At 51.7% G+C, this 123,766-nt stretch overlaps 1 protein-coding gene across 1 annotated transcript; it reads right to left on the reverse strand.

The window, feature by feature from the left end:
• Nucleotides 1-15,753: 15,753 nt before the first annotated feature.
• On the reverse strand, nucleotides 15,754-121,360 carry IGDCC3 (immunoglobulin superfamily DCC subclass member 3). The gene is made up of 14 exons (XM_054836624.1): nucleotides 121,183-121,360; nucleotides 109,913-110,218; nucleotides 59,356-59,500; nucleotides 56,414-56,544; nucleotides 50,264-50,401; nucleotides 43,251-43,409; nucleotides 35,141-35,306; nucleotides 23,913-24,160; nucleotides 23,379-23,543; nucleotides 18,185-18,373; nucleotides 17,832-17,936; nucleotides 16,701-16,839; nucleotides 16,013-16,220; nucleotides 15,754-15,903 (listed from the first exon to the last, which is right to left on the reverse strand). The coding sequence occupies exons 1-14, from the start codon at nucleotides 121,247-121,249 to the stop codon at nucleotides 15,754-15,756; spliced, it is 2,316 nt and encodes a 771-aa protein (XP_054692599.1). The 5' UTR covers nucleotides 121,250-121,360.
• Nucleotides 121,361-123,766: the final 2,406 nt, after the last annotated feature.

The raw sequence follows: 123,766 nt of genomic DNA on the forward strand, positions 1-123,766 counted from the left end.
ATGAGAAGAGCAGCCGTTTTCTATTAGGATAAGAGTAGGTCAGGTGTAGTTAAAACTGGGTAAATGGAGCAGGAAATGTGGCTGTATATTACTCACCCAAGATATATTGCACACATTAGCTTTGTTTGATCGGGTTATTTGGGGCTTTGGCGCTCCGAGTGGTGTTTTAGGGTGGCCAAATCCAGGCTTTGTACTCTATTAAAATAAATATATTGCTAGTGTTTAATAAAGTCGCTGAGTTTAAATGTAACCGAAAGTCTGCGAGCGGTCTTCTCTGGAAGTCTGGGGTCTTAATGAATCCATGCCTGCAGTGGGCTTTTGAAGGTGGAAGGTGTGATATTAATATTGTTTATGTAGCAAAATAATTTATGAATATTCATTTAATGATGTTACCGGCTTCCAATGTGTTTCTGCTCTTGGGAGCTTTAATGGGTTTTCTATGCTGGCAGAGAGCTGCCTCGTGCAAGGGCTGGAGGCTTTGCTGCAAGCGCTCGTGGGCTGCAGAAGTGTGGCCAGGCTGGTCTGAAATTTGGGTATGAAAACTGCACCGCTTTTGCAGAAGGCTTAGGAAAATGTGCTTTTTTCTATTAAAAAGCCACAGGCAGTGTCGACGGCATTATTGGCACTGGGCAAGTGAAAAATGTGTTGGGCATTTTTTTTTTTTTGGTGCTTGAAGTGTTAAAAGTGAGTTTTAACGGAGAACTGTTGTCCTGTCAAAAGCAGAAAAGCGGAGGAGGAGCTGCTAAGGCGCACAGCCATTGTACACTAAAATTAACCTGCATTAGGTGATCTTCTAAAAAATAATACCTTTTTATCTCAGCTATATCCTATGCACCGGCTTTATCCGCATTTACCTTTGATGCGTTTTGACCTGCTCCTTGGTGCACGGACAAGCTCTTTATCGTATCCCTGTGGCTCGTTCCTAGCCTCTGGGATGAATATGTCCTGATAAATACATGCCTATGGCATGGCGGTGTCCTTCCTTCCTTTCCGTGACAGAGGACTCGGTCTGGGACCATTTGAGAGACTCGGATCCCACCGATTCCCTACCGGAGACCTCCCGAGCCCCGGTCTCTGTTACAGCCGAACGTGTCGCTGCACGTGCAAACAGAAAACCAAACCGAGTGTCCCGGCTGTGGGGAGACTTTCCCGGCTCCCCGTTCCCCGTGCCGCCCCGGGGCGATGGACGGTGGCATCACCCGCAGCCGCCAGCCCATCTGCAGGCAGTAAATCCCACGGCAGCGTTCGGGGCTGGCCGCGGCTTCGGTCCCTCTTTGCCTCTGACAAAGCTTTATTGTTTCGGCGTGACCTGATTTAGGAGCCCCCTGAGTTACAGCCGTATATCTGTCCTTGCCAAATTCTGGAGGGCGGCCGGGACCCCGGCAGGGTCAGCGAAAGGGTACGGCACGGCCGGACGGCAATTATCCCCCGGGCTGGGAAAAGCCAGGGCCAAGGGCTGTGCCGTGACCTGGAGTCTTTTAAAAAAAAATCTTTGAAGGGTCCCAGGCTAGCGAAGGGCAGGGTTGCTCTGCATCCTCCCCCAGGCATCCTCTGCAAAAAACTGTTCCCTGCTTAATCGTTAGTTTATTTGGACATCACGTAACAAACACATAATGTCCCTGTGCCGGACACCCCTGGGCTGGTGGGGAAGGTCCTTTGACTCTCAGATGGGCACTTTCTGGCGAAATCCTGCAGGACTGAAGTGCCGTGCTTCAAATCCGTGGGTTCACTGGTTTCCCGTGTCCCAGCTCCGGGCACCGTCTGCCCGGCAGAGCCGCTAAACGGGGTTAAACCCAAAAGAACCGGCAAACCATGAGCGCGTGAACCGCTGGGCTCGTGTTAAATGGGAGATGAGGAGCAGAGTCTGGGTGGTAACAACAATCCAAGGTGATTTGTATCCTTAGCTCAGGAGGGGACAGCCGGGGAGGTGTCAGTGTCCCCTGCCCGATGGGCTGGAAACCTCCGTGCGCCTCCTCCCGATGCTCAACAGCGCTTTATTTAATCTCCAAGAAAAAGCAGCCCGATTCCCTCTCCCGGCCACAGGCAAACTCCATTCCCAGGAGTGAGCGGCAGCGCCTGGCCAGCCCCTTCCCGCAGCTCCGGCAGGATGAAGGCTGCTGGCTCTCATCAATCTGCTAAAATAAAAAAAAAAACCCCAAACGTGGGCAGAAGGTGCTAGTTTTGGGGGGAAGGATACTGTCGCCCCGGGGAGATGCCAGTGTCCCGTCTGCATTAATGAAACACTTTCTTTCCGGTTAGGACTTGAAGGATGCTCATTGAAAATCAGGCTGCCATGGAAACCAAAGGTGTTTAGTCTTTTGGGAATGCTGTTGGACGGAGGCAGGGAGAGGTGCGGGAGGAGGGGAGGAACAGGCTCTGCAGATGAGGCATTTTAGCAAAACCCTTGATTTGCCGTCGGTCGGTACCTGTCTGTTGCTTGCGGCTGCTGATTGTGGGAGAGAAGGGTTCATCTCTTTGCCGGATGCTTTTCCTGGCCCCAGGGGCCTCCTTGCCCTCGGCGCGTCCCTCTGGGGATGTGGCACGTGGACCCTCGTGGCCGCAGAGCTTTTGCCGTAGCAGCGGCGTGGGGTCCGGAGGCGATCAGCAGCCATGGAGCCTCGAGCATCCTTCTTGCTTTTGGCACCAGGTCCCTGATGGGAGGCAGCAGGCTGGGGGACCTGCTCAGAGCCCCCCGGTCCCGGCAGCACCCCGGTCCCCTGCACCCCCTCCCTGCTCCTCAAGGATGAAGCTCGGGGAGGTGCAAGCACGGAGAGATAACGGAATCATTGCACCTCTCTTCCCCACTCTGTTGTGTACCGTTCATTTTAATTAACGCAGCACATCTGCGCTGTGACAGTGGTATTAATGAAGGTTAGGAGGTTATTGAGAAACAGTGTTGTCTTCCTACACCTTGTCACTTCTAACGGCATCCCTGAACCAAACGCCCTCTCCTTCCCTCCTCCATCCTCTCTCCAGCTCCTGCTGGGAGCCCGTGGCCGTGGGCAGGAGCTGGGGGGCTGAGCCCACTCCCCCTCGGCCCTGGGCAGCCCCTTGCCACGAGAAGTACCTACGGATACGTGTTTTAATTAGAATAATTAAATGCCTTGCGCTAGGAGGAAGGACCGGAGCGTGTCCCTGTTGCACACACAGTGCAGCTCTTTGTGGTGGCTCGTACGACACCCTGCAACACCCGGCTGCGAGTACGGATGCTGTTGGAGGTCGTCGTTAAGTCTAATTAATTGCAAAGATACCCAGCGCTTTCTGGTGGGCACCTTTTGATCGGGGGCTGCCATGTTGGCCCATCGCAGCGTGGGCGAAGCCAGGGAGCCGTGCGATGGCGCGGCCTGGGCTCGCAGGCAAAATGCAAAGCGATAGATAAGAGCAAAGCAGCCGCCCTCCCTCCCATGAAACCTTCCTGAAATCGGCACGTTTCGGCAGAAAACCTCGGCGTTTCTCCGGGCGCGATGGGAAAAATCCTCGGCGATGGGGGCCAGGGCTGGGCGGGGGGGACTTTCAGCATCACCCACCCAAAGAGCAGCTCACCCGTGATTTGCATTTCTCTCCCGCAGCAGTTCGTGGGCTGCCAGCGTTTTACCTCCGTATCCAGGTCTGTAATTACAGTGACTGCAGGGATCAATTAGCAGCCGCCTAAAGCCGTTAGCAGCCCGGGCCCGGATAGCCCGTAGCAGCCCGTAGCAGCCCGCAGCAGCCCGCAGCTCGTGGCCAGCAGCCCCGTGCACGGCGAAACAGCGTCAGGAGGGACCCGTCCTCCTGGTACCTGCAGTGAGCAGCCCCGTCAATTATTTTAAATTTAAATTTTAATCTTGTTTTTCTCATTGTACGTCAGTAAAAAAAAAAAAAAAATAAATTTAGTGATGTCCTTAGCAGGGACGCTGGGCATCCCCAGGGTCCGGGGTCAAAGGTTTTGGTGTGGATTCTCTGAGGTCTGATAAAAATCAGTCTCTGCACACTCGGATGTGCGAAGCCGGGCAGGATGGATTTGTGCTGGGATTGTACAAACCTGCTTCTTCCTTTCTTTCAATTTGCACTTTGTCAGGCTGCGACTATTTCATTTCTCTGGGATTTCGATGCTGCCTCTCGGGGTTGGCCTAAAAGTGACAGTTCTGGTTTGTGGCGGGGTTTACGGTGAGGATTTTGTCCTCGTTCGGTGCTGGAAGAAACCCAAAGCCCCTGAGGGTCTGGGACTGTCTTAAAACATCCATTTTGCGGAGGGAAAAGCAAAAAAAAAAAACAACCCAAAACCCTTTAAAAAAACCTTTCCTGGGGTCTCATCCAGGGGGACGAGGGAACCGGGGTGGGAAGCGGAGGAGGAATGTGAACAAACACATTTTCAGATCTGAAAAAGACAAATATTTCCTCTGTGCCTCAGTTTCTCGGTTGGAAATGTGAGTACGGCCTCTGCCTGCCCACGTAACCCGCAGGTCCAGAGCTTGGTGGTTCAGGTTGAACGGTTTGTCAAGGGCAGGACAACCGGGAGTCAGCCAGCTCTGGTGGGGTGGCTCGGGCTAAAGGATGGAGATGAAGCTCCAGGCTCTGCATGAAGTCATCCAGATGTATTGGTGAGCGCAAGAACCTCAAATGCAAGGTTTCCATTCCCAGTATAAGCATTTCCATTCACTTTTTGTCTTCTACCAAAAGAGGACAGCCAATAACATCCAAAATATTCCCCAAAGAGGTCATGTTCTTTCAAGGTTTCCCCAAAAAGTGCAGGTTGTAAAAGTCCTGGGAGAAGCTCAAGACTGTTAACCAAATCTTGTGATATCCAACATCTTCCATGCAGGGGCTTTTTTCCTCTTTTTCCTCCCTCTGATGAAAGGATTTACCAGGTTTACCGGTGGCACGTCCCGACCCGTGTGTCCCCATGCCCAGGGTGTCCTCGGTGGCCCGGCCGTCCCCCTCTGAGAAGCTGGAACCGGGGGGACGACCCAAATCCTAAATCACGCGCATAAAAAAAAGTCACCCAGGGGACTCTCTAAACCAGCATGTGTCACCTGTAAATATTTCTAATCTAAAGGATTATTTTCTCTTTGGGAAGTGGAGCGCTCTGTGTGTGACTTATTTCTAGAGCGACGTTCGCGGGGTTCCGGAGGCACATGTGCCCTTGTATCCGCTCGTGGTTAGTCGATAATGCAAAAATGTATGGGGTGTCGTGGGCTTTTCCATGTATTCCAGTTACAAGGCATAAGGAAATAACTCGAGGGTTAAAAAAAAAAATATCTTGGGGATGGTATTGTTCGTGCTGGATAAAATCCTGTGAACAAAGCAATTGGCATCATTTCACTTGCAAATTGAGCAGCGAAGCAAAATACCATTTATGAAACTGTAATTTATTCTTGGAAAATCAAGCACTTACAATGTCGGCTTGTCGCAGGTTAAGTTACAGAAAAGGGAAAAAAATAGATTAATGATGAACGTGACAACATTTCAGGGTAAATCATCACAGCGAAAGCCTTTGAAAAGCTTGTAGGCTCTCCGCACAAACTGGATTTTTTTGATTTTTTTTTTTTTTCCCTCCCGAGAACATTAAACCAGCGATTGCTTCAGGGCTCAGCGATGCCGGCTGCAAGGTCTGGGGAGGTGCCTGCACCCCTTTGCCCCCATCCTGCTGCATCCCATGCTGGGGACCCCTCACTACCTTCAGAAGCCAAAAAGCAAAGTCTGGCTCATTATTTTTTTTCCCCTGCCTGCAATTAGTCCATCCCTTAACGATCCTCTTTCGTGTCGATGCGCATATTATATTCTTATATTTTGGTCCTCTGCAACTAAACCCAGGCAACGTGGACAAGCAAAGTCACCCCACTGGTGGGGACATCACCGGTGCCACCACAATTGGAGCATCGAATCCCATCACCGGCTCCTCCAGAGGAACCGCAGGAGATGCTCCACGACCCGGGTCCTTGAAGAAGGTCTCCCAAGGTCTCCTTTCTGCCCTGGCTTTTACACCCCCCGCCCCCCCAATCCCTCTTGGCCCTTTTCCCTCTGCGCAGGAGGTGACTCCCCACCACGCAGCCGCTGCAGTCGTCGCGGTGGGGGGGTGGGTGGGAAGAAAATTAATATAATTTGCACAAGACGAGGGCAGAGCTCGTCGAAATAAGTCAGTAGGTGATTAGGAGGGCTGGCCTCATCTCCTGGCGTGGGGGAGTTTCTGGACCACTTAGAGCTGTGAGCCCCAGCTTGGGGTCGCACTCTGGGTGCGTGTCTAATGTCTTTGGTAAGGGAAATAGTAGAAAATAGTCCTAATCCCGGTGATTTCTGCACCAACGTCTTTTAAGGTCTCACCCCAAGAGCTGGATCCCGCCTCTGCCTTGGGAACAGGTTCTTGGCAGGGAGGGAGGAGATTCCTGATTTTCCAAACAAAGTTTCAGATAAAGAAATTATTTAAACGGCCTCAAATGTATTATTGCCGGTGGTGACCGTGACGTGACCGGTACCCGACACCCCGCAGAGGGATGGGGGCTGTCTCGAGGGCTGCCTTGAGGAGCATTTGGGGCTCACCGGGTGATGCGGGGCTGGGAGAGCACCCGTGGGCCCTGGGGGAAGATGGGGTGATGCGGGGCTGGGAGAGCACCCGTGGGCCCTGGGGGAAGATGGGGTGATGTGGGGCTGGGAGAGCACCCGTGGGCCCTGGGGGAAGATGGGGTGATGTGGGGCTGGGAGAGCACCCGTGGGCCCTGGGGAAGATGGGGTCAGGCAGGTGGAGGTGGCCTGGAGGGCACCCTTGGCGGGGACCCACGCCGGTGCATCCCCGGCAGCACAGCGCTTTCAAACCTATCTTCAACGGGCGGCTGTGATGAGTTTGCAAGAGCTCAGCGCAGGAGAGGGGACCAGGGGCCGAATCCCAGCACCCCCATTCCTTTCCTCCAGCACTTCAAATGCTCCAGGTAAGCCCCTAGATGAGGGTTTCGTGCAATTAAGATTCAATTCTGCCTTTTACGCTTTGGGTAGGCAGATGACATCGAATGCAGCAGGGTGGCGAGAGCAGAGGCGCGCTTTTTGCACGCCGTTAAATCGCAATTTCCGCAACGAGCTATTTGGGGCAGGAGCGGGTATTTCCATAATTCAGGCCGAGGCATCGCTCGTCTCCCCGCGGCGCTCGCCGAAGGCGACGGTAAAACGGAGTTCGCGACCCGAGGAGCTATTGCCGGCTGTAATAGTGTGTCACGTATTAAGGGAGCATGTTTGAGACCACATTATATTATTAAAATTCATAGGAGTGATTTATAGGGGTTTTTAAAAACAGCAGCTTGCCAATATAAATTGGCTTAGGAAAGTCAACTGTAATCCACCCAGGTCCAAATAATGACATTTCCTCCAATACATCCAAAAAGCTGAAAAGCAGAAAATAATATCCAGGCTCCAGAGATAAGGCGAGCACCCAAGGGAAAGAGGACTCTGAAATATTCATGCCATCGTAGATTGGATGGTGGAAACGGCCGTTCCCAGCAGCTGTGTTTAGGGACTGATGAATTTAGTTACTGTACCTTTATATTTATCGCTCAATAAACAAGACAAGCTCCTTTACGACGCCGAGCAAGACTAATTTAGCTATTTTAGCACTAAGGAAATGGCTTTCTGGGCGAGACGAGGGTTTGATAGGGAGAGAGTTTCATATGAAATTAGAAGACTCTTAATTTAGCCAAGGCAGTGAGCGTCGGGGCTGTGAATAACGGGGCTAGAGACCCAGATTTGAGGATTAAACCCTCCCTGGACCAGGTCCGCAGCAGGTCGGGGTGCCTAGCCCCGGTTTTTGGGGGACCCCGGACCAAGAGCAGGCGCAGCCTTTCAGGGCTGCCTACACCGGCTGATAAAGACGTTCCAGCTCTTGATTTTTAAAGATTATTTTTCGAGGCAGAGACCGTTGCTATAAAGGTTTTACAGCAGCCGTGGCGGAATTAAGCGTGGCTTCGTAAAAGTGTCAGCAAAATGAAACGGTGATGCCCGAGCGATATTAGCGCTAAAATGACCTTTTGGATAGTTAGGGCTTTATGGGATATTATAAATTTTCCCTGTGTTGGCAGGGTTATAACTAGGATATTAGCAGTAACATCTTTTCCAGCGATACCCGAGGCAGAAACCCAGCGTTCAGAGCTGAAAACACAATTTTTTGCAGTGTTTCTGGAGCTGAAGAGTTGACATGAGACATTTGCAGCAGAAATATGAATGCGCGTGGTCAAAAGGACATTTCTTTTATTAAAGATGAGTTTTGAATGCTCAGGTAGCTTTTTTTTTGGAGACTGCTAATATTTCCAACAGCCAAAAATCAAAGCGATTTAAATGTATTGCTTGGGTTTTTTTATTTCCTTAGTTTCTAAGACTTTAGATTAATATTGTCAAGCCTTTTCTTTTATTGCCATGAAGGCAGGGAAGGTCCTTTTTTAATGAAAGCCACAAGCTTTATACAATACCTTGACTCTGCAGCTGCTATTTGAAGCACCATATTCCACTGAACTTACACGAAAATCCTCCGAGTGAGCTAGCTCTGATTTTTATTTTTTTTTTTCCCACCTCTTGTGTTGCCACTGGGAAATAAAATCAGGTTTTATGCTTGTATTTATTATGAAGTATATATTTAGACAATCCACGCTGCAATTTAGCAGGTTCAAGAGCTTTGGGGAGTTGTTTGAAGTGACTCTTCACTCACCTGCTTATTGAAACCCTCTTTAGAAAGCGCTGCTGGGCTCGGCTTCGCTTCCCCAAGGCCCTTTGCCTTGGCTGTCCTTTGGCACCGCGAGCAGCAGCAGCAGCAGGAGAGGACGGGGCCATTCCTCCGGCCAACTTGTCGGTAAATGGTATTTTCCCAAAGCAACCTGGCCTGGGGCTGCTGGGGATGGGCTTTGCCACTGACACCAGGGAGATGCCGGCTCCTCCGGGAAAGTCCCATGCACCGCTCCTCGCTCGCAAGGCAGGTAATTACTTTCGGCAGCAGCTAATTGCCCCTGCATCCCCCCCCCGCCCCAGCATCAAATCCCTCCGCGTGCTTGGGGGAGCTTTTATGGGGGGGGCTGAGACCGTTTGTGTCGCCGTTAGGATGCTCAGAGCATCGGGTGCATCAGCACCCCTCGGGATGCTCGAGCGCCGGGTGTTCAGGTTTCACGGCGGGGTACCTGCTGGCTGTTACAAGCCCGTCGCCACCAGCGCACCCGCCACTCGTGTCTCGGCAACGCCAGGTAGAGACCTGGCAAACTCATTGCCTGGTGGAAGAAGGGCTTCTCTGCAGCTCGGGTCCCTTCTGAAGCGACCGGTGGCAGCAGCCGCCTTTGTCCTGGGAGGGACTTTCTGGCTGGGGACGGCGCATCCGGATGCTCGTCCCACCTCGGCCATCGCAGACCAGTTTGCAGCCGGGCTGTTTTCCCGCCGGAGCGTGGCTTTAATCCGGGGTTTCTGCAAAGACCCGCCAGGTAACGCGATGCCCCGTTAGCACCCGAGGCGATGACAAAAGCAGACGGCAGCAATAGCTGAGGAAGAGCCAGGATTAACTGGAAATTAAATTGCACCTCCAAGCACGGTGTCGTACCGTGACCCCGGAGCTCCTCGTCTCGGCCACCGCCCCGGCTGCCATGGAGCCACCAGCAGCCCCCGACACACAGCCCGCCTCCGCTGACGGCTTGGCCTGGGCTTTATGAGCAAAGAAGGAGGGGGGAAAAAAAAAAAAAAAAAAAGGCTCCTCAGCCCTTATAAACCACATTTTGGAGGCTGCTCTTTGAGCGGAGCCAAATTCACCAGCCCTCCGCATGAAGCGTGGGTGCCCCGAGCCGCCCCGCGCAGTCCCCGTGCCGCAGCCGCGCATGAAGAAAGCACCACTCAGGCTGAACCGCTCGAGCTCATTTATTCTAGCTTTATTTTTCTTGTACAAGTAGCCACGGGCTAAAATCTAAACAGAGCAAACTATAAAAAAAAAAAAGGTTTTTTTATGTTATATTTTTTTTATACAGAGCTAACAATCGTAGGATCAGTGGGATTTCAAATATCAAGACAGTTCAAAGTAAGAAAGGTAGAAAATAAACAGTAGAAAAGTGCTTTGCAATTTGGGTTTTTAATATTACTCTTACGGTTGGTTCCCGAAGAGGACTGGGACAAAGGTTTAGCATCGCCTTTGTTATTACTTTATTACAAACGTAAAGATATTGCAAGTTTAAATGATGGAAATACAATCGAAGTAAAATCCCTCTTTGCTTTGTAAGTAAGACCCTGATCCAAAGCCCCGTGAAATCAGGCGTTTCCCCAGCTCCCCGGGCTTTGCGCCGGCCCCATTCCTCCTCGTTACACGACGCTGAAGCTCAGACTCTGCTCCGGGAGGAATCCCGGAGCCGTTTCACCCATTTCCAGCGTCGCGGTGGGTTTCGGTGCGCTTTCGGCTGGGGATGCTGGTGCTTCCCCCGTGTAACCATCTCCCTGCCTGCGGCTCCAGCCCAAGCATCTTTTTCCTTTCCTTTCCCTTTTTTTAATTTGGCAGGGGAGGGAAATAAATGAGCAGGCATCAAGTTGCCAGCTAGGATCTTTAATCTGCCTTCCGGGGCGCAGCGTGGGGAGGGATAGATTTCCAAATACTGTTTGCACAGATGAAGTAAGTAAGTAGCTCCCCCCGTGCCGCCACCGTTTATTTTCATAAGCTTCGAATTTCCTTTTTTTTTTTTTTATATATATATAACCGATCTTCCCAGACTTAAGCGCTGTCAGTCAGCTCAGAGAGGGCTCAGACACCGCACCGATCCCCCCCCCCCCCCCCCGCCCCGCACCCCGAAATGCCGTGGGATGGTTATCCCGGGGAAACAACCCCACGGGCGGCAAAAAAAAAAAAAAAAAATCATCCCTTCACCATCCGGAAGCGACAACGCTTCGTAGCTTCTCTCCTCTTTTATTGCCAACTTAAAATGTACAGTCCCTTGGTATAATTTTGGGTGGAAGTTTTAAAATTCCCAAACTGGTCCAGCACTTAAATATTTCAGCATCTTTACAAAACAAGGAAGAAAGATACGGTAGACAAATAAATACCTGAATCCAACAGTGTGAAAAATACCCTGTCACAGCATAAAACTATTCCCTGTTCAACTAAAGACAACGTGGATACTATCCCTGAGGTAGCAGCCATCTCTGGTAAACTTGAGAGCTCTAAGAATAGGTTGTGCCCATTATGGGTTACCAAAAAAAAAAAAAAAATTAAAAAATAAAATCAAAAAATTTAAAAAAAAAAATCAGTTTTTGGATACTTTATTCCTTGCTGTAATTTCATCTCACCACAGCCAGAAAAGCAAGAGGGTTTTTTTTGGATCTGCCCCGAAAAGGCAGCGAGTTGAATTAGTGGAATTATTTCCTTGGAAAAATACTAGAGGATGAGATTCCTACCCCAAACGCGGGCAGTTGCCAGCAGCTCGCACCGGATCCAACATCTGCCCGTTATCCAGTGGTTTTATCTCCGGATAAAACTCTCTGATTCCTCCCATCAAGAAAAGGGGGGGGGGGGAAGAAATAAGAAAGCTGTCAAGCTGTTGCTTAAATGTTTGAGATGTATCAATGAGCTACCGGGGCGAAGGGAATCCTGCTGTTAGCTGATCCCCGGCAGCGGGTGAGGATGGGTGCAAGGCACCAGGAATGACCCCTGGGACGGTCCGGCTGGTTCAGCCCTCTGGTCCCGTGGCCCCACGCCCGCACACCCCGTCCTGTTTCTGGCCCCGCGTGGTGGTGGGTTTGGTGGCCGGTGGGTTTGCACCGCGGATGCAGCGGAGCTTTGCCCCATGGCTCAGGAGGGCTCGTCTCTCCTGGGATGCTGCCACGGTGGCTGCCAGCGGCACGGGGACACGCTCCCAGAGCAGGAATGCTCCTGTTCAACCAACAGCCTGGCCCAGGCCTGAAGGGAAATCCTTTGAAGATGTCTCTGATTCCATGAAAACAGGTACGTGCTCATGGAAGACCCGGGAGAAGCATTTTTGACACCTGTAAAACCGCATCCAAACCACTGGCAGCAGACAAGGACCTGCAGTCCTACTTGTCTACCCAAGTACAACGTGTCTACCCAAGTACAACACGTCTACCCAAGTACAACGTGTCTACCCAAGTACAACACGTCTACCCAAGTACAACACGTCTACCCAAGTACAACGTGTCTACGCAAGTACAACTGCGCCCCAAGCACAGACTGAAAATCCATCAGTTTCCCTCAAACACAAGGCAAGAGTTTGGATGAACCAAGGACAGACTTGAAGCTGTACCCCATGCTGAAACCAACCACAAGCTCTTTTTTTAAAAATTTTTTTCCTTCTGGTTTTACAGATTAAAGCCCAGACACACTCCAGGTGATATTTTCCCAAGTTTTTGGTCAGCACAGCTTTGTCTCCAGCCCAGCTCAGACATCGATGAATGGTGAGAAGGGCTGTTACATGTCGGTTCTCCAGCGAAGTGGCAGCTAGATACACTCCACAGCGTAAAGCCAGAATGTGCCATATCCAGGGGTTTTTTGCCCAGCTTTGTGGACTTGGGAGGCTTGGATAATTCAGGGCAGACCGTGTCCTCCTGCTGGATCTCCAGACTTCAGCCTCATCCCTTCGGGGGCTGACCTGCCACAACCGTCTATGTTAGGTTCCCAACGGTACGGATTGACAAGAGCGGAAAAGAAACCCCAAAAAAGAGGAAAAGCTAAACATCTAAAAAATAGTCTTTAAAGATTCACATCCATCTTCAACCGTCTCAAACCAACACATAATCTGCATTGGTTTAAGCCATTACATTTCTGCATAATTATTTAAAAAAAAAAAAAAGAAAAAGCTCTATTCTTGACATACTATTGTATTTCAACTAGTCAAATGGCACAGCATTTCCCTTTAATAAAAGGAAGTAGTGACAAATACTTGTTACTATTACAATATCACAATAATATGATATTAAATTAATAGCATGTTCACAGCTCCAGGAAGTCTGAGCTGAAAGCTAGTCTAAATTCTGTGTTCACTTTGGCAACAGTACTTATTCAATGTGAACGTCGGCGTTACACACACAAAAAAAAAAACCCCAACAAAACCCACAATAAAATCTGGGCTGGAGCGGGATGGCAGGAGGAGATTGGGATTTCTTTGATAGGAGGTTATAACCGGAGCCGTTTGGCGTCTCCTCCTCCCTCCTGCCCTTTCCAAGCCCCAGCATCCTCCCGCTCCCACGACGGGCTGGGCAGTGCTACCGGTCTCGCGTGGTGCCACCAGCACCGTTCCCCTCGGTCCCTTCCCGGGCTGTCTCCAGACCCAGGATCGCGCGGGAGGGAGCATCCCCCCACGGCGGGTGTGAGCAGGAATGGGTCTGTCGGCCTCTTTGGTGGGGTGGGGAGAGGCTGTTTGGGGGTTTACTACAGAAGTTTAACCCTTCACATTTTTTTCTGTCCTGCAAGATGTCTACAGGAGGAGGAATTTTAATGGGAGAGGGCCACGAACACGGAGCCTCCAGAGCTCTTTGCCCTCGAGGTCGGTGCCGTTACATCTGCTTGGGGCAAGCTGGATGATCTGCCCTGGAAGGAGAGAGTCCTGCTCAGAGCTAGCCCAGCCCAGCACCAGGACCCAGCACAGGGGAAGAGACGCCTGCCTTATGGGCCTGTATATTGTATTATTTACACAATTCTGGGTAGCATCCCGTTGCCAAATGGGAAGGCGATGGGGGATGTTTCGGACACCAGAGACTCTCCCACCGGTACCATTTAAAAAAATAGAACTATTACAAACTTAATCTCATTTCCTTTCCTGATTCCTTTCACTTGTCCTTGCAAATGCGGCGATGTTTGATTTACCACCACCTATGCAAAGAGTTCCAACCTTCACGTTCGCCCGGTTTTAACCAACCCACGTGGCGGGGAAAGGGCTGCTGCCCTCCGGCACCGGCTGGACGACGTCCCCCCCCCGCGTGCCCCCACCTCGCCCCGCGGACAACACCGGTCACGCACCAACTCACGAGGCCGCGCCGCGCCAGGACAACCCAAAACCCATGGTGGCACGTTGGCGGTTGGTCCCTGGAGGGGGAAATCCCGCACAAACCCTCTCTTTGGTGTCGGGAGCTCCTCTGCCCACCCTGGGCATGGGGAAGGGGTGGCTGCCGGCAGCCCCCAGCATCCTCCGGCTCGGGGCCCCGCTCCGCATCGCCACCCGGGAGCTCTCCTCGCCTCGTCCCTCCCAGGGAAGTGAGCCCTTCTCGGCTCAGCTCATCCTTCGGATGATCTCCTGCTAGCTGGAAACACGCTGGAGGAGCTGGGAGCAGCTCAGTAGCATCTCAAGGGGTTTTGGAAGTGCTGTACCAGGGTTTCCTCGTAGGCGCTCCTGATGGGTGCGGGGTGGGCTTTGAAGGGACAAGGTGGTGACGTCCAGGTTCCCACCTCCCGGGGGGGGGTGTGTTACGCTGCTCGTGCTGGCACATGCCATAAATCATCCTGCTGGGAATCAGCCTGGGGAAGCGGCACGCTGACGGGGCATCCCAGCACCCCGGGTGCCCCGCTCCATCCCGAATACGCCCAGGATGGACCGAGGCAACCCCCACCAGCGCCCAAATCAGCCCTGCAAGAGCAACAGCAACCCACGGGGCATCGAGCCGCGGGCCTGTGAGAGCCCCAACAGTCTTTAAAGTAAAAAAAAAAAACCAAAAACCCAAAACCCCACGATATGAATCGCTGCCACACACAAAAAAAAAATCACACCGGAGCCCCGCGACATGCCTAAAAGTAAAGCTCATAACACTGGTGAAGCATCGTGCCTCGCGCAGGGCTGGGTGGGAGAGGCAGGAATTAGGGGAGAGAAGAGGACACACACACACACACGCACGCGCGCGAGTTTCTATCACGCTTGAGGTAGAACATTGCTTTCAAGGTTTGGAAGTGCTTTACATGGGAACGACGACAAGCAAACCACCAAGGCGCCAGGTACAGAGCGTGACTGCTGAGGTAGGACCAAGCTTGTACTGACCAAGTGCTACGCTACTTGCTTTTTTTTTTTTGTTTTTTTTTTTTTGAACACGAAGGAAGACGCAGGTATTTCTGCTTCCCAGAAGACATTCATTCCGGTTGAGGTAGGTTCTGAGTTCACTCGGGTTGTCTGTCCAAGTCTTTCAGTAGCCCTCAGGCAGGCATCCTTTGACACACACACACACACTCTTTTTTTTTTTTATCTTTTTTTTTCTTTTTTTTTTTTCATATCCTTTCGAGTCAATCAGCAAAAAAAGTATCCTGAGAAATAGCGAAAGTGTACAAAATCATCAAATCCACGGAGAGACGGCCTTCCCGGGCCTCGATTTTTGGAGTCAAGTTAGAAGGATTTCTCCGAATCCAGTCTTCTGGAAATAAAAAATAGATCCAAAAAGTAGTCCTAAAGCTGCTGATCAGGAAAAAGTCTGGGATGCCAAGAGAAGGAGGCTCCACCGTATCCCCAGTCTGTCAGAGACGGGAAAGTTTGCCAAACTCTGCCAAGGAGTCTTTTACTTAGCAGCTGCGCGGAAAATCCATCGTGACCAGTCTCGAGAGAGCCATCGTCGGAAGAAATGCACCGAGAGGCCCGAGAGAGGTCAGAAGATAAACTTCACAGTTTCCAAAAGGCTGTATACATATATATATATATTTATATATATATATAAAAATAAAGCAAAACAAAAAAATAACAATCAGACCGTAGAAATCTTCAATTGACCTGAGATTGACGACTCGTTGTAAAGACATCACCAGCCGCGGGTTTGGTTTCTGGTAACTCCTACAAGAGGGGTCGAGTCTTGGCAGTTTTATCCTTCATTGGCGGGACCGTGGGCGGGAGCCGGAGCTGCGGGGCTTTTCGGGAGGGGGTCTGGCCGCTCCTCGATGATGCCGAACTCATCCAGAGGGAGCGCGGATATCTGGGTGTCGTCGTGGGCGGCCGGCGGGCTGTGAGCCGCCTGGAGAGAGAGAAGGGGACAATGCAATGACGGTGGCAGGTCACCGATGCTCTCAGACACGCAGCCGCGTCTGCATCTCCCCGGCGCGTTCCCGTCCCGCTGGACTTACCGGTATTCCCTTATCCTGCTGCTCCTGGGATGGGGATGCTGGGAATAACCGCTCCAGCTCGTTCATGTCCAGCTGCTTCCCATTCAAGTCCCGGTCGTCCCTGTCCCTGCGAGCGGCTCCGTTCAGGACGAGGCCCGTGGCATTTCGCTGGCTCCTGGGGATCTGCGGGGTTGACAGCTGCTCCTGCACGTTTTTGCACATCAGCAGCCTGAAAAATAAAGAGACGGAGCCCAAGGGTGAGCAGAGCTGGTGCCTCCCCCCCTCCCTTCCCCATACCCCGAGTCTGCCTTATCCCTGCGCCACGTTCCTTCACTCCTTAAATCCCTCGTGCAAAGGCACGACTCTTCCCCTCGCCGTGAAAGGGCTCTTGGTTCACAGGGAGGATCTTGCCAGAGCAGAAACGGTGCTGCTCCCGGGAAGCAGCAGGTCCCTCGATGGGGACCGGAGCTGATGGGGCGTATTCGGAGAAGCCCGCTGGGTCTGGGTGCCCAGGAGGAGGCAGGAGCCGTGCTGCAAACAGCACCCGGCATTCACGGCAGCCGGGCTGCGCAATTGCACGCCGCGGGATGCTGAGATGTCCGTGGGAAACGGCCCGTCATCCCACTGGGGGTGTGAGACCCCCGCAGGGATACCCACACGGCATTAGGGACCAGCACCCCTCGTGAGCGGCGGCGTGAGCGATTCCTACCTTCCTCTGTACCCAAACATGAGGAAGAGGACGCAGAATATGATGCACGTGACGCCGATGTGGATCCCAATGATGATGCCGGTTGTGGAGGTTTTATTGTTCTGCTCGTCCTTCATGCAATCGCAAGGGGGATTCAGCACTGCCAGAAGCAAAGGGAAAAGGGGTCAGTGGTGCTGTGTCCCTGTTGCTCCTCCAGCTTTTGGGGAGCCCAGCGCCAAAGCTGGAGCCGGGGTGGTGCTGGGAGCCGTGTAAGGGGAAGAGCAGAGCAGGGCGGGGGGCCGGAAGGTCCGTAGGGAGGCAGCCCCATTACCCGGGCTGCTGTTATTAGACACAATTAATGAACAAAAAAGACCCTGATGTTAATTTTTACAACGCCCTGTGCCCGAGGTGGGAGGTGAGAGGCAGGCTGGTACCTGATGGGAAGCACCGAGCAGGCAGATGCCAACGAGATTAGTATTTACTTCAACAGAGACAGCGCAGTAATAACTGTCTCTTGAAGATATTCCCACTGGAAGGCTTAAAAGGCTTCCAAGAGCAGCAGGATGTTTTTTACACGTAGATGAATAGGAAAGGTGTGATCAGTTAGCGATTCCCTCTAGAGATTTCCCCTTTTTCTGCCACATAACGCAGTGCTCGTGCTCTGCAGCCCTTCTCCTTTCCAAAGCCATCGCGTCCTCCCTTCCCGGCACCAGCGAAGGTCAAATTATCCAGGAGAGCTCCAGGAGAGCGGAGATGCTCCGTGCCCCACGTCCCACCCGAGGATGGGCAGCTCTTAGCTTAGGGGGTTTGTTCGTATTCATGGGGACAAAACTGGCAATTACAGGAACAGCTGGTTTGTCTTCTCCACCTCGGTGAAAAAGTCACCAGGTTGACCTGTGCTGTGAAGGGGTGTCAGCTCGCTAAGGCTAATGAAGGCTAACGAGGATGGTGCAAGCCACCTCAACCAGCACCAGGTGGTCCCAGCCCCGCAGAGTTTTGCTTCATCGTTATTTATGACGCTGAAAATAAATGAGTGGCTGAAAATGAGATGGTGGGGTAGAGCCCCGGGTGCCTGGGGGATGTGTCCGGCCTCGCCACCTCTCTGCAAAGCGGTTTGCACAAACCACCGCCGGGACGAACGTCCCGTCTCACCTGTCCTCTCCACAGTTTCCCTCAAGGACACGAAGCGGACAGTTGAATTTCCATCCCCGTGCTGGTTATAGGCGAGGAGCTTGACTTCATACACCACCGACGCATCTGTTTTGAAGAAGACACCAGAAGGGCATTTCAGGTTTAATCATTAGCGGTACCTCCCCAAGCGATGCTTAGTTAGGAAAACATCTGACCAAATACCCACAAGCTGCTGCAAACAAGTACCTGCTACTGGGAAGGCACCCCAAAAACCTGGGGGAGAGCTGCGGCATCTCCCGTTTAATGGTCGTGCAACACATCCGAGCTTTCCCGGGGTCAGGAGGGGACAGGGATCAAGCTGTCGCCGTACTCACCCAGGTGGGTAATGTTGTACGCTGTTACGTTGCTGGGCAGTAGCACCGGACCCGTGTACTGGGAGAGGTGGACCTTGCGGTAATACAGCTTGAAGCCTTCGTGCTGGCCCAGTTTGATGGAGGGCTCCCACGTAGCCCGGACGGTGGTGCTGTTAATGACTTTAATAAAGAGGGACGGCATGGCTGGGACTGAAACAGAGAGAGAAAGACAGTGGGTTGCACGGGTTTTTTGTTGGTTTTTTTTTTTTTTAGTTTGCGTGATGAGAAATTCCCCAGCAGCCCTTCCCTGTGGTCACTGCACCAAAGAACGTGCTAGATGAGATTGAGAAAAATCAGATCAGGCCAGATGCTGGTTTAACACCTTTGAACTTCTCCAGGGAGCTGTAGGACTCTCCAAGGTTTTCCTATGCTGGGTTCAGCAAGCACACAGGCTACTTTTACACTGCAGTTGCAACCTGATGCTCAGCCCCGTCGGGTCAGGGCAGGAATGCAGCAACTTTGGCGATGCATTCCCAAATTCCACTTTTCTGCCCTCGCCCTGATGGTAGCGAGGACCTTTTCGATTAATCCCCCAGGGAGGAAAGAACCAGAAGGGATGGAGCCGGAGACATCCGTCTTAAAAGCGCGCTAGGTACCTGCGCTGGCTTGCAGGATGCGCGGGAGCTTGCTCTCCCCGTTGGCTTTAGGAGGGAGGTTTGTGATTCTGTGCTGGGGACTTCGGAGAGAAACGGGGCATCTTCATTAATGCACTAAATACCTGAGCAGCCCGAGATCCCTGCGCAGCTGCGGCTGGCTTGTTTTGGTGGGCAGGCACTTACCTGGCCTTAGGGGCGCACGGGGGGGGGGTTAGCTGGGAAGATGTCCCTGCTGCTGCCCAGTGTCACCGAGATTCCTGATTCGAGGACCACCAGGATGCCCACCAGCCAATATCCCCAAACCCTGCCCTTGTTCTGGGGGTGCGCTGCAGCAGCGGGTCACGGCCGTTCTCTCCCTCCCCAAAAAGCTGCTCAGCCCCATCCTGCCCCATCATCCTGGGCTGAAAGGCAAAGGTTTGCAAACCAAAGCCAATTTTCTGGTGATAGAGGTAGCTGGGTTTTCCAAAGCTGGTTCTGCACAAACCCTGCCCCTGAGCCCTGTGCGGTGCTGGGGCACACAGGAACACGTTTCCCCCAAGCCTCTTCCTTCCCCTCTCCCTCCCTTTCTCATACACCGATCGCACCAACGCAGAGACGTGTCTCAGCAGGACATTTCACCGATGATTTTTTTTTTTTTTTTTTTTCCCCTCCACCTCGTTTCCACAAAACAACCCCAGGCCAAACGCTCCCCCACCGGGCGCTGCCGGCTCTGCCCTGCCCAGGAGGGAGAAGGGATTTTGGGCACTGCTGTATCAGCTAAACCCTGCAGCAAAATTACCCAGCGGAACAACAGCCCTGCTCTTCCAGCAGCCTCCAAGCTTTGAGACAGAGCTATTTTTCCAATCCCACATGATTACAAGCTCGGAAATTCCCAAATATAAGGATTGCTCGGCTTGAATTGAACTGATGCTGCTTTTTTGTCTTGTTTTTCCCCAAAGGGGCTCTAAAGGATGAGGAAAGCAAACCTGGCCTTGCCGGTGTCCTTTGGCAGAGACTTCAGCACAGCCACTTAGCGAGCGATGGTGAAAAGCGGATTGGCCGCGTCAATCCAAGACTGACGAGAGCTAAAAAGGCCGTTTCCTCCATTTAACGGTGCAGGCGAAACGGCACAGCATGACGCTTTGCCTTTTCCCAGGCACCCGCGGCTCAAGCTTTCCCACCAGGAGACTCGGGGGAAGGAAGGACATCTCTCCTGGTGAGCAGGAGGGTCTGGGCAACGCCGTCTCTTCCCAAAGAGATGCTCTCCTGCAGGTTGCAGGGGTTTTGCCTGACACCCACCGAATAAGCACGGGGAGAGGAACAAGTCCCTGCTGGGTGGTGAGCATCTCCGTGTGGGTTCAGGAGGAAAGACTCAGAGAGCAGCCGTCCTCGGCCAGGTTAATGAGATCCCATCCTGCCTGAGCGCTGCCAATGGGAAAAAACGGGTTGAAGCGCTGCTTCTTGCTAGGATTTGTTCTGATTTCATTGACGGGAAGGCTGTGCTTAGCAATTTCTGGGTGCAAAACACAGAGTAAATTCTATTTATACCAGAATGTACCATTCTTCCCAAGGCTGCATATGTTTGCAATCCAATTAATACGGTTTTTTTTTCTTTTTTTTTTTTTTTCCCCCCGAAGTCTCCCAGTTCCCTTTAGGGCAAAATCAGGAATTGTCTGGATCCCCCCTCTGAGAAGCTGGACCCTTGCTTAAAGCATCATTTTCCAAATCACGGGTGAAAACGCCACGGAAAGGGAAATCGCATTATCCCATGGACAAAGAAACACTGATGTGGGCCATCCTGATTTGCGAAGAGTTGGCTTTATTTTATGGTTGCAGAGCCTTACATTTAATAAAAACCACAAGAATCTCTCTCCTTCAAAGTACGGAATATATAGTGTTTATTCAAACTTTGAGTATATATATATATGTGTGTATAATATTGATTATATGTATGCACTCGCAGAATGCATGTGCTGTTTATAACGTTATTACACAAATAAGTGTATACAGGTGGAGTATATCTGTGTGTGTGTATAAATGTATGCACACACACCAGTGTATAGGTGCTTCACAGAAGTATATAGAAGACATAATATGGATCTACTATAAGTGAGGCATCTCCCTCATGCTAAGGGCTGGGATACTTGTTTTCCTCTTCCGTGCTGTTTGGAATTTTCCCCAGGTCATTTCAACTTTCTTCTTGAAGGCGTCTTTAGCCGAAGATGACTAAAGGAACGGTCTTCACCCTAGAGAAATGTCAAAAAGTCCTGGAGAAAACCCTAAAAAGCATTAAAAGACAAGAACAAGGAGTGTGTGCTGCTTAACGAAGCGGAGAGAGTCTGAGATTTAAAATACCACGGCATTTGTGAAACGGCATAAAGGAGAACAACAGGGAGGAGACACGAGGACCTTCCTAGCAAGAGGTTTATGGAGGACAAGGTTCACTTGCGTAGTTTCCCTACGGCATCTTCCCTTCTACTTTCCATCCAAAATTACCACTGGCCCCAAGGAAGGAGCACCGCACTTGTAGAAAGCATCGGAGGCTTCAGCCAAGCGCACTCTCAGCATATCCCTAGCCCTGAGAAGCCGACCTCCCCGAGCCGAAACCAGCCCTGCTCCTCGGTACCTCCACCACGTTCCTCCTCCGGACAACACCAGCATAACACGGTCACTCAGACCAGTCTCCGGCTGGCAGCATCTCTGCTGGCCGCTCCGACAAGCGCTGTCCCGGCTCCGCCAAGCCGTCCCTGGCCGGCAGATGCACCCACCGTGTCCTCTCCAGGCAAAGCAGGACACGGCAGCGTGGTGACACAGGACACCCTGCCACCATGGGGCTTCGCGTCCATCTCTGCACACATCTCACGCACGTCGCGCTGAGCCGCGATGGCAAAACCGAGACGTGGCGTGTCGGGGAAATCCCATCCCTTTCCGAGGCTGTTAGCACAGATCCAGGGGCTCCCCGAGCCCAGGGTGGGGGGGTGGGGGGTCACAGCTCTCCAGTGCCTCAGGAAGGCACGGGGTGAAACGGCTTGGCTGTGAGAAGAGGCAAATCTGCAGCAAAACCTTCGCTTGGTGACAAAAGCCGCTGGATCCCAGCTCCCTGAGCCGCTCTCACCTCCGTGAGCGGAAAGCAACAGGCACCCGAGCAAAGCGAAGCAAAGCAAACAAATCAAGTCAGAGCTGGGGCTTTTAAATCTCTCTTCATCTCCCTACAAGGCAAACCCAAGCTGGGGTTGAGTGATCTTAACCAGGCCAGCTTCTCCGTCCTGAACGTGGAGCTAATTGCTGAAGCTCCGTTACGCAGGACAAGCCTTTTTTACAGGGTATAGCAGAGAGCAGGACAGTGATGCCTTGAAACTTCAGAGAGACGGGAAATTTATGATCCCATTACCAGATACCTAACTATTCCTGCCATGACTGAAGGTAATAATGACAAAAAGTCCTCTCTCGCTTGACCCAGACTTCTGCAGAAACACCAAGCTCTGCGAAGCATGGCTGGCTTGTAGCTCCAGTAGCTGAACTCAGAGCGTTGGGTCAACGACTTTCAAGTTCTGCCTTAGTCCATCCTTGTCTCTCTAAATTGGAAGGAAAAACAAACTCCAAGGGTGACCGATCCCCTGCAGAGCACCAAGGAAAATAAACTTGCAGGGCAACAACCCAGCAGGGCGAGGATTTTTTGGTGTCGTTGCTTAAATGTTGTAGCAAACATCTGCAAGGGCTGAAAACGGAATGAGAGCTGGATCCCCCACCTCAGCCAACACACTCTTTCATTTGATCCTAAAGAACATCCTCGCACCCGAGGTCCTCTCTGCTGCAAATTCAGAATTACTGAGCGTTCATGAGAACGATGCAACGCTCCTAAGAAATTAGTTTCGGTATGTGAGCCAAGCCAGGACTCAGAAACCCTGAAGAGGTACGTGAGTCTCCAGGAAAACGTTCCTAAAATGCCGGCTGGGGCTGTGGTTTCCGTCTGGTGTCTGTGTGCAAGGATCCCACATTGCAGCACCCAGCTTTCTTACTAGGGAAGCTAACTGGTGGCCGCAGCTGGGAGGCCAAGTCAGGAAAAAAATCTTGGAGGTCACCCTAACTTCTCACTGAAACGGCAGGCGGGGACTCGTAGGTCAAGGCAGCTCAGCTCTAGCGTGATTTCCCCACCGCAGAGCAGAAAAAATTCAAATTCAGAAAAATGTGGTACCTATCAAGTAAAAGCTGTGAGTACCAGAGGTGCTGGAGGATGCTGAGACGCTGCTTGAAGAGGAAATCTGCATTTAGCAAGCAGTTTAGGAAAAGCCCAGAGCAGCCGCAATGCACGAGACCAGCCAGACTTGCGCTCCCGCCCCCGGCCACAACATCAGCTGTGAGAGGCAACGCCGTGCCTGAGGCAACCAGCCGGCCCCCGCGCAACCACACAAGCGAGTTTTACACACCAGCCCGGAGTACGAGGAGCAGCGGGAACGAGGTGCGGCAACACCACAGGCTGCGTGCCAAAGCGCCCCGGGGTGGGTATGGGGGTGCCCGGCGCTGCTGCTACGCGCAGCGGGTTTCAGCATCTGACGGTCCAAGCGCAAAGCGTTCCTTACCTTCTCCCAGCGTGCTCACCACTGTGACTTCTGAGGCTTTGCTGGCACCCCGGGAGGTGTAAGCCTTTATATAAAAGCTATAGCTGGTCGAGGGCTCTAAATCAGTCACTAGCTGCTGGAAGGTGCTCTTGCTAACAGCCTCCTGATACTCCATCTCCACGGGATCTGAAGTGCAAAGAAAGAGAGAACAGAGCGGCGTTAGGCTTTGCAAGACGTAAAGAGACTAAACGGATGGTGCAAGTGGTAATTTTGGTCCCTAAGGTGGGTATGTATCTGCCCACATCATTTTCTGCTATTTCTGTGCGCTTTGCCGGAGACCTAAAGCGGGCAGCAAAATCTGACCACGCAGCTTCACCCTCCCCACCCTTTTGGTAGTTACATCACCGTTACTGCCTCATCTCTGTCGTTCAGAAACGTGGAGATGACGGAGAACATGGGTGGCAGCATTGCCTACTGCAGTGCGGACCTAGTGGGCCGCCTTGCTAAATTATGGGAAGGCTGAGGAGGCTCTGGGCAGCGCATTGAGCACCGTACCTGCAGCTTTCCGAATGTGCAGCACGTAGCCGATGATCTCCTTGGTGTTCTGCAGAGGCTCTTTCCAAGACACCTGGATGGTGGTTGCAGAGACCGTCTCAGCCTTCACGCTCTGCGGAGGACCGGGCAGCCCATCTGCCCACAGGACCGTCAGGCGAGCGCTGGCTTGCGTGGAGCCGGCGCTGTTCTCGGCGATGCACTGGTAGATGGCTTCATCCGCCTGGTTGATCCCGTAGATGGAGAGAGTGCTGTGTGGGGACACGAGAGGGACAAGCATCTCACTGAGCTCTCTGCAGCAGACGTCCCTCCCCTCCAGCCACGCCGTGGTCCCCATGCTGGGGGATGTCAGGGCGTCCCAACACGCCTCTTATTTCCATGGAAAGCTTCCAGGAAGCTGTGTGCCGGTGCTTTTGGGGAAGGAAAAGCCCAGGAGGAGGACGTGGCATTCCCTGGATCCTGCGACTGGGCAGATTACCTCTGGCTTGACCTGCAGAGACTGGGGTTCAAGTACGGCCAGATGGGGACACCGGGTGGGACGGGGAAGAGCAGGATCTGGAACCCTGAATTCAGGAAGATCCCAGCCACTCTACAAAGACGGTTCTGTGGCAAGTGCATCATCCATACACCCAAACCAGCTTTAACTGGCTTAGGTCCAGTACACACCAGTGAGACCCATCCAGGCACCGCACACGGTTGCTAAGCCAAGTCTAATCAGGCGCAGCCAGAAAGCCCTCTGGTGATGCTCTAATTGCATTATAGCACATTAGAGCAGTCTTAGGGTAACACTGGGATTAGCTGACTTATCCAGCAGGGTTATAGCCTCAGCTCCTGCTTCTGCAGTTTCAGAAACACGATCACCTCGAGCCAAAAGCCAAAGCTGATGAGCAAGTTGCAGGTTTTGTCTGAGCATCTTCCCGATGCCGGCGCATCAAAGCTTGCTCTCCCAGGGCAGCAAGCAGGACAGCTCCTCCAGCCTGCTCTCGGGGACCTCCACACCAGGCTTAGATGCTGTTTTCAGCCTCCAAGATAGAGACAGGCACTGATTACCCTGATGGAAACCATCCCTAAATCGGGGAGCGGGGGGCAGCCAGTGATGTACCAGCTTCCCAAATGAGTGCGTTCCTGAGCACGGTGCCCATCTCTGCACCACCTCTGGGAGGGCTGTTCAGTGGCTTAATGGGCACAGGGACAACCGGAATCCGTGTACACGTGGGCACTTGGACTGAAGACCCTTCCAGAGCTGCATGACCCTCCAGCAGTGGTTGTGTACAACCGGAGCAAGTCCAGGGTCAGCCCAAGGGTTGCACTGCCCAGTGTCTTTAAAACAACACCAGCAAATACTGAGTCAGAAATAAACGTACAGCACATCAGCTTTATCTTGCCATTCAGCGTGCAAACCAGCTTTTCTTAATAACATTTGTTCACAAACAGGGAGCCGTCAACGAAAGCTCTGCTCTCTCCGGGGCTTGCGCCCCTCCTCAGAAATCAAGCCAGAAACAACACAATCCGATTCGTGACTCTCCAGCAGACACAAGGCCCCACAAGTAAATACCCAATGTGTCTCCCTTCCAAGACACGGGGCAGGGAAGTCTCACTACGCTGTGTCCGGCTCCAAGCTGGACGTGGAAAAGCAGCCTTTGACATTGGAGATGTTTTTACCAAAAAACATCTTGAGGCGGCAGCTCGGGTTATGATACCATACGCTTACGATGCCCTTAGTCCTCGTAGGATGTTCTCACAAACAGGGCATCTTGGGGAAAATTTCTGAAATAAAGTTCCAGTAGGGGCCCAGACGGGACCAAGTAAAGCACTGTAAATTGTATTTGTCACTGCTAATTGTGGGGATTGACTAGTCCTACAGATAGGCTATAGGATATACCCCTACAGCACTGAATAAAGCACCGCTCACCACTGCCTCCCCCTCCGTTTTAGAGCATCACCCATACGTGCCCCACTCTGGATTAATCCTTATTTGTGCATCTGTATTTCCAGTCCTGCCCAGTTCATTTGAATCGTGGTTTTGCTTCTGGCTTGGCACGAACGTCTGGGAGACCACGATGCCTCCAAGCTTCATCATCATCTTGTTGGCTTATGCCAAAGCTCCATGAGCTTTCTCATTGCTATTTTTCTGTAAGAAATGACCTGAACCTAACCAAATCCACATCTGCTGCTTGCTTCTGGGGAGAAATAAATTATTTTCTTCTCCTGCGGTGAATTCCAGGTGGACTCGCGACTTGACTGCACGTGAGTAAATCCCAAGCATCCCTGCTGATGCGAGGGGCAGTTCACGGCTTTTTGGGAGTTGTAATCAAAGCTGCCCTTTATGTAAATGAAATATTGTACATGGAAAGTGGGAATGATAAATAACCTGCCACTTCCTGCCTGTATGTCAGAACGAACGCTTCTTCTAATTGCAGCAAAATATTGGTCTTCCTATATTAAAATTTATTATTGCTGTTGGTTTAACACTCATATTTCTGCCTTGGAAATTATCGGGGCCACGGTGAGCGAGCAAATGTTTAACAGTCATCTATTTATGTCCTGTGCCTTTGTTTCCTTGGAAACATTGTAAATGGAATATCAAATGTGATGGTTTCAGCTGATATGGTGATTTTAGAGAATCAGCCCTAAGCTCCCCCCATAGCCACAGGCTCAACGTATCTGATTAAATGGAAGGAGAAAGCCGGAGCTGGGGCGGGGGGAGCGCCAGGGAGGAAGGACCCCGATCCGTGGCTCAACTGTGTCAACAAGGCTTGATGCCTGCGAGGACAGATGGCAGAAGGCAGGATTACGCCGTCCGAAAGCTGTACTTGCAGCTCCGCACAAAGCAGATGTGCGGGAGGAGCGGCAGCCCTTCCTCCTGCCCCATCAATGCGCGGATTATTTCCACGCGGCCGCTGTGCATCTGGGCACCCGGGAGCAGCCGGGCTGGGCTGGCACGCGAGTCGAGAGCGGCGTTAACCTTCCCAAGCACAAAGCAGCTCAGGAACAACGAGGAGCGTTCAGGCTCTGCTGCCTCCAAGTGTATTTATTTGCTTTACAAGGAGAAGGGCAAAGATGCGGAGGGGGGAAGAGAGGAGCCCGGTTGGATAGCGGTGCGTGGGTGCAAGGAGCCTGACGACAACAGTGTGACGCTGGGGCCAAAGACTTCTCTCCTGGGAGGATTAGGGGCCGAGCAAAGCTCCTCTTGTGCAGCACAGCTGATGTGCTGGATGCCAGCGCTCCCGGAGCAGGACAGCACTTGGCCACTGGGAGCCGGAGCTGGGCAGAGCCCCAGACATCCCAGCTGCCTCTCTGCAGAGGTCCCAGGGCGGCCGGTAACACTGTCACACACGGTCAAGTCGGAAGAAATAAATAAAACAAATTTCCGCAAAGCGGACGTGGCAGGTAGCTGGAAACTTGCTTCGGGCTTTGAAAAGTTCATTTGCATTGAGATTTCCAAGGCGGTGTTTGGACGTAGCGCGCAGCAAGAGCCTCGGCCATCCGTTCGTTACCTGGAGCGATGCGCAGGCAGCGGGCTCAATAAAACCACTGGATTTTCGGCTACGCCCATAAACCTGGGCAAGGAGCAGAAACCAAGTGCGGTTTCTCATGGCTCCATGAAAATAAGGAATTCTCCACGAGAACGAGGATTTTCTCTCTGCCGGTCCCTCTAACACCCCCCGGCAGACCTCTGAAGGAGGCTGCTGAGCTCCCTGCAAGCCCCGGCGTGAGCTCTGAAGCTCGCTGGTAGCTGCAATGAGGAGGACAGGAGCTGGCAGGGAGTTACGTGAAGCCCAGCACCATCCCGGCTGATACCTCTGCTGTGCATCCGTTTTCATCTTAACTACCGACAAATTCTTCCCGCCTTCGCCCACCGCATCGCCCCCCAGGATGCGGGGCGGCAGGGTCAGTGTTCGGTCCAGCAGCTTTCGCAGGTTTTGCTGTTTATTGTCTTTTTCTTTTTTTTTTTTTTTAAGGAAGCTCAAACAAAAGGAAAATATGTAGTTGCCGCGCGAGGAGGTGCAGAGCGTCTCTGCGCGCCAACCATCTGAAATATGCAGTGTCCTTTTATTTCTTCCCGTCAAGAGAAAAAAAAAAAAAAAAAAAATCTGTCACTTTGGGACATCTGCTGTTGGAAAACTTTCCCGCGAGTGCCAGACCGGCAGCGCTGCGAGCACGTCAGACGAGGCGAGATGCCAGAAGGCTTTCTGCTGGTCACCAAAGCCGCTCGGCGAGCCGAGGGCTCCATCACATCTCCGCACAATGCCCTGACAGGCATTGATGGAAGTGGGGAGAGGACCCGCTGCAGATTCACACCCGGCTGAGCTGAACCGAGAGGCCTCCGCCGCTCCAAAGCCGTGCTATTCCCAAGCTGTCTTCCCAGTTCATGGGCAATCAGAATGACTGATCTGATTCAGGTCAGGGGTCCGGGCCGATGACCGGAGATCGGCTTTCCAAAGGCTCCTCTGAAAAACTCTGAGAATTGAAGGAAGCCTCTTCATCGATTCAGCGGCACAAAGGAGAAGAGGGGCCCATCTGGAAGGATATCAGCGTGCGCGCGCACACAGGCGCACAAAAGAGGGAGTGTGATGAAATTAATGCAGAGAGCGGGCTGTGGCTAGCGGGGAGAGCATTTTAAGCGCCGGCAGCTACAGAAAGCCACCAGCGCCGTGTTCAGATGCCCCGTCCCCATGCCCTGCTCTGCCTCCATTTGTCACGGGTCGCATTGTGCCGTGCTGCGCCGAAGGAACCGCTCCCGGGCTGCCGGCCGGTGCCGCACGGAAAGGAGCTTTTTTCCCTCCAGTGCTGGTTGTTGGCAGCTTTGTGGAAATGGTTTTTTGAAGGTTGCCTCGTACAGGCTGAGAATAAGGTGCAAAGCTTGAAGAGCGATGTTCACCGGTCCAAAGGGACACTGCAGATCGTGCCCAGCCCTCTATGAACGTGTTCTTGCACCTCCAGAAGTTCAATAGCACGTAGGGCTTCCTCGGTGAAACTGGGTTGCGTTATGCAGGAGAATGAACCCCTTCCGTTGCCTTGAGCAGGTGCTGCAGCCCGCTGGCCAGGATCCCAGCCTGCGCGCGGTTTCTGGAGGGATGCTGCTGGTCCCAGCGGCGTGCACGGTGCCCAACGGTGCCGATGAAAGGGCCAGCAAAGCTGGTTAGGGTTAGGGATGCTGCTCCTGGGAGAGGATGGAGTCCAGCAGGACGGGGATTTGGCTGTATGGTGTGTTTTCTGCAGGTGGGATCATAGAATCATAGAATGGTTTGGGTTGGAAGGGACCTTAAAGATCATCTGGTTCCAACCCCCCTGCTGCGAGCAGGGACACCCTCCACTAGAATGTTGTGAACGGCATTGCCTTTGCTCCAGGAGGCACAGCAGTGGCACCGCTTTATCCTGAAATACTGACCCTTCCCTGCTGGCTTCATGACACCTGGGTTTGCAGTGTGTGACGTGACACTACACGCACATGCGGAGCCCTTCTGGGAACTGGACCACGCTGGGGACAAGCAGGGGCAGGCTCAGCTCCACAATCCAACCGCACACCAAATGCTGTAGCACCGGAAGCTCGAGGTCCCTTGGTTCAGTTCTGGTCCACATCAGAGGTGGTCTGAGCCTTCCCAGGTGGGAAGGCCACATCCAACTGGTGCTGCAAAGCAGCCCTGCCTTGGAGCATCTCCCACCACAGCACTGAGCTCCACGCAGAAGACCTTCAGCAAGTGAGTGCCTCCAATTTCCCGCGTACAATTAAAGGACTTTTCAGAGGTCTGTTCCCTCACATCCAAGGCAAGAGGTTCCAACTGGACAGACGGTGGTGGAGCTGTGTCCTCCCATCCCTGCAGAGCTGGGAAGTGCACCCAGGCAGGAGACAACAGCCAGAGCTGGCTGTTCTACGAGACCTTCTGGTTACCTGGTGAATGCGTTGGCTGCCACTCAACCTGTTTTCACAAGTCAGAGAGAGCAATCGCAGATTTAACTGAATCCCGTCCCAGGGAGGGAGCAGAAAAGTCTTTACATCTGCAGGACCGCAGGGAAGCACAAAACATCTCAGGAAGGGAGGGCAAATGCCTGTGTTGGTAGAACTGCTGGGAGAGCTATCTGCTGCTAAATGGAACGTTCCCCCAAACCTATTTCCCAGCAAGGGGGAGAGGTGTTGGAGAGGAGAAAGACCCGGCCTAATCCAGGGGACGCTGAGTTTGGGCTGTCCCACGACAGGCTCAGTCCTGCCTTGAAGGCTCCTGCATAAGGACCATTCTCTGCAGATGTACTTTGCTGCACGCAACAGTTTGAAGAGACACTTAAAGCCCTGAATCAGTGATGCACTTCAAGAGCAGCTCAGTGGCGCAGCACACAGAGAAAAATTACACGGGCAGCTCGGTAGCAAAATAATCGCAGCCACACGAGAAGGAGAGACGGGTGCCCATCACCGTTGGCTGCTCCGGGGCTGCTGCAGATCCCTTGCATGGATACGGCTGCGTGATCCCGGCATGGGATCCCCGCTCGGTGCAGGGAAGGCTGGATCACGCTGATGCCCCACTGCTTAGCGGGGCTTTGGGCGCTCGTGCGGAGACCCTCCCCGCAAAGACCATTTCTTCCAAAGTCAAATCCATAAATTATTCTTAAACCAGGAGCAGCTGGTTCACATCCGAGTCCTCCATGTACTTATTTGTCATGCTTCTGGGAACTAAAATGCGATTTGCTATCCGGTACCCTTCCCAGAGCCATTAACCGTCTTCAAGCTCATTGCATAAATAACCTGCAGGCTTGCCTGTCCTCTCTTAAGGTGTCCAAATCCCTACAAATTCAAGAATTTGTGGGGTGTGCGCACATGAAGGGATGTGCAAACCCATCTGCATCTCTCTGTGCCCAGCTGACGTGGGTTTTATAGAAAAAAGCCACCTTGTGAATGACAGGCTGTAGTTTCCCTGCGTTTGGTACCAAAAGGGTTGTCCCGTCCCAAGTACTTGGATTAGGCAACACGACAAGTGCAAGAAAAGCAAAGTTGTCCTGAAGTTTATTTGCGGAGGAATATCTTCCCTGATGAACCTTGAACATTGGCGGCCCTTGAAGCGAGTCATTCCCAGAACACTAAACCAAGTGCAAACCAGTGAGGAAGAATTTAAAAAGGAGACAGTTCATAAGCGAAGGTCACCGAGGAGAGCAAACGCCACCTGAGCCCAGGTTCTAACGAAGCCTTTTGCCGGTGGAACAAATGAAGTCCCTTAATTACCATTTTGTAAATAAAATCTTCTTGGAAAATCAATATTTAGAGCCTGGCTTCTCTGAAGATGTTGGCCTTTGTTCCTTGCTATTACGGCAATATAAACCCCATAGTGTGATATACTTCTGGGCTGAAAATTACCCCCCTGAACCTGATTGGGTCAAAGGAAGAAAAGCAATAAACCTTTCACAGAAGTAATTCAGGTACTATTTCATGCTTCCTTGTAAATTTTGAAGTAATAACCTAGAAAGCATGATTTTACGCAAGCCCCCGTTAACTCGGCCCGTAGCCATCCCTTCCTGCTGCAGCGATATACCTGCTTTCAGGTCGGGCTGGTGATGCCAGGTGGGAATTTTGCTGGAAATGCCCATCACACCTCTCAGGCACTTGGAGAATGATCGATCCGATTCACCCCGGGAACAATACGGGCAAAATAGCATCTCTGATGAACAGCGAGGGACAGACCCTGCGGCTGCTGGACACGGGGACGGCTCCACCAAAGTCAAAAGGGCCCATCAGCTGCTCCATCCGAGAGCGTGGTTCAGTGCAGCATCACGCCGACAGCTATCGGCTCCATCCCCAACTGGGGAATCGCAAGACGGCCCCATCATCAGCTCCTTCAGTGATTTTTATTCACAGCTTTTAATGGAAAACCCCACAATTCCCTACACCCGAGCCTTCATGCATTTTTCATTAACAATTATCCGCTATCCCAGAACTGCTTTTGATTTTTGCTAATCATCGATTGGATATTTTGTTCCCACACAGCTGGCATTTTCAAAACATAACAACCACCTCTGGAGAGGGCACAGCAGAAGGCTGATCTTTAATGCTAATATGCCCAGAAACCATCAACACATCAGGTGATGAGAATTCACATCCGAGGGACCGCGAGGGAAGAGGTATTTATCGGACGCAGCCTGTGAGGCTTATTTTACTCTGCTGAAAGGCTGGCAGTTGCTTCGCAAGTCACCATCTGATGTCGTACCAGCAGCCACATCCAACCTGCAGCAAATCCAGTCCTGAAGCTGCTGTCCCATCTCAACGACGATGGGCTTCTGAAGTCCCCTGCCCTTGAGGGTTTGTTCTCCTTGGGTTTGCAGTTACCGCATACGAGAGACGGCGTGGGGTGACGTAGATGCCAAAGGGCCCTTCACAACTTTGTGAAGCAACAGTTTGACGGACAGGTCTTCCCATCGGCTGTGGGTTTGTGCAGACACCCTACCACCCGCAGGAGCGATGCCTCAAGCTCGCAGGAGCAGAGCGGCATCTCGAACGCACCGTGTTCTGCAGGTCTGGACCTCACTTCTAGCTGTGTTCATTTACGAGAACGAAGTTGCTCATAATGATACATTTTTGCAATCAATTAGCACATGATATGATTTGGGATGATTTATTCTTTTTTTCTGAAAATCCCTTTGGGGGGCATTCAGACCTTTATTGCCATATTAAGCAGAGTTTTAATCCAAATGAATTTTCTAGGAAACCATGTAATCTAATTAAAAAGCTCATAGTGCAGTTTAGTAGCTTCATTACTAGTAGATTCGAGATCCATCTTTACACGGACAAATATCTTCCAAGCGCAATAGACTGATAAATCCAAGGCATAATCACAAACCGGTTCTGCCTGGAACTAAGTGGGTTACAGCACTTAGTCATGCCCATGAGAATGAAACAAAGGGCAACTTGAAAAAGCTCAGAAAAAAAAAAAAACCCAAAACAACCGTTGATCTGTTTTCTCCAATTCATGGAGCACCCAAGCCCTGTTGTACCAGCGAGGGCATTTTTCAGACTGACAGCTTTGGAAACCACCAGGCATGGCCACTTGCCTCAAGTTGGCGGTCAGAATAGACCAAGACTAGTGTGAAAGAAGCCAAAAGTTCAACATCGTCAAGTACGATGGCCTTAGGGCTCAGCTTTACAATCACATTACTATAGCTTGAGAAGATGCCGTGTGTCAGCTGAGCCCCAGTAGCTGGCTGGGCTCCCCCAGCCTGTGCCAGATGCAATGTAATCTGATCATTTAGCTCGCAGTGGAAAAGACCGACGCTAAGTTGCATTAAATGATTGCCATAAGAAAACGATTACAGCAGCGTTCACCAAGTCGCAGTCCACACGCATGTGTAGCGCAGCTCCAGGGACCTGGCCTGGAGACGTGGCCATGACCGAAGACCCTACTGTTACTTTCCTCAAACAGTGACGAGGAATGATTTCACAGGCAAGACATCAGGGCGAGACACAGAGCTGGACTCAGTGTGAGTTTTGTCATGGATTTAATGACCGCCTGTAAAGTCTTTGGTCACATCTGACTCTGCCTCCTGGTCAACAGAAAGGGATGGATGCTCTGATTTCCCTTCTCCTATTTCTGCTCTGTTCATATCGTAAGGGCAGACGTGCCTCAGAAACTCATGAGATGAATTAGAAGACCACAAGCCTGGACTGAGTGGCATCTGTATGTGCACACACAAAGTTCCCTGAAGCTCTAAAAACTTCCAGCTCAGAAAAACCCTTTACTGATGGAAAAGATTTTATTACAATTCACACCTTATCCTTCTTGCAACTCACATCCTCCCCTCCTCCTTATAACAAAGCTTTATAAAAGCCTCGAACCTCAAAGCAAAAAGCCACATTATAGAGAAACTTAGAAAAATAAACCCGCTGTTCTCCCCTGAGGAACAAGCCACAGTGCTTGCACAACACTTCCCGACCATCTAAACTGAAGGTCTGGGCCCTCCATCGAGGTTGGGTAGCTGCGTTCATGAGGTGCGTTTGTTAATACAGATAGCAGCTGTATGACAGCATAGAGTACAAATCTCTCCCAATAATTTAGGTTTGCAACACAGCTACTATTATTTTTCAGTATATTGTTCCATGCTATTTCCATAGAAACTATGTTGTCAACTTGTCATTTTCACACTAAGAGCATCCCACCGTATCATTTCCTCCGTACAAACATCCCCATCCCCTCGCAGGAAAATGCAGTTATTTAGTACTCGGAGAAAGCACTCTTCCCCGGTGAGATAAAAGGCTGAAGTTTAGTGAAAGTCAGCTTCCACGCAAATATTATTTCAAATGTATTTGCATTTGCACACCCAGGCAGGTCAACGTTCAGGGGTTAAAGTGTGGTTCCTCCTCTGTGGAGTGAGTTTGGTGCCTTTCCAAGTGCAGGAACAACACGTGGACCTTCCAGAAATACCCAGATGATGATCAGGACTGAGGACAAACTTTTGCTGGGTTCCTGCATCATCAGTCAAAGTCTAACGTTGATGTCCTGGTACAATAAAGCACGAAGCACTGAAATATAAGCCTCCTAAGTGCAGCTAGTAGGACTGGAGCAGCGTTTTGGTCTATCAAAGCCCAAGTTAAATCCACAGACCTGCTTCCGAACATTACCAGCTTCACATTAGCTCTTTGCTAATGCAGAAAGAAAACCAACGTCTCTCCCGCCCCACTGGAGTCTAGATAGTTCAAAATAATGGCTTTTGATCCAGCCCCTCTCCAAAGCAGGGTCAGAGAACATCGCATCAGTCCAAAGGATGCGTGACAGCAACCCGCCTCACCTGCCGAAGCCGAGCTGGCTCTGAAGCGCTCCCTTTTCGAGGTGCTCAAGCAGCAGAGGTGCAGTGTTTCGGGATCACTTATGCCCCTCTCAGCCTCAAGCACATTAGTCATTGCTCAGCGTAACGGGGCTACAGCAAAAGCAGGGCTTGCACGGCTCACCAGGACGTGCTGCACATCCCACTGCTCTCTGCCAGCCTTCACCAACCGGTCCAAAACGAACTACTGCACACATCTGCCTCAAATCCGCTATCTGCACAAAAGCCGAAGCCTGTGTGAGCCAACTTGCTCTTTGCCCAAGAACAACACCTGCAGGGACAGCTACTTCTGGACCATCAGGTAGGCGATGTCAGTCCTCCATGCGTGGTAACTCCAGGTTGACGCTGGGGAATGGCACAACCCAGCTGTACCTCTCACACTACCCTCCACCCCATGCCACAGGGCCTGCGGCCGGTGCACGAGGACTTACCTGTTGTTATTCTTCAGCTTAATGTGGTCGCTGGTCTCCAGGATCTGCCCGTTCCTCAGCCAAGTGATTTGCGGGGGTGGCTCCCCTTGGGCCACGCACGTGAAGATGGCAGTAGTCCCCATGGGCCTGGAAATGGACTGGGGATGCTGCACAAACTCTGCGGGGGCTGCAAGGAGGAAGGAGAAGAAGGTTGAGAAAAGTTGTGATGGTCCCACTTTATCCTGGTACAAAGAGCAAGCTCATAGTTTGGGCTACAATAAGCCTCGTCTGCCTGGGAACGTGACAAGGAAAGCCCCAGTGCTGTCACATCCAGGGAGACTTGGCCAACCCATGGTGTAGGCAGCAGACAGCTATGGTTTGGACGGTGTGTCTGTAATCGATGCAATGCTGCAATTTGGTTGCCCATCCTGGTAGTCACAGCTTCAGAGCAGGCACCTGAAGGTCAGCTCAGCGCCGTAGGGAGAGCAGAGGCGAGTCCCGCAAGGTCCGCGCAAACGGCATCAAGGTCTAAGTCCCCTCACCTCTCCCCAGTCTCCCACTGAAAGCAACCCCAATGCTGAAAATAATCCACGTTTGACAAAAGTTATTTACAAACGCATCCTGCTCGGGGAGCCGGCTGGCAGCTCAGCAGCCTCCGGTCGTTTGCGCACACGTGGAATGGAAAGCGTGCGTAACCCTTCCCAGCGCGTGGCACCACGCACGGCCACCGTCCCGGCAGAAACGAGCCCTCTGCCGCGGAGGTTTGCACAAATCAGCACGGGTTGCCAGTAGGAAGAGTGGTGAGGAGGGAAGGCTGCAACTACCTGTGGCAATCACAGTATTTGTGGTTGGGGAGATCTGCTGCTTCATCAACGGCCGAGCTACAGCAACTCCCTGGCTTTGCCCAAAGGATCCGCACGGCATTAGCAAACTGCTGGAAAACGGAAAGAAACGTAGGGATGTGCGTACAGCAATCTGGCAGGGTGTTCTTTCCCCAGTAAATACCAGACTTGCTGCAGACTCTCCCAGTAGCAATAGACTGGGGAGCCCTTTTTTTACCCCAGATCTACAGCCTGGGACGCTCGGGGTCCTGCCAAGCCTGGCAGAAGACTCCACCATGCCCGTAACTGCTGCTCACCTCGTAACCAAACGGTGTCACCTTTAACATTTTTAAACGGAAAGTGATTCCCCCCCCCTTCCAGCAGCTCAAAATAGATTTAAAGTCATTTAAACCAGCGCTCAGCCCACAGAAAGCAGGGCCTGAGAGACGCTGCCAAATTGGTGAGTTTACTCAAGCAGTTACGCTTCAAAGGGCGAAGTGATAAATACACCCCACGGTGCTGCTGAAACCTAAAATCAGGAGGAACCGGCAGCAGCCACAATGAAGACAAACAGACAAGAGGCACGGGCCCATAATGAATTTACCGACCAGAGTCACGTAACGGATGGCTGGCGTTAAATTTTCCCGACAAAAGCAAGATTATCCAGGGAGATACGCTCGGTGCTGCTCACTGGCATTTTCCAAGCACGGGGTTGGTGAGCTCTACCGCCAGCAGAGATGCGGGGATGGGAGAAGGGAGCAAACTGGTCCAGCAAAATGCGTTGAGGGGTGGCCAGGCTGCCCGGCGGGAGCAGCTATGCAAAAGCAGAGCCTTATGGTTCATGGCCAAAAAAAAAAAACCCCAAAACCCTTCAAGGTTTGCTGCAGCAGCACGGGGTGATAAAGCTTTTCCCCAGCTGCATGCAAGGGAAGAGCATCACCGCTGCTGCAACAAGGCCAAACCGCAGCGAAAGGTGCTCGCGTGTAAGAGCGAAGTCAGGCACGTTGTAAGTCCTGCAAGCAGAAATTCATTGCAGAGCCCGTCGACCTCGAAGGAGCCCCCTCTTTCATTTTTAATAATCAAAGGGAAGCGGAGCATGGCAGGTCTGACTTATGTTAGTGGCAGGGGGTGTCTGCCGGCAGAGTTTATCGTCAGGCCACTTCTGCTGGCGCTCGGGTGTACTAACGAACCTGATCTCAGCGACCTAATGGACACGCATCTCCAGAACCTCCTGCTAAACTTGCCCAGGTGCCAATCGATCCCTTGTCCTTTTATTTCCCTCCTACTTTGCCCCCACCCGCCCCACCCCCCAGGCTTATAAACTAAAATAAAATTCAGGATGGGCTCAATAAAAGTTGGAAGCACGGATAAACAGGGGGAAAAGCCCCTCAGCCCTGCAGTGAATGGTCCCTTTGTGGTGTACAGTGAGAGCATTAGAGACTTGATTTTCAAGACTTCCTTAACCTCCCGCCCCCCGCTTTGTGCTGGCGCGGTTTTGCAGGAGCAATTATTTTGCAAGTGGCTGTGCACCTCCCCGCTTTCATCTGGGCTCACGAGTTGCACCCGCAATGCTCGCAGGTGCAAAACCACGATGCCAAGGAAGGGCACAGCCTTCTTCCAGCTCCTCGCTGCAGCTTCGTTAAAGATCCTGCCGCTTGGCTCTTTGCCTCTGCCTCCCCCTGCCCCCCCCAACCCCGACTTCACCAAATCTCAAACCCGCCGGTCGTTCCAGCAGAAACGAAGTTTAAATATGGAAAGAAGCATCCGGCGTAACCCTTCTGGAATCGCCGGCTCTCCTTATCCTCCCTTATTAGCCCGTGTCAAGAGGGAGTAATTGGAGCGGTGTCGCGTGTGACTCGGGGCTAACGAAGGCGCAGCTGCGGCCGCTGGCCGGGCGCCAGCGATGCTATTCAGGACCGCGGCCCCTCGGGTTCCTCAGGTCCCTGCTCCCCTCCGCCGTCCCTCCTCCTTGCCGTCTCGCTAAACACAACCAGATCAAAACCCCGGCCCCCTGTTTAAGTTGCTTAAACTCTCCAGGGAGCGGGCAGCCGCTCCTTCGAGCGGCTCCCGCCTGCCCTGTGCCGAGCTGTCCCTGCTCGGTGGCATCCCTGGCTGCGAGGCACGGGATGCCCTTCCGCTGTTCCCGGCTTTCTCCAGGCATCGCTCCGTCCTGCTCAGGTCTCGCCCTCCTCCTTTGGGCGCGGAAGGAGCAGCAGCGTGGAGCTGTAGCGGCAAAAGGGCCCGGGCTGCAGCAGAAACACGGAGTTAAAAGGCTCCTTGTCCCCATCACCAGCTTCCGACAGCATCAGAGCAAGGACAGGGTCTGGGTGCCACCAGGGTCTTAACACGGGGACAGACGCCGCTGCACGGAGATGTCCCTCTGCTACCCCGGAGCAGGGGGTTCATACCAGCGTCCCCAGGCAGGGTGTCCTGGGACGGCTGCTGGTGCGTGGTCTCCTGGACAGAAGAACATCTGCTCTCCTCCCCCTGGGTCCTCTCCTTGCCCTTTCAAATGGTTTCGACAGGAACCGAGAGTTTGCCACCTCTGGCCCTGGGTTAGCGGGAAAGGAGGAGAAGCCGAGCCCTGCCTGCTGCCAGCCCTGCCTGCTGCCAGCCCTGCCTGCTGCCAGCCCTCCGCCCCCCTCGTCACTCATAATTAATAGAGCATCTTGTCAGTGCTCATCTCGCCCGGCAAGGAGGCGCAGCGGCCTGAACACCTCTCCCCCTTCCACCCTACGTGCCAAAAGGCCATCGCAGGTGGCGAGAGGAAGCATCTCTCAGCCCGCCGTGAAGAACTCGACGAAGATATTAATGAAGATCACTGTTGTGAGCAGAGGATTCAAACCTGGCGAGGACGAGCGGGCAGGATCCAGCCCTGGCTTGTGAAGTATGAAGAACCAGAGCGTTGATTATTCAGGACTTAATGGGAGGGAGGGGATCGTGCAGTTTTAATGAATATTTAAAGGTGTGACATTGGTATCAAAAAGCAATAACGCTTAATACCACCCCAGAATCGTTAACGAAGTGCTTCAAGAGCTTTTACTGAGCTCAACAAACTGTGATGGCATGAGGACACGCTGTAACAGCAGGTTGTAACGGGAGACCCCGATGGGTTCCATCTCTTTAGGGACACCTCATCTCAGCAGTGACCAGCCACCAGTCATCGTCCCCAAGACAACGAGGAGCTTCGCTGCCCTTGCTCTGAGTTTGCGGCGTGGTGCTAATTGCAGCACCCCACAGCTCGCTGAGAAGGGCTGTCCTAAGGATGGGGGAGCACTGACAGCCGATGCCCCTTGCACCTCGCTATGAAGCCATCGTTAATTTTCAGGTAGCCAGAGTGGCAGGGGGAGGGAGGGAGGCTGGGATGAGGAGAAGAAAGAAAAACTTGGAAACAACAAACCTCATAAATTAGGCTACCAGAACCTAGAATAAGGGTAATAAAGGAGAAGGCAGGTTGACGGGGAAGTCAGTCAAGCACAGCATCAGATGACAGGAGATTTAAGACAGAACTGCCACCTACTTGGCTTCTCCCTGTTGACTACAGAGGATGCCCAGATGCTTCACGTAAGTAACTTAAATGGTGAAGCTGTAGAGCTGGTGGGATTGCTAGGGCCAAAGACGGGACCTGTGATGGTGTCCCTTGGGAAACAGGCAGAGACCACTCAAGGAGGCTGTCATGGAGGCTGTCCATCGGCCATCAGTCAGTGTTGTGAACTTCTCATCCCAGCAAGGTGCAGGCTGGAGTTCCCCACAGCAGTGGGACGTGGTCCCACAACACCTACTGGAGTGCTCCTGGGAGGATGCTCTGGAGGGCTCAGGCACCCCAGCTCCCTCCAGCATCCCGACGGATGAGATGTGCGTGCCCGCCTGTCTCTGTGGCTTTTCTTGAGAAGAGAAATGAACATGTGGGCAGGAAGGGGACGGCTCCACGGGGCACACTGACCCACGCAGCACATACTGAAGCTGGTTTTGCAGCACGAATTTAAGGCTAAACTTGAGGACAAACCAAGTCCCACCGAGCTGAGCCTAAAACACAGCAACCGCCAGACATCTGCTGCTGAATTCAACCCCGCAGCCAAGGCTTGCAACGCTAGCGAGCAAGAACGATGGAAGAAACATCAGGAAACGCAGCGGTGGCCGGATCTGCTGGACCAAGGAGCGCTGCCCGGTTCTGCCGGCAGAAAGCAAAGCGAACAAGGCAGTCATTGTCAGCGGAGCCTTCAAAAACATGTCCCTAAGATGGGCGCTCATTTATGAGATGGGATCTCATTTTTCTGCATAGCTTTCAGGAGGAAATGAAGCGTGGAGTGGAGAACACTGGTGACCATCTGGCCATTCACAGCCCATCAGTTTGTTATGACACCGAACACATAATAAAGCACAAAAGATTGCACAGGAGGTAGAGAGAAAGCGCTTTGATATATTTTTTTTTCCTTGCCACTGAAGCCTGCTCTTCCCTTGCACCACATGCACGCACACCCTCCGTTTCAGCCAGCAACGCATTCGGTCCTTCGACAACTCCCCCCGTGAGACTTTCATTCGCAGCCCGGCACAAAGCAATATTCAAATGGCTGCGCCAGGATCTGAAGAGAAAATGGAAACTTTCTTGTGTGAGAACCTTACAAAAGAGATCAAAGGAGCCTAAATGGCCAGGGGAGGGCAGGGAGGGAGGGAGCGGGGGACTGACGCCTTCTCCTCTGAAGGGAGGAGGAATTCCCAGGAAGATAATAAGACGGCGTTAGATGATCTGAAGGAGAGCCTGCGACACGAAAGGACGTTACGGCTGGAGCAAGGGCAGAGCCCTGCGCTGGGACACCTCTGCCCACGCGGCTGCCGTGGCGGGACGAGGACCACCGCTGGCAGCAGGAGGGCGGACGTGGTCTCAGTGCCGGCCTCCCGCTAACTCCTTGCCTTACAACAGGAAACATCGCCCCTTCTTCCCCCGGTTTCCCACCTATAAAGCGTGCCTCCTTCAAAAGACGAGGGGCACGTTAATTTGTGCCTCCAGGCACTTCTATGGCCCCTACATAAAGGCAGCAAGTACCTGGCCCGGCACACTCTGAGGACGCTGTATTGTCCTAGCCCTGTGCTAACTTCCTCTCCAGCCAGGCTTTTGATAGCCCGCCCTTTGCTTTTATTCTCTTTACGGATGTAATTTGCATCGCTGACATCTTGACAAAGATAAAACCCACAGTCTCCCATGTCAGTCATTATCGGTGTTTTCTTCCCAGCCAAACGTGAACAGCAATCGTTTGTACCTCTCAGCTGGAAAATTCAGGCAAAATAAGATTCGGAGGAAGGAAAAGCTGCTTCCAGAAGGAGGGTGAGTGAAGCTGGGACGAGTCCAGCTGCCTGGCCGGGGTCTGCCGTTAGCTTCCCTGGGGAAGGACAGCCCCCCCAAAAAACCCCATCAAGCACTTTATGGATGGGCAACGCAGGTTGGGGTGCTGGACGCTGCAGCTCATGTCTAAGGGCTACCCCGAGGACGCACTGGCCACGCTTCTGCGTACCACTGCCCACTTCTGTGCCGATGCCGAATGCAGGAGCATCCTCCTTGCACAGCAAGGCTGGGCCCTCTGATCACCATTTTAAGGACAAATTCTCATCTTGGTTCCCCAGGTGAAAACCCACAGGAAATCTACCCCAGACGAACTCCAGCACTAGACCAGCTGCTCAAGAGCTGATGTTCAAATCTCCAAAGAGACCGAAAACTGCCGATCTGTAGCAATGAGGCGTTGTGCTACCTTTCCCCCTCTCATCCAGTTGCTAACAGGAGCCATCACCAGTATTCAATAGCTGTATTTTTACAACTTCATAGATTTTCCATGTAATTTCTTTTGGCTCTGCCTGCTTGCCTCCTGGCTATCAGCTTTGTGTTGGGTTTGGCAGAGCTCTGCTACACGCACCATGCGCAGAGCTGTCCTGCGGCAGCTCTGAAGGGTTTGTATCAATACAGCGGGGTTGTACTTAATGCCTGGGTTGGTGTTTCGGAACAAGGGGACTCGTAGGTGTACCCACCCCCCGCCAGCTGGGAGGTCCCCTCACTGCATTGCTCACCCAGAAACCCAACCGCAAAAGAAACGCTGAGTTTTCACCTCCTCTCGTGTCCGACCAGCACCTGGGACTCAGGAGGCAGGAGCAGCCCTATATAAACACCTTTTCTACATTGCTCCTCGCTGCTCCCAAGGCAAAGGGGAAACGGGATGCCAGCACCCAGGGCCCACGGCTGCTGCACAAGCGGTGCCGTGCCGGATCGGCGCCAGCGCCTCCCGGGACCTGTCAGGTGAGCATCAGTGCTGGAGCAGGGCACTTTCCCCATCACCACATGAAAGGTTCAATTAGCTCACTCCGGCAGGAGGTGTATAATTTTAGATTCAGGATATCATCAGTCAATGGTTAATGAGTGAACTGATGAGAACGCGAGATGCTTTAAGTGGACTAGCTTGAAGAGGAGGTGAGTGCCTGTAATCAGGGATGGATTACTGCCATTCAGAGCACGCTGCCAGCTGGGTTTGCCTTCTGAAATACTTGCCTGGCTCCCCTCACCATGGAGACTGGTCGCACGGAGCATGTGGAGGGGATTTGTTTGGTTTCTTGAGTGCTGATCTCTACTCCGGGCTGGATCACCCTTTAGAAGTGGCATTTCAGGACAGTTGCTGCGGGGAAGGGGAGCAACCTGCATCTCCTGGGCATGGCACCCAAAGGGTGCTTTACTCACGATGTGGCAAGGGGCTCAGATGCAGTGTCGACTGCTAAAGAAAACAGTCTCATGGACTTTTTTGGAAATGGCTTTAGACTTACTTGTGCCATTTCAGTTGGAGAACAATAATCTGAGTGATATCCACTCCTGGATATCACTGCAGGAGCGATATCTATCATGCAGAGGGGTCCAATATGAGAGCAGTGCCCACGTCCCCATATCACTAAGGACTATGCAGGGGTGAGAGATGAATTTGGCTGATTAATTCAGCCCAGGCTTTCTGCTGAGATGTACGAGTATGATTACAAGTAACGACCAGTGCCTGCTAAGCCAAATAAATGCCTGTGATGGGGTGGGAAACCATTGCAACCCATGCAGCTGAGGCCTCAGTTGAATGAGGTTGCCACTCATCTGCATGCTACACAGAGACATATACCCACGTGGAAAAACCACGTATCTAGAAAAGAAGTCCTTTGCCTGATACCACCAGAGAAGCAAAGTCAGCACCTGTCCAACCCAACCCATCACAGTGCCCAGGCGACACATAGAGCCTGTGCAGAGGGCACAGCGACGTGGGCATCACCACTCCCCAAGCCCCAGGTTTGCTCACCTTGTACAACGAGCCTGCCCTGCGCGGTCCTTCGCACCCGAGTGCCGGGTTTGTTCGCGGCGCACACATAGATGCCAGAATGCTGCACGGTGAGGTCCGAGATCATGAGATTTCCTGTCCCCAGCACCTGGATCCCCTCCACGCCAATCGGGCGGCCGTCTGAAAGAAGGCGAAAAGGAGAAGAGTCACATGATGGACCTTTGTGTGAAGTTCTCCAGGGCACAGCCCTCGGTGAAGTCCAATCTAAGTACTTATGGAACAGTGCCGTGCTCTGCTACTGGGATTTGCCAAGTAAAGTCAATGGGGTTTAGCTGATGCTTTTAGCAGAACTCCCTTCTGGAGAAAACCAGGATCCTCAGTCAGATGTTTGCCCAAAACCATACTCTTTGCTGCTTAGAAAACCAAGGTACCATCACAGGAAATGTGAAAGCTTTCAACCACGTGTTCAGATTAAGATAAAGCACCCAGAACACTTTTCAATAGAATGGTTAAACCATGTTAAATCATATCAGCTTCTGTGAGTTCTTACATTAGTCTGACCAAGGATCCAACCGGCTCAATGCCCTGCTCCCAACAGAGACGCTCTGGGAAGGAGGAGACCAGCCAACCTACAGCAGTACTTCCCCGATGCACTCTCCCAGCCACCAGCAATTCATGACTTGAGGATATCCTGAGCCTTTTTGCCTGCTAACCTTTGATGGATTTTTGTAGTCCAGATCTGTCTCACTGGTTTTGGAAACTATGTGAACGCTGGATTTTCAATCCCTTAGCTCTTGAACACGCAACAGCTCAGGGCCAAGGAGCCAAACGCTGAGCTGGACGGTTACATGTGCTCAGCTGCTCTGGCTTGGAAGCGCAACTGGAAGGGGCTGTCTTCATCCTGAGTGCTGGGTCTGAGGCAGGCTGAAATAGCTCAGTATCAGGGAATTCACCTTTTTCCAACAAAGCTTGTTTTCGCTGGAAAATTCCCAGCCAGCTCTAATTACAATGTGTTTCATTAGTATCAGGTTATTGCTTTTTATTGTTTCATTGGTTTGTGTTTTGAGACACTGGCTGACAAAGGCAGCTCTAAATCAGTCCTAGCACGTGTCAGGGTGTCTGAGCAGAGGGGCAAGGCAGGGGAGTAGTTTTACCGGAGGAGCAGTTAAAGGGAGCACACTTCCATCAGGTGAGAAACGGGAATCCAGGTTCCTCTCTCGCCTTTGCTCATGAAAGAGTTCAAAGAACCTATAGAAATGGGATCAGCCTTGGTCATCTCCCCACCTGACCATCCTACGAGCCCTCCATACGTGTGCGCTCTGCAACAGCAAAAGAGCCTGTGTCTTGTGCTTCAAAGCTGTGGCTAGTGAAAGGAAAAATTAATCTGAAAAATGCCTCCTGGGAGCTCTGTTGGTCTGTGCCGTAATCCTGCTAAGGAAATGGAAGCCCAATAAAACCAGAACTGCTCTGTAGGAAGCAACAGTCAAGGGGAAAGACCTGAGATGCTCTAGCTGGTTTCCATTCCTGTCGGCCATCTCCCAAGAGATGCTAGATAATAGCCCTCCAACCTGCTTCAAAATGCATCATCGTCCAGCGGGCAGAACAGTTGCCAGGGACCTTTAGCACTGAAGGACCTCAGGCTGGTTACCAATATTCACGGCACACAACCACTTCAGTGGCTGCTTCTGGTGTAATCCAGCAATGGGAAACCTTCACGGACAACACAGAGGGAAACACAAGTTGCCATGGGTCTGCTGCAGTCACCCCGAGACACCCCGTTATCCTCAAGGATTTCCTTCATAGCCTCTGGTGTACACCAGTGTGGTCCCTAACTGAGACCTGGCTCACACTTGACCTCAAGCAGGCTTCATGCTTCAACACAGAGAGGCATCCAGGGCTAGTTAAAAGTTATCTTGCCATCGTATGCTTTAGCTGGAATATCAGGCTTTGCATAATAAAGAATATTACGAGGATTTGGGCCATTCATAACCAACAGGTTCTGGAATAGATTGAGAAACCATGAAGGAGGCAAAGCAGCACTCAAGGAGAAGGACAAATTAACCATCAACCCAGAAATGGCACTTTGCAACCTGCTGCCCAGCAAGCGCTTGGATCCCCGTGGAAAGGCACATGATGGGATGGAGAGCAAGTGTCTCCGGCAGCATTAGCGAGAGCAGCGCACGTTCATCAGCTCGCAAGCCTGAGCTGTGGAAATGAGGGATCCCATTTCAGATTAACACCTAGGAAACGCTGGCAAAACACGGACCGAAAGCTGCAAAGCACTTCACAAACATATCCCCTGCCATGCTCTTTATATATTGTTTTTCAGGAAATTTTTAAACTTAAACTTCATTAGGCAGGCAATGCCAGGCAACTTCATTATTTGCATTGCAACGAAAAATGCTCAGGTCTTTTAGAGAGAGAAAAACAACGTCATTAAATGATTAAATGATCACATAGCTGGCCAAGCCGCTGCGGCAGTAAATGGCTCAGTCATAAAAAGGACAGTAAAACATGACCTGTCCCACATTTAATGAACAATAAGAAGGAACCATTCCTTTCAAACATCATTTGAACTGAAGTGTAAAGAGGTCTGAATTAAATTCAAATTGAACTTGATTTCATCTTTTAAATTAGACCTTTTAGAAGTCCATATTTACAACAGGCGTAAAAATCAAATCTCTCTCTCGAGGGAGGGACGGGACTGGTGAAAGATGCGAAGTGGCCATACCTAGATGCTTCATCACGTCGTTGCCTTAAGAAATACCACAGAAATGTGACTTGAATGTCAGTAGTTTTATTGTATTATTTATAACGTGCTACATAATTTAAGCATGCAAAGACCCAGCCTGCAGCAGGTACTCCACACAATCCAAATACCAGCATCGATGCGTCCTCCGTTGCCTGTCTAGCTCCAACTATTAATTAGAGGTGTGGTGGTCTAAACATACGACTCCTGTCAACCAAGAATCTTTCCTTTCCCTGGAGAACAAAGCTCTCCAAGCTCAGAAACCTCAGGGGATCTGCCATTTGATTCAGAGAGCGTGGCCACCTCTCCCAGCCAGCAAAGATCACCGTGCCAGATCATCCCATATGCCTCTTACTCAATTCCTCCCTTCCAATGAGCGCTGAATAGGGCTTCTAGGGAAATATCTCGGCTTCCCCAGCCTGCTCCATCCTTCTTACTCTACTGTGCCTCACTCAACCTGAGCCATCGTGTGATCGGTTAGAAGCTCTTCAGCTAATATCAAGTCCAACTTAGTAACGCTGACAACACGTATAAATAATACAGAGTGTTTACACAAGAAATCCCTTGCGTCCAGAAAGCTCAGCACTTTGTAGAAGTGCTGTGCAGAGGGACTCATATCTCACACCTGCTTTGCAAAGGTCACTATCTATTTTAACCCTGTTTCACCTACCCAGAGACCTGAAGAGTGGCTTGGATCAAGGGATCCAAACCCTGAAAACCCACCTTCCTGGCACCGCTTGCCATCACCAAGTCATCTCTCCACGGAGGAGATCCGAAAGACTGCAAAAGCTAACACTGCTGCTCAGTTCCCAAAGCTCCCAGGACCCACGCAGGCTTGAAACTGCTGCTCATTTAACATCACCTTCTACTTCTTTTCATGAAGTCAAAAGCAGAAAATTTGAGGGCTGCAAACAAGCCGGGCTGGGTGGAAATGTCTGACTGATTCTCCCTGTTGACGAGGGCCAAAGCGGGAGGTTCAGCTGGTTGTGAAGAGCAGATGGAAAACCAATGAATAAAGGAGACTTTCTCAAACTGGGAGACGCTCCCAAAGCATGTCCCGGCTACGGATGAGTAGAAGCTTCCAGGTTCCCCGTGGGGCGAAGTCTGGATGAAAGACGCCTGGGGTTTGGGAGCCGCATTATTTATTTTTCCAAGGTGTATGTGATACTTTCTGGAGTCCATTCTCCGCCTGCTAACCAAGTGATTGGCACACCGGCACCAATTACGGAGACCCGTTAAAACGTGCCAGGCGATATGAATATGCAACAACGCGAACGCCTTTCTTTTATAAGTAGCAAGTAGAAAGAAAGTAACAACTTTCTAATGTTGATCATTTAGGTCTTTTGTGAATTCTTTGTATTGTGCCATAGTAGCCTTCTACTTTTTAGACACATGGGTCTCCTGCTCCGGCGGACACCGGGCACCATGGATTAGCATATTTAGAGTACATTGCAACAGTTGACTATTCAGTATGTGAAGTGGTGAAATTTACTCTATTATTTCTAAACACTTACGGGAACGGTGCTCCTGTCAACCAGTCAGCCATCTATTGCAAGCTTCTGTGTCCAATAAGTTACCAATTAATTGGCTCCTACAATTGTTGTATAGTTTACTTCTTGAATGGCTCCCTCTTTAGTAATTTCCTTCCCATTGTGCGACCCTTTCTGACAACTTCTGTATAACGCTATCAGATAATCATTGTCTTTTCTCTCTCGCCTCACTTTTCTATATCTCTCTAAATAGTTTATTATTCTGCCTCGGTACCTTTTATGGAGGCCAGCTCAGTGGCCTGTCAGTTAAAGGGTAAGGATACATTAAAATCGTCATTCATTCAAAAAGGGCTTTGCAGTAAGTGCCCAGAATATTCATTTGTGCGCACATACAGGTCCGAGCCTGAAGTGCGTAGCTCTGAAAGGAAAAGCCCTATCTTCCCTGAACAAATCCTTAATGATTTTACATTTCTCTCAGAGCCTGCTCCTCTAATGAATGTTGACATTTCGTGCACGGCGAGACACAGGAATTCTGGTTGTGGTCAGGGGCTACAACATATTCCCAAGGAAATTAAATTCAAAATTGATTGTGTGACGCTCAAAAACTGGCCCAGAATTTGAATGATTCCCTTCAAGCAAAATATAACTACCTTTCCCACTGAAAAGCAGCCAGGTTTTAGCAAAGCCGAAGCCAGAAGTGCAGCAGTTGCTCATGGCTTGCTTTCCCCTGCACCAGAAAACCGTAAAAGCAAAATTGTTCTTTTGCTCCTTTCTGATAGAGGAAATGCCCCAACGCCAAACCGGTGAGCAAAGGCTTTGAGGGAGACACTCGGGGCCGGCAGCAGGCCCTGTGCAAAGACCCGGCACGACGGCAATGCCAAGACTCTCCTTTATTTCGACCAAGCAAGCAAGATGTTCGCATATAATTGACGACTTCTTTTTTTGTTTAAATTAAGCCTATCGCTAAATCAGCTGCATCTCTCTACGACTATGTGGTCATGATTTTTTTTTTTTTTTATTTCTGGGAGTGGATTAAAAGTGGGGTTTTTTTCTAAGTTGAATAAATTATCTGGTTATTTAAGCTAAATCAGCTCTGTAGGAGGAACTTCAGGAAGAAGACCTCACACGGGAGGAAACCACACGTACAGACGACAGACGCTCGGAGGACCTCCCCGTCCAGCGTAAACCCCTCTCCCTCCTCCTCATCACACAGACACGGAGATGTGAAAGCTCTTCCGAATCGTCTACAAAGAGATGACGAACCCACCAACTCATCAGCGAGCCTGTAACGCCACATCGCTGTCGAGATCGGTGTAACGCTAAACAAGATCTTGCGATGCTTTGGACAGGAAACATTCCTGCTGAAGGGCAGGAAAAAGAACGGGATCTCTTTCCCGTTCAGTAGCTCGAATCCTGCTGCTGCGCTGCAAAGCGGCGTGGAGAGGGAATTTATTTTTGTTGGAAGGCAATGCCGAGCTCAGACCATCCAGACAAACATCGCGCGAAGCTATTACATCTTCATTACTGCACCGCTCTAGAGAGACAAGTGTTTTGAAGAAGGTAATAAGCACTTATAATTAAGGCAATTATAAAGTAGTTTATTATAGTTGAGCGCTAACGTAGAGCCGCCTTGTGTCCAACAGAACCAAAACAGTGATACAGCGTATCTGGGGAATTTTAAAACCAGCATCAATCTGACGGTTATGGCTCTGGAGGAAAAAAAAAGCAGTTAGTGGCAGGCACCAGCTGATTTTACAAGCCATCGGAGGATGCGAACACGGAGAAATTGTGGGATTGATGCTGGAAACGTGTCCTTGTCCCCTGGCAGACAGTTCTGGAGTGGGAAGGGTCTCTCTTCCCGTGAGCTGGACCCTGACCCCCGGAGAGCCATGGGGCTGAAGTCCCACAGCCAGCGCAGCAGCATGCGACAGGACAAGGATAAGGATAACCCCTGTTTGTGCTCCACGGCCACCGTGGGGCACTCGGGGAGGTTAGCATCCCCAGAATGACGAGACCTTGCACACCGCAAGGGCTTGGGAAATACCGACTGAACCCAAGCCCACAGTGTGCACAGGCGGAGTTACGAGCTCCGGAAGATAAAACAAGAGCTGTCGGCTCTTTGCTCAGCACGGATTTCTGTAGGGCAATGGAAGTGTCGCTCTGAGCGAAACAGTTTCCGAGCTGCTGTCACAGAGTTAGAGCCTGAAATAACGCTTGCTTTCAGACTGGGAGAAACACGGCTCTTTGCTCTTCCTCGCTTGTGTGATGCCATCAGACACTGCCTCTGGTTTCCATGCTGATTAAAAAAACAATACCACGGACCCCAGCAGCAAGCATTTGTTTTTTCAGAGCTTCAGATGCTCTACTTTAAACACTCTCTTCCCCCCAAAAAATTTTTTTAAAACTCCCTGAGCAGGCAGCAAGTTTCTTTCAAGTCTGTTTTACGTGAAAGGTGTTTGTGTATGATTTTGCTTCTCTAGGCCAACAGCGGTGATGTTTTCGATGCAGCTGAAGAAGATGCTGTCACTCGAGGAATGATAAAATTATCACCTTTCATGAAACATCTCCAGGTTTAACCAACCCACTTTTCTAACAGGTGAAAACAGGATCTTGGCAGAGAGAAAAAACAAAGTGTAGACATGAGGATAAAAAGCACTTCAAGCCTACAATTAACTGCACTGCGAATGGAAAGGGTGAATCACTTGTTGCGTGAAATAGTCAGTGGCACCCACCTATTTCCCAGGCAACGGCAATGGAGAGGAGGAGGAGGAAATCCCGGTCACCCCGGGGCTTACCTAGGCGGCTCCAGGAGACGATGGGCCGGGGATTGCCCGTTGCGATGCACTCCAGCACAGCGGTCTGGTGCACAGTCAGTGTGAGGTTCTCCGGACCGACGAGAATCATGGGGTCCTTGTAAACGGTGGAGTGGGAGCCTGTGAGGACAGCATCATTGTTAAAAGGCATCTGATTCTCTCTCGTTTAACGGAAACACCGAGGGCTTAATGCATCCTCGAAGTACAAATGACGTGGCTGGTGTAATCCTCAATAAATTCGAGATGCACATCAAACAAAAGGGGCTCAATGTTCGCGTGGCGCTCACATTGTCTGACCGTGTTTCAGTGTGCGCTGATATTCCTGGGGAAAACCCCTCGGAAAAGCGAGCCAGCCACAAGCAGCCCCGTTAACACCCAGCTACGGGCAGCACAAAGAAGGAACCGCGCCGTGAACTGCAGCGAGCGGGTGTGCAGGAAAAAACGTGTTACGTAGGGATGACACAAGCTGCAGGACAGCTCGTGCAGGGAGGGATGCCGATAAATGAAGGAGTTGCTTTATCTTTCAGCATCTCAAGCCATAAAGTAATCCGTGCAGTCCACAATGCCCAAATCCGCCTCTCTGCGAGCATCCTCTCTCGCTGCTGGTGTCCCAGGACACAGAGCGCAATGGAGGTGCCAGTCCCTGACTCCTGCTGAGGACCTTTTTTGAGAAGGAACCCAAGGAAACTCTGATGACTGCAGCCCCCAGGGTGGTCATCTCCTCACCTGTCCTGGCCCACTCTGGTGTAACTGGGTGCAGGGAGAGGATGCAGCCCACTGCTCTGATATAATCATGATACAATCATTGCTCACCATGCAATCACTAATCGTTCATTTGTGCTACAGTAGCACCAAGTGGCAGCAAGCAAGAATGAAACCCATCGTACAAGATGATGCAAAGACCCATAATAAAATAAAACCCTGGCACAAGGACTCTGGAAACCAGACAGGCACAGGACAAGCAAAAGAAACTGCATTTCACCAGACAGGAGGACAAAAACATCATCCTGTGTCAGGTACAACACAGCTGAACCCACATCTCCTGAGTCCCCCAAAAGTGCCTTACCCCTGGGCCAACGCTCCCATCAGCCTTCACTCCTATATCACAACTATTTGTTGGGAGCAGGAGAGGAGGAAGAAAGGAGATATTCTCCATCAGTAAACAGGAACACTGAGAATTTTGCCCAGAAAGCAAACTGTCCTGCATCCAAAGCAGCATGACCAGCAGGTCAAGGGAGGAGATTCTCCCCCTCTACTGCGCTCTGGTGAGACCCCCCCCCTGCAGTAATGCATCCGGCTCGGGGATCCCCACGACAAGAAGGACATGGAGCTGTTGGAGCGAGTCCAGAGGAGGCCACAAAGATGATCCGAGGGCTGGAGCACCTCTGCTATGGAGACAGGCTGAGAGAGTTGGGCTTGTTCAGCCTGGAGAAGAGAAGGCTCCAGGGAGACCTTGCAGCACCTTCCAGTACCTGAAGGGGCTACAGGAAAGCTGGTGAGGGCCTGGTTACAAGGGCAGGGAGTGACAGGACAAGGGGGAATGGCCTGAAGCTGCAGGAGGGGAGATTTAGATGAGATATGAGGAAGAAATTCTTCCCTGTGAGGGTGGTGAGGCACTGGCGCAGGTTGCCCAGAGAAGCTGTGGCTGCCCCTGGCTCCCTGGCAGTGATGGGGCTTTGGGCAACCTGGGCTAGTGGAGGGTGTCCCTGCCCATGGCACGGGGGTTGGAACTAGATGGGCTTTGAGGTCCCTTCCAACCCAAACCATTCCAGGATTCTGTGATAACCTCTGCATTAGTCTTCTCCCCACTCCCAACAAGAGCTGGGTTATACTCCAGAAATGCTGAGGTCAAGCAGTGTTTAAGGAATTCCAACAATCTGACAGTTGCTGCTGGCAAAAATGCTCTGTATACCTGCAGAACTACTTGGGCTGGACATCTCCCCCCCAAGAAGGAGAGGGGCACAGGGAGGGCTGGGGAGCTGAGCTCTGCCACGGGCCAGGCTTTGCCGTAGGGACCGTCCCACGCCAACTCCCGTACGTGGACTTTCCAATGTCCAAAAAGCTTGTTAAAGAGAAGTGATCCACCAAAACCCATCTGCGAGGGCTTTTCTCCAAGAAAAAAATTTCTTTTCTTCCTGCACTTTTTAGCGTTACCCTTTCGCGGCAGCTCCGGGTCGAAGTCAGGGTATTAGCAGGGGGATTTCGCAGCGGTCCAAGGGCAAGCACAGATCAGAGCGGCTCGTTTGTTAATTGCTCCTACAGGGGCTAAACGCTAAGGCGACTCAGAGGTTGTGTCTAAATGGGCAAAATCCAAGAAAAAATCACCGTGTCAGGGTGACTTAAGAGCTGACTTTCCCTCTAAATGCATTTCACTGCAAGCCATAAAATGCAGATTTTTTGATGAGAACCAGAATGCACAATAAATTCATATGACCGGCTGGTTAACCCCAAGAGATCTGAAAAACAATACCTTCCCCCTCAGTACCTCGGAGTGCCTTTAAAACCCACGTAGATTTATTGCTCTGAATCACAATACTAAATGTTCACGCTTTGAATAATACGATATTATCATCGTATTATATAGTGATTTCGATATTTCAAAACACAGAGAAATGAAACGAATTTCCAAGGTCACCCAAGAATATCAGTAAACAGGAGCTGAAACAAAAGCAGAATTTAGAAAACACTCTCTTTTGGCAATAAAAATTAAAAAAATCACACTCTTTGATTTATATTCTGAGTCCTAAATATGCACTCAGGTTTCCGGGTGCGGGCTCAGCTCCCTGAGTCTGGCCAAATCCTGCCCAGCTCTGGAAGTGGCATTTCCACCGCTGCTCACCTTCTCCTGCAAAGGCCACGTAAAGGTCCCTTACGGCTTTGCTGCCTCCTCGATGCCGAGCCCAACGCCCACGGCAGTGCCAGTTCCAGGGCCAGAAGGGACGGTGACATGGGGGGTCAGACGCCAGCACCATGCAAAGGGGCTGACCGTGCCCGACCATCGAGGAGGAGGTTTCCTTCTGCAACCAGAAAAGCTCTTTGATGCAGGGTCAGGAAGGAAGGAGTGACAAATCAAGAGACTCGTGGCAGGTGAACGCTGCCGGAGCACAACAGGGTTCAGGGCAACGCGGTGGGGGGGGTGGATTGTTTTGAAAGGGAAAAAGGCTCTAATGATGCACGTGGTCCCCAGGGACTCTGCCAGCAGCAGTCGTGAGGATGGGGAGGTCCCCGGCACCGCCAGGAGTGACAGGCACTCCGGCAGCGATGGGAGCGTCGCCAGCACAGGCTGTTAGATCTTGATCAAAAGGACAGCAGCAGAGAGAGCCGCAGCTCGCACTGGAAAGGTGTCAGCGCAGGCAGCCCCTCGGGAGCACCTCCGCTAAGCAGGCACTTGAAAATAATCAATCAGTAGGGCTGGAAGACACATCCGTGCCACTCGCTGCCAGCAGCCCCACCACCGCTGCCGGCGAGAGGAATGAAAGTGCTGCGAGCAGGCTCCTTCGTCCCCCAGAGGCAGCCACCCTCCTCCTCCTCCTCTCCAGCCGGGCTGTGGCGGGGGCTCCCAGCACCCACCTCCATCCTCTCCCTCCTCCTTCCCCACCCAGGGCTCGGCTTGGAAACCCCGGAGAGGCGGACCCGGTGGGTGAAGCATTGGCTGACGTTGCTGCCCCGTTGAGAGGGAACCCTCCCGCCACGACGAAGAGCAGAGAGCGCCATTCCCTTTACCCCTCTACACAAGAGGGAGGCGATGGACAGATTTGCAAGATTACTGCTTACCCCATCACGCCTAACGACGTGTGCACAACAGCACCCGCGTTAGCTCAGTATTTACTGACACAACACCCGCAGCAGTGAAGCAACGTCTCCGTGTTACCTCTGCGGCACACCATAGCCTCCGCTGCTGTGCCAAAGCCTTGGGTTCACATCCTAGCATGTACCTGCTGTCTTGGTCTAACAGATATTTATGTGCGAACACCACAGAGCATAAACCTTTCTCCCTGAAGTGCAATGGGTTCTCCAAGGGCTGAGAGCATGCAAACGTCCCGTTACAGCAGCTCTGAAGGTCCAAGCCCTTCGACAGACACCGACGCTTACGGTGCGCTTACATCATTCGACTGCTTTAAGGAAGAGAAAACCCACAAACCGTTTCACAGACAGGAAACCTGGAAAATATCTATCTGAAATGAGGGATGGTCAGACGAGAACAACTAGCACTTTCTGCCCTGCGAGAAATAATAACTCAGGCCAGTAAATTGATGCAAAGAACTTCACCGCATTGATAATTTACTGTTCCCTTTTCCCTCCGTGTGGCTACCGTTCCCATCAATCAAGAAAACAGATCGGTACCAGGCATTGAAAGCTCCCGGGTCTTTCAGAACCAGTTAAACCCGCCTGCTTTCCCCATCAGAGTCGATGCGCACGGCATCACTCTTTCCTCAGCTTCACCCCATTTCACACGTGCTGCTTTTTTACAGTCGGCAGAGACTAATCTGACACTCGGTACAGGCGTTGGGTCTCCTACTCCAGCAGCACTGGCCAGGCAGCGGTTTCGGAGGGCGAAGGCGGGCTGTGAGATCGGAGCGTACGCTGGCAAGCCTCCAGCCACCGGGTACCAGCAATTCTGTGTTTCTGCTGGACAGAAGCATCACAGCTCACGGAGGAGGGAAGACCCTTTGCTGCAAATAAAAAAAGCTCCCAGAGAAACGCACGCCCAACCGGCCCTGTGCACATTTCCCTTGCTTCTTATCTCCAAAACTGTCGTCTCCATTTCCACAGGGAATCTAGGCTGGTCCCCTACCCAAGAGCCATGGACACATCGCCACTGCTGTCGGAGGGGACCACAGTGGGTACCCAGCATCTCAGGGGGGTTCTGTCCTGCACGGAGTCCTGTATCTCAGAGGCCACCCTGCCAGGTGACTACTTCTTTGGCACTCTTACCTTCTCTGAAGGTAACCCACAAATGCTCTGCCAGGAAAAGCAAGCTCTCCTGTTTTCCTATGAGGAGGTTGAGCATATCAAAGGCATTTCTAAGAAGAGGGCACAAAGGTGTCCTTCACTCCTGGCTGCTCAATCGGGCTGGGTTGTATGATTTGACTTAATACTTCCCACTTCCTTCATACTAGGAGCAGCTCCTGAAACATCAAGGGAGGTTTCTGAACCTAAAAGCCTTTTAAATTAAAAAGACTGACAAACAAAGCAAGCCTAACTAGAAGGTGACAATCTAACACCAGGTTTAGAAATGGGCTGATGAGTTATTGCTCGAAGGGGCTCTAAGAGGTCAGCTTGGGTCCCACACGGACAGCTAACAGGGTCCGGAGGGCAGCGCAGCCATGGAAACCTGGTTGTGTGTTTGCACCCTAATCCTTCCTTCCCTGCGCCCAGGGTCATCGCTTCCACACGCCATTCTGTGCGCTTTCACAAGCAGGCCAGACGTGTGCACATGCAAAGCGTGGATGTGGGTCGCTTTGGTTCGCCCTTATAGCTTCAGCACGTCCTACCTCCGGCAGCATGAAACCAAACAGCAAGTGTGTGATTTTGGCCCTTTTTTTTTGGAGAGGAGACCATAAGGCATCGTCATTTCTTCAGCTGGAGCTTTCAGAGGTGAAAACCTGGTTCAGCCACTGACTTCAAATGTGAACGGAGAACCAAGTCAAAATTCAGCCTGGGGTGCTCAGGGCTTCTCCTTCTCGTCTTCCAAAGAAAGGTTAGCCCGCTTCGGTCGCAACGCAATGCTAACAGCCTACAGAACATAATTCCCCCATTAGATAAATAATTGATTACCCTGTGTGCTGCAATTACTTCCAGAGTGGGCAGGTCTCATAAGGAAATGATGAATCTTCCACATTTCCAAAAGAATTTATTTAATGTAAAGCTGCTGTAACTCATTTTCTCACAGTCCTTCCTCTACCCAGCAACTGGCGCTAATTTAAAGGCAGAGAGACAGATTTATCTGCTATCAAATGGACTGATCTGGCAGGAACTAATAACAACCCAGAACAAGGAAGGTGCGACGGCCGGCCAGAGGGATGTTCTCAGTGCCGTTAGCCTGAAGCTCACTTAAACTGTCCTGGTCCAGAACAGCAGTGGGAAGAAGACAACAGAAAGACGGTCAGGACAGCGTTTACTGGTACTAACCTGACACGGTGAGTCTGGCCTCCCGGCTGAACTTCACATTAGCAATATTGGTAGCGACGCAGTGAAAAATCCCACTGTCTTCTGCCCTCAGTCCTGTAATCTGCAGGACCCCCTTGGGAAGCAGCGTGTACCTGCGGGAAGAGAAAAGCAGGAACAAAAACTTGCAAAGCAGGCCACGATGTGAAAGCAGGCTGCACGCCCAGCCGGGTGAGGCGGGCTGGCTCCCCCATCCCACTCCAGAGGTGACAAAACCACCCGAGAATCAGGCTGAGCCCACGCTTATCACCGCACCAGTTCTTTATTCTTTTTTTTTTTTTTTTTTGGATACTTGAGTCTCTGGTCTTCTTTTACAGGGAGATATGTTCCCTTTCTTTATCTTCTGATGCATCCTTGAGAAAGCGTGACTTTTGCTGGGAGGGTACGAAGTAGATGCTTCCTATTTAACCTGTGGAAAAGCTCTGGCAGCGCATTTGCACGTGAACACGGCTGACGCGCGGGTTATCGCTCAGCAGCTGAAGCACAGTGACCGTGGACAAGCGTCAGGGGAAGCGCGTGCTCCACACTCCCAGCTCCGGGACTCACATCCACATAACCTTAAAACCTCAAACGCATGGAAAGGCGTGTTTGAAATAGATATTCCATGGGCATACATAAATATCAAGAAATATTTTATATATTTAAAACATAGGTACATTTAAATCATGCGTGCATACACACATATATGTATACATACATTACAGGTTGCTTGGCAACCGTGTGTTTAAATTGGCTGGTAGTAAGTCATTACACTGTGATGAGTTAATAATCCATTTCCGTCTGGAAGATGAAGAATATCTTTTTCCATATCAGCATATGGTTAAGTGCCTATAACCTGCTCCCTGCGCTGGGTTCCAAACGCGCGGCTCGGTGTCGGTGGCAGCGTGACAGCAATCAGTTTTACACGTCCCGTAAGTTGATTGCAATCTCTCTGGGACTTTAAAATGCCCATTGTTTTGGATGAATTATACCACAAGAAGCCTTCATTTTTGTTAACAATCTGCCCACAGCATTAGAAGATTCAATTCCAAAGCTATTATTCTGCCTTCAAAGCTTCCAAGTGCACAACTCAGCATACAAATTTATATACGCTTTATACGCAGAAATGCACCAAGTGTGATTAATGCAGAAATCCAATTTAGTTAGAGAAGCAACCCTCATCACCCAGGCCCGTTGGTGTCAGAGATTAATCTACTGAGCTGACAATAAAAACCTTCCCTAGCAGCTTTACTTCTACAAAAGGCCAAATCTGTTCACAACCAGGAGACAGTGAGCATAGGGAAACTGCTCCTAGCCCATGGCCTCCAGGGCTTGGGCAAGCTCCCCCTCCCCGGAGGAGAAGCAGCAGGGATGAGCACAGCTTGGGGCTCTCTGGGTTGGAGAAAAGTCTTGGAGCTCCTCAGCCTTGGGGCTGCTCAGCCTTGGGGCTGCTCAGCCTTCCGGCTCTTCAGTCTTGGAGCTCCTCAGCCTTGGGGCTCCTTGGCCTTGCAGAAAAGAAGTCCTGGTCACTCTCAAATCCCTGCCACATGTCTGGTCATCTCCACACTCGTGACTCTGGGTTCAAGTGGAAAGGGGCAATAAAGCATGAAGGACTTCAAGGGAACTTCACCTGTCCTGCAACATCTCACTGGGATGCACACAAGGCGTCAGGCCCAGTTCTGCACCCCTTACTTCTGCTGATACCACCTTGGACCAGTCACCCCGCTCTACCACATCCCCAGTTTAGCGCTTGTGTGAGTAAAGAGCCTTCAGAGGAGATCAAGTTTAATGCGTCAACCCTGTGCTGGGCTAAAAAAAGCTCAGATGAAAAACACAAGGAAAAACAAAACCTGACAGTTGCAGTTTTCCATGGCAGGGTTGGGCCTCTTGGGTCGTTCTACTGTAAGTTCACCGTAACACTGAAAAGGTCAGGCATTGTTCCAGCCCTCATGTTTTCTCCTGCCTCCAAAGAACCCAACCACGTTCTGCTGCCGAACTGACATTTTTAAGAATAGGGGCTTTCAGGAAAATATTTACAGCTTCCTGGTTTCGCCTATTCCCAACGCACGGATGTCAATTCGCGATCGAGGTGTGCTGCGACCGATTGTCTCCCACCATCGGTTGTGTGGCTCCCGAGCCACAGCTGGGACCGCCGGAGGCTGCTGGCATGGAGCACGCATTTCCTGCCACCTGTCCTCCGACGGGCCCCACCGCCGCTCGGAGGATCAAACCGTGATGAGGGACGTTTCCGACATGAAGGGAGCAGCCTGTCAAACACAGGAAGCGAGGACGTGCCGTCCCAGGTCTAGGCTGGGGAAGGGGGGCAGCTTGGGTTTCTCTTCAGGGTGGTTGCATGGGAAATGACAGCGCGGGGCGCTGCGGGATGCTCTCTGCAGAGCTTCCCTGCTGCCACACACAAAGCATCATGAGGGAGTCCACCTGGGAAGGGAAGTCTAGCAGCCACAGTGTAATTCAGCATTTGCAAGAGCGCAGGACCCACATGGAAGACCCTGAGTCATGGATCTGGCTCGGAAAGACTTGTGCGAAATAGAGCCATGGAGGGACGACGGATGCCAAAGCTACCCTGGCCCTGCTACGACTGCTGGGTGGGCTCTTCATGCTGGAAAGTAAACCTGGAGGAGGGCTGATCAGGGAAGGTCAACGCAAGCCCTTGCCCTCTCCAAAATCAACTAACAGGCTTTATCTGCCTCTCCTGGGAGACGCAGTATTTCTACACGGTGTTTGGCCAGATGGAGCCCAGACAACCCACACCATTAACTGAAAGAGCCTTCCATGGCAGAACGCTGGCCAAGACCCTCAGCCCCAATCAGTTGTGTCCTAGCACAACTGTGAGAGCAAGAGCAAACCTGGCCACCTTTCTTCCACGTGGAGAAAGGACAGCAGTACGTGGTTTGGACATGTCCTACCTTTCATTGTCTGTGTTGACCGGCATGCGGTTCTTTTGCCAGAGGATGACCGGCTCAGGCAAGCCATGGATCTGGCACTGGAATCTGGCTACACCACCTTCCTCCACCACTGCATTCTGAGGGTGGATGTGGAAGTCGGACATCGCTGGAAGACACAAAGAGAGACAAAAACATTCACACGTGAAAAGAGATCCACTGCCAACAACTTCACATGAGCTAGAGACACCCCGATTTCCCAGAGACAGCAAATGGGATTGTAATGCAAGATCAGAAGGCTGGTTTGCAGCCTAACCTCCTGCATGGAGAAACAAGACTGGTGGCAAGTTCTTGCTATACTTCTGCCTCTGCACATTGAACTGATTGACTCAACCACGACAGGAGATGGTGCTCCATGACCCACATGCTCCACAGCAACATCTACTGGGGTAGTGAGATGCACAGACACCGCACTGGCACTTATCTGAGGTCATTCTCAACAGCTTCAGCAGGTTTGGGATCCAAGCTCACATCACAAAAGAGATGCCTATCCTTGCTGTTGCTGCTAATGTCTTTTCTGCTGTAAATATCCTTCTGACGTGCATGGGCTCGACTATTTTGCTTAAATACCTTGACCAAAAGAGCTCCCAGATACTCCAGTAAAACTCACAGCCCCCGATTTCCATCTCTGTTTGGCACGTGCTCCAGCTCATTGCATACCCTGCCCTCCAGCACCGCAGAAGGACCGGTCACATCCCCGCGCTGTGGAGCAACAGGCTTCAGCCGATAGCAAGAGCAGCTGCCAAGAGCCCAGCAGCTCCGCACACCGAGGCTGTTGGGGTTGGGCCACCCGATGGCGAACGACAAACCTCAGCGTGCCCTCGCAGGATGAATACAGACCAGCCTGCTTCAGCACAGCCACAGCTGTAACCGTTGTGCGGAAAGACTGGCATGCTGTTAGAGCTACATAAATAATACAGTAATTATTACTATTAATTAATTGGAAGGTGCTGCCTGTTGACTCGGCAATAAACATACTCGAAGCTAATAAACATCCCAGCGTTATTTAGCTCATGAGTCATTTATAGTGCCGCATCCGCGGGAAGATCTCTCACGTTATCGTACAAAATAAACTCCAGGAGAGCCCCCTGCTCTGCCACCCCAGCCCGATAATACCCCTCTCCCCGGCGAGAAAGCCTCGTCCCCTTTTACACGCATCAAGTGTAATGAATGTACCTCTGCTAAGGAACAAGCTGCATATGTGTCAGGGCAGCGTAATCATTCATCTGCAAACTCCAGTTGGGCTCAGGCAGATGGGAGATGGCCATTAGCAATCATACATTAAATATGTGTTGCATTAACCCGCACCGCTCCCGCAACCACCGCTCTCAACCCGCTGACTGCAGATTTAAGCTGATCAAGTAATACGTAAGGTTTTGCAGCCGTGAGGGTGGGATGGGCAGCCAGCCCCACATCGGGATACAGCGACGGGAGCAGGACCGGGAGGTGTCTGTGCGATGCTCCAGCCGGATGGGAACGCACTAGCACAAGGCGAAAGATCACGCAAAATTTTATTTCCCTTTCCCAAGATGAAAGTTAATGCAAATATCCTCTCTGGTAAGGGATGGACCCCAACGGTGGAATGGCAATTTACCCAATTCACACAGATTTAGCCTTGAAATGAGACTGCTCGCGGCCAAGAGCACTCGGCCATGTGGGAAGGAGCCCAAAGGCAGAGGCGGGGGGGGCACCCACACCAGGTGATTCCCCTTCCAAGGTGGCAAGGGATGCTTCAAAAAACGGGGAGTCTGGGGGTGCCCACGGCAGGAGAACTCAAGGGAGCCTGCAGAATATTTCAAGGCTGCCATTTGGAGGTCCAGACCAGGGCGAGCATCTTGCAACCAAAGCTTATGAACTCTCACCAAGAAATGAATCCAAGAATTAATGAGAATGACACAACGCTCGTTAATAAAGAAAAAACCAAAACAAACCCACAAAAACCCCAGACTCAGATGCCTGCAGGAAAATTCCTTTCAAATGTACAGATGCTCAGGGCTGAGGTTTTTTGGTGGCTGACAGGGTTGATAAGAAGAGGGAGGTGTGAATGAGAACAGCCCCGGCACAGACTTCGCTCTGCTGGCTACAGAATTCATTGCCGTTCCTTTATTTCAATAATATCACCTCTTATAGGTAAAACTGCAGCAATAACCTCTACTCTTAAAGACACTAGTATTAATATTTATCATGAATAAAACATGGGAAGTTATAAATAATTCAGTTATGAGGATGTTAAGTAAAATATTACTTTTCAATGACCCTCTAATGTGGCTTTGAAGCACAGTTTTATGTTAAATGCCTAGGAAACACTGTGACCCTTGCCAAGACCAGCTGGTTTGCAGAAGATGCATTAAAAATTCATGCACCGAGCTACAAAATGCTATTTTTAACACAGGTTTACGAGTTTATTTACAGTTGCAGAGACAAAAGCTTTTGTAGTGTCTCCGGTAAAACAGCAACAAAACTCGAACGCGAGTGATTACCTGGGACGCTGTTTTCAGCCTGGAAATAAATCACTGGGCGTAAGGAGAGGAGAGGGATAAGAGCACAACTGCTTCACAGGGCATCGCTCGGAGGGGCTACGTCTCTGCTGACCCACGTGAGGGTTTTATATACGTCCCAACTGACTGTAACAAACTCATACAGAGGAGAGCTTGCTCCTATTTGTCACTTGTCTTTCAGCGGCGAACGCCGGGACCCCCGTTATCAGCCGGGCGCTATTGTTTCAGCCGCCATGGAGAAGAGCTGTACAGCAGCCCCGGTGGGGTTGGCCAGCAGCCAGGGAGCTGCATCTCATTTCTATGCTAATGGCTATAATCATTTTAAAAATAAATACATGCAATCACAATATTCACCCGCGAGCTCCTAAGAGGGGAGGCACCCTCTAATCCATCTGCCTGCAGACTCTGTCAGCCAGCAGTGCAGCATCCGCATGCCAACGGAGGAACTGGTGCTGCCCCAGGCCCCTTCTGACTGTCATCGGACAGGGTGAGCGTCACCCTGTTCCCACTAAACTTCCCTCTGCCATCTCCACGTGTAGCATGGTGCCGTCCGCACACACCGTGTGCGTAGGGTAGTCATCAAGCCATGAAATCAGACCCAAATCACGCGCACGCTCGTTGATGCTCCACGACACGGTGTCTCAGAGCTTCTGCTACCATCACACCTGGATTTTGGCCATGGTACACACAGAGCAGCACAGGGCAGGGAAAGACGGAATAAAATGGGCTCACAGCAGATGGGGAATGGTCCTAGCAGCCCTCCCACGCTGCAGGCATGGGTGCACCTTCTCCCAAAGACGTTGGCCAAGGCTAGAGTCAAGCTGAGTTGTCTACAGCCACACTAATGCACGAGGGAGAGGAGTTACTCTTCACCTCTTCTTCCCCCGTATGGTATCATGGAAGACCTCAACTAGGATGAGCTTGGATCACAGGTGAGGCTCTTCCCTGAAGAGAAGCCCATCTCAGGATCTCCCATCACCTAGCCCTCACCAGGATGCAGTTCCCGAAGGCATGTCCTATGGACCTACTGCAGGTGAGCAGCAACGCTTATCCTCATCCATATCCACAGAGGATTTGTTCTGGTAAATGCATTTGCTGGGTCTCCTCTAATCGAAGCACACTCTCTCCATCCTAACAGGCCCCATAGAAAGGTCGATGGAATAAAAATGAAAATAGGTATCGAATTAAATTCTCTTTACTCCATGAGAAACTAAATTGAAACCATTAGTGGCCAATCCTTTTTTACTCAGTATAGCATTAGTGCTAAGCTGGAGATTGACCTAGATTTGATATAGAAAAAGAAAACATGAACTTGGTATGTCAAAGCAAATCCCAGGCCTGTTAGAATCATTAAAAGGCAAATATTATTATCAGCTGCTGGCACAAGGGGAGGAAGAAGACTTGAAAGGTTCAGTGCCAAGCCTGGTGTTAGGAGAGTATTTGGGAAGCCCAGCTAGCCCTGCAATCACATTGCTTTTGGCTTTTAAATTACTTACGGGCAAACAGACGGCCAGGTTGGCTCTGACACGGGAGGATGCTGGGGAGGAGCTGAGCACCCCCAAATACTCACTGACACCAGGCAGCCCGCAAGCAAAGACCTTTTCTCTATGTTTCTGGCACCAACCTGTTAAATTCAGACCTCTTCCATCGGAGGCACGTGGGTAAAATGCCTCAAAGTTAACACGGTACAAGGAACAGGAGTGTAACGGGGACATGCCTGGGCTCCCAGACGCTCCTGCCAAGGAGGGCAAGCTTCGTTAGCTCCATCACCACTGATGAAGGTGAAGCCCAGGAGGCAAATGGTTTGCCCGGTGTGAGAGAAGAAGCCATGGGCAGAGCCGACCCCTTCCACGAGTGGCTCTGTCCTGACGCTGGCGACAGCTGCTGATTTTCATACTGAATTTCCAACTTACTAATAAAATGGAATTTCCCTCCGGGTCAGCAGAAGTCAGGGGCGGTTTTAAAATGCAATGACCACGATGCCAATCAAACCCAGCCCTGAACCCTTCTCAAACCAGACTGACAGCTCCAGCAGGACCAACCCTCCGTAGCTGTGAGATTCGGTACGCGCCCATCCTCCTTGGCATCTCAAGTCCTTCCCAAACACCTTCCCTACCCCAAAGCAAGCAGAGGCGTCACAACTGCTTCCGTTCCCTCGTGACTTAGGAGACCTTCACCATTAAGTTAGCAACCTGCCAGGGAATATTTTCAAGGAAGTCGGCAGGAGAAGGCTTCGCAAACACAGGTCCCTTATTTGCTCCACTCCGCGCTCTGGAAATGGAGGATTCGCTTGCAAGAAAGAGCCAGCACAAAAGATGGGGGGGCGTACGGACACCACAAATCCCATCCTCTCCTCTCTTCCCCCTGCTGTCAAACAGGGACGCTTTCCCAAGTCTTTAAGAAAAAGACACTCTATCTTCTCTCTCTCCAATTTTTATTATTATTTTTTTTTTTAAGATGCATTTTTATAAAGATTAAAAAAGCCCACGTCACAGTAGCCCGGTGGCTACTCCAGCTGCAGAGCAGCCTCTGCGCCTGCGAGCCGGCCCTGCGTGTCTAATGATGCTATTGTGCGCGGTTGTTGCCGAACTGCCATCAGCCCAATTTTGAATGCAAGTTGCTTTGTGCATAGTGAAGCGTGAACAACAGCGCCGCCCATTTATCTATTTAATTCTCCAGGAGTAGCAGGAGCGGGGGCCTTTGCTCACATCTGAAGGGAAGAAAAATCGCCTTTCTCTCGGCTTTGGAAAGGGAGGGAAATATTAAAGACCAGCCGTGCCTCTCCCAGCACAGAGGAAAATCCCCTCTGCCCCTGCCCACTAATCACAGGGGTGAAAATCCCAAATCTCTATTGTCCGCGTTGGGCCTCAGATCTCAAAAGAAAACGGGCTGCAAGACTCTGGAGGGTTTGAAGCAGGGAAGACATTTTGGAGGAATGCAGCTCATTTAAGAGGAACCAAAATCCACAGTGAGATGAGAGAGCGAGGAAGCCCCATCTCACTCCGTGCTGGGCAGACGCAGAGGGAAAGAGGGTCGGTCCTGCACCCTTTCTGTTTGCAATATTTGCAAACAAACGCTTATTGCTCTTTTGCTTTGGCTGTTGTTTCCTCCCCTACCCCCGAGCTGATACAACTGCTCAGAGCAGGGACGGAGGATGCTCCGGGCTCTCCGCTCTCTGCATTTCGCATCCTCGTGTCTCCGTTGTTACCACACTCAATCAAAGCTGAGTGAAATAATTTAAACGAGACTGAGAAGACACCCCATCAGATGGACTTCTCTGGTTGAGGAACAATGTCTCCATCTGATCTGGTTTTTTTCCGCTGCCCTAAGTCCCTGGGATGGGGATGAAAGGGAGACAACGGAGCTAACGCCTTGTGGTGGGACACAGCAGCTGCCCACGGGAGGGAACATGCAACAGAGATTTTACGAGAGGAGGGGAAAGAACAATCTGCCGCTTCATGACTCCAGTCCACCAGGAAGCAAATTGCTGCCTGAGCTGGAACTAATGCTTCTCAATTTTTTGCATAACACGTGAAATGACTGCGAGCCAAATCCAGCTCAGGTCACATCCCCGCCGCACTGCAACGAGCGGTGCCGATGGATTCTACCGCCCCGTGATTTATTGTTTGTTTTGGTGCTTTGAGAAGCGAGTGGAAAAAAGCAGAGCGCCCTACTGGGGCTGATAAATATCCTCGGAAGGTAACGAGCACATCCCCACTGCGCGCAGACCGCGGGAGGAACGGGGTCAGAGGCAACATGCCCGGGGGTCCCTGGTTGCTCCCCCTGCCCTGCAGAAGCAAAGGACCAGCGCTGGGAGGAGAAGGATGGGTCGTTCCTGCAAAGGTCCCTGGAGGGACTTTATCGTGGCACCTGGAAAACCTTCAAACGCCCGTGCGGCAGCTCTGCTCCTCTTCCTGAGGCTCCCTTGGACGCGCTCCCCACCGCCAGCACATCCCGCACAATCACACGTGCCTCCAAGTCGGTCTCCCAATCCTAAAGAACGTTTAGTAGATTTATGGTATTGATTATAGCTCGCTTATTGGAAAAATAACTACAACACCATCAATTGTTGATGCAGGGGTACTCTCCCGTGAGTGGGAAAGGTTTTTGTCCGGATACGTGCAGTCTCTGCACCACGCATGGAAATGAACGGGGCCCACACACCCCCAGGGCTGTTTTAAACTGAAATATCTCGCAATTTTTATACGGCTCACAAAGCGCCATCCCTCCGGAGAGATGCTGTGCCCATAGCGTCCCAGTACAGCATGCCAGGGAGCATCCCCACCACCCGACACCCCACCACCCTCGCTCCCTTGACTCGGCAGGACAGAGAGCTGCCCGTGCCAGAGGAATCCCCTGAAAGCTGCTGGCCTTCGCCACGCTCTCCCTCGGGCAGCGGCAACCGCCCAAACGCTGCCTGCTCAGACCCAAGACCTCCTGGAACGCGGCTGCAGCCAGAAATCATCCCAGCCTGGACATAAGGAGCAGCAAGTGCCGGTGCATCAGCACAAACGCCCTCTCGGAAGCCCGGCGAGCAACCAGTGCTGCCTGAGCATCCTCAAACCTTTCCTATAAACATACCGGTCAGGCACAGGGGACGTAAAGTGACGCTCACGGTCACAACCCAAATCCAGCATCATCCCTCGAGTACCAATGGCACGCTCTACCCACGAGGCGACGCTGCTCCTCAGAAGTCACTTCAAGAGATGCATCTTGGCCATCTCCCAGACCCAATTTCTCACTTCCCTCCTTGTTCGGAGTACGCGGCAGAATACCATCACGTTACCTGCTACGCAGAGCAGCACGGCAGACGGCCCAAGGTGGTTATTCATCTTCCGGCACCCTCTTGTTTTGCAGGGGAATCGACTAATAAACAGCCCTTTTAGCACTCTCAAATTGGTTTCAGGGAGAGAAGTTGTTTCTGGCAGAGAGGGAGGCATCGCTGGGAGAGACCTTTATCAGGGAGCGCTATTGCAGTAATTTTTCAAGACGAAATTGCTCTCTGGCTCATGACAGCGTTTAGTGTATCCTGAGGCGACCATTTGCGAAGCCAAACCTGTGGTCCTGCCGCCCTGCCGCTGGAGGGAAGGGGGAGTATTAAATGTCATAAACAACTCTTAATTTGCTTGGGCGGACCGCATATGGGGCTAGCGATTCTGCAGTGCAGGAGGACGTTATCCGTCATCGTTACAGTGCTCCGGCACCGAGGGTGATGCTGGCCGGGCAACACTGGCTGCCGTCACACCTCCCAGCGGTACCAGTCACCGCGAAGGGCTCCTGCATTTCTGCGGGGTGACTTCTTGAGTGGGGGACACCCCGGCACCACACGAGGGTCCCCCACCCCAAAGCAGAGCTCCCCTCCAGCATCCCAAGAAGATGCTCCCTCCTGTTGCATCCACAGCGCACCCCGCTTCGGGCAACGGCTTCTTCAGGACCTCGCCGCCTCCCGGGCTTCCCTCCGAAGCGCGTGTTTGTTCTTTGCAAAATACCTATGAATTATCCTACTCGAGTGCCCCTGCAGACCCCCGAAATAATGAGAAAATGAAAGGCAAGATGTCCCGCAAGCCTCTGGGAGAGGCTGGCTCGGCCAGGGCAAAGCAAAGCGTGCAGCACGCTGCCAGCAGGCAGGTCTCTTCCTGCCAGATTCCCATCCGGAGGTCCTCGTGTTTTTCCTACTCTGACACACACAATTAAGACAAATTACATAGTTACCATTTTGATTTGTTGCACAATAAGAATGTTTTCCATCCCTCTCCCAAATATTGATGGAGATGGTGCAAGAGGAAGCTCCCGGCAGCCGGTTTTGGCCCTGGACCACTTTGTTTGCAGCCAACCGCTTCCGATATCGAGCGTGGATGAGCAATCCTGCTTTTTATCAGCTTGGAGAGGCAACGAGCCATCCCAGCGCGAGGCGTTATCCTGCAGCCCTTGCAACACCTCTAGGCAGAAACATCCCTGCTCAGACCTCCGGCTCTGCAAAGCCAGCAGCCATCCCAGATTTTTTGTGCTCGCCAACGAGCACACGCATTGTTTCGGCATCTCTGGAGGCAACGGTGGAATCCGGAAAGGTGAAGGAAAGGAAGCTTTTCATCGTGAGTGCCCACGGAAATGCCATCAGCCCCGCTTCAAGACAGGGAGCTGTCCTGATTTACAGGCTAATGAATTTTAAATGAGATGCATTTTTTAATTTTTTGTTGTCAGCCCCCATTTTTCTGCTAGCAATCATTCCAATAATAGCTTTAAATTTTCAGCATCTGGTTTTACCAGCTCTCTTGTAATTAGTTTACTAATGTATTTCACTGCGCCTTTGTTATTTTCAGAGAATTACTTCATTCCCAGCTATCAGAGATAGTGCACTTCAGTCTATAAGGAGTTTGGCCTTTGTTCCCTCGTGGTTATTCACATGGGGGAAGATGGCTCAGTGAATGACAAGCCTTTCTATCACCACACATTCTCCATTTAATGTCTTTATACTGGCTCGTTAATTATCACAGAAAACTCCTTTCCGAATGGAACCTGTGATTTATAGAAGACTCGGGCAAGGTGCCATTTTTATCGGGCCGACAGCAAACAGCACCAGCGCCGGTAATTCACTCTTCATTTTCCCTTCTGCTGCGGCGGGGTCAGCCCCACCGCGGTGGGAGTTTTGCCCGGGCAAGGGAGCTCAGCAAGCGCTCGGTGCTGCTGAGCCGCGGCCGTCACGCTGCTCCTGCACAGCTGGGACGACCAAGTCCATAGAAAACGGAGTACGGAGCTACAGCCTTCTGCCTGTGCACGTGGTGCCTGCCGTACGGACCGAGATAATTCCCCTGGGCAGCGGCTGGATGAGTGCCCGGAGGAGGTGGGACTGCCTCCAAGACGATGCCCTGCATCTTTTTATCAAATCCGGTGGTCCGAGGTGCTGCGGGTTCACGCAACGAAGCATCTCTTGGCGCTCGGCAAAAACCCAAGCGCAGTGCGGAGAGAGGCTCAGGCTTTCATTAAGGAGCGGGCAGTCGGACGCGACGGACTCCGTGGTACCTAGACGCATCTCTCTGCAGCGCCCCGTTAGACAGGACGGCAGGTTTGAGTCCCAGCTGTATCCCTCAGGCTCTAAAACATAAAACTTGCAAACCTCCCAGCAACGCGGGGTCCGGCCAGGGGGAAGAGCTGCGCAAAGCCAGAAGGGAAAGGCTCCCTGCAGACCCAAGGCAGCTACAGCACAGGAGCAAGGCGGCTGTCCTGCCTTCGAGAGGGAGTAATCCGAACAATGGTGTCTCTGTCCTGTGGAAATTAACTTCATCTCCTTCAGAACAGCATGTCTTTCACCACGTCCATACTCTGCGTCGAGCACGATAAACTGCCCCCTTCTTTCTTAAGGAAAGAAACAGAGGTGGAAACGGTGCATGCGTTGACTGAAGAAGTTATTCAAAGAGAAGAACAATCAGGAGAGGCTGGGTTTCCACCGCGTGACGCAGAGCAGCCGCCGCACAGGGGAAACACTCGGCATCCGCCGTGCACGTGGGGAGGAGAGAGGAGAGGCCGAAGGGCCCGAGCGCAGACGAAGAGCACACAGAGTTAGCATTACACAGGACTGCTCCAAAGCTCCTTTCTGTTCATTTTAACTCTGGGTTTCACTCGAATGCAGGTGATTTTCCAAAACGCTGAGTGCTCCTCCGCTCCCATCCCTTGGCGCTGAGCACAGAGATACTGTGCTGTGATGTTGCCTGATCCGGATTGAAGGTGATGATATCAGAGACGTAGAAAGGACCGAACTGCCGTGATACTGAGAAAATCCAGCTTCCTCCAAGCTCTGCTTTTCCTCCTAGCAGCGGCTAAGCCGTTAGCTGTCATCTCATCCCCGCGGCGGAGTTACATATATAAATTCCTGTTCGCTCCTCGGCAATAGCAACAGCTTCCTATTTTGCTGGCAGCGATCCAGGGGAAATTCAAGCTGAATTACAGCCATTCTTCAGAAAATAGGCCAAATCCACGAAAGCGGGACACATGACCGCAGACGCAGAGCTCGTCCTTTTTCTATTTATTTTGCGGAGAGAAGCCCCGTTGGCTGAAAATAGCTTATCTGTGGAAGTCTCCCCTTTCCGTTCGCGGCTGCCGCTCCTGGCTGCTAGCCAAACTGTTCCCACGTCAAAGAGAAAGTTCATCGCTCCGGCGCATCGGCCCTGCTGTACGGGACGTGCGGTTTGATGTTTTCACCGATTTCTCTCTCCGGGAGCTTGGAGGAGACGGGGATTGTATTTCTGCGCACGAGCCAGCGAGTGTTAACTCCTTTCCTGTGCCTCTGCTGGGACGGGTGTGCTTGGGGTCGTAGCCCAGCATCGCTTGTCGGCACATACAGAGCAGCGCGCGTACGCGTGCGTGCGCGCGTATGATGCGGCACGGGTGGTAACATGGGTCCTGGGTCCCAGGACAAGGTGAGAGCTTACATTTCATGCCAGGCTCACGTGAAGCAGCCGCGCCATCTGAAAGCACCTCTGCACCCCCAGCAAGTCCTGCCTCCTCCCCGCGCGCCCCACAGCGCCCTAAATGCCACCGGGAGACACATCGCCCTCCCGAAACACGCGGATGGACAAACACAAGCGAGGACACAGGAGGACAGTTAAGACGGATGGGGCGGATGGTCACACAGAGGAAAGAAGTGATGGCAGAGTTACAAACCACGAATCTCACCATCTTCATCTTCCTCACCGTCTTTATCTTCCTCGCTATCACCAGACCATCACCAAAGCCGAGGAGCACGGCCGCATTCCAGAAAACACAACTCTCCAGGGAGGACTGGCTTCTGGTTGATAAGAAGCAGGGAGGCTTATCTCCCAAACTCACAGCGACACCTCACCCCGGGCCCAGTTTATCAAATTAAACTCGTTACCTGCCAGGGCTCGTCGAAAAGAGGTGGCAGGAGAAGAGTGGCGGGTCAAGGAGGCAACGCTCCCACCGCCCTGCTGTGCCGCTCCCGGCTCAGCGCATCCTTACCGGCACCGAGCCGTGGCCGGTGGGACACCACCGCCTGCGAGATCAGCACCAGCACCGGAACGTCCCAGAGCGTCACACCAAGGGAGCAAGCTGACCGAAAGGGGAGATGCGCTGATTTCCTGCGAGGCCGTCCCACGGCTCTGCGGTACAGCCACACCATCTAGGGCTGTGCTCGCCGGGCGCGTTTTCTGCGCATAGGGTGGTTTACAACAGCGGGTTTCTATACGGTAGAAAGACAACATCACCGTGCCTACGGGACAGCGACGCACCAGGGATCCATCCTGTGTCATAACCAAATACAGTATTTTGCATATGCATCTATCACTGCAAGGAGAAATAACCAACGCCTTTCTACAGGGAATTTTTAAAACGAGCAGCCAAGCAAAACAAAATTTCAGCTTTGAACACTTTGCTAAGGTATTCAGGTATATTTTTTTGCTTTTTGCTTGTAGATTAGACAAACACCGGTAGCCTCAGGTGGTGTCTCTCCTCTTCTCAAAGACCTTTGGTACCATTTAGAAGATGGGAATAGGGTACAACGAGAGGCCCTGGGTACCACGAGGCGTGGGCAGTGATGCTCGGGAAGCCTTTGAAGAGCGTAATTCCCGAGGGGTGCTCCCGGGTGGGATAACTATTAGCTTGCAGGGCTACACAGAGGGGCTGGTGGGAGGGGGAGAGATGGGAAGACCCTGTGTTATTTCCTACTCTGGAATCTGCAGATATTTTAGCCAAATGAGTTTCAGGATGAGCAAACACGCGAAGAAGCACAAACGTGGCGGGTTGGAGTGGGCAGGCTGGCAGACCCCCCGAGCAGCGGTCCTCTGACAAGGAGACGCAGATTCTCCTGCGGGCTTGCGGCAACCATCAGATAAACCCTCTGCAGATACACCGAGCCCCTTACGCCCTCCATCACTCCGCAGCCGTGCTTCCAAACAACCCCTGGCAGCAAAATTCAATGTCATGGACAAAAGACAAGAGGAGACCTTGATAAGAAACCCAGCGCCCGATGCCCAGCCTGGAGAAGGGCTCGGCACCCGCAGCTTCTGCCAAAGGCAGGAGAGCTAGAAGAAAGGCTGGACACTCAAGGAGCCATGCAATCCAAATTTAAATATCAATATTTGCCTTCAAAGGCTCTCAGTGATGGGAGAGCCATACAATCCTGCAATTGCCCAGCAATGACGCAGAGGAGGGATGTGGCCATGTTCCTTCTGCATGTTCCTCCCCGGCTTTGCCGGCTGGGTGCACCCATGGGAGAGGGCTATCTCACCTGGGACCCCTCCATCCCCATCCCTGCTCGTGCCCTTGCTGTCCCCATTCGCTCCCCAGCCACGTTCCCATCCAGATGCTAGAGCTAACAATATCTAGCCACCTAAGCTCCCTGTACCATCATGAAATTTCATTTTAATTAAGGTTTCTTAAGGGTTTGGGATGCGCACGCGAGTGTGGAAACCTGCCTGGGCTGGAGCGATGCTAAACGTCGAGGAACGGCAGCATCACAAAAGTGATGCGGGATTTAGAGAGCAGGCAGGGGTCAAACGCTGTGCCTGAACGGTGGGGTTGCAGAGGGGGCAGGGGGCATTTTTATTGACTTTAAGCTCTGAACTTGAGCTTTGCCCCGGTGTTTGCAGCACACTGGGGAAATCAGAGCTAAAGCTGATCTTCAGGGGGCCTCCGCGGGGATGCTCAGCCCCTCCTGCACCGAGCCTGGGGAAGTGGTCCTCTCTCCTGAAATGTGCATCTTCATCAGAAAAAAACACTGGCACCCCAAAACAGGCACCTCTCTGGTATTAAAAAAAGAGATGAAAACTCAGTAACAAATACATAATTGTAGAACAGACTTTTAGAGACCTGAAAAACTGCTGGGACATCCAAAGTATTCAGGACAGTGATTAAATCTATCTTAACAAATCCTTGTGGGACATAATGACTCCCCAGGAGACCCACTACGGTACCCTAATAACTCGTTTATGTGACCAAATTGTCCAAGAAGAGATTTCGTGGGGGTGCGCACGCACACAGGACTGCGCACCCCACGGGCACATTCAGGCGGGGAATAAAAGATGGGAAATAGCAAAGTCCGTAAGGTACTCGCGTGGGACAAGGCAGGAGCATCCGCACGGGAAACATCACCAGCAACTTCACGGCCCTCCTCGCCATGAAATGAAATAAATAAATAAGGAGAGCTCCGGGAATTAGCTGTGAGGGTGACAGTGCCGAAGGAAAAGGAAAGCAGAAGCGGGGTGGGTGGAGGGGAAATCCAGCCCGGCTCGCTTTTGTGTTCTCGCACAATGGGGCATGTCAGCTCCGGAGCCTCCGCAAGCCATCACCCACCATCTGGCACCGGGCTGGACCGCTAATGGGAGGCCCCGGCACCCCAGCTGACTCCCAGAGCCACGGGGGAAATCAAGCTGACGAGCTCCCCGCATTAAGCCGCCTAAATTAATGCAGATGCGCGGCCCGCTCGCGAGAAAGTTGGCTGGTGAACGGCGGCAAAGAGAGCGGCGTAAGCCGGTTGCAGCGTGCCACGAACCCCACGCCAGCCCGGAGATACGGCCCGGCCATCGTATTAAGTGGGGCCAAGGCGGACGCGAGCCGCCCTTGCTCGTTTGCAAGACGGATTGTCGGCGAGGGGATGTGGAAGCGCAGCCCTTTTCACCAACCGCTCGCAGCTCCAGCCGGCCAGATGCAAATTCTGCAGCAGCGGGGACAGCCCGGAGGAATGTCGCCTGCCCGAGACGCGGCTCTCAAACCCAGCCTCATCACCTAACGAGCCTGTAACGCCGTATGGGAGCAGAGCGGCTGGGAAATGACTGCGCGTGGGGTATACGCGGGGAAGGGGATGAAGATGTCGATACGAGCGCTCGGGGCCAGGTTTGACGGCAGGACCTCTCCCCAGGAGCAACCCCGCTGATTTTGGCAGGGTGGACCCCAGAGGACTCATCGTCCCAGAGGAACCTTTACTGCCACGTAGACCTGATCTCTCTAAGCACGATGGTACAGAATAAGGGTGCCAGAGCCTGGCACTGAATTACAAGGGAAAATTCAGTGCTGTCCTGCTGGAGCAAAGGGTTGGCTGAGCACCTCGTTGAGTTCACGATGTCCAGCTCCAGCCCCTTCCCTTGCCAGCTGCTGCACGAGGAGCGAAAAGAGAACAAGCCACAGGGGATTAAGGATGCGTACCACTTCCCAGGCATGGAAATGCGTGTCGGAGAGCCCGCCTGCAGCCCGTGGGGGACACGAGATCCCACCTCCTCCCCTGCTCCTCACACGGCACTGGGCTGTGAGGGACCTGTGCCTCCAAAAGCTCCCGGGCTGCTACCCTGGGGAAGTCTGGGTGCGCTGATGGGTACCTAATGCTGCTTCTGTGGTGTAAGATGCAGGTCAGAGCACGCTGAAGGGACGCGGCTCTGGCTCGAGCGTGTAAAAAGATCTGCCCCCTCGTTTCTCCCCTCCATCACTGGCTTTGGAGAGCTGCTGGGAACCCAGCTCCGCAGCGGCCTGAGCTGGGGATCACAGGTGGCGGGGTTAATTCCGAGAAGAGCCTGGGAGGATCAAAGGAGCATCCCGACGAGCACAGCACACCAGACGGCTCTCACCGCTGTGGTTTCGCTACGGCATATGCCACGCGGCGAGCAGCACTGCCTGCCCGCAGCCGGCCCCACGCACGCTGCCTTGCACCCCAGCACGACAGAGGCAAACGATGCCCTCGCTGGCTTTTTGCACGTAACCAGCACCCTGCTCATCACCAGTGCCAAAGCGTGGCCACAGACCTCCCTGAGGGCAATGAATTCAACCAGCAGAGACCTCCAAGGAATCGCTGTGCCAAACGCCGGGCCAAAGAAAAACCAAATCTTTCGCAACCGAGGCACGTTTCAGCATCGCTCGGTACACGCCGCTGTTGCACAGCCCAGGGAAGCTCTCGGGGCGGCAGCGATGCCTTGGAACAAGCAGGTATTTGGGGATCCATTGCTGTCGCTGACGGCTGAGCTCCTGCTTCCAGCACCAAGGGTAAACCCAGACCCTTTCCAATGACTTTATAACCTATTCCCACAGATGGAAAATTTTATTCCCAAATGCGCAGAAACCCACAGAGCAGCAGCGTGAGTGATTACGGTCTCTGCTCTGTGGAGCTGCTATCGTTTGCAGGGAGGCAGAAACACCCCCATTTCACCTAAAGGGAGGGTGGTAGCATATGGTAAGCGTGGGTTACACTCAGCCCCAGGAGCAATGCTGTAGCTCTTACACAGCTCACGCCGCCTCCGAATCGCGTTTCAGGTCTGTAATGTCCCATCAGAAGAGAAGCAGAATTTTTACAGGGGTAGGAAAACTGGAGAAAACCTCTTCACACAATTCATTTGCCTCCAAATTCAAGCTAGTTGAAATAATCTGATGGTAAACACAAAGCACCGTTGAGATAACAGCTGAGCAGAGGCTTATATTAAACAAGCATCTTCAGATGAAAATATCACTCATCTAAAAGGCATCACCATTCATTCATGCTCAATAAAACACAAAATGGTTACAGATAGGGCTGATGGAAAATGAGGGAGAGGAATGGAAGTAAAGGTAAAGCTGCCAGGCAGGAAACAGCACAAGAAGGGGAAAAAAAACCCCCCAACAATGGGAAGAGGTTGATTTAGCATTCTGCTTTAGGAGAAATTTCAAAAGCAGGTTTTAATATCTGATAAAACTTCACTGCTGGTTGCCACGCTGCCTGACGGAAGCACAGAAGGGGACTAATAGCCCTGGCGTACGACACGATAAAACATTTTAAGCCGCATAGCTTTACTTGGACTTGCTACTTTTAAGGACGTTTTACGGTTCACTGCTATCCCTCAGTGTCCTACCAACAACCCCTGAGCATGCACAAGCTCTCATCTACCCGCCAGGCCGGGATCTTCCCCCAAGGCTGAGTTTTTCCAGCCTGCAGATTGTCACAGTTGAATATCAGCGCTTGGCTGCATTGCTGCCAGGGGCCGAGCGCAGGACCAACGGGCTGGTGGGTCTGGTCTTCTCGCCTCACATCTGGCTCCTTCGGGGCTCTCCAGCGCCCGTCCCACCATAACAGGACCACTTTGAAGCCCCGCATCGTGCAAACCCTCCATCCAACCGGCTAGATGCTGCTGGCTCAGCATTAATGAGAGACACACGGTCTCGGTTTCAAATACACTTCTGCTTTATAGATGATTTCCCAATCTAATAAAGAGGCAAAAATTAATCTGTATTTTCTTCCCTTGTTTCCCAAGGAACAATAAGGCTGGAAACATCTTTCTGCTTCACTAATAGAACTTTTATAATCCCCGTCCATGACAGCCCCTGAGCAAGAGCCCTTTTCCCAACGAGAAGCCCGGGATAAGCAGGGAAAGGAGCGGCGCGATCTGTATTCCCAGCCCATCCTAGCTCAGGTGTTGGCGTGGAACGTCGGAGTCACACTTGCATGCGGGCTGCAAAAATACTGCCCTTCGCCGGCTGCCCAGGGGTTGTTCTTGCCAGTCAATGCACGGAGAAGGCTTTATTGAACGCAGGACAGAAATCGTCCCACTGCCACTCCAGGAAAAGAAAAATAAAGGCAACTAAAAAAATAAAGGCAACTAAAAAAATAAAGGCAACTAAAAAAGTAAAGGCAACTCAGATGGGGTTTGTTGGCTGGTTTGAGACCCATTTATTTTTTTTCAGTGGTCTGGTACCAGCTTGTATTTCCTGGCAGCCATCCTGCCATTTTCAGTTGGATTTTACATTAGGGGAAGAGTTGAAAACCAGGCAAATGTGGCCATGGGAGGGACAGGTCTACTCGCACATCCCTCTGTACGACCGCAGGTCTGGGCGCAGTCTGCAGCTGCAGGACAAACTGCTCTGGTTATCAGACTGCGTAACAGCAGAAACAGCTTTTTTTGACCCGTATCTCTGCATTTCCAGGATTGCCAAACTGGTACAGGTGTATGGGTAAAACTGTTGAGACTACAGAGCAGGCTGTAGATACCTGGAGGCAGGAGATGCCAGCAAGTTTTCCAAAAACCATACGGTCATCAGTGCAACAAATAAACCCAACAGGTAGCAGCAATTTCCACGCTGCATTTCCAGCTGGAAGGAGGAAGAATCAGCACAAAACAGGTTGTCTGCAAGCAATAATCTCTCTCGCAGTCTTGCCTGGGATGCTGGCTGACACAAAGCGGTACTTTATAAACCGTGCGGGAGACAACCCCAGCAGGACGAGCGAGAAGAGGCACGAACCCACTGACTCCCATCACAGCTCTGGGGCTGCACTGGGAAAGGACAAGGTTGGCCAACGCAGGTAATTACTGGGAAGCCCTAATTAGAAGGATGAAGAGGGACAACATGGAAGAGGAAAAAAATAGCCGAAGCAATATAGCTTAATCAACCTGGAAAAGCCTTCCCCGACAGTCTGCTACTGCCTCCATCCACACATGGATATCTTTTAAGACTGTTTCTAAATCCAGGAGAGCTCTCCTGGCTACAAGCACAGGGTCAGAACGGGGAAGAAAGGGGGAAGAAAGCTACTGAGGAGGAGGAGGGCAGGAAACTTTTTTTTTTTTTTTTTTAAATCACATAAATCAAGCCCAGGAAAAGACTTCATGCCCCAGAAACCCAAGGCCAGGTTACTCATACATTCAATCATAAACTCCAGGAAAGAGAGGGTTTTCTTTCTGCAAAATGCTTTTTTATGTCAGGAATGGTTTTAATTAGCGTGCCCGAAGCTTGCAAGCAGCTCTGGGAGCTGAGAAGCCTGCCTCGTTAAAGGTCGCAGAGAAAGCTGAGCACCCCAGCAGGATTTGTTCCGGCTCCTGGGGACAGCTCATCCCCCCGGCTCCACACCGGGGAGCGGGCAGGAAAACGGAGCACAGGGTAGGTGTCCACGTCATGGGAGACGGCCAGGTTTCCAAAGGCCCTCACCATTTCTTGGAAGACCCACGCTCCGCAGCAAACTCCAGGTACGGCTTCTGAAGGGTTTGCAGAGGTCAGCGCAAAGACCCCGAGCAGGCATTTCACCCAGCGCTGCTCCCGCTTTCCACATGTGCCTGATATTGATAAGAGCTCCACAAGCAAATACCCCATTACCGGTCCAACTGGGCGCACCTTGCCTGCCCAAAGGTCCATTTGCAGGGGACGCGTGTGACACCCATGCGTTTTACAGGTGGCCTGGACCACAGGTTTGCTCGGATCCTGGCTTGGCACATGGCAAACAGCTGGGGAAAAGCTCCTTTTGGAGGTAACGTTACCCTTTCCCCATAGTCCTTTAGCCCAACCGATGATAATAACCGCTCATTAAAGCAAAGTCTTGTTTAGAAGAGCACGCACCACCTCCCTCTACATTAAAATAGCAACCTGACCTCGATAAAGTATAAAACAATTAACTTACTAATTAGTCAACAAATAACTGTTTCACCCAAGTAGATACTAAGCTGTTAGGAAATCTATTAGCATTTCCACTGTAATTTCATGCTTTGCTGATGATGAATAAAACAAGGTTGAATGGGACCTATTCACGTCCAGAGCACAATGCCCAGAAGCTGTAAGATCACTACTGGGAAACTTCCTCAAAAGAGCCAAATGCCGGGACCAGAACCACTGGCCGGCCGGCGTCACCGATGCCACAGCAGCACCAAAACCTGGCAGGGACGGCGTGCGTGGCCAGAAAGAAAAGCAAGGGCTGGGAGGCTGCTAGGGAGGAAGCAAGCTCTGCCTGCATTTCCCATCCAAGGTGTAGGACAAGGTCATGCGTGCAAGTGGATCGGGCCAAAAGACCCCCAACATTTTGCTTAAATTGATTGGTTTAAACGCTCCCAGCCAGCTCCACCATGGACAGTAGAAATTTTACTAAAAAAGCTATTGGTTTTGACATATCTCCATGTGCCCTTGCACTGTGGTCAACAAGCAAGGCCACCAAAAGCCACCGACCCATACACATCTCCTCTCCACTCCCTTCCAGAAAAACCAAGCACCCCTCGAGCACACGCCAGAGACCAGCAGGCTGGACAAAGACCCCTGATTTACAGCATGCTGCTACCAACCCTTCCACTTAACATGGGCAAGTGTTAATGTGAGCATCTGTGCTGGTCCCAAGGACGAAGACTGGGGTCTCCCAGTTATCATCCAGTTACAAGATCCTCTTCCCATGTCAGGACGTGCTCCTTGGTTGCATCCTGAAGCTGCAAGAGGGAAGATCTGAGCGTCTTCCAGCCCTGCCTGCCTGCTCTGGCTGTGAAACCCTGGCGTGCAGGCCAGATGGGACCCCACCACAGGAAGGGACAAGGTCGCAGCCAGCTCAGAAGGTAAGCCTACACAGCCTTGGATGAGCACACACAACGTGTCCTATCAAAGTCATTCAGAGACAGCGATGAGAATACCCAAGTCCAAAAAGAAGGGGCAAAGCGCGCAAGCTGCTGTTTGACAACGCGTACCAGAACTTCCTTAGGTCTGTGGTGTCCTTCCTACCTATGTATGAAATCCACCTAGAAAATGAGCGTGGAATTTGGATCCAATACAGCGAACCAAGAGGTGCCCTGGGCTGTCAGCCAGGCAAGGCACAGGCTGTCTGCCGGGGGAACATGTAGCACGCACACTGGTTTCACGGCCGTTTGCTGGGGAGGGGAAAGGAGCCTGCGGACTCAAGCTGTCCCACTCACGCCAAAGCGCAGGGATTATCAAGCCCCACGGTAGGGGCCTTGTAGGGAAAAAAATGAGTCGTGACGCTTGGATCAGGGAAATATTCCGCAGCCGTACGCAGGTCTCCCTGTCCAGGCAAGGGCTGCTGATCGGTTGCATTTAACCAGCACTTTGTTCATCACCCCAAACCCAGCATCCTGCTTAGCATCACCCGGTGATTCTCTGCTCACAGACCCTGCGGCACGACGCACCCAGCCAGAAACAGGTCGACGCGTCCAACTGCCTGCGGAGCGCCTGATTCCACCCGCATTACACGCGCACCCGTGAAACACAGCCCCTGCCTCCCTTTCATCCTAACGTACGCCCGCTTCGGAAAAAAATTTGCATGTTAGAACAATTAGACGTGAAACATTACATGCCTTATCTCGATGATATTACATAATTGGATTTGCGGCGTATACAGATAATGAAAGCCAGAGCTTCCAGCAGCCAGAAATATAAATCATACGCTGGATTTTCTGCAGTTAAAGTTCGGGAATATTTTAAGAGGCCCCAACAAATACGTTGTTTATATTAAGAAATCGAATCACGTTATTAGGTCCTCCATTTATCTAGTAAAATCTTTAAAAAGCTCATAAACTCGTTACTTTATTAGTTCAGACTTATTATATGTATTTGAAGCAATACTCAGAGGTATTGTTAAGCTACTGCAGGCAAGGGTTACAGGTCTTATGTATTTTCCTTTTGGTAGTACCAGATGTGTCGGAGGCGGCGGCTGTGCTGGGGGCTTCTTGGAAAGTTCACCGCTCAGAGCAAGCCCAAGCGAACTTCTGCGCGTTGCTGTTCACCTCCGGCGTATTTAGCCCACAGGCAGCTGCGCTTTTTCCGTGGATAACTCCTCACCCGGCTGCCCACCCCTCCGACCCATCCTTGCCCAGGAGGAAAGGCCACCTGAGAGCCGTCTGTGCGAATGCAGCTGTAATCCCGCTCCAGAGGTAATGACGCCTGGACTTCTTGCGCTAATTAATCCAAACGAGTTCCTGCTCTGCATCACCGGAGCACCCACGGAGAGTGTGCAGGAGCCTAGTGCGACTTGCGTATCGGGGAATAGTTTACAGAGCTGCTCTCGCAGCAATTCATCTCCATCACCCTCTTGGATCCAGAAGATTTATGCAAATAGCTTAATGTGTTAATTTACATATTTGATGAATATGCATTGTCGTGCCCATAGAAGTGACAGCAAACATCCTAATTACCAGCATACAAGCCTGATCGGGCTGGAAGGAGCTCGTGAAGCAGAGCCGTGCCACGTTTCTGCCGGCTCTGGCTGGGTTACACCAAACGCTGCCCCACGCCTGCTCCCAGGGCTGCTGCCCCTCGTCTCATCGCCCCGCTCCTCCGTCGCCTCCCAACGTGCGCCGTGCATCGGGGCCCTCGGCTTTCGTAGGGGCAAGTCAAAGACCATCTGATCCCAGAAGCTTCCCAGCATTGCCAACATATGTGCTTTGATCTCCAGCCTTGCAGCGGCTGGCGTTCCTCCCCGACCTCGCTTGCGGGGATCTGCAGGAGGATCTCGGCTTGGATGGGAAAAAAGGAACCCATCCCCGGTGGCCGCAGAGAAAAGCCTTGACAGGGGACCCCAAAGCATCCTCAAGGTCCAGAGCACAAAGTCACAGATCCCCAGAATGAGGGGGATTTTTTTGTTCTTTCCTCCTTCGGTAATCTTGTCGTTTTTAACTCACTCTCTTGATTTTTGGGGGGTTGGATCTGATTCAGGCAAGCTTCAAGCTATGCAGAGCAGGATGCGTGAACACAAGGGTACGGAGCCTTGTGACCAGCCTCCAACATGAGCACCCCCAGCAAGGAAAATCATGCTCCAGAGTCTCCAAGAGACCTGCAGAACCCCATTAAATGATTTTAGGCAGCACTGCTCCAAGGGGGCTACACCTCCAACAGCAGCCCTAACCCACAGGCAGTGCTTCACCATCGTCCCGGCACCGCTGAAGATGCTTCACACCATCACCCCGGCACACAACCTGCACACCGATTTTGGCGGGCTGCGGGGGTGAACGGCTCTCCTCACGCCGCCTCCTCCATCCCTCTGCTTTCCCTGGGCTCCTTCCTCCCCGAGCAGCTGCGCACCAGGTGGAGCCGGAGCTGTGCACCGGAGCTGGCCCGCGGGGAGGCTGGGCAAGGGGCTCGCAGCCCCCCACCGTGACCCCGCAGCTCCTTTCCCCCCCTCCCCGATGCCTGCCTGCCTTTGAAGCCCGGCTAATGACAAAATGACATCCTGCTCCCTCCACCTCCCCTCGCCTGACCTTAAGGTGTGACGGCTCCTCAGGTTCAAAGCAGGGAGAGGATGCTCGGAGCTGAGCCCCAGCCGGCTACGGGGGTGCTGCCTTCAGTGGGAGGGCTGGCGGGGGGGGTGAAAGGGGGGGTCCCGCGCTTCGGCTCTCCCCTCCGACCGCCCCTCGCTGCCTGGCCGAGGGAACCGGCCATTTCGCAGCCCCAGAGGCGACGGCTCTAATGGATGTTGCAAACCACCGCGTTCTTCCTTGCGCTGCGGCCCTGAAAGACTCAGGAAAAGGCTGCTTTTCTCTCACTCTTTCTTTCCTTTTTTCCAACTGAGACCCTAGCAGATTCAATCGCTCCATTGGGAGTTTCTCCCTGGAAATCAAGCCCTTTCCAGGCGATCGGCCACCACAGCTCCCTGTGCCACCAGAGGCCAAGTACTTTATCAGGTCTAATTATTGATGCACGCAGACGGGGCACCGATCGCTCCTTGGCAGTGTTTCAAAGAAGGATCAGATGAGACCTAGCTCTCTATTTGATATGCCATTAAATCAGTTTCCCCTTACCTGCTTCTCAGCTCAGACACGGGCAAAGAGAGATGAGACTATTTCTTCACGTGTTTCCTATCTCCTCTTTAAAAAACAACAACAACAACAACAAAACCCCAAAAAACCCCACAAAAAACTTGAACAAAGCCCTCCCAAGCTTTCCAAGCAGTCAGGGAAAAATATTTTTAATCTCTCCCTCTGCAGCTTAATATCAGCAATCAGTTACCATAGGCTCAGATTTATTTAATGGGATGTACAGCATGAACAAGCAACCGTCTGCTATTAGAAGCTGGGGATGCAAAACTCCATCACTGGCGGCTGCAACCATCGTAAAGGCCATTAAGGGAGCTAGTCTGCCTAAATGCACATAATCAGCAAATTTATGGCCTGTTTCTTCTGTTCAGTGAGGAATTGGTAAGAGGCAACAAAGATGTGCGATGCTGACAACTTACAGGCAGGGCTGGTGTGCAAGCTCAGAAATACCGTCTGCCCGAAACCTGCAACAGTTTGGTGTACAAATGTGCCGCGCATCTCACGACAGCTCCATCGCACACATACGCAAAGCTGCCCGCTTCAATTTAATTGGTTCCCCCAAGGGCTTTGCTATGGGTTTTATAGTGCATAACTAATACTGATAAGCAGGCATGATAAGGTAGTGTTATTACCCAACTAATGGGTCACTTCATCCACAAATACTTTCTAATTTAATTGAAAACAGGAACACGAGCTGCGAGCAGCCAAAACCTCCGGTATCATCCGCACCAGCATTCCTGGCGGTTTTTTTTTCTCTCCCCTTCCCACCTTCAGTAGCTGGTGAACCAAGGCAGATGTCACAAAACCGTGTTTTGCGGCTACGGATTCACAGCTGAAGATCTCTGGATTCAATTCGGCCACGCAGCGAGGAAGTGCAGCTCCCAGGAACTTCAAAGAGAATTGCATCCATCACTTTCAGCAGGGCTGAATTGGCCTTTGCTTATACCTACCTCCCTAGGTCTGCCCTGGAAAGGAAATTCCTTGAATAACTTTCATGTGCTTAACCCTTCGGAAATGGTAGGCATTAATAAAGCCCCTCCTCAGCATCCGCTTGCCTGGCAGAGGTTGATCGGCAGAGATATTTGCCGGTCATTAGCAGAAAAAGGCACCTCCGCGTTTCCATTCTGCTGGAAAAGAGCATATTTCCAGTCTCTCCTGAGGACATTCCTGAAGAGCACAGCTACCATTACGCAAATTGCTCTAACGAGAGCCTAGCCTCCTCTAATAACAGCTACGGGACCAGACAGAAATATCAGATGAACTTCTCAGTTACTGGGGTACTGGAGAGAAACGCAATGGCTTCTAACTCACAGAGAATAAAGTATTTTCTCCATTTTCAGCTGGTTTAGTGCTAGCCCTCCTCCTCAGGGGTATTTTTGCCCGTTCTTGCTGATCCCGTGCTCGGTACCGTGGGGCCACATTGCAATGCTCTAGCTTGGCTCACCCTTGGAAATCAGAGCGATGCCTATCGTTGGAACTGCAAATTATTGAAGTATTAGTGTTTACATCTCCCCCTTGTGCCTACAAACTCTGTGAGAGGCTACGAGCCCAAGTTCTGACACTGTTTAACATCAGAAGATTTTTTTTTTTTTAACTAGGAAAGCCCAGTCCGGCGGCAGAGGGCAAGAGCTTGACGTGGTCTGAGGACCAGAGCATCGCTTGTGCCGTGGGTGGGCACGTAAGTGAGCTCACACCGTGAGTGCATACCTCGTCCGTCAGAAAACACCGGATTTTTGCAAAGCTCTGAAAATAAAATGCTTCCCAGCCCGTCCGTGAGTGCATTTCCCTTCATTAGCACCAAGATCAACAATTTAGCAGGAGACGGCTAGGGGATAGCAAGACCAATCCAAACAGTTTTACTTAAATTCCACCTAAATGAACCCAGTTTTCTGGGCTTTTAGCAACAGAGGGATAATGTATGCCTATTAAAGAGCATGTCAAAGCCCCAGTCACACAGTCTGGGCATTCAGTTAAAGGGAAGGTCACAGATCTGTGCCCTGGGGCCAGGGGAGAAAGGCTCAGAGGAAGAGGAGTGGCCATCTGGTCCCCCCGCTTATGCAGAGGTCACTGCTTTCTGTCACCCCCCCTGTGGCCTCTGACTTCTAGAACTCAAAGGCGGGGGGGGGGGGGGGGGGGAAGAGGAAAAAAAAAAAGCCAGGCATGATGAAAGCGGGGCCCTGATGTGCTGAGACAACTTGCTAAAAGAGCTCTAACTAAAACCAGCCACACGCTCCGCACAGTTAAAGGCGCAGCTCTCCCCTTCCCAGCGCCCGCTGCAACCCCGGCTCCTGCGCAGGAGCGGTTTTCCACGCGTGGAAAATAGCTGGGATGAAATACCGAGCACGGTAAAAGCCTACGGAGCCAGCAGTGCGCCAGCAGCTGCAACGGGGAAGCAGGGAGCCCGGTGCAATACACATGAATATAGCAGCAGCACGATCAGGATGGAAAGCAAGGGGCAAACCAGAAGTACAGCTTGTTTGCAAAGCTCTCTGAAGTGCCAGATACTCGCACATGCCTGAAAATAAGATTGATGCTATTCATGCCCGGCGTGCTTGTTTCCTGCTCGGCAATGGCATGTGCACTGAATCGAATCCGCTAATTGTTCCGTCCGCACCACGATTTGCAAACTAGATCGCTTAGGAGCCAAGAGGAAAATAAATGAGGTGTTTATTAGAAGGAAGGCTGGTTTCATATTCTTCATAAAAGCAAACCAGCTCTGATTCTCAGCGCTGTCTCCGAACCGCCTTTCTGGTTGAGATGTGACTTTGAGCTGCCAGGGCTTTTATTCCTCCGGAGATACTCATTCAGCATTCAAAGCAGAAAGGCATTAGAGTAACTCTGCCATTTATTTTCAGAGTAAACAGGTTTCTTGTTCATTAATTACATGGGTCTTCAGATAACACACACAATTTCCCATTACCTGGACTCTGTGCAGTTTGTTCCCCGCATCCCAGAACACTGTAGACTTTTTATCAAGCAATTCTGCCTCATTTTAATCTGTGATTTATCGGAGGGCCCAGCATCGGTGTCTGAAGGGTATTGTTTAAGTAACAATACTGATGTACACATTCCCACATCAAATGTCAAGGGAGAAGAGGGCCGCTCCGGAGGATGCATGGACTCAGAGGAAATCATTAAAAGCCACCGGCCTGCAGAAACTAAATTGTATTCGAAAAGAAAAACTAACAACAGACAGGAAGCTACTGGCAACCAGGCATGGCTTAGGAAAGCGGCTCTGGGGGGAATAGCTCGGTTTCCCCTTACAAACTCTCATCACGGCCCAGATTGCTTTTTTTTAGGCAGTGACAGACACAAATTTAAATTCCAGTTCATACACACAGCCCCGGTGTGTGGATCGGTGTCATTTGGATTTAATTCTCGTTTTTTCCCCCCAAAGTGCAGCAGCGTCTTACCACGTCCCTTGGAGGCAACGGCAAACCTGCCACGGCCTGTGGACGGAGCCGGGATTTCACCAGCCTTCCTCCTTCCCCGCCAGCTTTGAAGCCACTGGAAATTAGTGCAGCCCCATCAAAAGCAACAACTACAACTAAAAGCTGCTGAGAACCTTTCCCACCTTATATCCCAAAAGCGCTGCTGTTAAAGCACACCCTCGAGCGAGCGCAAATCAGTCTCGGGGAACGCCGCAGTTTTGTGACAATAGGAAAAGAGATGCCTCATATTCGCTGAATCTTCCTCTATTTGCTCAGGAAAGAAGAAGTATTTACTCCTAGGATGCAATCTGCACTGCAATCTACTTAGAAGCTACTTTTAAATGAAGGGAAGGGCGCGGGGCTATGTAAAATGCTAATCAGTGCAACGCAGGGAGAAAGCAAACCACTAGCTTTGTCAGAATAATTTTAAAAAGAGCTAATAAAGCAAGACGCCATTATCTCATCCCTGCTGCTCAAAAAAAGGTCAACAGATGCTACCACCACACCAAGGACGGAGGCAGCTTTCAAAGGTGTTGTGCGAAGAGTCCCGTGGGGCAGTAAGGCACCTACACAATTTACAGCTGAGAGTAATGCCACCAAGCGTTGACTTTGTGGTCCAGATCCTAGAAAAAGCTAGGAGAGACCCCAAGGAAACGGGTACTACAGCCCTCTGGAAAGCCAAGCTGTGCACGTTCCTCCATTGGAGCCTATGAAGGACAGCAGACAAAAGAGCCGGTGGTTTCATTTTTTTCAGTAACAGATCATGTTAACGAAGTTATGGAGGTCCTCTGCAAACACAGAGGAGCCGTGGCCCTGGCGTGCTGGCAGAGACCCACGCAGATGCCACTCTCTGCAGTCACATCTTCTCAATGAGTTTCCAGCCCCATACGTACCTGTTCTCTGAGGGAATGGGGCATTTTAGGGAAGAATTTGGGGCAGGACTTTGAGCCCCAGCATCATCAGCTCTTTTCCTCCAGGAAGCCCAAGAGTTTTGCAGACCTTCAGGAGCACAGGGCACAAAGCTCTGGAGCACTTCCCAAGATAAAGTAGCTGCAAAGGCGCTATATCCTTAGGAAACTAATTCAGAGCAGAGGGAGAAACGGAGGATGGATGCCCTCCTAATCTGGCACTGAGCTAGGCACCACCAACCTTCACTAGCCGGCAAAAGCACAGCTGCTTTCATTTTGCCGTTGTTTTACTGCGTTTCGTTCAAAATCAGACTGCATTTTACCAATTATCAGCAGAGCAGTTCCAGAGGTCCATGTTCCTGGCTCACTAATACGATGGTGCCTCCAGCAATTAGCTGACAAGAGTGAATTAACTGAGCCCAATTCAGGAAACATCCCACCGAGGAACAGCCGAGTACCAGGCTCAGCCTGGTTTTAAAGGGTCTTCAGCCCACACCTTGGTGTTCTCCTGATTAGGGATGCTTTCCAAGAACATTCATCACATGAAAAAACATCACCTTGCACCATCACCAACATTTTACTGCGGGCTGTGGGACTCTCCCAACCGAAGGACTAACAGCTCAAACCACTTGCACAACTCCCAGCTACTTCTTTTCCTTCTTCCCCAAGGCTGAGGCCATTTCTCTGCTTTAGCCACCTCCAACATGTTGTCGTGAGCCTGAACTTGCAGCCAACATGAAGTCCACCAGCCCTCCACGACTGCAGCAGCCTGGGCTGCAAGGTCCCAGAGACACGCATTGCTTTTCTAGCGCTATGGGACTCTTGGTGATACCACATCCAGAAAGCAATCGCATCACCAGAAACGCCACTTATCACTCAATAATCGATAGACATAGCTGTATGTAGAGCAATTGCAGCGTGAATTCAAACAGCAGCTCCAAGATAAGCTGGAAACGCAGCAGATCTCACGGATCTCCTTTCAAAACAATACAAAATACCAATGTCTTTAGGGAAAAAACCCATTTCTAGCGTACTTCACAATAAGGAAGGAATAGAGGAATTAGATGCTAATTCATCTGCAAATATAATTAAACTCTGCAACACTAAGACTTCACTGTTAATTTACTTGCACGTCCATGTCATATGTGCAACAAATCAGAAACAGGCCTATTAATTTACAACTTTACATATAATATATTCAGAACGTAGCATAAAATGGCAGGAATACAGGCAGTTCCATCTCAAACTCTGCAGTTGGTAAATTAAATCTATTTGCAGCAAAGTAAATTGAAATACATACTGAACTTATTACTGTGTCTAGTTTAATATCTACAAATGGGTTGGATTTCTCCAGGTGAATATTAGCCATATGCAGGGAAAAAAATGGGCTGTTTCCATCTCTCTGCTCACAATATCGCTCTTGTCCTGGAGGGGCTACTCAGCCCCGACTGGCACTGGGGGTTTGGGGTGGATGGTGTGGGTGGAGTTGCCAGCACACAAAAGTTTCAAAATTTGACTGTCCTCCAAATATTAATAGGAATAAATATTGTATTTTCAAAGCATGGCAGTGTCTTGAAGTGTCCCTGCAAGATGTCAGACACACAACTGGAAAAATCAAGGTGTTTTGGTCCTTTACAGAAGCATTTAGGTGCCTCCATACCCAGGGGACCATCCCACATGCACTCAGGAAGGTCAGGGATGTCCCACAGGCTGTTACAGCCGAGGCCTTAGGAGACAACTCAGGGTTGAGCAGAAATTTGAGGGGGAAGAAAATACTCATAAAGTGTTTTTTCCACCCAAGACAGTCTACAGGATCCCTTTGCCCCCGAGCCAGCAGACCCAAAGACAGCTGGACCGAACGTCTAACCAAGACACCCAGCCTGAGCCGTGCAAATGATTTCCTAACTTTATTTAAAGAAAATCTGGACCGGTGCATGAGACCATGCTTGAATTTAATTTTCAGGGGAAAAAAAATTAAAAAAATCCCCTTTTTCTACCCCCACCACACTGCTCCTGCCTCAGGCGCTTTATTTAAACACGACTCACCAACAGCTCTCCCCCCACCCCGTTAATACTTTCAATCCATAATGCCTGAAAGGCTCTTTCCCTGGACCTTGCACGGTTTACAGGGTTAATTGAATGCACACTGATCTACTAAGTGTCCATAAGAAGAAGCACCATTCTTTAAGATGTCATTTTTCCCCCCAGCCCCCTCCCCGGCCCCCGGGACAATGCTGTGGGGCTGTGCCCGGCCAGGCTTGGCCCCAGCGAGGTATTGTTCCCCGGACGGGGGCGCCTTGGAAAACAAAGCAAAACAAAAGAATCCCTGACATGCCTAAAAAAGGAGACTTCATGCCAGAGCTAACCTTTGAAGATTTATTCCCCGCTGCCCTTGTGACCCAATTCAACCTCCATTACTCAGGAATTCCCCAGACAAGCCCTGAAAGGTAGGGATGGAATTTCGGACTTTCTAACTCATTTGTTTGTGCAGGACAGGGTGGTCTGGCAACCCCGGCCAGACAGGGAACTTGTGCGCTGGGAGAGGCTTTATATAAATATACATCTGTATTTATAGGTACTTTAGGTATTATATGTAATTATCATGACGATTCCCTCTCCCTCCGCTTAAAATTGCAAATCCCCACCTTGCACAATGCGACTGGATTGTAATAGGCTTTTGTGCGGTTGCTTCCCTCAAGATTTACAATTCAACGCCTACTTTTGGGGCTGGAAACTGGAGAGAGAGGGGAAAAAAAAAAAAAAAAAAAGAGGCTCATCTACATTATACAACTGAAGCATGTTTCTCTTGAGAATATCTCTAGTGGGGTGAGAACTTGGGAAATGCTCATTTGGGACATCTGCTCCAAAATACTTCTTGCAACAAAGCCTTGGGAGGGCTGCGGGGTAATGGGGTGCACAACGTGCTGGGCAGCCCTTAATGCAGGGCCATGGGAGATGCATCTATGCCCTGCAAAAAGTCAGAGAAACCCTAAAGGAAAGATGTAAGAACCATGAGGTCAAGACAGACGCACCCCCAGGAGCGTTCTCTCTGCATCAGCCTTCTGTCTGCAGATGGCTTTCCCAACAACACCGGGGGGCTTAGCGGGAGGAATCCAATTTAACACTAAAAACTTGGAGGAAATAGCTTGGGAAAGAGTCATAAAAATGTCACATACTCCTAGTATCATTAGTCCAGCAAGGGACGTATCCCCCCCACCGCGCAGAACGCAAACCAAACTGGAGAGCGTGATTATCCCAGGTCCAATTCAAACCTCTCAACGCCATCGCTCGCCAAGCCCTGCCAAACACGGGCTCCCTCGGGGACAAACCCCGCAGCCCCACGGGGCGGCCGCAGCCCACGAGCGAGGCTGTAGCAGCCACTGAGGTCCGGGGCAGGAGCTGCACCCTCTTCGGAGGGTCCACTTTCTCCCCCCCCGCGCAGTAACATGCGTGAGCTTTTTGGCCGTGTTTTGCTCAGGGCTCACTGATCAGCCATGGTTACCCTTGGACCTTTGCTCCAGGACGGCAAGGGGGAATTTGCACGCCTCAGGTGCTGGGAACAATGAGGTCTCGCACTCTGGAGGAAGGGAAAAAAAAATTCTCTCCCCGTGGGTAGCGGTAGGTGACAAAACCTGGCTGGATGGAAAATAACTGCCCGGTTCTCCAGCTGCCCACCGGCCATGTTCTGCAAAAACAGCTACGAGCTGGCTGCAGAATTCCTCAGCTTGGGAAGAGCTCAGGCCAAGGCATCTCTGCCTCAAGCCAACATCTCCCAAGGTGGAGGGGGACCTCCCCAGGGAACGGTCCTTACTCCAGCCCTACTGCATTGTGCTTGGAGGAGAAAAAGTAACACCTTTAGAGCTGCTGAACACCTCAGAAATCCAGAAGCCAACAGAGGTTTATCTGCAGGAGACCTCAGAGGCATTTATCTCGATGAGACAAGGTGCTCCACGCTCCCACAGCACGAAATACTCACACTGCTGCTTCCCTCTGCCAAAGGGCACGATCCTGCCTACCTACCTGGGCAGCAAGGCAGAGCGTGCTCGCAGGCCAGCAAGCCAATATTCTGGGCCAAACGGAGCTTTTACACCGGCACAGATGTGCCTCTTCGGAGAGCAGGCAGCTCGTGCCCGCTTGCGGAGCGGCAGCACCATCCAACCTCAGAGGCAGACAAAACCCCTGCTCCTCACTTACAGCGCCGGAGGGCTTTCACCAGCTCTCGACACTCACGAACACAGAGCGTTTAATTGCTGAAGTTGGTTAAGTGCAATAATTAATGATCTTACCGCCATTTGTGTGTTAAAAAGCATTGAATTAGAGTGGGACCTTTTGATGTTGGCTCTGAAAGTGCACAAATGACTTCGGCAGAGCAGGACCGAATTCCTCTCCGGGCAGGGTGCGCAGCCCCGACGAGGGACTAAAGGCTTTCACGCTCCCCATCAGCTCTGCAGCAGAGCTCTGGACTGTCTCAGCATCATCCCACCCCTCCTATTCCTTCGTGTCCCCTCTGAAAAACGACAGTGACATCATTCACCTGCTTCGCCGGCCCTGCGAGAATTCCTTCGCTAATCTTGGCGTAGCCCGTGGTAGATGGAGGGCTGTTCTCAGCTGGAGCTGTGCTGATAGACGCCAGCTGGAGGTCTGTCCCATGAAGGGGTAGGTGTTGCTCGGGTCTACGTTCACTACCTAGGAAACAGGCTTGAGAAATGAGGTTATGCACACAGCGTGGTGCTGCACGTGAACTAGTGAAAAGAGCTTTACTTCTGCCTAGCTGATGTAGTCCTGAGTGGCTGGCTGATTACTCCAGCTATATACAGTAAGGCTACACTGTAAATATGTCAGCGTCGTGTCAAACAAACCTCAGAAGTGGTAAGTACAAGGTGAGAGTCTGGAATGTAAAAACAATCCTGGTTTTTTTTTTTTTGGCTGGTATCTCGCTAAGTATGTTGGCTAAATGTCCAAACTGTTAGAGGAAAGAGCTTCAAAGTGACCCTCGCTTTGCACAGCACACGTCTCGGATGTATGCAACGCAGCCCGATGCGCCACGCTAGCCAGGGAAAAGTTGTCTGCAAAATTCACTATATCGTTATCCAAATCATTTCCCAAGTCACAGCAGGCATGCTAAAAAGTCTCCTGGATTTCTTCTAACCCTTCTCTCCCTAGGAAAGACTTCAGAGGACATCAGCGTTAAATCCCAGCTAGCCACACCACCCGAGCTAAAACGTCCTGGGCACCCAAAATGTAGAGGTATCTCCCAAACAAACACAGGGTAGGCTGAAACACCCTCCCCAAGCAAAACTCCATTAAACTCCTGACCCTTCTCATTAAGATAAATGAGGTCCGACTGTCACTTTACCTTGCCACCCTTTCACTTAAAACCGAGAAGGAAGCAGATGCTTAATTAGCATCCATCATGGGTGTTCACAGGTCTCGGTGTAAGGAGCAAGCAATCTGCTACTTCTGCTTAGAAATCCTGGGTGACATCCTCCACCCACCTGCAGCGAGGCGTGCTGCTGGAGTCCCCGGAGGGGATGTCTGCGAATTGCTGCGGGGCACGGAGGGACAAAACTCCAGGTGTGAAACCAGGGCTTTGCTAGAAGCTCATCTCTAACCTCCCACATTTCGAGGCAGCCAGATGCCCAAGTCAAACACCTACAGCTACAAGGTCTGCGTGATCTCTGTTTCTGTGGTTAAGCTTAAGCTTTTTTTTTTTCTTGCTTTTTTTTTTTTTTTCTAGCTCTTAGGCAAGATAACTCATGCACTCCAGTTGCAGACCCAGGAATGGAGCATCGCACAGTCAAAAACCCCCAAACACTGTTAGACGTGCATAAACTCCCATTAGCTGGGGAGAGGCTGGGTGGTGAATGAGCTAAATTGGCTGCATGACAGAGTTTTCTTTGTTATTGCTTGAGACTTTCCTGCCATGGGCTGCAAAACTTCCGAATCAAGAAGCGCTGAAAGGCTTCAGGAGAAAAAAAAAAGAAACAAACAAACAAACAAAAAACCCCAAACCCCAAATCTGTTTTCAAAATGTTTTCAATACCCAGGGTTTAAGTCACTCATTTGAGGACCAGCAGCTACAAGGTGACGCTGACACAACCTATAGGACCTAAACAATAATTGATGTGTATACAACTAATAGAAAGCTCCAGTCTCCTTTCAGCCCCACAAGGACAAGTTGGATTTACCACCACCATGAGCTCCCTGGTCCTTCTCCCTGTAGGACACGCAGATGCTCAGCCAGGAGGCAGAGGGAAGCAGTTTGCACTTACGCCAGCGTGGTCCAAGGTCACAACTACGTGAAAAGCCAGTCTCCTATAAGCTCTGTTCGCAACCCTTGTGCTTTCCTAACATTTTGCAGCACCCAGGGAAATCATAGAATCATTGAGGTTGGGAAAGACCTTGAAGATCATCAAGTCCAACCATAAATCCAACACGGCCAAGTCCACCACTAAACCAACGTCCCTAAGCACCACATCTACACATATTTTCAATACCTCCAGGGATGGTGACTCCACCACTTCCCTGGGCAGCCTGTTCCAGTGCTTGACAACCCTTTCAGTGAAGAAATTTTTCCTAATATCATTTAAACCCTCCTTAGTAAACGGTCCCTTTGGGATCTGGTGCCAAGCCCAGTCTGTTTGCCCACATTTGTGAGGGTCAGCAGGCATCACATCCTGCTCTGGTGTGCCAGACACGGGGATAAGGGTCCAGCCTCAGGTGAGCTCCAGTTTCCTGCGCTTCTGCCTTTTCTGGCCATGGTCCATCTCGTGCCCATACTCTGTTTGGTCAAGTTGCTTCACCCGAAATATTGCAGCCATCAAGAGCTACCCAGCTCCTCCAAGGAAGACAGGAAGAGACAAAAGTAGCTCTTTGAGAAAATGAGGAGGAAAGGGACCCTGGAAGGCAGGCACCGGAGCAGCGCTGCAATCAGACCCCAGAAGGACAAGATCTCCACATCCAAGGTGGACCCCCACGCTGCCGTGCAGGAGGTCATCTCATGTCACCTTCTACTGAACCACAGCTGTATTGCTCCTGCGACGGGAATGCCAACCAGCACCGCTCACCCAAATCTCAGGGAGGAATTACTACAAGGAGCACCAACGAGGAATAAGAAATCCCCAAGGTGCCAAGATTGTCGAAATAAATCGCGCGATCCAGCCGTTCTTGTTCCACCTGACGAGACACTCGGTGACTTTCTCTCCGGTGAAAATACAGCAAGTCTCCAAGTGAGAAAGAGCAACAGATTAGACCCCTTCAGAAAAAGATAAAATGGACTATTGGCTGTTTAAAAGTCCTTGATTTGAGGAGGATGGGATTGCGGTTCAATTTTATCAGCTGCTCAATAGGTACATTTAATGAACTGCATTGCTGGCGGTCTCTCCAATCAGATGGGGATTAGCATTAAACTGGGAAAAAACAAAGCAATTTGATAGAAAAACACATGACTGAAGCAAAGTGAGACAGAGACCACTTTGACCTCCACAATATAATGGAAATTTCTGGCTGAACCCATTAAAAAAAAGTCCACAAATATCCCAGATTAAAAAATAAAATCCCCAAAAGTCACCTTTAAGCAACCCTCCATTTACTTCCCATTAAAAACTCCCTCTTGTGTAAATTGGATTCAAATGAATGTATTTACATTTGCAGTAGGAACCTGAAGTCAAGCTGTCAAAATGTCATTCTGTCACTCATGTTTTCATCGCACCCCGTCACAACACTGAGACGTTTCCCCCCCCCTGCTCCTCGACAGCCTCCGTGGACACAAGGGAATGAGTGGCAGGAAGGAAGGACGGCTGCTGGGAGGGTGTCTCGTAAGGATGCTGCAGTGGAAAAGTGTTATTTGCCTGTGAATTCTGGCACGCTGGGCTCTTATTGTCACTGGCTTTCAGCCAAGCACTGCCAGGACACAAAAAGTCAATTTATGTCGGGGTTTTCATTGACTCGCTACCCCTCATTCCTCATGGTTTTTTGGGGGCAACGTACTATGAAAGCTGGCACTGGCCATATGCGGAGTTTTCATGTACGTGTTCATCCTAATTAACAGCATGCCAGGATGGAGAGTAAATTACAGCGGGCCAGGATTGTGTTCACTGTGAAAAACAGTGTGCTATTTATCTGGGACAATCTATTATATGTCAAGGATTACATGACTTCTCCCATTTTCCTTAAAAAAAGCCCCAAAACAACCCCCCAAAACAAAAAACCAACAAGCCAACCACGGGGGAAAAAAAAACCCCAGTCTTTAACACCAAACAGTTTAGAGCCATAAAATCTCGCTCCTCTAAGTGAAGTTTCTGAAGGCAGTAAAATCTCCAGAATGAAAATAGATCCCAAGTAAGACCAAGATTTACCACTTGAGGCTAAACATTCAAGGGAAAGCATCAGTAAGGTATTACTTTTCATCTTGTAATAGGATGCTGATGGTGCAGCGGAGATGAGGACTGCGTTTGCATCAGTCCCTACGCAAGGACAGGGCAATGACAAAAGGACCTAACCCCATCTTTTTTTTTTTTGTTTCTCCCCAAAAGAGCTCTTTCCAGGCTCTCTCTCCAGGCCTTTCGGGTAGCAGCTCCCAAATATTTTGGGACTGACTTTCTCTTGGGAAGACAAGCTGGAGCTGCACACGGGACGGTGAGAGGAGAGCAGCATTTTAGAGGAGACACCCACGCAACCCAAGGGCAGAAGCTCATCTCCTTTTTGGCTACTACCCGATAGATATGTTTGCAAGACCAAGCAACAAAACCACAAACCGACACCACACCTAAACAGAAGTCAGCGCTAACAAAGCTGGAAAACAGATCCGCAGCTCTGAGCGCCAATGACAAAGTTCACGAGCTGCTGATGGAAGGAAGAAACATCCAGCAACCAGGTTGTGCACGGACAAGGTCCACGGCAGCACACGGAGGCAAGAACTAAAATGAGCAATCCCACGGCTTTTGCCTCGGCCAGGCTCCCACCCCGGGGATGAGCAGGTCAGTCTCTGGAAACAGGGAGTATGTCTCAGTCGGAGTAACGTTCTCTCTGGGAAGAGAGCCGTGGAAATAAGGCACGTCAGCAGAAAAGCAAAGCACGCGATGGCAAAGCTGGCAAGTAATGCCACCTCCAGTAAGACACGGGAGATGGACTAACCCCTACAGAGCATCCAGCCACGGGCAGGGTTTAATCTGTGACGGGTGAGTACCGGTGCGATGGGAGAGCTCAGTTGCCTGCATGCACGGCTCTAGTGCTGGCCTTAATTCTTCCAGCCAGGTCTGGAAACCTCCCTGGCTTTGCAAACGTGCCCTCGTCTCCGGCAGGGAACACGACTGCGGTCAGACAGCACTGAGAAACACTTAAAAAACACTGCCCAGTGGAAAACGAGGCATAAGCTTGGGTCCAGCCGATAGCATGAGAATGACATCGTTATCCCAAAGCATGCGTCAGTCCTCCCGGCTACATTGCTGGACCATGGGTTCACTTGCCCTCGGGAAAAATGCCACCAAAGCCAGAATTGCTAGGATGGGGTAAGGTCTTCCAGCTCCTGCCGAGCTGCTTACTGTGCCAGAGCACCATGCTAGCCTTCCTGGGCCCTATGCCGTGAAGAAAAGCTGGAAAACAGGATGCTTGCAGTCTCCAAAACCAGGACACAACCCAAGATGTCTCTTAGGAATGATCTCTAAGCCCAGATTCTGATTTTTAAACAGAGCTGCTCCCAATCCAGAGATGGAAGCACATCCCATGTACCAGAATATCCCAGGTTTTACTAATCAGTATTAAAATAATAATAAAAAAAAAATACTACTTCTTAATACCCACATCTTGCCCTTTTCTCTGAACCAGCTGGCTTGGACCCTGTCAGAGTCAGGAGACTGCGCTAACCAGAGCTGATGTACTAACCCATCAATTCCGCACTCCTCTGAGATGTTGCCTTCAAGCTCATTATCCAAAGCCTAAATTGCAAAGAATTAAGATACCTTCACTCTGCATACCAGCAGGAAAAGAGGCGGGGGGGCGGGGAGGGGGGGGGGGGAATCAAATAAAATTCACAAGCCCACAATCTAATTAGGAAAAAAACTTCCAGTCCTGAAGCGTTTGTCAGTTTTTCATCCCGCAAAATGCATACTAATACCCTCTCCCCTGCACCCTGCGTGCGACTGCCATTACGCTGCTTGCATTGCATGCCAGGAGCGATCAGCATTAGGCCTTCCTAATGTGTCTCCGAAACAATAGCAATTACAGAGTCGTCCATTCATATCTAAAGGCTTACCAGACTACAACTTCCCTCAGGAGGCTAAAGACATTTCATCGAAGCAATTATATTTATGTAGCATTAAAGTACTTTCTTTAAAGCCACGGCAGTTACGTTTTTGCGTTAGAAGCGGAGACGTAACGAGGAGCCCTCTCACCCGATCCCAACTCCTCCGAGCATATTTTTTGCCTGTTTAAAGATCGCAAACACACACACACCCCCCCCTTTGGGGTTTTGCTGCCTTATTTTTAGTGTTATTCCACTGCCTTACCCAAGGGATCTGACATGCAGATTGGAGCCTATTTACATGACAAGGGACCAAAATGGAAGAAGCTCATCAGTTTATTCAGCTTTCCCAGCTCTCATCATGTCATCAAGGACCTTGGGATGTCTGGCAATGCCGTGACGCCCCAACTTTCAGCGTTTCACAGCTCTGTCAACCTTAGCTCTCGTTACGTTAAAAGCGAGATGTTTTCAAGCTTTTTCTTCTCTCCACGAATCGCAAATGCTAGAAACATGACTTAAGTGTATCATAACAGCTAAAAGTCAATAGACAAGCTAAAGGAACTAGTTATTTGTTGTTTTTTTTGATATCAAGAATTCAGAAACAGTGTTATGATTTTGGGAGAGGAAAGACAGCTCGACTCGGGTTTTGGATGCCAGAAGCTGTCAATATAGTACATTATTTATTGTCCACTTTTTTTTCCCCTTTTCCTACAGGAAGCCAAGCAGCTCCCTAGAAATATTCCACCTACGAATTTCACAGCGTGCATCAAAAAAAAAAAAAAAAAAAAATCGAAACGCGAAGCCTTGGCGTGACGTCTCAAATCTCTGCCATTCAACAGCTGATCATATTTTCCCTTTGAGCTGCACCAGCTGCACCGTACCGGCACGCCTGGCTTGCGCGGGAATGCCGGGAGGTGCCGGCAGCAAGTTCAGCAGCCGGGATCCCGGCTTGAAAAGACGTTCCCTTCAAAGCAAAGGCTGCAACTAGCTCCCATACGCAGGGGGGGATTTTTTAGTGCTCGAAGCACTAATAAGAGGAATGGACTCCTCATGTTTGACCAAGATTTCCTTGGATCTGGGCTCTCCATCTTCCTTCTCAAGCTCTTTGTGTTGGAGGGCAAGAGCTATCATGACTCTGCACACTGGTGCTGCCCAGCTCAGGATCCCAAAAAGATCGCCCAGCAGCTCGCCTGTCCTTTTGGGGTAGGAAACCAGCAGCCTGAATTCTGCAGCTGACAGAGCATCTTGCGGGCACTAAACCCAACCCCATCCCTCCTGCCTTCCCGGGTCCTTCTGGGGATGCCGCAAGGCTGGACCGGCTCCTGGCCGCCTTGCCACGTTGCAGCCAACCGTTCTCCTGGCCTAAGGATGAACTTGTTGCCATGGCAGGAGTCGAAGCACGCGTTGCGCTGCCGGCATGGCGGCGAGCGGCAGCACGGAGCGCCGGCTGCTCCTCCACAACGGCTTTTTTGTTGTTCCTTTCTCACCGAGGCGGCCCCGCCACAATGCGCCCATCCTCTCGCCGTGCTGGAGCAGCCTGGCAAAATCCAGCTGACCGTAAAGCACAGTAGCACTGTGGCCGAAGGCCCAGCATCGCATTTCCCTGCTGCAAACTCTGCCTCTTCCCCGCCTGCCGCAGTGCACAGCGTGGGAAAGCAGATGCCACGGCGCGAGGCGAGACTCCCGCTGCAAAGACAGGACATAAGGGGATGCCAAAGTTTTGAGGCAGGAGCTCCGTCCAATACAGGGAAGGAAATTTTACGTGAGGGGAAATAGCATCGCTCGAAAAGGAGGTTGTCTCCAGCTAATGCGTTTCCTCACTGCTGCTGGGATGTTTGTGGCAGGACAGGCTGAGCTCGGCTGCCGGGCAGTGCCTTTTAAAACTCCCTTACAGCTTTGATTAGCCTTGCTAAAACTAAGGGCATCTCTCATTCATACACTAATTAACGGCAGGCTCAGAAGAGGTTGGTATCCCTCACCGCTGCAGATTTTAACAAGGAGAAATACAAAGGTGGACTTAAAAATAAAAGCAATGCTCCTTCCTGAGCAGCGGTTTCAGTGCCTCGGAGATTACAAGCCAGCCCTGCTCTGTGTGTCAGCAAGCCTTTCCAAAATAATGAGCCTGCTTCCGTCCCAAGCAGCTCCTGTTGCACTGGAGAAATGAGCAGAAAGGTATTATGGGCTCACACTCACCAGATGGATGTCCTGCTTTGTTCTCCGCTTACAGAAAACCCTACACATACAGTTTGGATTATCTTCATTGTAATTCTAATCACCACCTCTCTGTAAGGGAGGGAGGGAGGGAGGGATCCTTGCCTCGGTCAGGAGAGCTAATTAAAAGTTGTGAGTCATCCAGACTTCTCCGCACGCTGGAAATGCTTTTGGAAGATCAGGTAATCTCTCATTCTTGGGGGAACCTAGTTAGCAAAAGACAAATTAAGCAGGCTCCCCTTGGGCAGGGAGCAGTACAAGAACTAATCCCGTTTCCCCCGCGGGATGCAGCAGCGTGAATCGCAGAGGTGCTTCAAACGTATGCAAACTACGCTCTAAACCAGAAAGCCTTGTACGCGTTCCCCGGCACAGAAACACAAACACCTCCTGTGTACATGTACCCACGCTGGCTTTTAAAACTCCTCGTCCAAGAGGCTTTTGCATACAAATATACGATGCAGGGACCTCCGCCTTCCCCTAAAAGCACTTCTGACCCCTCCGGCCGGTTCCCGGATGGTTGGGTGCAAGCTCAAAGGTCTCAGAAAAACCAGACCCACAACCCTCATGAAAATGGACAGCCGGCAGCGACGCGAGGTCCATGGAGCGCCCCGACTCCTCAACCCCGATTAGCCGCAGAGCAATCAGCACCGAGCAGCGCGCCCGGAGACAACCAGCCTCCCCAGACCCGCTGCGGTGGGAACGAGCTGCCGGTGCTGATAACGAGCTCTGACAGCTTCAAGCGGGGTCAGGGCCCCCCCGCACGAGCTCGGCGCAGACAGGCTGCAGGCGATGGGCCCCCAAACCCAAAGGGGCTGCGAGGAGCTGGGGAGCACCAACGTCTCCGTCCCCGATTCCTGGAGACACCAGGAGACACCAACATCGGGAGAGTTGCCCAAGGTCACACGGGACGGCAGTGGCGGAGCCAGGCTTACCAATGCGTCAACCACCAATGCTGCTTCGGCCAAAACTGTCAAGTCTGGATGGTTAAAAGTAGCGCCCAGGCTCTGTATTTAGGATGTAGACCAGCTCCTGTCATTTGGAGGTGCTGGGTGCCTGCAGCACCTGAGCTCTCGTGAAGGTCTAGAGCACCCGTCGTTCTCCCACGGGAGAAAGCTGTTTTCTCTTTGGCTGCTATTAAAAGAAAATGTTATTTTTGTTGTCATCCTTCAAATGGCCAGTCCAGCACGCAAAGACTTTTTCTCCTCTCTCCACTCTCTTTTTTTTTTTTTTTTTTTGAGAGAGAGTTCGAGCTGAGCCCCTTGGGGCCCTGTCTCTCCTCTCCCCCGCAGGCATTAGGCTCACTAATGAAAGATGCAGGCAGGACTTTCCCTCCCACCCCTTTACACATTGCCGGGGGAAACCATGGTGAGCTGGACGTGGATGCTGCTCCGAGCAAACAAAGTGCCTCGGCAAGTACCCTCACCGCAGCGGGAGCTGCCACGCTGGGGACCAAAGGGACGTGGCCGCGTTGCTTGGCCACTCAGGGCAATGTCACCGCAGAGAGCTCAGCACGAGAGCAAACCCCTGGAACAAGGCTGAACGTCTCGCTGCCCTCTGGGGAAGATGCCGAGCTGCTGGGAAAGAAACTGGTAATGGGCAAACCACACCAAGGAAGGTGGGAAAACGGGACTGCCGCTTCCGCTGGATCGTTCTGGAGGTTTGCTCAGTACCATTAATCTGTTGGGGGTCAAATCCATTAGGCCTTTGCTCCATGGGAATCCTGCAGGTCCTGGGGAACCTTCTTGGCAAAAGGATGCTCCAGTCAATGCTCCTACCTTTCTGCCCAAGGCAAATCCAACCAAAAATAGACGTGATGCAAATGACCATCAAACTGATTTTAACTGGCACAGCTCAGGGACCTGGACATTTGCAACCAGCTCACCCCAATTACACGTTAGCTCTGACTTTTCGTTGTATGTGAAGACTTGGGCTGAATAAGTTTTCTTCAATGCTCAGCAAAGCCATGAACCCAGTTTGCGCACCCTTGGCTTTTCCTTGTCCCTCCTGCTGCATCCATGGCATCCTCCTTGATGAGAATTCACCATCCCCCTTCCCTCCGACACCTCCTCCAAATCAGCGTTCCTCTGCAGTCTCAGCAAAGCAGTGCAATCCCTGGTAGAGCGAGCTATGGCCTGAGATGAGGATGGGCATCATCCTGCCCAGAGAGGTGCGCAGGGAATGCTGCGCCCAGAAGCCACCAGCCAATTTGCAGTGCCACGCTCCAAGATGAGCGATGCGACTGAAGAAACACAAGCTCCTGCTCCTGGCCAAAACCATCTCACGGGGATCAACCATGACTTGACCTGGCAGGTTTGCTGTCCGTGCCCTTTCCTGGGCACAGCGGGCAGGAAAACACTTGTTTTTATCTCGGTGAATATGCACAGAAGGATCTATCGAATGCAGCGGAGTACAATGGTGCAGCTGAAGTATGCACACGCTGAGCCTTTTCTGCTACAGCAACACCGCCGCTCATTTACACACCAGCAGCCTAAAACTATCTCTTTTGTACACCCAAATTGATCCTCACTCTTAATTAGTGCTCTCAGTTGCAGCAAAATTTCATTTGTTTCTTCCAAATGTGGCCTGATCCATTGTCCCTCTCCCGTGACCTGTGCAAATTAGTCATTGAGCTCAGTGACAGTGGTAAGTGCGAAATGCAGCATCAAAGGGACATAATGGGGGCCTCTCAGGACGCACAAAAAACCCCACCATTAATCAAGGCATGCTCAAGAGGTGCCAACTTACTGAGGCATGCGAGCGGCGCCGGTCCCGAGCGTGGGCCCTCCCGCGGGAGGCTGGAGGCAGAGGGATGTGCAGAGAGATGTGCGGGCGCAGGAGAGCTCCCCACCGCCCCCAGCACCGCAGCCAGGGGAGGAACAGCTACGCCAGCATCACTGCTCCCTGCGCAGATGGGCTCTGCTCTGCAAGTCCCGAGGATTTGCCCATCTGCTTCTTCCAGGCAGCGGGGACGGAGCTTGGCTCGTGACACCCGATGCACTGCTTTACCTACATCCGTGGCCCCTACTACTGTCAGGAGCGACGCATGGAACACCACACCAGATCAGGAAGAAGATGTCAGCATCTCCATCTGTGTTTCCAGAGCTAAGAGGAGAGCCTGCAGCCTCCCAGAGCCAAACACACGCCGTCGTCCATCCAGCAGCACTCTGCACTGACCCCTTCAGTGATCCCAGGGCCAAGCTAAGGGGGAATCACAAACAGCCCAGGCAGATCGGAGCGCTGCGAAGCTGCAGCAAAATCACCTGGGGAATTACCCCGGGGATCGGGGCTGAGAGCCCTGAGGACAAATCTGTGTGGGTACAAAGCCAGGGCAGCCCTGCTGAGGCGGTGAGGTAGCAGCGGGGCAGCTGAAAGGGTAAGGGACCAGTTTTAGCTGGTCGGGGCAGAGAGAGTTTTAACATTAGAAAACCAAAGCAGAGAGGTAGATCTCTGCAAAATTCAAACCTCCGCAGAAAAACAGCGTGTTTAAACCCTCTCCTGCAAATCCACGTCATTAAACAGAGTAACTTGGACTCGGCAAATCCAAATGACTCTCACTTTCAAGGTCCTGCATTCAGGAGCCCACAATGGAGAACAATGAGGTAGAGAAAAAGCTGAGGATCTTGACGCCGCATTCAGAAGGCCATCTGGTCCGGCCGGCACAGCCAGCGCTGGGAACGGGCAGCATCGTGGGTTGAGATTTAATCTGAGCCACTTATTGAGTGACCTCAGGCGAATCGTTTGACCTCCTTTTGCCTCAGTCAACCCAACTGTAAAATTGGGTTTAAAGCAAGAACCTCTCTGAAAACCATATGCTGTGCCTAGGAGGAGCGGGAGCAGACTCCCTTCCCAGCAACAGGGCTGCGATGGCGGGTAGAGCCAAAACTGGAGCGGAAGAGGCGGTGCATGGAGCTGGGATCCAGCGTCCCTCAGTGTCGGGGAGCTCTGGCCGATGGCTCTCGTGGGTCTCATCCCGCTTGCCCTGGGAAAGCGGCTTTGGCCCCCGCACGGGGACTCACCTGTAAGATGGGATTTGCGAGGTCTGCCCTTGCTCGTACCACTACTGCACCCAAAGGCTCCCGCCATCCAAAGCAGGGTCCCCAAATCCCAGTCTCAGAGCGGGCAGGGATCAGCACAAAAGACACGGCCCTGACAAAATCAGGTATCCTTCTCTACAGCTTCCGTGCCCATTTATTTATTTACATATTTTTGCTGTTTTCAGTAACTGTGGGTTACAGCCATGACCAGAGCTTCGAGGCAAACGCAGCCATGCTTTCCTTTAACTCACTGGATACCCACTAGAGCAAGAGCATTGATTGCTCTGGTCAAATGTCCCCGAAAATCAATTCCTACTCACAGCCTTGGCAATGAATGGTGGCAGAAAAGCAGCCCCCCCCTCTCACCTGGGCACCAGCCTTTCCCCGGCACTGCGTGCCCTTCGCCTCTTGGCAGGCTTGCAGGGCAGCGACGGCGCAGATGAAACACCATCCCCAGCTAACGCGGGTCTCCGATAAACACAAAATAGCAACGTGCCCTCCCAAGATGCTCACAGAGATGTGCAAATGATGGCGCTGAGGCAAATCGCTGAGGTTCAGAGAGGGGAAACTGAGGCACAGCTGGTGCATGGATGTTACTGGCCATACCGTGGCCAGCTGGGACCCTGGCAGGGCAAAATAAGAGTGAAAACCATATGTAACCATCACACCATCACCAACCCGCTGGAAAAACTACCGTATAACTAGTGGCATTACAAATCCTTAAGCTGAGACAAGCCTAAGTAGATAAAGAGCTGCTCTAGGTGACAGCACCAAAGAGATCCCAGGGTGATGACTGCAAGAAGAGTAAGGTATAGCAGAGACCTGCTCTCCCGAAGAAAATAAGAGAGGAGGGTGGCCCCACGCTTCAAGGAGAGGCTGGAGCAGAGCAGCAGCCAGAGGGATGAGCAGTGTCAAAGGACGCGAGGCTGAGCACCGTGCCGTCTCCACAGAGCTGCCCGCACGGGTACCGGCAGAGCATCACCCCGCGTTAAAAAAAGCGGGCAGCAAACTCGGGAGCAGCCTCGTGCTGCAGAGATGTCAGAACTTCCTCAGCTGTGCTCCAAGAGTTAATTGAGACAAATAACTCAACAGTGCTACCATTAATGAAATTCTTCTGATATATTTCCCCTGAGCTTTCTATAAATGACTAAGTGACATTACTGCCTGCAGTGCAAACCCCCTATATGAGAGATAACATTGCCGGAGCTAAGGTTGGCGCATCCACGTTAGAAGCCTCGCGGAGAAGTGCAAGATGATATTTAAATAACTATCACACTGCTAAGAAATGAGCAGCCAAAAGAAATATGGTCTTATAATGTGCTCAAGTCTCAGGATGAATCCTGGCTGTTATATGTACGCTGAAATGCAGTGGGTGGTAAGTGACAAACTCTTTTAATCCCACAAATCTACTAAAATTCCCAGTCAAATCTCTCCCCATCCTCCCCCTGGTGACTCCTATATTTGTACATTTGTTTTGCAGCACACGCAGGGCCAAATACTGCAACAGTACGGATGTGAGAGGCAGCATCCCATGAGCCAGCATGTCCTAGAGGCAGCCAAAAGAGCTGATGGAGGGAAATAACCCACTCACCCATCATACCCATCCCCCGGAAACCTCTCTTTTTGCTTTACTTAATTTCTTTTTCTTTCCTTTTCTTTTTTTAGTAATTCCTCATGGGTATTTTTCCTCTCTGAGACTCACTGCTACAAGCCCAGAACTTGCTCTGGGCTTACAAAGAGCCGTAAGCATTCAAAGCACAGACAATAAAGAAATGTCACTGGCATCGGGACTGAGCCCTTCGACTCGGCATTTGAGAAGAAAGGGCATTAAACGCAAGCAGAGCCACAACTGAAAAAGAAAAATAATCTCATTTGTGGATGGAGGAAACTTGGCATAAAACACCAGGGGTTAAACCGCAATAAAACGCAAGGGACCGTTGGCCAGAAGTTCCTGGGAGTAGCACAGAGCCGCAAAGTGACACCAGGGCACTTGCTTTAAAAGCGTACCTTTACCTCCTGCACGAGCTTCACGTCACTACGGCGTGTCATCACAAAAGCATCCCCCTTCCAACTGCGGAAACAGGTTCCCTTCATCTAAGCACAAGCTATAGGTAGGGCTCTGCTGACAATACGGATACCGTACGCGCACAAGAAAAACCGACAGCAAGGCCATGTGTTTAGGGTCCGCCTTGATGTTTTGAGCTGGGACTCGCAATCTGCGCCCAAACAGTGGCATTGCCCAGGAAATACCTTGGTGACAACTTTAGTGCCACCTTATTTAAACCTTAATTTAAAATGCTAACTTCATAATGAGTGGAACAAAACTGTGTAAAAACATTTCCCACTCTAATCCTGGTTTGATCCCCCCCCAGTATGGCCTTCTTTTGTAATTACATCCCTTTGTGATCTCACTCTAATGCCTTGTATTGTGACCCATAAAATAATCAGCCCCCTTTGTCTCTCCCTAATCCTTTTAGACTTCCTTCTTGTCTCTACACTCTTGTAAATGCTGCCATTATTTGGGCTCAGCAGCTCTTCCCACCACCCCTGAGCCTGGAAAGGGGGCTGCAGGTTAAACCCTGAATATATTCTGTGCAGAGGAGCTGGAACGATGGGAAGATCTTTCCTGCTGTAGAAGCCCCGCAATTCCCAACCTCCTCCCCTAGCCACGCAGCTTGGCACGGAAACCAACTTGCAAGCGTACATATGCACCAGACCTCCTTCCTTTTTCTATTTTGCAGGTGACCTTGAGACCCTTGGCCCGGAGGTCGCAGCGGCCAGCGCGTTTGCGGGCAGAGCACGCTGGCCCCGGGCTGGGCGAGAGGAGCTGGGGCTGCTGCTGTCTGCGGGGATCAATGCAGAGAAGAGACATAACATCTGCCTTGCCCGGGTTATCAGTCCTGCCCTCCCCGCCGGCAGGGTAAGGGCCGTGGACAGTGGGATGGAGGAACAGATTTGGGGCAGGATGCAGAAGGGAAGGGGGTAAGGAAACGGAGGAGGGCACAGGGATGTGTGGTGCTCTGCTCGGCTACAGAACAGTCCCCCCGCAGCGAGACACGATGAGAAAAACTTCCGGATTTCTCCAGAGCTATTCTGAGATCCCACGGTACTTCAAATATTGGGCAGGTCCATTTCACCACGCTTCAAGAAACCTCTTTGGCTCTAAGTTGCACAATTGACTGACTTTCCCTCTTTCCTGTTTTTTATAGCACCAGATCAAACAGGGAAAATTGCTACTCTCAAGCCGGATGCGTGCAGAGCCTGATCCGATACCCAGTTTGATGGTGATTTCCAATTAGTGGTAACTGCTTGTTATTGAGTGATATAATCAATGGGTCTTACTCCACCGGCCGGGCTGTGATTTATGATGATTTGGAGCCAGCTCCATCAAATTACAGCATCGGCAAAAAGGGCTGGAAATGCCACGAGACAACACGATCAGAGTCAAGTAAGGCCAAGTTAGGCAAAGGGTGGTGATGAGGAGAAAGGCGGCTGGCTGCGTTTTGGGGAGCTCACCTTCCAAAGGAGCGGACTCTAGCCGCTACTATTGCTCGGAGGGTATCTTCATCCACGGACGGCCACGGCGTGCGTCGCCTTCTGGCACGCGCAAGGGAGACGCAGCTCCTCAAAGAGACCCGCGAAGACACCGCCAAGCAGTGCCTCCAGAGAACGCCCTGCCTACAATACTGATTTTAATTAAGACAGCTTGGAGTCATGCGAAATTAGGAAACTGTCATTAGGAGAAAGAAAAGATCTGTATTCAATAACCTGATCAGATTATAAAAACATGTTGCATTCCACAACCTTTCAAACTAACACACCAGGGTTTGAACAGACGCAGAAACAGCAAGCGAAAAAATTCCAACCAGCGTGTTAGGCAGAGGGTGGAAATGCCGAGAGCCTAAGCTCAACTCAGTCACGCGTAGGCTTCTTGCACACTTGCGCTCGTTCAAAAGACGGTTACACTACAGAAATACTATCAGCCTGTTCAGCACCTCACCTGCCAATCCACAGACCAGCCAGGATCCACGTCCCTCCGCTGAGCATCTTCGGTTAATAACAAAGACAAACAGAAATTCCCCTGAATTTTAGTTAAATAAATTTAATGAGACAATTTTTAGGAGGAAGGTTTTAAGAAGTACCCGCTCCATGGGGAAACCGCACGCACCTCGAGCCCGTCGGGGCCGCACGCGCAGCGGCTGCGAGAGGCATATTCTTCCAGTTAAATTTTACTCAATGCCAAGCGCCGAAGTAAATTTGAAACATAAAAATATGATATCCAGCCCACATTTCCTGAATGCAAATATGTACATTCCTCCGAGCCAAGAAGATTATATTCCAAGCCATAATACAAAGCCAGGGTCTGTAACGGTGATATGAGACTAACAGCCTGCCTTTGAAGACAGCGAAAAGTGCAGCAGAGCTCTCGAGGGGCTCCGGTCTGTCAGATCCCTTTTATTCCTCAGTAGCACAGCCTTGATCAACTTTCAAGATTTTTGTTGGTGAAAGGTTTTTATTTCTCCTTTGCTTTTGTGTTCAGATGTCAGGCTCAGAGGGAAGAAGAGATCAGCACTGGGATGAGGTTTTACCCACCGGCAGTATTTACTCTGCTTCGCAAAGGTCTGCTTAGCGCTTGGGGTTTGGTTTGGGTTTTTTTTTTTCCTTCCAGGCAGCCAGCACCCATTTCTTCGATGCAATGGTCCCGTCATCGCTAAAATGGAGATAATTACTCTCCACCTTTGTTTGACTTGCTTATCAGGACTTGGGGCGAGGAAAATCGCTATTACTTGTGTGTAACCACCCTGAGACACGGGGGCTCGAGGGTACAGCTGTGATTCATTCTTAGGAGATTTCATCTACGTTTAAACCAAGTCCTACACGCAAGCGCGTGCTCCTGCGGTTCAGGCACAGCGAGAGAGCTCGCCCTGAGCAGCAAGTCACATTTGCCCGCAACATCCCGTTTTATTCCCATTATCCACAGGCACCTGTGGCATCGAGGCCAGCTGCCCCGTGTTTTGTGCTGGCTTCACCCAGACCTTTTCTGAGGGTTGGCGAGGAACCAAGCCTGAAGCCAGAACAGGGTCCAGAGCATTTTCAACACGATCCCTTTTTCATTTTGATTCACGCAAAACTACGGCTACAAAAGGAAACGCTATTCAGGGACACACAGCACATCACATACATATTGATGCAGGAGCCGAGATAACAGTGTTTATTGACAATCTACTATCCCAAAGGTAATTCCTCCGGCTCTCATGTCTCCTGTTTACAGGTCGGAGAAGTTTGACATTGTGCTTGTGCGTCAGCCAGCTCCCAGCTCATAAATGCCAGAGCCGTTCACCAAAAGCGCTCCAAGGTTTAGCACCACAAGACCGACAAGTCGGAGATCCAGCTGCTAATCTGGCACGGACCCAAAGCCCTTGGCTCCTGGACAATGTCACTTCTTACACCACTGAAAAGCTAGGTTTGCAGATGGCCACTTCACGCACTCGGGGATTGTTATACACAAGGGCTGGAGTGTTCCCTTAGTGGGCTGCCAGCCGGCCCCGGCGCTGCAGGGAGCGGGCGGCAGCGCTCCGAAAGGCCCCCCAGGTTTGGGACCCCGGCCCCAGACTTTGCCGTAGAGTTTTCCTGCTTTGCGCCAAAAAAAAAAAAAAAAAAAAAAAAAAAAAAGAAAAAATCACGGTGCGATTTACAAACGCAACAGAAATGGCCGTAAGTGGCTTGCACTGAAACAAGAGCGGTCGCCACCTCCCAGACACGTTGGAGAACCCTTCAGTAAAACTTATTGAACAAACCAGCATCCGGCCAGGTCTCGGGGCTGTACCGCACACCCGTCCTCGCACCTGTACATAAATTCCACCTTCTGGTTGAACGCAAAAAGGATTAAACAGCTGCACCTCCAGAAAGCTGGCCACCAACACAGCAGGGACAGAAACCCCCAGGACACCTCAGCTCTGCCAGCAGCCCCGGGACAAACTCAGACCAGCGACCAGAGCTGGGAAGGGGGAAGCCTGGCAGGAGAGCCAGCGGGACCAACCGCTCCGGCCGTGGCGATGCAACAGGCGACGCCGGGTACTGCACAGGGCTGGAGTCACAGCCTGCCCTGTAATTCTTCCTCCCCCACCTTTAAATTTCATTCCCTCGCTGACATTTTCATCTGTCTCCTCCTCCGGGCTCCCCCATCAGACAATCTGTCTGGCGTTGTTAGCCTTGCCCCCAAAGGCACTGCCATGCCGGGTAGTAAATAAGACCTTGCTGCCTCCACGCTGCCTGCCTTAAATAACAAAATGAAAGAAACCATGACCTTCAGAAGGTCTTTGCCAACGGTTTGGAAAACGCTGCCTGCCGAGCAGAGCCCAGCCGTGCTGCACCGGCTGCAGAGGGGCTTCCAAACCCACCGCAGGGGACACAGGAAGCACGGACTATTTCACCGCGTGACGTTAACGTAACTTACCCCTCCGAGACAGGGAATTTACTGCTAGAAGGTGGCTTTTAGTTTTCTCCCCCTGAGAAGGCTGATTAGCTCCTCTTTCACACCTCGACAGCTATACAGATGCCAGCCAGATCCCCACACCAGCTCCACGTTCTTTTTTCTCTTCCTCCTCCTCAGTCCTCCCTCCCTGAACACCCAGCTCCCACCACGCTGCCCTCCTGCTTCCCGGCGAAGCCAGTGCCGCTCGCGGGATTGCCCCACGAGGTGCGGGTGGGACGATGCCCGTACTTACTCGCCGCTTGAATCTTCGCCTTCCGGCTCACCACCAGCCCGTAGTGGTTTTGCGCCATGCAGTCGTACTCGCCTTCATCCGAGGACCCGTCTCCCCGGACCCTCTGGAAGCGGGAGACGTAGAGCGACCCGTTGGCCAACATGAAGGCATTCTCGCTGTCCACGATCATCACGCCATTCTTCCGCCACGTGATGGTGATGGGCTGGATGCCCTCCACCTGGCAGTAGAGGATCAAGGGCTGCTCCTGCACAGCGATGTCATCGCTAGGCTCCACAACGAACGCCAGCTCGGAGGAACGGCCAAAATCTAAAACGAAGAGAGAAGGACAGAGTCAGCAGTGCCTCCACAAGAAGCAGCGAGAGCCAACTGCTACAGCAGCTAACGGGAGGATGAAAACACTTTGGACAGAGTGGGCGACAATAGGGCTAGAGGGTGCAAGCGTTTCGGAGAAACACGAAACCCTTGGGCATGCTTTGCCTCCCAAGGCTTTGCTATCAAAACCGCCGGGCACAGTTTCCAACGGCGCAAAGACAGGCACAGACCTTCACGGCTGCGTTTGGAGACTCCCGTGAAGGGGACAGGCAGGAAAACCCCTCCGGTGGCTTGCCAAACCCCAGCTCCCATTCCTACATCCCCTGCAGATTGCCTCTCCACCTCCCCTTGCAGGGGTGCAGCAACAGGCAATAAAACCTTGCATAAGCACGGGGCATCAGCCGTTCCCACCCCAGGAGCAGAAGTTTACACCAGTGCAAGAACTCCGCTCCTCTCCCCCACGTAACCAGGCGGAGAGGGGGCTGCGCCGTGCCCCAGACCCGTTTGCGGCACAGCCGGCGGGGGTGACGAGGGACATCGGCAGCTCCCGGTTCAACCACATTATTGTCACCGGCATCTTCGTGATGCTTCTCCCGCTTGGCGGAGCGGGAGGCTGTTTGCCTTTCCCAGGTAACACCATGCCCTTCTGTCGCTTTGGTCTCTCTCACGCTGTAAAGGCAAAGGCCGGTGCCATGAAGAGCATCTTCTCTTAATGAAGAGTAGTTAAGCACCGAAACACAAACGCACAATGTTCTGGCTCAGCGACACAAAAGGTTTCTTGCAAAGCAATTACGCTAAACGACGTCCACGAGAGATAAGTTATTGCAGAATTTGCACCAACAATAGGCAAACCCTCGCTTCCCTTCATACAGATACATCCTAATTTACTTCTTTTGCCAACAGAACGTTTAAACACTACGTCTTTGGCATGTTATGCTTCACTTGGTCCAGCACACCTTTTTAGGGTATAATTTGCCATACAATCATGATTAGACACTACAGAAGATGACAGTAATAAAGCTATTGTTTAAAGATTAGCCCAAAACACACACTGACATGAAAGACAAAAAGTGGCCAAGTCATATAAATATTTGAAGGGTGTAAATGCAGGGATGGAGGCAATTTTTTTTATTTTTTTTTTTTTTAAAGAGCAGCAACAGAGAAGAAATTCCAACAGGGTAAGAAAACCACAACTTCATCCGAATACGGGGAACGCCTGTCTAACAGGTCTCTCGCGCAACAGCCCCTTGATGGGTGGAGGTTTCCAGCTTCTCCCCTCTTTCACAAGCTCAGGGGGGCTGACTCCGCAGCCGCCCGCAGAACTGGGACGCGGACGGGCAATTTCTCCCGGCAAACATCAGCCAGAGCACAGTCTTTGTAATGCCTGTCCCTATACGGACCCCACCAAGGACAGGATCCCACTGCACTAGGCTCATAAAAAGAGTGGAGGGCAGATTGTTAATGCATGGTAAAAAAAAAAAAAAAAAAAAAAAAAAAAAAAAAAGACATTGAGAGACGGCAGTTATCGTAAAGAAAAAGAAGAAAAAAAAAGTCTGTCTTTTCTGCTCTGCAAACCCACTGAGATTTTTTTCTTTCTTTCTTTCTGTAAATCCCCATTGCTTTCTATGGCAACTTAAATTGGATTACGGGGGATAAACATTGAGTGCAACCTGAGCCGAGGCAGATGGACGGAGCAGACAAAGAAGGCAGGGGTAGTGCACGGCAGGTCAAAGGTACTGCCGTCAAGGTATGAGTGTGTGCAGGGAATGGACAAACTCTGCTTAGTGACAGACACCTAAAACACACACTTTATTAACCCATTAAGTCTTAAAATGTCAGGCTAGCTCCAGCCATCTCTGTGATCTATCGCTCACTGTGACTTCTTTTTTTATGAGATAGCCCTGGGGTCCTCTCAGCAAGTTAGACTACAGCCAGCACAAACCCATCAATTACTTTTCTTTTTTTTTTTTTTTTTTTTTCCCCCAAAAATTAAGGAATTAGATGAATGCTCTGCATTTTTCTGCAAAGTGGCCAGAGTCTCAACAGCACCTACCACGCTGGGGCCCCGTTCCCCGCGTGGGCGCTCCTGGGAGTTAGCTAGGATATGGACCCTCACGTCCAGACTCCCTTCTGAACTGAGGGGGGCTTCTGACTCCAGAAAGATTGAACCAGATTTCAGGATTTAGCCTAACAGGCAATCAGAGGAAAAAAAAAAATAAAAAAAATCCCTAATGAAATAAATGCCCCGTCTTCCCCCAGCTCCCCTGTACTCTTAGATAAAACAGCTTATTATTATATGTACAATAAAAGGAAGAATCAACATAATTACATGCCCTTCCCACAATAGCTGTCATTATAATAACCATCATTAAGGCCTGTGATTGGAGATAATCATGTTTACCTCCATAAACATTCGGTCTGCATCCTAACTCCAGGCTGCGGGAGCAGCAGAAGTGATGACACTCGTAATTAGGACCGGTGCCCTCAGACACACGCCGGGGTGGGGACAGACACTGGCTGGTCCTGGGGTCTCCTCGGGCTGTGGTGCCTCAAGGTGTGACACTGCAATGGACGGCGTGCAACTGGTTTGTAACCTGCAGACACCTCGCGGTGTCCAGAAGCACCCAAATTCCTCCTCAATGGATGTTTATTTTTTTCCATGGGATGCTTTTCTGTCCTTGAAGAAATCCCACTGCCACTTTCCTGGGGCTTCAGGGCCAGGCGACCAGAAAACCAGAGACGTGAGGGGAAGCAAGCCTGCTCCATCTGGGGATGGAGGAGAAGCCAAGCTCTAGCTCTTCCACCCCAACATGGGCTTTCCATGCAGACTCAGCCAAAAGTCTCTCTTCTCCCCAGATGCTTAGACGCTGAAAGACGCAGAGAGGCATACACACCTTTCCCTGGCACCACAGGCACGTGAGACGTCCTAAAGCTGCCTACCTGCATCGTTAAATAGATAGATCCAAAACTGCCTTAAAAAAAATGAGCTTTGGTCCTCAAGGGCCTCGGTATCCCACTCTGCAAAACCCACGGGCTCTGTCTTCCACGGGGTAAACATCTGAGTCTCGCAAATAGGTAAGTCATTGGTGGCACGGTCGGCAAGAACCAAGCCGGCAAGCCGACCTGAGCATGTTTCTGCACCACCGTGGCACTGCAGCACAGCAGGTCCCCAGCACGCAGCAAGCTCTGAGGAAGCAACCATGGGTTCTTCCCCAGCCAAAGGTCACCTTGAAGCCAGCACTATTCCCTATGGCCCTCAGCCTCGTGGTCTAATTTGGGGGCGCAGAGTGGGCTTGGTGAGAAGGACATCCCTCTCAATGCTGTGCTTCTACAGGGCATCATGTTCCTGGAGGTTTTCTCAGAAAAGAATCAGACCCTGGGATGCTGCACACCATCAGGAATGGGTATGAGAATCTGGTTCACAAACAGCCCAACCTGAGATCCACATGGCCGATGCACAGCCACTCCGGAGAGAAGTGGGTGCAAGGCATGGTAGCAACTGTGCACCTTACACCTTCTTCAACCCCTTCTAAAGACCCTCCTTCATCCATTTGGCTGGATGAAAACAAACCATAGGATTATTTGCATTAGAAGTGCTTTTCAAGGACCAGGGATGTTTCCAAGATTGGCAATGTGGGGCTCCAGGTCTCAAAGGCGGACCCGGAACGCAGAGCCCTGCCTCCCCAAAATGCTCAGGATGAGAGACAAAGGGACAGGGACACTCACAGAGGAATCTCCATGGTGGGACAAGAGGGCTCCTGGCACAGCAAGGAGCATTTGCTCTAGAGGTCAGCTCAGGGCAGGGGGAGAGCACATACGAAGCAAGGAGGTAACGAGGGAAGAGAGGGACCCAACTCCGTTAGCATAAATAACTGATTGTGGTTAGCAGCGAGGCACAGAAACGATGCTGCAAAGTTGGAAGTAAACGACACTCCGAAGGCACATGGAAACAGCAGAAGTGCAATTAATTGAGAGAGACAGAGAGGAAATCGCTGCGGCCGTCTGCATTCACTCGGGGAGTCCGAAAGCCCCATCCCTCTCCAACAGCCGGCTGCGTATCCGAGCCCAGCTCATCCCACACAACATCCCGGGTACCTCCCGAAACGGACTGCGAGGCAGGGCGGCTCGCAGCCGCTTTCTGCTCGATGCAGAAACTGTAAAACTCGGCTGACGGCAGCTTGAGTTTGTAGTTAGAGGCAGGGCTGAACAGACAGCTTGTCTCGACACCGGCAGGCTGCGCCGGGGAGAGCACGAGGGAAAATTGCTTGGCTTTCTGCAAAAGCATGGAGGGAGGGAGCGTTATTAGCTCTGACATAAAGGCCACAAGAAAATTATTGGAAACCTCATTCTACTAGTCTCCTTTTGAGAAACATTTACCATCTCCCTGAGCAATACAATATGTGACTATATGTGCAAATATTTAACAAAAACTACTTCCCCTATTGATCAAGCAGACAGGCATACTCAGAGAAACCAATTAGCACTTGTGCTTTTGAACCGAGAGATTTATTTAGTGCTGAGAAAAAGAACTTTGAATTAATGGGAAGCTTAAAAGACACTTTGAAGTACATTTAAAAAAAAATAAGTTTAATTATTTTTTACTTGACACTGTGATTCATGCTCAAAGCTTCAAAAGAACTTGCTCGTACCCTAGCATTGTCCTTTTCCATTTGGGAAACACGATTTTGGCTTTCCCCTCCTGTGCTTCTGAAAAATACAGCAGCTAATCTCACCGCTCTAATTAGCGGTGACATCCATCGCAAAGGACCTCGGTCACATCACGGCTCATCCTCCTGGACCCTGTCCAGACCCACAGCCAGCGGGGCCATCCCTGCCCCGGCAGCACGCGGTCCCGACAGATGAAGCCCGTATTATTCCTCCCCTTCTAGACAGGGAACATTAATCACGGAGAGATGAAGTGACCTGCCAAGGGCCCGCTCTGAGCTCGTGGCAAGGCGAGACATTGCAGGAGCAGTCAGGTCCACCCAGCAGCATCACCGGGAGCACCGGCGAGGAGACCGAGGCAGCCCCAGCTCCTCTCTCACCACACCGACAGCACAACTTCCACCCGCAAACTGCCTCTCACGAGCAGAAATTTGCCCTCTCCTGATTTTGCCGTGTTTGTTCCCAGCATAACAACGAGCAGCGACCCACCGGCGAGTCGTACCACCACCCAAGACAGCCACTCTGGTCCCGCTTCCAAAAGAAGATGCCCCTGGAGTCCCACGAGCCCAGGACCAGAGGTTTTTATACTGGGATGCAGATTAATATTAGGACCAAAAACCTGGGTGCAGGTGGGGACAGCCCTACAAAAAACGGCTCCTGTTTCTTCGGTGGTGTTGTGAGGGTTTTTTTAAACCCTTCTGCAAAGGAGAGGATACGGAAGGAAGAGAGATCTGGACCTGAAAGATGTTCTCCTGCAGATTATAACAGGTTTCAGGCTGATGAAATTGGCCACCTGAAAATCCAGCTGGTGCCACCTTAAATCTCCTTGAGGCTGACCCAGACCCTAAGGAGAAAAGCACTACACCGCAGTAAAGTGCAAATTGGCTCTTTAGGGCATCCAGAAAAATTTACATTTAAAGAAGAGGAGAATAGGCTGTAACAGGCCCAAGATCTTGCTGGCAGTAAAGTTTACTAGCTCAGAATTTTTTATTCCCTTTCCTTTCGGATGGGAGGTTATATAAAGCGATATTTCCATCAGGGCGCATAAACCACATCCACTCGTTAAGCGATCGCAGGAGGTCTCTGTCGAGGATAACACGACCTCTCGGCCACCCGATGCGGAGCCCAGAGACATGCCCGGCATCGCTGCCCTCAGTGGGGGCACAGATTTTACCCGAGGAAGGCAAACACAGCCCGAAGAGCCAGAGAAGTGGCCCCAAATAATTTTCAGATGTTCAAGACCAGACCGGGAAAATCCCAGGAGGTCGCTTGTTAAACACAGCGTGGAAGCTGGAAGCGTTCACAGCACAAAGACCCTTTCCAGGACGAGCTCGGAGTCCTTGTGGGCTCCCCCAGGTCTGAAGAAAGCGGGGTGAAACCTGTTGGTATAGCTGGAAAGGGCAAAGACCTTTTTGGAGTTAATTGCCCGCAGTAGCTCCATCCACAGTGAGGCGTCCAGAGAGCGCGGCAGCAGCAAGCCGAGCATAGGACGTGTTGTTATTTGCATTCCCCACGTGTTTCGCAGCCCTGACCAGCTCACAGTCTCACCGCTGAAGGCATTGGCGATACAAATACGGAGCAGGAAACAACCGCGCGCGAGAGGACGGCAAAGGCGGCGGCCAAGATGGGAAACGCCGTGCCCAGAGCCGGGGTCCCTGCAGGCTTCAGCCCCCAAGGCTGCTCTAACGCCGAACGGGGGTTTCTGCCCCCCCGACTCTGCAAGAAAGCAGCCCGGAGGCGGCTGTCCCCATGGCCGGTGCCTTGCACGGACCCGGCAGGGCACAGACCGGCCACGTGGTACGTCACGATGCTCGTGGATCAGAGGCACGGCGGCTGGGAGAAGCACGAAGGTGTGAGGCTGCCGAGATTGCCGCAGGCACCCTGGCATCGCCGTGCCGAAACCACCAGCCAGCACAGCCCTGTCACCCAGCCCCTGAGATTCAGCTCGAGTAGCGGCAGCAGGACTGGATGGCGTGCAAGGAGAGGAAAGGGAAGGTCCTTCTGGAGGAAGAGAAGTTTCTGTGCACATTAAAACGTTTGAAACTCTCAATTGCATCCGGGGGATTCAAAGGAACCACAGCACTCTCTCCTCCCTGCCATCCCCTCTGCCTTACCACCTCCCACCCTGAAACGCAGGATGAAGGAAAGAACCACCAAGCACCGCACCGATCCCTGCTTGCTCCAAAACCAGAGCCATTTCAAGGAAACACTAGCGCTTCTCTCCCTTTTCACGTATTCTCAGGTTTCAGCGGCAAAGACCCTTTTGCAAAAGCATCTTCGCAACTCAGCGGAATCACCCGCCACAACCCCCATCCTCCCGACTTGCCATTAGTTTCATCAACACAATCGCATGCGCAGGAACAACAAGAACGACAAAAACAACAAAAAAAGGCAGCAAAACCTTGACTCTGCTCTGAAACTGGTTTTAAATTACCAAGGCAGGAGCGGGTCTAGGTTGTTAAGTGACTGGGCTCCTCTCGAGTGGAGGGTGCGATACAACGGTGACATTTGATATAATAGCAAGGCCAGATCAGTCTGCTGTCTGCTTTTCTCAGTTCGCTTGCCTGTTTGCCTCTCTCTTCTCTTAAAGTGCAATTATTGACATGTTCGCCTCCTTAACCATCAGTTTTATATGCTTGCCAATGACTCCTGAACATGTGTAAACAATTATTTTTATTTTCTTGCAAAACCAAAATGTTGCATATTCTTTTGGATGAACGGACTCGGGTAGATTTTCATGAGCCCTGCTACATAATTTATTAGTTTCTAAACTCTGTAAAACTAAAAGCTCCAGTAAAGTTCAAATAAGTTTGTGATTTCAAAGTAATTTTGAACGGACTATTCCTGTTCCTGCCCAACCTTATTGGGTTGATTTAAATGGGAATTCTTAATCTGCAGAGGGGGGCTCCTGCATTGCTTCGTTAGATCAAATAAAAGGACAATATCCGGGGTCAGAAGCCCGGGAGCGCAAAGCATGAAATATCGCGGGCGGGGGGAAAGGGGGCATGGAAAAAAGCTTCTGCTGTCCCAGAGCTTTTGCAGGCTGCAGAACGAAGCGCGTGGTCTGCTCGACCGCTCGCTGCTTTGGGGGGAAAAGCCGGGGCCAGCAGCGGCTTCGCACGAGCTGCACTGCACACTGCTCCCCGTGCCGCAGCCCCGCGTCAGGGTCCCATCCTGCTCCCGCCGGAGCCAGCGCTGGATCCTAACGCTGCGGCGAGGCCAGCGAGGTGGGTCCGGCCATCCCAGCGCGGTGGAGAAAGATGTTTCAAGGGACTGGGATGGGGAGATGCAGGGGGAGCAGCGTCCCAAGGGTTTGCGAAGCAAGCGGCTGGCGTTGCATGGGGGCACGGCTTGGCGCTTCACACACTGTGACATGGGAGTCTCCAGAAACAGGGAAATCAGAGAAAGAAAAGTTCAGACAGACAGAAAAGAGGGAGAGAGGCTTTCCCATTTGCACGCATAAAATGAGAGCAGTTTTGCAGCTCTCTGCCAGGCAGTACTGCTCCGGAGCTGCTCCACGCTGGCCCGTGCCGGGCTGATTGCACCGGGGTACATGGGCCAAAACCGGGATTGAGCAGGAAAGAGAGGAGCGGGGAACAGGGCTGTAATCTTGGATCCGGGACCCTCTGCCACTGCCAGCTCCTGCGCGAGTGCGGGAGCTTGCACCATGCAAGGTCCAGAGCCGGACAGGTAATGAGAAGAGGAACAATTAGACTAGGTTAGGACTTCTAACTCCCCATACGGGGGGTGTCAGGATGGATCAGCAGGGGACCAACCTGCCCTACTCCCCTCTCTATCAGCTGGCTTTTAAATACTTCACTGAGAAGGTTAGGTTCGGCACCGCGGTGGCCCCGGTAGACATTTGCGTGCTGCTGGCACGGGTGGCTGCACGCTCGCACCCCTGTGTGAGCTTCGCACCCAGCGCCGGTCCCAAACGTGGTGCACAAGCAACCGCCCCGTCTCACAGGCCGCCTGCTGCGTCCACCACGCGGGAAAACCATGTCCTGAGATTCTCCTGTTGAACCCCCCGAGAGAGACGAAGCCCAAACGTGGGCTTGAATTTCATATAGTGTCTCTGAGTGTTACTGGGGAAATGATACCTGATACCCTCTATGTACATTAAGAAAAAAAGATGAGGTATTACACCAACTTGGGAGAAAGCAATCCTTTTTTTGCGTCTAAAAAAAAAAAACAAAACAACAAAGCCACACAGAGTAGGAATTAGTGAAAGCTTATAGCTTCAATAATTTAGAAGTTAAGCCTACTTAAATATAAATGACGATGTTTAATTCCAAGGCTGTTACTGAGCAGAGCCGGGGAGCCCCTCGTATCCTATGCCTGCCTTTGAATGCCGGGCTCAGCAATAACAGACAAAAGCTGTCCACCACCCAGAACAAAGAGCTCCAGGAAATTAAAAAAAAAAAAAAACCAGAAAGAAAATAGTGTCTCGCTGCTGAGCCCACTCCAGCGCGCTGACCAGCAGCTCCCAACACCTCGTTCACAGTCGCCAGGCCAGCATTTTGGGGAGTTTGAAAACCGCAGGGGTGGGAGCGGAGCATCCCGTCCCGTGCAGCGCGGCACCGCTCCGACGCTGCATCTGTCCCCACGGCGAGGCTTTCTGCTCCGGCGCTGACTGACACCGACGCGGGAGGGTTTATTAAATTCAGCAGAGTGCAGCAACACGTTACCTCGCTGTCTAGAGTGTATAAACCCACCGAGGCGGGGGGGAACCTCAGAACAGAAAAACTTTTAAAGTTCAGCCAAGCACTCTTAAGCGGGGCCAGCAAAACACACCCCAAAGTCAGGAGCCACTGACCTGCCAAGTCGCAGCATAAACAAACACACAGGGCAATTTAGACAGCAGCAGGCGATAAACTAGACACAAACTCAACTTCCTAAAGTTTTGCTTTCAAATATTCACTTTTTTCCTTTCCTTCCCCAAAAAAGAAGTACTTTTTCAACCATCCTCATTGCACTGCTACATACCCAGGAATCCCAACAGAGTAACGAGACCCGACTTCCCGGATAACTTATATTTTCTGTGAGTTACACTGGCTTCTCCTCCTTGCTGTGGCTGCTACGAACCACATGGCGAGATTTATTATGGGAATAGCCCACTGCCTGGTTTCCTAAACACCCCGGCAGCTAATCTCTGATTAATCTAACACACGCTTTTCTCCCTCTGACCACGCTGGGCTGCTTGCATATTTTTTAAACTATTCCTACTTTTCATTAGCTTTCAGGTTTCTAAGTGAAGAGGGGGCACAGGGCTATTTCGCTGCAGAAGGGCATCTTTCCCAGGTTAGACCCGTGCTTAAGCAGCATCGCCAGCAGAAGGAAAACATTGCAATTTATCATCAGGGCATGTGCACAGTAGGTCCAGGGAAAAATCCCTTTGATGTTTTTTGTAGTTTGGTCCTGGTCCGGTGGCTGATGTTACCGGTTGCGGCTGTGCGAAGCAAGCCAGGCGTTACAGGAGAGCACAATACTTGTAGGTTCAAAGTAGCTCTCCATCATCCCTGCAACTTGCAGCCCAACAGCTCTTTCTGTAGCTAACGCCTTTGCTGACAAACACCACCTCTCCCGCTCACGTTGCCGGTGATGATTTCGGGTCTGGTCCCTGAGCACGGACGCCCAACCACGCCACTGCCACGGCAGCCGCCCCAATCCCTCCCCGGCGCTGGCCAGGGGGCCGAGGGCCCCACGAACACCATGGTCCCCTCCCCGGAGCCCCCCACGCAAGTGGGGTTTCCAACTGCAAGCACAGCTTTGGGGGGACACTTGGGGCTATCCAAGAGAAGCCGTTGGACGGGCTGATGTCGAAGTCTTGCAGCCGAAAGCCATGACCCCAACGCGCCTTCCCGGAGGGACGAGGGATGCTGACACGGCGGGTGACACGAACAGCCGTGGCCGTGCACCCCCACGCTGCACAGGCGGACAGACGCCTGCCGGAGCCGCGCTCGGTCCCTCCCAGCCCCCGGAGCTGTTCGGCCCCGTTCAGCCCCCACGGGGGCCCGATGCCACGGGGACGGGCTGAGTGCGGAGCTGGGAGTGACCGGGGAGGCGTGCGGCGTTGGGACCGGCTGGGGACGAACCGCGGGGCTGGGAAGGGACGCGGGGGATCGGGGACGAGCGCGGCCCCGGCCACCACGGGGGTGATGGAGGGATGCGGAGTACGGGAGGGACCGCGGACGGGACCGAGCGAGCGAGCGAGCGAGGGGCGAGGGCGGCGGAGAGCAGCGCCGGGTAGGTCCGTCCCCCCGCCCGCTCCCCAAGCCCAGCCCGGCTCTTACCTCCGCGGCAGCCGAGCAGCAGCAGCCCCAGCAGGCAGGCGGGCAGCGCGGAGCCCGGCGGAGCCATGGCATCCCGGGCGGGCGGGCTCGCCTCCCTGCGCCCCACGGGGAGGGAGCAGCCCGCGCAGGAGGGAGGGAAGGAGGGAGGCGAGGCGAGAACCACCCCCCCCAGCTGGCGGGGGTGGGGGGGAGGAGAAAGAGGGGGAGGAAAAAAAGGGAAGGGGGGAAAAAAAAAGGCAAAAAGCGGATTTCAGCGCAGCTCCCCTCCGCGCGAGCACGCCGCCGCGCCGGGCGGGCGGGGGGGCGGCGCTGAGGGAGCGGGGCCGCGGGCGGGCGGGGGCGGGCGGGCAGCGCCTTGCGCCATCTTGCGCATCCGCCCGGGCGCCGGCAGCGGCTCGGAGGGTCCGGCCGGGCTGCGGGACCGGGGGGTGGCGGCGGTCCCCGTGTGGGGCAGCTCAGCGCCCGGGGTCCGCGGGGACTGTGCCCGCACCCTCGGCGGGGCTCCCCTCGGCCCAGCCCTGCGACCAGAGCCCCCTCAACGGGGCCACTTCATGGGTCTCCCCTCACTGGGGCACCTCACAGGTCTCCCCTCACCAGAGGCCCCTCTTGGGTCTTCCCTCCCTAATGCCGCCTCATGGCGTCCCTGCAGCCCAGCCCCACAGGGTGCTGTGGGCCCCCCCAGAGCAGGGAAACCCTCCAGGGGCCCCAGGGCCTCTCTCCTGCCCCTCACTGCTCAAAGGGACCCAGTCTGGGCAATGGCGTCCAGGTCTGCCGCAGTGGGCAGCGTCCCGTCCCCGAGCCCCTGTGGCCGTGCCCCTGGCCGGGGAGCTGCCTCTTACCAGCCCTTAGGGATGGGACCCAAAAATCTGGTGTTAAAACAAGGCAAAACACTGATCAGACGGCATGACTTCCAACTGGTTCCACCAAGGGTTTCACTTTTGGGCTTTGTTTTGAAGAACAAAACCACCTGCCAAGGTGGTGGCAGTGCCTGGAGGTGGCTGGTGTCCCCCAGAAGCACGGCAGTGGGATCGCAGAGCGATGGCCACGAGGGGATCGCACCTCCGGGAAGTCCCGGAGGACGGGAAGGAAGAAGACCTTGGCTTATCCCAATGCTCTTTATCTTAAATATACCCAGGTCAGTCACACAAATGGTGGACCAACCAGCTCACCTTTGAAGAGGCTCTTAGATCTGATCCTGCCCCCTCCCTTGGCCCACGTTCTCAGCAAACAGAAATCCCTATCATCATCATCATCAGTAAAACTCATCTCTTCAATGGCACCTCAAAGTCTTTTGTGGTGTTTGCTTGGGGGGGGAGGGGGGAAAAAGCGGCTCCTAACTAATTTATTTTTTCAGAATAAAAACAGAGCTTGATGGACTGGGTTACTAAACACTGTAACTGTGCCCAGAAACCTGGTGAAAAACACTTTGTAAACAGAGGAGCAATGCATGGCTCCCCTGGATAGTGCACCGTGAGCGTGTTGGAGTCGGCTAACGAGGAAAGAAGACGTCACTACATCTGCTCCACATTAAACCTTCCCTCATTTAGCGGAGGGCTGAGCTGTACAAGGTTGCTTTCAGCCGGGGAAGAATTTGCTCTGGCTCCATCAGCCTCTTGGTAACATCTGAATTTCTGTGCTGTCCCTGACCTTTTGGCACCAACCCTGCTCCTGTTCCCCTGCGTCTCCCTGGCTCCTGCCGCGGGGCCCCGCCAGCGTTTCTGTAACGCTGGCAGCCGTCGGGGACTTGTGGCAGCTCCTGGGATGCTGCCGGCACCGAGGATGGCTTGTGGGGATTAATAATTCCACAGGAAATGAAGCGCAGTGTGTTTTACAGGGCTCATTTTCCCCAGGAACCACAGATTTTGGGTGCTTTTGTTCCCGTGTGCAGGCGATGGCCGGGGTGGCAGCGGCAGGAGCCAGGGAACGTAGCTACGTGTTTAGGGCATCAGCAAGTTCAGCGCTGCATCTTGCAGATGACACTGGTGACATCGCTGGTGTCACATTGAAAAATTGCAAGTGTGGGCGGTCCTGCCAAACAACAGGACTCACGTGAAAAGCCGTGAGATTTTTAAAGAAAAAGGCAGGGTTTGGGGTTCTTAGAGCCACCTGAGAGCAGGAAGCCAGAGCACTCATGTTTTCCTGTGCTCCTCTGTAACCATGGGGGCTTAAAAAAGTTGCTTTGTACTGGAGGCAGGAATTTGCTTATCACACCACAAGCAGAAATTGGAGCCTTTTGAAAAGCAGCGGGGTTACAGGAGTGACGGCACCCAGCCTGAACTGGGCTCCAAACCCCTTCCCTGCAGAGTGGTTCTGGGGTCCGTCCCTCCATCCTACCTCCTGCAGAGAGGCACAGGGTCTGTCCATCCATCTGTCCTCCCTCTCCACGAGGTTATCCTCCACGAGAGCCGGCCTTGGAGGGTGTCGCTCACCCCTCACACAGCGAATTTCTATCAGCTCCAATAGTGCTCCTCATTTACACCAATTAACTGCAAACTGAGGTCCCCAAGACGCCATTAGTAGTTTCAGCGGATGAAGTGGGAGATTAACTTGTCTGAATTCACTCCATTTATTATTCTATGTGTAA

The sequence above is a fragment of the Grus americana genome, chromosome 10 (assembly GCF_028858705.1).
Source record: "Grus americana isolate bGruAme1 chromosome 10, bGruAme1.mat, whole genome shotgun sequence".
In the NCBI taxonomy this organism is placed as follows: Eukaryota; Metazoa; Chordata; class Aves; order Gruiformes; family Gruidae; genus Grus; species Grus americana.

Bases quoted from the DNA above. Each gene is read 5' to 3' on its own strand.
- IGDCC3 (XM_054836624.1), bottom strand. From the start codon at position 121,249: ATGGCTCCGCCGGGCTCCGCGCTGCCCGCCTGCCTGCTGGGGCTGCTG. The intron at 110,219-121,182 runs GTAAGAGCCGGG...TCTTCGTTTTAG, and splicing joins GCTGCTCGGCTGCCGCGGAG to ATTTTGGCCGTTCCTCCGAG. The intron at 17,937-18,184 runs GTGAGTACGGCG...TCTTCAAAACAG, and splicing joins GTACAACATTACCCACCTGG to ATGCGTCGGTGGTGTATGAA.